The 140,585-nt window shown below is 35.5% G+C and overlaps 9 protein-coding genes, 1 long non-coding RNA gene and 1 pseudogene across 35 annotated transcripts; 6 read left to right on the forward strand and 5 right to left on the reverse strand.

The window, feature by feature from the left end:
* Positions 1-230: 230 nt before the first annotated feature.
* Positions 231-22,572, reverse strand: LOC131801161 (neuropeptide-like 1). Its single transcript, XM_059119320.1, is given in 7 exon segments — positions 231-1,431; positions 5,828-6,159; positions 6,373-6,883; positions 6,885-7,043; positions 7,262-7,375; positions 21,880-22,183; positions 22,437-22,572. Coding segments are annotated over 6 exon segments (1,536 nt in total). The 5' UTR covers positions 21,982-22,183; positions 22,437-22,572; the 3' UTR covers positions 231-1,113.
* A 4,955-nt stretch (positions 22,573-27,527) lies between these two features.
* On the reverse strand, positions 27,528-46,652 carry LOC131801162 (protein unzipped-like). Its single transcript, XM_059119321.1, has 4 exons — positions 45,996-46,652; positions 29,625-30,360; positions 29,203-29,552; positions 27,528-29,139 (listed from the first exon to the last, which is right to left on the reverse strand). Exons 2-4 carry the CDS (start codon positions 30,358-30,360, stop codon positions 28,735-28,737), a joined length of 1,491 nt encoding a protein of 496 aa, XP_058975304.1. The 5' UTR covers positions 45,996-46,652; the 3' UTR covers positions 27,528-28,734.
* A 5,905-nt stretch (positions 46,653-52,557) lies between these two features.
* On the forward strand, positions 52,558-54,634 carry LOC131800368 (fas apoptotic inhibitory molecule 1-like). 2 transcript variants are annotated; one of them, XM_059119335.1, is made up of 4 exons: positions 52,558-53,304; positions 53,366-53,589; positions 53,891-54,163; positions 54,340-54,634. In XM_059119335.1, the coding sequence occupies exons 1-4, from the start codon at positions 53,217-53,219 to the stop codon at positions 54,526-54,528; spliced, it is 774 nt and encodes a 257-aa protein (XP_058975318.1). In that variant the 5' UTR covers positions 52,558-53,216; the 3' UTR covers positions 54,529-54,634. The 2 variants fall into 2 exon arrangements, with proteins under 2 accessions (XP_058975318.1, XP_005182063.1); XM_005182006.4 differs by having other exon boundaries at positions 52,563-52,991.
* On the reverse strand, positions 54,584-60,415 carry LOC131801163 (uncharacterized). Of its 12 annotated transcripts, none has more exons than XM_059119333.1 (4): positions 60,312-60,383; positions 58,343-58,933; positions 55,338-55,829; positions 54,584-55,130 (listed from the first exon to the last, which is right to left on the reverse strand). In XM_059119333.1, the coding sequence occupies exons 3-4, from the start codon at positions 55,818-55,820 to the stop codon at positions 54,708-54,710; spliced, it is 906 nt and encodes a 301-aa protein (XP_058975316.1). In that variant the 5' UTR covers positions 55,821-55,829; positions 58,343-58,933; positions 60,312-60,383; the 3' UTR covers positions 54,584-54,707. The 12 variants fall into 12 exon arrangements, with proteins under 12 accessions (XP_058975316.1, XP_058975313.1, XP_058975308.1 ...); XM_059119330.1 differs by having other exon boundaries at positions 60,158-60,363; XM_059119325.1 differs by lacking the exon at positions 58,343-58,933 and having other exon boundaries at positions 60,312-60,415.
* Positions 60,416-64,106: 3,691 nt separating this feature from the next.
* Positions 64,107-83,501, reverse strand: LOC101887398 (atypical protein kinase C). Of its 5 annotated transcripts, none has more exons than XM_059119340.1 (10): positions 83,343-83,501; positions 81,678-81,845; positions 81,495-81,615; positions 68,448-68,498; positions 68,298-68,383; positions 67,246-68,241; positions 66,859-67,053; positions 66,594-66,715; positions 65,629-65,755; positions 64,107-65,509 (listed from the first exon to the last, which is right to left on the reverse strand). In XM_059119340.1, exons 2-9 carry the CDS (start codon positions 81,840-81,842, stop codon positions 65,668-65,670), a joined length of 1,824 nt encoding a protein of 607 aa, XP_058975323.1. In that variant the 5' UTR covers positions 81,843-81,845; positions 83,343-83,501; the 3' UTR covers positions 64,107-65,509; positions 65,629-65,667. The 5 variants fall into 5 exon arrangements, with proteins under 5 accessions (XP_058975323.1, XP_058975322.1, XP_058975321.1 ...); XM_059119339.1 differs by lacking the exons at positions 66,594-66,715; positions 81,495-81,615; positions 81,678-81,845; positions 83,343-83,501 and adding exons at positions 65,872-65,987; positions 72,306-73,254; positions 73,665-74,222; positions 75,896-76,038; XM_059119338.1 differs by lacking the exons at positions 66,594-66,715; positions 81,495-81,615; positions 81,678-81,845; positions 83,343-83,501 and adding exons at positions 65,872-65,987; positions 72,306-73,254; positions 73,647-74,222; positions 75,896-76,038.
* LOC109612284 (uncharacterized) lies at positions 76,214-78,515 on the forward strand. Of its 2 annotated transcripts, none has more exons than XR_009341723.1 (3): positions 76,214-76,327; positions 76,400-78,232; positions 78,309-78,515. It is a non-coding gene; the product is annotated as an uncharacterized LOC109612284 (long non-coding RNA). The 2 variants fall into 2 exon arrangements; XR_002194441.2 differs by having other exon boundaries at positions 76,233-77,938; positions 77,997-78,232.
* A 1,363-nt stretch (positions 83,502-84,864) lies between the features above and the next one.
* LOC101887572 (uncharacterized) lies at positions 84,865-100,812 on the forward strand. Of its 6 annotated transcripts, XM_011293586.3 has the most exons (10): positions 84,867-85,281; positions 95,215-95,558; positions 95,614-96,275; positions 96,366-96,599; positions 96,726-96,899; positions 97,405-97,653; positions 97,706-97,990; positions 98,065-98,376; positions 98,443-99,097; positions 100,187-100,812. In XM_011293586.3, the coding sequence occupies exons 2-9, from the start codon at positions 95,294-95,296 to the stop codon at positions 99,052-99,054; spliced, it is 2,793 nt and encodes a 930-aa protein (XP_011291888.2). In that variant the 5' UTR covers positions 84,867-85,281; positions 95,215-95,293; the 3' UTR covers positions 99,055-99,097; positions 100,187-100,812. The 6 variants fall into 6 exon arrangements, with proteins under 6 accessions (XP_058975326.1, XP_005182056.2, XP_011291888.2 ...); XM_059119343.1 differs by lacking the exon at positions 98,443-99,097 and having other exon boundaries at positions 84,865-85,281; XM_005181996.4 differs by having other exon boundaries at positions 98,443-100,812.
* A 4,574-nt stretch (positions 100,813-105,386) lies between these two features.
* On the reverse strand, positions 105,387-106,813 carry LOC131801164 (7-methylguanosine phosphate-specific 5'-nucleotidase-like). Its single transcript, XM_059119344.1, has 3 exons — positions 106,219-106,813; positions 105,735-106,158; positions 105,387-105,675 (listed from the first exon to the last, which is right to left on the reverse strand). Exons 1-3 carry the CDS (start codon positions 106,608-106,610, stop codon positions 105,550-105,552), a joined length of 942 nt encoding a protein of 313 aa, XP_058975327.1. The 5' UTR covers positions 106,611-106,813; the 3' UTR covers positions 105,387-105,549.
* Positions 106,814-107,491: 678 nt separating this feature from the next.
* Positions 107,492-117,747, forward strand: LOC131800510 (fatty acid CoA ligase Acsl3-like). Of its 4 annotated transcripts, XM_059119345.1 has the most exons (12): positions 108,157-108,259; positions 110,364-110,651; positions 111,220-111,355; positions 114,025-114,670; positions 114,725-114,884; positions 114,992-115,166; positions 115,221-115,360; positions 115,419-115,591; positions 115,654-115,763; positions 115,819-115,972; positions 116,034-116,309; positions 116,371-117,747. In XM_059119345.1, the coding sequence occupies exons 2-12, from the start codon at positions 110,629-110,631 to the stop codon at positions 116,523-116,525; spliced, it is 2,148 nt and encodes a 715-aa protein (XP_058975328.1). In that variant the 5' UTR covers positions 108,157-108,259; positions 110,364-110,628; the 3' UTR covers positions 116,526-117,747. The 4 variants fall into 4 exon arrangements, with proteins under 4 accessions (XP_058975329.1, XP_058975330.1, XP_058975328.1 ...); XM_059119346.1 differs by lacking the exons at positions 108,157-108,259; positions 110,364-110,651 and adding an exon at positions 107,492-107,529; XM_059119347.1 differs by lacking the exons at positions 108,157-108,259; positions 110,364-110,651 and adding an exon at positions 107,803-107,947.
* A 4,230-nt stretch (positions 117,748-121,977) lies between these two features.
* Positions 121,978-125,233, forward strand: LOC131801145 (long-chain-fatty-acid--CoA ligase 4-like). Its single transcript, XM_059119252.1, is given in 7 exon segments — positions 121,978-121,992; positions 123,412-123,475; positions 123,478-123,588; positions 123,651-123,760; positions 123,816-123,969; positions 124,031-124,306; positions 124,368-125,233. Coding segments are annotated over 7 exon segments (885 nt in total). The 3' UTR covers positions 124,523-125,233.
* A 13,081-nt stretch (positions 125,234-138,314) lies between these two features.
* Positions 138,315-140,482, forward strand: LOC131801146 (long-chain-fatty-acid--CoA ligase 4-like; annotated as a pseudogene).
* The last annotated feature ends 103 nt before the right edge of the window (positions 140,483-140,585 follow it).

A 140,585-nucleotide genomic window follows, 5' to 3' on the forward strand; every position in this document is an offset into this window, starting at 1 on the left:
TGTAGGCATATATATTTTTTTTTTCTATTTGTATATGTGTTTGTAAAATTGTCAATTGTGAAACAACGAGATGAAATATTATATTTGTTATTATTTTGAGGAATTGTCATTATTTTCCTTTTCGCTTAAACGGTTTACAGAAAGTCACCAGGGCCAACATAAGGATAGGTGAGGTGTATGTTTTCTTTCAGTAAGACCCGTATTCATCGGCAATTTATTGTCCTTGCACATTTTTGTTTATTTTCTAACATCCATGGTAATGTTTAAAAATTATTGTCTCTGTTACTAAGCAGTACCTAATATGTTTTATTCGGAATTCCTTCTTTGTTCTTTTCTTTTTTTTTTTGTAATTAATAATTTAAAATATGCAATACACACAATATAGTAAATAAATTTGATTTTTTTTTTTTTAAATTGTAATGATTTGTTAATGTTAATTATATATATGTATATATATTTTTGGTTTTTTATAGGAATTTTCAGCGAAATTGCATTTGCAACATTTTATTGTCATATTAATAAGTTTTATTTAGCTTTGGTTTTCCGTCAGGACCTTGGGAAACCTTCCAACATTGTGGAAAGGATAAAACACTCAGAACATCGGGCAGGAAAACAATCGGCTACAAAATGCATGCATAGCGTGATCCTGATCAATGGTCCTGCCAAGCAGGCAGGTCGCTTGTGTCCGACATTCTGGTATTCCGCTCAAATCCTAATGAATCTATTCTAATGTCCCCCAAAGTCCGTTTGAAGGGAAACATAATTCGTGCCAACGGTTGGCTTCCTTTCCTTTCTACTCTATGTATATATATATGTACTTGTATAGTAGGTGTGTGTATGTGTGTGTTTGTGTATACTTATATTGTATATAAATATATATGTGATATTATTGTCCAGATATGTTATTATTAATCAGTATTTAATTAAGATATGAATAAATGTTGATATAATTCTTCTTAATTGTTCCGTGTCTCAATTTGTTTGCGACTTGTTCTGCAACTCAATAATTTGTTTGTTTAATTAATTTAATTGTATATGTGTACATATTTATATGTATATATGTTTTTTTTTAATATATATATTTTTTTAATATTTTTACTTTTGTTCATGTTTCTAGTATCGTGTTAGGTTGTTGAGATCATTGCGTCGAAAACTGCGGCGATTCATGGCCGTTATACGTGGTGGCGTACCCCAGGAATGGAAGGGCGCAGACACAGCTGCCTGGCGTCGGAGGTTGCGAGGGTAATATGCGGAAGGTAGGTCATTGGTAGAGATGCTTCTATGGTGTTCCATGGACTGCATGTACAGGGGCCAGCGACCACGCATTCCGGCGGCACCCCAGTTCACCATCGGCCGGTAGGGGAAGAAGCAGCGTTTACAAACGGCTGCGATGGGTTGACGCAGTCGCTCTGGTGGGGGGTAGTACTCGACCTTTGACATGGCATACCCGAAGCAGAGATGGCCCAGCGAACAGGCATTGAAAACAATGGGGAGAATGTTAATTAATTGGCATTGCTAAGTTCTTCATCATGCATATAACGAAAAATGTGAGAAGATAAATATACAGCACAGTCCAAATAAACGCTTACACAAATAATGGTCTAATTACATATCGTATCCATACATACATACATACATACACAGTCATTGCACACACATTATAGTCTCAGTATTGGATCGTGTTTCCGCTCGTCTCTACGCCCGTACTTCGTTATTATGAATATAAGCTACCTCGTACATAGCATTGTGTGTTCACAAATACAACTACAACATTGGTACTACACCTCAATCTGCCAGCACTACAAACAGAGGCCTGCTCTCGAGTGAATACAAAAGCTGCTCTCAAAAGCAGAGCTCACCTCCATGAAGCCAACGAACTGAAATGAAATTTCCCCATTGTCAATCGTACGCTTTCCAGCTACGTGAGTTTACATTTCTTTACTTTCCAATCTCACTACGAAGGCATGGCACGACGATCCAATTCTCTTTGCTGGGATGTCGATACTTAGTTGGAAGTGATTAGCTGATCTACACATTCACAATAAAGCGAACTTTTTTACGCTGGCATAGCAGAGACGCACACCCGCCATGTAAATGAGAGAATAAACCAAACAACTGAAGCAATAGATGGCGGTAAGCGTCACGACATGGCATCGTGACAAATCACATTTCGATAATAGTTGGATGCGACAAACCCAATATTTTCTAATATTTTTCGTGGTTGTCGAACACCGGTAAACGGGAGCGAGTAAAGAGACCAATTTCGAAAGTTGAATTACTGAGGGTTTGCAAGATCCTACTGGAAGAATTAATCCAACAAGAATTATCCAGTAGCATCATAGACTAATGAAAATATTGACAAAGGAATGCTCTCACCGCTCATCTTCGATAAAATTCGCATCAGCAGATGTTGTCAATGTTGTTCCAGAGGCATTAGTGAAAATACTGAAGCTAAATGTTAAACATATCATGAATTGTAGGATATTTGAAATTTAAAGCCTAAAGTAAAGTTCTTGAAAAACGATAAAATGTGTTTTCGGTGTCGAGTACATCTACGCAAAGGCATGCTAATACCAGGTAAATAATTAAATTACTTTTCAGATAAAAAAAAAAAACAAAAACACTCAACTTTGTAGTACAACAATTTATTTTGGGTTTCTCAACAGCATAAAAGTGTAACGCAAACATTTTGCGAAATTCGCTCGAGAGAGAGAGAGAGTACAATTTACTGAGTAATTTGTGATGGGAAGTTTATTGTATAGACCTAATAGTCATGTGTACATTCTCACTCTCTTAAAATGCATCTCAAATACATAAGCATGGCTATTATCATGTTTGTCTTTTTTACTCGATAGTTTGTAACCAGTAAAAAAAGAGCGGAAATGCACTGAGTACACCCTTCTCCATAAATACAACAATCGTACCTATTATTATTCAGCTCGATTTCGGAGACACTCGATGGCGATATTTGTAGTTGCAATTTGGATTTGAAATTGCTGTTGCTGTGAACTCCCCTCAATTCGAATGTCCACAATAGTTCATTCAGCTCGTCGACTTTCACATAATTACCTGATGAATCGGCTTATTTCAATTTTACTTCTGCGGCAAACATTCTTGAGCCCCCCAACCAAACAAACTGCTACTACACACCGACGTATACATACACACATACATGCACAAATTACGTGTTCAACTTTGTCTAAACAAATTATTACACATTTTTCAAGTAAAACAAAACAATAATTCCGAGCGGTAAAAAGAAAGCATCTAAGCAACAAAAACTACAACGGAAAATAGGAATAGGAAGACAAGGCAACGAAAACCATTACAGCTCTTATGCCCCAGGCAATGGCAGTGGCAAAAGTTTGCAACAAAAATGAATTGAATTTCTCCAAGTTTGGACAAGTTGAGTCTGAAGCCTAACGCCTACAGGGTACTTTCGTGTTTATTGCAACTTCTATGCTGGAAGCCGTCAAGAAAACGCCCAGTTCACAGTTGGTTGGTATTTATATGGAGTGCAGGCTCGGGTCTTCCGTGCAGCGGGGACACTTGACAAATACTTGACAAATCGATATTCCAGCCAACAGCTGAGACAAAGCACATCAAGCCGACATGGGGTAGGCTAAAACTCAAACATGCTTGGTGGGAAATTTGGAAAGGGCCAAGCGGAAATTCGATTAAAGAACAATCGAACAGCTTAGGCCGATGCCACAGACGAACAGGAGGACCGGCAAATAAGGTCCTCATGATGATGCAATCATGTTCGTCATTCGAAAAGACAACAAAGCAATTCTGTCTTAAACACCATTGTCGAATCGAACCAAGGAAGTTCGTTAGAAGACAGAAGCGAAAGCAAATAATCTACGCAGCGGAAACAACAATTGTTAACATCCCAAAAGAGCAGCGACAAATAGGAGTACACACACGCACGTGCTCACATACAATTTAAATGAGGAAGCAGATTGTCGGACGACTTGGAAGGGCGTAGGGACGGCGAAGAAGGAAGAACTTTTATACCCTCAGCTGAATGACTGACTGGCTAGCCGACTTGCTGGGGCGTACGATAACTCTCGAACTAATATTTGTGGGGAGTGTCCGATGCATCGTAATATATTAATAAAATATTACTTCTCGATGTGATGTGAAATGAATGTCCAATCTTGCCTACATTAGAGCAAGTCCAATCTTTCATGGAAGTAGTTCTTTCGGAACAATTATTCAATTACCTCGCATACAAAAAGTCAACATTTAGGGAAAACATTATACATATTTCTCACATCAACCTTATTTAGGCTAAGGTCACGCGCGAGATTGGACAATATCGGACCGGCTTCGCGCCCCGAAATGGATGTCAAAATGATGCTGAAGAATAACCATTGCTTAATGGATGCAGGGCCTGCTTACGTTCCTGTATTGGATCGCTTTTACTAGTAGCAACAAAAAAGCCAATCTTTGAATACCAACAACAACCATCAAATTTCAAATCCGATTTTCTTCAAACTTCGTGTAGCTTTATTGGACTTTGCATTAAACGTGTCGGTCCACTCCCACTCTCACAAAGGGACAAAAGGAAGGGCTGGCATACGCCGTGACTGGCGACAGCCGCAACAGAAGTGTGTGGGTGTGTGTAAAAAATGAGGGTCTCGAGGTATTTCATACAATTTTCAAATTCATTCTCAGCCGGAGAAACTTTCTTTCGAACTAAATTTTCTCTATCCTGGCCCTTCGTTGTAGCATACTTCATTTGTTTTGTATATTGTTGTTTGTGGCTTGAACAAGCTTATTGTGCAGCACATTTATCACACATATCCTATTCGAAATGTGCCCTCATTTAATCACACACAGACACACACATATACATACACTAAAATAACCTTCTAGGCTAGGCTGAAACAAGTTTGTGACAACTCATAACTTTGAGAATCCTTGCGTTCGTCATACGCACTACCAGTCAATTTACATCCCTGCTGACAGACAGATCTCCGACAGATCCACTCAGGCTTTTTTCTTATGTCGGGGTCGACACACAAGTAATTTTTTGAAATACAACGATGCGGGTTTAGGTGAGGGAGGTGAGGTGTGGTGTGGTGTGGCGGTGTGGAAAGGGCGAGGCATGAGCTACATACGGAGAACGATGCGGAAACCTGAGAGTGTTTGTGTCGAGTGTTTGTTTTGTCATGCTTGTTATCGAGTACATACATCCATGAATTCAACCTAGAAATATGCTACGCTTAAGGCATTTAAGGAACAGCCTAAAAGTAGTCATGGAACAAGTTCATGCGTCTACAGTCGCATCGTGTGATAGAGTCGACGGTCAGGGATGGAATACATCTGCGGGTTGTCCATTGCGATTGCATGCGTTCGTACCGTGCACGGTACAATCGAACACGGCCGTGTGAACAATGCCCGGACCCGGTCCAAATGCAGTGGGGGTTGAGGAATCGACTTGGACTGGTCGTTAGCAGAATCGTCATTAGTGTCATTAGCGATGGAACGTGCTGCTGCAGATTGCCATGTAGTTAACCCGGTCCACAATGAGCTTTGTTCGCTGTAACCATAATCGATTGTACCTCAGTTTTTCAAAACTTTATCCCACGGGCATGCGGTCCGCAGGTGGTGAAAGTGCAGTTTCGCGTTTCGACCCGACTCTATCACGATGCTGGTACTTTACATTTTTTAACTGGCCAACTAGCAAATAAAGCTTTCAAAGGTGTGTGGTGTGTGTCAGTGTGAGTTTTCTATGGAGATAGGAACAATTCGATAGCAAGTAGAAGAAGTAGAGGAAGAAGAAAAGGATAGCACACAAATCACCGCCATTTACTCATACAAATTGCCTGGCACGTCCAGAACGACTAAAACGGCCTCCACCTACAGCGCCGCCGCTTCCGGAACCCATGGGGCTGCGCAATGCTCTATAGGATGGCAGGAATCCGGAGCGATAGACCGCTCCGATATGTCGTTTACTGGGAGTCTCGTAGGCATCGCTGTCCTCAGACTCGGCAGCAGTTAGGGGTATGGGCTCGGCACCAGACTCGGAATCCATGTCGATACTTTCAGCAGTCTCCGTTCCGGTTCGACCGACTGCCGCCTCCTTGGAGTCCAACGTTTGCAGGAAATTGGCATTCTCGATGCCGAACAGTTCCGGGTCCTTGGAAGTGTCTTTGTTGTTTGATTATATAATTACACAATATACAACAATAGTTGGCGCATGATTATTATACAGGAAGAAAACTTACGCGCTTACGCTATGTGTTACATGTTTATGTACATAGAAGAAGTATATATGTACATGTACGCATGTATATAGATGTATGCACATTATGTATATATACACGCTTACCAACGGCAACTCGAGGTGTTAGGGATACTTACCGAGAAACCTTTTTTGGGCCCTTCCGAAATCGCCCCAGTCCATGTCGGCATAGGTGCCATAATTCCAATAGTAAGCCAAGGGGTCGACGTAGTCGAAGCTGGCGGGCAAATAAACAGGGGCCTCGTCTTCGCCTCGTTTCTGCTGGACGCCGTGAACGGGGGAGGCCTTCAAAGCGCCTATATTGCGTTTCTCCGCGGCGTTGTTAGCATTGTTGTACATGCGCTGCGAATTGTATCGGGCCACTGCAGCCATGTTGCGCTTAGGTTCATTGCGGCCCAATAGCCCAAGACGGGCCATTGTTGCCAAATTGCGTTTGCCATTGGGCAATTGAAAGTCTCGAGCCAATGTGCCGATGTTACGCTTACCATAGCCCAACATTTGACCCGAACGGGCCAAAGAGCCGATGTAACGTTTATCCTCCGAACGTTGCTCTTCGTCGGGTACTATTTCCGGGTCGGGTGTGGGCAGTTGTCCATTCTTAGCCAACGTGGCTAAACTTCGTTTCGGGGAGCCAGTTCAAATTTAATAGTCCCTGAGCAGCCAATGCAGCCACAGAACGCTTGTCCTCTTCCAAATAATCCAACTCGTTGTTGTTGATGCTCTGCTCTTCCCCTTCATCGAGTTGTCGTTCCCTTAAAATGTTGCGCAGCTGATTCCGCAGGGAGGACACCTAAATGAGAGACACAACAGAGTTACAATGCAACCACCAATGGGCTTTTCGGCAAATAGCTTGTCGAAACTCGACGATTCGGCAAGACTTCCCTGTCGCCGAGCCACAACTGTCTCGTCGACAACAATGTCTTTTTCCTTCGCTCCGAACGCCTCCGATTTTGTTCGACGCAGGCTCCATTAGTGATTTTGTTTCTGGGCGCTTACGAAATTACTCACCTGCATTTGGTATTGGGGCGAAGGATTCACCAATTGATTTATTATCGATTCCAGTTCACACGGTGAAACATTGGCCACGTCGTCGGTAGCCTTAACAGCACGCGGATAATGGGCCTGAAATGAATCGAAAGTAAAGTGAAATGAGAGGAAGCGAAATTAGTAATTCACAGAGGAGATGGACAGAAAAACACAACACACACCGATCACTGCTCGGTCTGAGGACACTTGAATGTTCCGTGCAATACAGTGACGCACACGACGCACCAACAACCACATGCCGTTCTGAAAGCTGATGTATTCCAGAAGTCAAGGGCAGAGTTCGAATGTAGGCACCGCAGGATTTTGCTGCTCTTGGCTATCGCGCTGAGCAAAACAAATGAAGAATATTTTCTAAAACAGAGCCCCCACGTCATGGGCATGAGGGTAGAACTCATTTGCCCAGGAGCTGCGGTGGATTTCCCCCAGCATGGAAAGACAAATGTGTGTGCTCGACATGTCCGTGAGCGTACATGCTTCAAATTGGGTTCCCATTCGGCTATTTGCTGTAACGTTTTTAATTTATTGGTTGGCATTCGAATGAGTAGCAACCATAGATTCGATTCTATTTCAAAAAGTTACAAATATTTAAATATCGAAACACTGCATTTTCTATAAAAATCGTTCTAAAATAGCCGCACGCAAGAAAGGGAAGGGTGTGTGTGACACTTTTTTCGATTCTGGTCCATGCCGGAAAACGACAATCGATTTGTACGTATATGTGTTCTCTGCAATGTTTCGAGGACACAGTTCGATTTCTAGCAAAGAACCCTGTCCCCTTTGATGCCTCGACAAGCTTTTTGGCTCCGTGACAGCCAAAAGACCTTGCATAGCACTTACCAAGTGAAGGGTAACGCGCTGGGATGGGCTTTTCAAAGTCCTCCACCTTTTAACAACGTCTTTGTTGATGGCCCACGCTAAGCCCAAATAAATAGCCTACTTTTTGGCCAACACTGCCAATACAGAAGTTCAAAGTTCACCTTGGGTCGGATTAAGTGTTTGCTGCCATTGTCCCCGCACGCATTCGGCTGGTTAAAGCGAATCGTAGTTTGGCCTCCTACCCGACCCGGTGCCAATGGTCATAGCAAAGTTTGCGTTGTACTTTGTCAATAAAACATATTTAACAAATTGCATGGGCATGCATAAACGAGAGCTGATTACGGCTCCTCCGGACGCCTAGTGCTGTTACTCGGCCTTTCCGCCTTTCCTGTCCCGGGAAAATGCAAATGAGCCATTGGCATTCCGCGACGCGTCCCCGCAAATTGAGACATTACGCCGGCCCATATTAAAATGATGCGAATTGTCGTTTTGCACTTATTAAGCAAATATGGCTAACAAAAAGACCAACATGAGGGAGCGACCGACAGACCAACCGACGTCAGCAATGTTTTCCTTCTCTTTAATAATTGTGTGCTGTCCTGCCGTCCATCAATGGCTTCAACGATGCTGCTGGCGGCGATGTTAGGGGTGAAATAAATGACTGTATTGTCGCTTAACAATACAACTTAGCTGAGACTTCCAAAACGAGCCGTGGGTGCGGATGTGTAACCAGCCCTTCGTTTAACCACTTGCTCACTCATACGCCTGTCGGCTCTGCTACACTTGAGGGTGATAATGTTTTCAGAAGAAAATTTAATATTCCAGTCAAACACACATTCAATTTGTCCCAAGACTGACTACGTGGGCGATGCTTTCGTAATGGAATAGTTACTGCCACATCGCTACCCGAACAGCCCCCTCCCCCCTGCTGCCACCCACCCTTCTGCCAAGGCCCAAACTACGAAAAATGTGATATTCTTGTCGTCGTTTCTTTGTACACATATTTCTTGCCAGAAATACTTTTACTTTTCGAAGGCAAAAACTCCTTCACGCTCCCAACGCTTCTGGCCCACCAAAGTGGATGGTAAGAAAACTGGGAGAACTCCAATTAGATTAAACGGATAATGGTGCGATATGCAACAGTCCTATGTGATGGGCATTTCGGAAACGTTTAGGAGATAGCGCCTCACCGAGGGACACAGTGTTCGAGAACGATACCGACCATACACATGCCAGTAGGCCACTAATATACAGTAATCCAATTCTGACATCTGCCTAATCTGAATCCAGGCATAATCCCTAGTAATTCGGTCTGACCCGGAAGGTGTGCAATTCAAAATCACCGCGAGTGACAAGTAGAAAAGCAGTAAGTTCGGCCGGTTCAAATTTTGAATACCCTCCAACATTTGGAAAGCATTTGGAATTTAAAAAAAAAAATCTTTAAAAATCTTCTAAAATCTTAAAAATCCCAAATATAGGAGGATGGGTTCTCTACGAAGACGTGGACCAGAATAGGCAACATTTGTCATAGGCCATTACAATATTCAAATACGAAACTTAAAAAAAAATCCGTCGAATAATGTAGCTAAAATCGTCAAAAAAAACCGAATATAGGGAGGTACCGTTATATAGGGAGGTTATATCTGTCACAGGCTGTAGTATCCATTAGAAACTTTAACTATGAAATTTGAATAATGCCGCTTAAATCATCAATGTACGGAACATAGGGAAGTACCGTTATATGGGGGCAATACGATATTGTGGAACTATGTAAACAATACTCTCCCGGGGGGAAAAGTTCTCAGAAGGAACTCTCTGCGTGGATTTTCAAACAATTCCAAAAAAATCATCAAAATATTGAATATCGGGGATACCGTTATCTGGTGCTATATGATATCGTTGACCGATATAGCCCATCTTCGAACTTGACCTGTTTGCAGACAATAGAATGACCTGTGCAAAGTTTCAGCTTGCCATTTTAATTGGTTTTGACTCTATCGCGATTAGCGGACGGACGGACAGGGCTAAGTCGACGTAGAGTTTTACGCTGATCAAGAATATATATACTTGCAGGGTCTAACATTATTATTTCGATGAGTTACATACGGAATGACGAACTTAATATACCCTCCATACTATGAGTGGTGAAGGGTATAAAAATCCTTCTTTGTGAGTGTGCCGATCTGCGACACATATGTAAATTGATAACATGTGCCGTAGAGTAAACAGCATTCCATTGGCGTGGCTACAACAACACTTTCTGCCAATGTCAATCTCCCCAAGAAGAGCGAGGTATAACGGTTTGTGCCTGCGTATGATTCGCGTTGCTTCACGGGTTCACACACAACGCATACATGCGGCGGTGTACGTGGGTGCCTTTGTATTTGGACGTGTCGAGAGTGAATCAACAAAGCCAAAGCACATATTTGAATAAGGAGGGCTCAAGAGCTCAATTAAATGGTTTATATTAAAAAAAAAGAACGAATACGTCTCTTTGACCTCAGATGCTAATCGATGTGGAGAAAGTATGGAGATGCTCCTCCATACTCCCTCCCAGGAGCAGGAGAATCGCAGTTGATTTTGTCGGATAAATAGGACAGGTCATGATTTCTGATGATTGTGACTGGCGACTTATAACGAAACACAATTATGTATGCCGCTCATTATCTCCAAATTGGGTTCCGCTTTGCCATTTAAATGTTACAGTAGTCCTAGGTATAGGAAACAGATGTGCATGCCTAAACGTGACAACCTTCTGCTTTCAATCCAGTGCGGTCGACAATTACGAGGCTGGTCGAACCAGCGTTCGATAATAAACTATATCAAACGTTTGCAATCGTTTCGTTATGTATCTGATACAAGTATGAAACAATACCGAAATGAGATAACGGGACTTGTTTTTTCATTTGTTCTGAAACTCGTTCGCAAACAATACATGTTGTGTATTTACCTGTTGCGAACAGGTAAATCACATCCAACGACAGCCGTCAGGTCAATCGTTTAGCTATTGACTCAATTCGAAGTCAGTGGGTGAAACTACTTAAATATGGTGTCATTACCCTACACCTTAACCGCAACGACACCTTTGGCAACGACATCAAAACCAAAGTTTTTTGTTTAAATTTGGAAAGTTTTTATTTTATTTTTCCCACACCACCAACATTTGTTCTTTGGCTGCAGCGTGGGATTGAAAAGCCGCAGGGATCTTCAGTTCGAAAGGGAAACACCTTGTCATTGGATGTATGTATGTATTTGCCGTCTGTACTCCTAGTTGGGCACATTCCTCTACACAAAGAACCCAGAATAAAGTTTCCATACCAATACGCACCAACAGTTATTTTGTTTGCTTTGTGCCATGCTAAGCTATAAATACTTCACAATTTGATTCCGAGGGCATTATTTGGCTTAGGGAACGACAACAGCATCTTTCAGTGCAAACGGAGTAGAGGCATGGGTTGCGGTCGCAAAGAGAACGGTCGTCTTGAGCACAAGAGAACGCCAGGCAGTTCGATTTTGCTTTATTGAGTTCGAAGAGCAGATTCGTTAATGTACCCCGGATATTGAAAGAAACCAGGGCAAAATAGTTTCATTTAAATGTTTCAAACTCAATCACCATCCCCAGCAAAAATGAATATGACAGGATTTCCGAGCACCGACATTTCTGTGTCTTAAATAGGAACGAACGCCGGGATGGTATTCTATCAATCTTCGCTTAAAAGCGCAGCACTGCAGAGTTAAAAAAGAAGAGATATTCCGAGCTTAGATCACAAATTGTTGTCAGCGACAATCGGCATTGATTCGCATTTTGAATGTTAATCAGTTACTCGTCAATCGCTAATCGCCGCAATCGCTTTACAATTCAGTCATCATTTGCAATGGCACCAATGACGGCTGTGCTCGCCAAACTAGCTCGAATACCCTCGCACGCCAAAGTTGAGGAAAACGACACCCCACTCCCCAGAGCAGTTAATTGGTTGCGGGGGGCAATAAAAATTCACATAAAAATGCATGTCTCCTCCTACCTGGAGCGAATGCTGCTGAGTCCACGCAAGCACCTGTATTTCACGGATGATTTGCTTAAAGTAATGTAATGCCATAGAAGTGGGTCAATGTAGGGATGACCTTTAGGTCACCCACTCAGAACACATTGGTTTCGGTTTGGATGGCAAAATCGTTGTGATCGCAGGACTAACTACTGACGCAATGCCCTCTTTCGTTGGGAGCGAAACTGAGTGTTTGTGACAGACTCCACACACCAATACATACATATGCAGCAATTTGACAGCCAGTTACTAGCAGATGTGTGCGTTCGTGCGTCACGAGATGCCAAGCCAAATGAATGTCCTTTATTGAGGCCTTTATCAACAACAACCAAGGAATACGACGCATTCCAATGAAGAGCTTAAAACTATTGCGTATTATTGTAACAATAACAACAAAATGATTGTCAACTCATGTTTTCCCTCGACGATAGTTGATTTCTTCTATTTCACAATTTAATTTGCTTGTGCTGTGAGGTGTTGGTTCTGCAATGCAATGGAATCTCTACAAATTGGAACAGCAGACGTAACAGATATCCATCCCTAGTACCAAAAAAGTAAGTGATGTGTTTGACTCTGCCAGCGAGTGTCGCAAATGGGGGGTACGTATGTATGTATTCGGGAAATCATTTCCTCCTCTACCACGATGACCTGTCACTAGTCCCACTCTCAGCTATTCCTCTTTCCACGAAGCCATACACAAGCACATATTTCTTGCGTGGGCACACACATCGCCGCCAAAGCCTATGAATCCAACAAAGACCAATACAAGATGACATCCCATTCGAACAACTGTCTGCTGACTAAAGAACTTTGAAATAACCGAACGGGCATGGTTGGCCGCCTCTATTTGGTCTAAGTCGTTTCGCTTAGCCACGAAACAATAGCTCGATGCCAAGCAAAGCTATGTTCGAATCAATCTTCACACACGAACGCATGCATTGTGTATGTATTCAGTCATTCAGTCGCACACACAAAAGCGAGCGAACACATTCGCATACTTAGGTATGAACAGGAGTGGACGGGTACATACATTCAAACATGTACATGTACAGGCACAGATACACAGCATATTTGGGTATGTATTGGTGTATGTCCTATACAAACAAATATCAACAATAATGATAATAATAACAATAATAAAAGCCACTGTTGCCTTTTTTGAGTAAACATTTGCAAACCAACATACGCTCGTCATTGGATGGACACACACACAAACACACACACACACACTCCGAGAGCGCGTTTCGATCGATACCCACTACCAGCCTACGGAAAGCGCTTGCCAGCAACACCGGCATCTAGCTAAGATAAATTATTATGTATTCCAAAAATGTTGTGCTCCCATGCCAACTAACCTAACAGGCAACAGCCAGTATTTGCGGACCTTGATTTCTCGGTACGCAAAAAACAACCACAGCGGCAACCTGTGTTATCGTTGCGGGAATGCTTTTCATTAAGACCAGGAAGAGCAAGAAGTAGACTTCCTTCCCAAAAATAAAAAAAGTAATTGATGGCTCACAGAGTCGTGTGGTTAGGCATTCGACAATTGTTAGCCTGAGTTGGGGTGGCTGGGTTATCAGCAGCTCGGCAGTCTCAGCACTAATAAAGAATGCCGTAAAAACAACAACCGAATTCCTTTTTTCCTTCAGAATTTGTTGCTCACGCTGTTGCTTCTGCTGCCTGTGCCTTTGCCTCATTTGAACAATAGATTCGGTTTATGTATGTATGCGTAGCTTCATATTATCATATTTGTTCTCAGTGACTTGGTCCAAACACGATTGCCATGGGAACCGATTGATGCGTCATGAAAATTTAATAGAATTATTAATTGATTAAAGGCGCATGGCGATGACATAAGTGATTCCAAATGGCTCCCATTTGTCCATAAAAGTGTTTAAAGTATTATCACACCAATGCATCCCCCCACCACTGCTGCGGCGGCCGTTCACTTTGCCAGACAACATACGCCGATTATGTGTTGCAGTGTGCAAATCAGATTTGGAAAATATACCTTCATCTCATTTTAGTATCCTACTTAAGAGAGGAGGCATACATATGTCATCATCTTCCGATTGGGATCCTTTCATATCTTGTTTTATAGACGTGATCACACTGCGAAGTAGACTGTATCCGAATCGTACCACGCCCCGTAAAGTATGAGCACGACCCGCTCTACAAAAGGTATTTTGTGTGGGTATTGCCATAATGACAGATCCATGTGCACTTCGAGCACCCCTGTACTAATTTGCATATGCGTACATATACACGAAGGCATGTGTATATATACCAAATTGCCATAATATGTTATTATGATTATCAGAATTTTCTCAAAGCCACATGCCTGGCATCGTCTTCGAAAGTCTCATATTTAAAAATGAAATATTTATCATCAGCATAGCACAGGAATTTTAAAAGATTAACAACCACGTTTGCACATGTGTCGTCAGCGCCGCCTCTGGTCTGGGCAGCATCAGGGCAAATATATTCACGGGAATTTTTAATTTACCGAGTTTTGGAAAATGCCTTACATCGGTTAGTTATTACTAACTGTAATTATATGATGTAATCGTACAGCCATTTTTGAATCCTTGCTGGCACTCACGCTCGCGCTGTCAAATATAGTGAATGGTTTTTTGGATAATCCTACAGGAAGACTTAAGATTGCACGTATAAAACCTGAAAAGCAGTTTGCCTCGCGCCTCTTTAAAAATAATTCAGGAATACGAAAAAACGTACTGTATAACAAGCGCAGACGAATAGGCACTTATACGATTTACTGAAATATATTCTTGCTTCTTTCGACCTTCACTTATTTCTGATTGGAAAGTGTTCAATTGGCAGTGAAAATACGTGTGTTTAAGCAAAAGCGAGTCGCTTCGCATAGTGACTTATCTTTTTGAGTTTACTTTTTCAAGAGAAATATACAAAATATTTTTTCATTCATCGATATTTCGCAAAAAAAACACACGATCTGGTTTTTATACCCTCCACCATACTATGGAGGGTATATTAACTTTGCCATTCCGTTTGTAACTCCTCGAAATACTCATGTCAGACCCAACAACGAACGGATTGAGAAAGAAGGCTAAAATTTTGGGCACGTGTTTATTTTTCCAGTAGGCAGGTAAAGTTCGTAAATGGGCCATGTAGGTCCACGTTTTCATATAGCCCCATATAACGGTACCTCCCGATATTCGGTATTTTAATGCTTTTAGCGACATCATTCACCGGAATTGTTTCAAATTACGTATTTAGAGTTCGTAATGGGAACTACAGTCTGTGACAGAAAATTGTCTATGCCAGGTCTTCGCACAGCTCTGATATAACGGTACCTCCCTACATACGATATTTTGATGATTTTAGCTACATTATTCACCGTTTATTTCAAGTTTCGAATTTGAATATGGTAATGGCTTATGCCAAACAATGCCTATGTAGGTCCACGTCGTATAGACCCCAATACAACGGCTATATTCGGTATTTTTAAAATTTTAACAGAATTTTTTTAAGGATTTTATTTTTTGAAAATTTCCAAATTCGTTCTCAATGGTGGAGGCTTTTTAACTTGTTAAAAATGTATTCAGTTTGGGATTAGTCAGTTCTATAATGTGGACGTGTGCATGTTTATAGACGACATTTGATTTTTATACTCCATTCTATAACTTACCCTATAATGCATGAATGGAAAATCAACGATTTGCAAGGATGCTAAACTGGAACTCAGATTCTGACATTATTGAATTATAGTCTTCTTCGTGTCTTGCTCAAATTCAATATATATTTTAAATTCTTTAGGTAATTAGGCAATCTTCCCCAAGTCTATGGCTTCTCAGAGCAACCTAAGGCTTCGTCTACCACCCTAATTTAAATATAATATCAATGATTAATTATATCGTTCGGTCGGGTGGAGTGTACCTTTGTGGGCCTTCTACTGCCAGTGGAATAAACCATTTATTTCGCACCATACGAAAAGATACAAAAGCTATATTTAATTGGGCCTGTCCGTAATTAACGAAATTTATCGTTGAGTTAGCGATAAAATTAAAGTAGTCGCTAAGACCTACCGATAGATAATAATGTTGTCAACCTTAATTTATTTGTGTATCAATATTTTGGGTTTCAAGGCTACCGTAACTCAAAAAATTAATTAGAGAATCACACTTCTGGTGTGGCATTGTAGAAAATATAAGCAGACCACTCCTAAACATGGGATAGGAATCGTTGTGTCTTCATAATGTTATTGGAATATAACAGTTTTCCAGACTTCCGCTATGCCATTGGTCCCATGAAATGTTTCTTCTTTTCATTTTCCTGTCTGTGAGAACGGAAACTAAGTCAACTATTCACGCTGCGTATAAGTCGATGATGGTAACGACGATAATGTCATGTACAATGCGAACAAAACAATCCAAACGGAATAGCGATTCATGCCAAATCATGTAGGTGCCAATGAGATTGTGTCCTCATCGGCTCCGAACGATTTACTCATTAAAGATGTAAACGTTTCACAAGAGTTATCTGGTTTCCGCCTTTATTTCGAAGGAGTCTAGCTAAGATATGAATTACGTACGGCGCATTGTGAAAGTATCTCCGAATATAACACATATATTTCGAATCGAGTCCATAGCAGTGACACTGCTGCTAACATTTGTCCTTGGCGGTTAGCAACATATTGAAATGGGAACGCACGACGCACCTTAGAAAATTGTTTAATTTTCGTCGATTTTAAAGTTGACTACCCTGTCTATCCTAATTCGTCGGAGTGTAGTTTGTTGTTGACACATTTACACCTTAAGTGCGTATTCAATTAAAATGTTCAGGAAAAAGATGGGAGGCTTTGTTTTCAATAATTTCCACTTGGGTATTAATGCAATCGAAGGTATGTGAATGGAAAATCATCGGAAAATGATGTTTTCTTTTTTACTTTACAATAGTGTGTAGTTGACATTATTTTGCGTGTGCGCGAGTTTTGATGAGAGTTAATCTGTTCTCAGTTCGTGTTAACCTGTTTTTGTGTTCAGAATGTTGCCATTGCGTAGATATTTCGTGCGTTTGGAATCCAACGATGATTTTTAGCATTTGATAAATTTACTTTATGTCGTCAAAATCGTCTGCTCGGTAAGTGTCGTTAGAATACCGTCGTGGCCAAATGTGTGTGCACGAATTTATTTACCATAACTGCAGAATCGAGTTCTGACTACGTCGTCAGTTTCAACTAGGTGGCTGTATATATATATATATATATATATATATATATATATATATATATATATATATATATATATATATATATATATATATATATTGCGTAGATATTTCGTGCGTTTGGAATCCAACGATGATTTTTAGCATTTGATAAATTTACTTTATGTCGTCAAAATCGTCTGCTCGGTAAGTGTCGTTAGAATACCGTCGTGGCCAAATGTGTGTGCACGAATTTATTTACCATAACTGCAGAATCGAGTTCTGACTACGTCGTCAGTTTCAACTAGGTGGCTGTATATATATATATATATATATATATACCTACATATATATATATATGTGTATATATATATATATATATATATATATATATATATATATATATATATATATATATATATATATATACATATATATATATATATATATATATATATATATATATATATATATATATATACAGCCACCTAGTTGAAACTGACGACGTAGTCAGAACTCGATTCTGCAGTTATGGTAAATAAATTCGTGCACACACATTTGGCCACGACGGTATTCTAACGACACTTACCGAGCAGACGAATTTGGTTTACGAAATATCGAAACGACATATCTAACGACACTTACCGAGCAGACGATTTTGGTTTACGAAATATCGAAATATATATATATATATATATATATATATATATATATTTCGATATTTTGTTAACCACGGAGGGCATATTTTGGCGATTATTTTCATCGATTGTAAAGTTGGCTACACTGGTCCTCCCAATTCGTCCTCTTCAGTTGTCATTCTGTTTTTTTTGGCGCTCGGTTGCGTGTGGTGTTCATTTTTGGAAAATTTTCAATTTAAGTGTGTATACGATTGAAATGTTTGGAAAAAAGATGAGGAACATTGATTTTCAATAATTCCCACTTGAATATAAATGCAATCCAAGTTATGTGAATGAAAAATCGACAAAAAATGTGTTTTCTTTTTTACTTTGCAATGTGATTGTACTATTGTTGTTTCCTTTCTTCCTTGTTTGTGCTGTTGACATTTTGTGCGTGCGTGTGTTTTGATGAGAGTTGCTCTCTCATTTGGGGTTAATCTCTGTGGTCGTGCGTTCGTATTTCAATGTTGATCTTAGCTCGGAAATTAACTTTGTCGTTAAAGTCGTCGGTTCGGTAAGTGTGGTTTGAATTGTTCTATGGGCAAATGCCAAGGAGAAAGAGTTAGAAAAGTGTTGACAAGTGTGTAATTTTATTTTGTATAGCTGAATATCGATATTCGTTTAACTGGGCAGCAGAAGAGAGAGTAGGTAAGTGTTACTTCACACCAAAATTATGTATTTCATTAAAAACAAACAAGAAAATGAGCCAGGAAATTAATTTCCTATTCGGAGACTTTGTGGTTCAACGATTTTACAACTTTAAGTGTTTTCAAATACCTTGCACTGAAATACATCACCCGAAATGCAAAATCGTCAGACATCAGGAAAAACAAAAAAAAAATAAAGTTATAATTTCAGTAAAATAACTGTCAACATTATTCTGTCGAATCTCTCTCTCTCTCTCTTTTGTAGTTTTTTTTTCGGTATTAACATACGATTTCCAGCAATTTGCGGAAATCGTTACAGAGAAAGCAATTAATAACGGATGTGTTAGTTTTTAATATGGTGACCTACGAGTTGTAAAATAACAGTTGACAAATATCCGTAAAATCTAATGAGCTCTTCACAAATTGTAAAATTGATTTAAAAACATGAGTGTAGAATCTTTTAAAATTTCATTTCCTACTTGACCGTTTCAGTGTTTTTTTTTTTAATATACCTATATTTTTATTTTACCTTATTTAAATAACAAGTGGTAGGAATTACTCTGTTTTAGCATAGAATCTCTGATTTATTGAGTATTGATGTTGGTATTATTGTCCTGTTAATACAATTCTTTCTACGAAAACGGATCCGAGTTGCAGAATATTTAACTGAAAGGACGAGCACTAAAATGTTCTGGAATTAAAAGTATACTTAATTTTCTGGATCCCAAAAGGTTGAAGATACGCAATTTTTTCCCAAATGATGCATCTAGGACGTGTCCAAGAACGGCTACGCGACCTTAAGTTTTTCTAAATGGGATGCTTTCGCAGTAACTATATTATTACTTCCCTTACATTTCTGGGTGTCATGGCAAATAATTAAATGGTGTATTATCATTTGGACATTTAAGGACTTTTTCATATTAGTTAGTATTGTGTAGTAGATAAAACAGTTACTGTATATCATCTCTTAATATATTCAGCTTCACTATTGTTCGGTCGAAACCATTTGGTTGTGCATATCTTCATTTAAGAATTCATGCTGGTTTCCTGTTCCCTATGAAAAAAGAGATAGTTGCTACCTTTAGATCGGGTGCCGTTTGCAATTTTTATAATATTTTTTATTGCCAACAAAAAAAGTTTTTACGAAGCTATTGTTGGTATTGGAACTTCAGTTAATTGTCTTCCTCGAATCTAATTTTCTTATCAGATTCTATTTTATCTCAATCGAAATCAGATCTAAGTCATCGAGCAGGGGTCAAATACACGCCAGTGGTTAACAAAATAGCAGAATGTTACAGCACTATTCTCATTATGGAAATGTTTAATTTTGGCGATTATTTTCATCGATTGTAAAGTTGGCTACACTGGTCCTCCCAATTCGTCCTCTTCAGTTGTCATTCTGTTTTTTCGGCGCTCGGTTGCGTGTGGTGTTCATTTTTGGAAAATTTTCAATTTAAGTGTGTATACGATTGAAATGTTTGGAAAAAAGATGAGGAACATTGATTTTCAATAATTCCCACTTGAATATAAATGCAATCCAAGTTATGTGAATGAAAAATCGACAAAAAATGTGTTTTCTTTTTTACTTTGCAATGTGATTGCACTCTTGTTGTTCCCTTTCTTCCTTGTTTGTGCTGTTGACATTTTGTGCGTGCGTGTGTTTTGATGAGAGTTGCTCTCTCATTTGGGGTTAATCTCTGTGGTCGTGCGTTCGTATTTCAATGTTGATCTTAGCTCGGAAATTAACTTTGTCGTTAAAGTCGTCGGTTCGGTAAGTGTCGTTTGAATTGTTTTATGGGCAAATGCCAAGGAGAAAGAGTTAGAAAAGTGTTGACAAGTGTGTAATTTTATTTTGCATAGCTGAATATCGATATTCGTTTAACTGGGCAGCAGAAAAGAGAGTAGGTAAGTGTTACTTCACACCAAAATTATGTATTTCATTAAAAACAAACAAGAAAATGAGCCAGGAAATTAATTTCCTATTCGGAGACTTTGTGGTTCAACGATTTTACAACTTTAAGTGTTTTCAAATAGCTTGCACTGAAATACATCACCCGAAATGCAAAATCGTCAGACATCAGGAAAAACAAAAAAAAAATAAAGTTATAATTTCAGTAAAATAACTGTCAACATTATTCTGTCGAATCTCTCTCTCTTTTGTAGTTTTTTTTCGGTATTAACATACGATTTCCAGCAATTTGCGGAAATTGTTACAGAGAAAGTAACTAATAACGGATGTGTTAGTTTTTAATATGGTGACCAACGAGTTGTAAAATAACAGTTGACAAATATCCGTAATATCTAATGAGCTCTTCACAAATTGTAAAATTTATTTAAAAACATGAGTGTAGAATCTTTTAAAATTTCATTTCCTACTTGACCGTTTCAGTGTTTTTTTTAAATATATTTTTTTATTTTACTTTATTTAAATAACAAGTGGTAGGAATTACTCTGTTTTAGCATAGAATCTCTGATTTATTGAGTATTGATGTTGGTATTATTGTCCTGTTAATACAATTCTTTCTACGAAAACGGATCCGAGTTGCAGAATATTTAACTGAAAGGACGAGCACTAAAATGTTCTGGAATTAAAAGTATACTTAATTTTCTGGATCCCAAAAGGTTGAAGATACGCAATTTACTCCCAAATGATGCATCTAGGACGTGTCCAAGCACGGCTACGCGACCTTAAGTTTTTCTAAATGGGATGCTTTCGCAGTAACTATATTATTACTTCCCTTAAATTTCTGGTAGATAAAACAGTTACTGTATATCATCTCTTAATATCTTCAGCTTGACTATTGTTTGGTCGAAACCATTTGGTTGTGCATATCTTCATTTAAGAATTCAAGCTCGTTTCCTGTTCCTTATGAAAAAAGAGATAGTTGCTACCTTTAGATCGGGTGCCGTTTGCAATTTTTATAATATTTTTTATTGCCAACAAAAAAAGTTTTTAGGAAGCTATTGTTGGTATTGCAACTTCAGTTAATTGTCTTCTTCGAACCTAATTTTCTTATCAGAATCTATTTTATCTCAATCGAAATCAGATCTAAGTCATCGAGCAGGGGTCAAATACACGCCAATACCGATTGCGCAATCATCTAATCGTCGCTGGGCACCGACTTTTAAACGAGCAAGTAAATTTATCGCTTATATCTATTCTTTGTGGAGAAACTGTTTACAAAAGTTTAATTGGCCCCGGCGGTACTTACCACGTTCAAAAGCAAACCAAACAAAAGCCATAATTTGATGTCGGCCAAGGGATGTTGTTGGAGTAGCTTCCTTTGTTCCATTAGCTGCTGCATTGCAGACATTAATTGATGTTTGGTTGATGGTGGCACTGGTGCAGTTGGTGTTGTTGCCAATTCCTCTTCAAATCCGATTGCAAGAACCCCTCGGTTTGGCCTCGGTCTCTTTATGGGGTTGCAAAGTGATGTTGTGGAAGATGGGCGATGATGGATTGTCCCGTTGGTTCGGAAACTAAACTGTCGCTTTGCACAATGAGCAGCTTTATCACTAAATTAAATGGAAATATTTACTTTTAGCACCATTTAATTCAGATCTATTCTTATCAAGAAAAAGAAAGAAGATGTGGTTACGAGGCACAGGAGCGGGTCATCAATTGACTCCATCCAGCATGAATACCAACAGGCAAAGATGCTGGCCGAGCAACAACTACAACCACTTTTTGCTGCTTTTGCTTCACGAACGGACTAACTGACACCAATATGTATACACACACACAGATACACTCAAAGTTTTAACTCACAATTTAGTTTGCTTTTGAGGTGCAAATGTTATCACCAGAGCGAAATAGGAAATTTCAACAAGTCGTCTCTTCCTCGTTCTCCACTGCTATGGCAGCAAAGTCGTTATTAATACTAAATGCTCGCTTCAGGACAACGGTCCTTTTATAGTCGTGACTCTCTTTTACATGCTGCGAAAAGCAAAAGGACTTGAAGAGGAAGGAGTTGGTGATGCCAGCTGCTGTGCTGCGTCGATATTTGAGGAGCTTTGCCTCTCTTGGGAAAGTACATCGGAGCTTTTTCGGTTTCACTTGCTCGATTCCGGATTTTGTTTACAAACGGATAACAGCGCAATGGCCTGCAAAAAATACACGGTGAACTGTTGCTGGAACACAGTGACACCGCCTTCGCTTCAAACTAGCAGTGTGTGTGCAAGGATGTGATTCTGTGTGTGCCAAAATGACGTCACACGCGCCACAGTTCACATGACACAGTGTAATGGATATCCTTAACGATGTGCCGATGAACCAAAAAAAAACCCACAGTGGATGGCCGCCACATGCAAGGGAATATATATCGAGTCCAATTGTTCGAAAAGTGATTTGTTTAAGCCGGAATCACCAGGTCGTTTTAGTATTTTTCACATTCAAGAGAGTTTTCTACGCTCCGCGCCAAAACGGAATAAACAACTTCACCATAGTACCGGGGACAAAATCGATCGAATTTCACCAACCAAAAGTTATATTTACATTCCTTTCTGATGTAAATTTACCAACATATCATCATGTGGTGCATAAATTATTAAATTTAAGAAATCCATAGAACCATGGACCAAACCGGTCGAAATTCACCAACCCAAAGGTACATTTACTTTCCTATTTGATGTAAATTTACCTACAAATCTACACAGGATTTTTAAGACAAGCCTCTTACATTTACAACTGATTGTACTGCGCTAGTTATGTTTGGAACAATGAAATATATATAAAGGCAGAAAGCGACAACAAAGCGAATCCAATAAGCGTGTTGTGTCGATTTTGACTTAATTTCCTTCCATTCAACCATGTGCAACGGACTTCAAAATATTGGTAACGCCTAACGGCTCGCTTTCCTTTTCCAATAGCGGTAGGGACTTGTCATATTCGCGTACATGGACAGTATCCTGTTGAACGCCCAGGAGGCTGCAATGAGTTCGTTAAATATAATCATAAAGAGAATCACATTCCCAGAATTCGACGCTTCTCAAAACGCCAGACGGAAATCCTATACGTTTCTCTTTACAATCCCCCTAAGAGCGATTTGATTTGTGCGGCATATGTTTGGCATGACATGCGCTATAGGCACAACCACATCTCTACAAAAGCACTTTACATTTGATGCTTTACTACCGCTCCGCTACTACGTACCCTCAATCGACAAGTCTCAATGGAGGAGCATTCTTGTTCTCGCCAGCATCCGCGACATTTGCGAAGTACCCAGGATGTCAGTCATTCATCCTTGCTGAGCAGGCCGCATCACCGTTTGCATTGATGAAATACCGATACAATTTTATGTTCGAACACCTGCACAAACTCATTCATTTAGCTTCAACGTGTCTGGGTAGCTGGAACGCGCATACACAAATATATAAACACATGAATACATAATTTATGTATCGGTAGTTGTATTTGGGCGCTTAGAAGGTCCCTCTAGGATAAATGAATGAGTGTTGCAAACATACTCTGACGACGATACTACACACACACACACACACGCATAGACATACACTCTAAAGGCTCTTTAAATCAATGAAACGGAAAATATAAAAATGTTGGAAAACTCCAAACAAAGACGTATGTTTCTATACAATACCAACATCAGCGGGCCCGGCCCCCTTTGCGCCCCATCGCATGGATGTTATGAAATCCTTATGGCATGGGATCTAACTGCAAATTTTCTGGTAATTTGTTGAAAATCCATAAAGAATTCGGAATACCTAATCACAAACATCGGGAGGTTCAATTATATAGTGCTATACCAAAACGTTCTCCTGCAATGACGTTTTTTCAACACTCTCGCCTATCTAAATCACTCCGAGTTTTCGGATATATCTGAACTGATATCTTCGGTTGTATTCCCAAGCCGGAGTTCTACATGGGTTTTAAAAGATCAACTTTATCAAGTACATTTAGACACAAAGGCATCCTATGTCCGTACTTTAACATTGACATGTCATAGCAAGCAAATACAGACTAGAGCTGAAAATGTGTAATATTCTATCTCAACTGAGTTATTTTGAAATTCTGCCTACGGCCTGAAATACGTCTTACCTAAAGATGGAGTTGTTGTCTCGAAATCGATTCAATATCAAAATAGCAAGTAACGTTTAGATTTTTCCCTTTTCTGAACTTTTTTCCGAATGTGTCAAAAAATCATATTTGCTGTTTGGGATCGAAGTCACAACTTACATCGTATTGTGTAGTTACTTGCTCCTCTCCACTCCTTATGGTGGGTTGCCTGAAATGTAAAACGCAAACATATTTGCAGTAGCTGATCGTTTAATATCTGGGATGTGGACTTAGTATTTTTGCGTAATATTTGTCACTTTCCGCATTAATACCATTTAGTACGAATTTACAGAAAAAAGAATTTGTTTTATTTTAGAATCAACGTTCCCTCAACCAAACATCAACAAAATATCGTATATTCTTTTCTTTTTCTACGTCTCGAGTCTCGAATTCGATTAGTGACAAATTTAAGTTTCTTCGCTTTGTATCTTTTATGTTTTTGTTAGCCGTTATTTTCAACCTTCTGGCGAGGCAGAAACCAGTTTTTAACAAGACATTTTAATGGGTTATTCGGTTCATAGGGCTTCCAAGTTTTTGCTGGGTTCCATTATGTAGTTCCACAGAAAAAGTCCGCACTTGCAGCTGCCTTGTATAAATGATACCATGTGTCCAGCTAAATCTCGGTAGTTTGTACAATTTCAAAATCTCAACCGACTGTAACAGCCAAATGAATACAACGCTGTACCACACCGTACTTCAACAACAAAGTTGCTACCATAATATTCAGCTGCTGCCCTATGTCAATCGTCAATTTCGAAACGCAACGGATGATTTTTCCGAGTCTATTACAATCATACTTTTATTATACGTACGTAAGTATGTACAGTTTGCTGTTGTCCGGAGAACCTGCAATAACTCATATATTTTTTAACCGATGTATGAATGTATACAGATACTACAGATACTTTGCTGATTATGTCATACCCTTACAGAAATGAATGCATCAACGCCTGATGTTTGTTCATCATTTATGAATATTCTGTTTGTATTTGAAAAAACCGGTTTGATTTCCCAATGACAGTGTAAAGCGAACGACGTCCGCCGTTTCTATTGTCTGAAATCGTTCAACAGAACTCGGCTTTGTCGTTTTTCAAAACCAAATTAACATGTTCTGCGTTACAATTAACACGAGCTAGCTGCTTGATATTCAGCGAGTGCGACGACATCGCTGTTCTGTATTTCCACTCGAGCATTATACTCTGTCACCCACAATTTCATAGCACTACGTCTGATGAGAAGAATAGATGCACATAAGCCAGGGTGCTCCTATGCCACTTAAAGCTGCAGTTGAATTCTTTCAGTAATTTATCTAATTAAAACAAGTGCCCATTACGAACTTCAAATACGAAATTTTTTTACAATTACGTGAATAATGTCGCAAAAATCATGAAAATACGGAGTATCGGGAGGTACCGAAGACGTGCAAAGACAATTTTGTGTCTTAGGTTGTAGTACCCATTAGGATCTTTCAGTAGGAAATTTGAAACAATTCTGGTGAATAATATTGCTGAAATCATCAAAATACCGAATATCGGAAGGTATCGTTATATGGGGGCTATACGAAGACTTGGACCTGCATACAAAAATTGTTGTCATAGGCTGTAGTACGCATTAGGAACTTCCAGTACGAAATTTGAATCGATTCCGGTGAATGATGTTGCTGAAATCCTCAAAATATCGACTATCGAGAGGTACCGTTATATGGGTGCTGTACGAAGACGTGGACGTGCATATACAATATTTTTCATAGGCTGTAGTACTCATAGTGACAAACACCAAATTTGAAACAATTCCGCTATAATAGTCAAAATACCGAATATCGGAAGGATGGTGGAGGGTATAAAAAAAAAAAAAATATATATATATATATATATATATATATATATATATATATATATAAAGAGCAGAATCACATAGATAAAAAATATTCGGACCTTTTCATTTTTTATACCCTCCACCATACTATGGAGTGCATATATACTTTAGCATTCCGTTTGTAACTCTTCGAAATACTAATGTCAGACCCAACAAATGTTTTATATTCTTCATCAGCGTAAACTTCTAAGTCGATTTGGAGATGCCCGTCTGTCTCTTGGAATCACGCTATCTTTCGAACGAATTGAGATAGGAGGCTACAATTTTGTATACATGTGTATTTGGGTCTTGGCGTTCCACGTTTTCGCATAGCTTCCATATAACGGTACATCTCAATATTCGGTATTTTGATCATTTAAGCAACATCATAGATCGGAATTATTTCAAAACTCGTATTGGAAGATATTAATGGGAACTACAACCTATAAAAAATATAGTAATGGGTTCCAGATCCGGTGACAGAAGATTGATCTAGGTCCACGTTTTCCAATAGCGCACATATAACGGCCCCTCCGGATATGCGGTATTTTGACGATTTAAGTCACATTTTCTAATAGACTTGTGTGAATTTGGTATTTGTACTTCATAATGGGCTCTACAATATATAATATACAATATTATATAACGGCACCAGCCACTATATTGTTTTTTGAAAACGCTAACTGCATATTGGGATGTGTAAAATTTTAAGACAATCGGATTCTTACATCACATTTTATAAGTGAAGATGGCATATTTAGGTATACCGCTCCGAATCTCTAAAGTTAGTTACTTTTATTCGCTGGGATAATTTGTAATATCCGGCCGTATTCAAAGGTGCTGTTTTATTGTTGCATTATTTCGCTATTTCTAATGCCGATATCTATGGGAATATCCTATAACAGGTTTGCAGACGAAATAAAGAAAATACCATTGTAAAAAACGTATGAATGTGTTTATTTTTACAAGTAAAGCATCAAATTGAAATCTCTTTTAAGAAATTAAAACTCAAGCTCTAGTAGTTACGTACAATATTAAATAAGTTATGTAAATTTATTGTATTATAATTTATATTAATATGTATATTTATGTATGTATATATACCATTCATTAGTGTTTTATTATTTTACAATTATAATTTTGATTTTTGTCTTTTGCAAAAATGTCGTAAATCGCTTAAAAGCTATAAAAGAATCGTTTTTATTTTGTAAAAATATTATTTGGGAATGTTTCGAGTACGAGTAAAACTAACAAATTGTGGCTATTTCGTATCGTTATTTTGGTCTGTGTTTTTACGGTTCCATACGGTACATCTGATTCTACGCCCAGCCAGACTCTGCATATAACACGCCAAGGCATCTTCCGGTTTGGACAAAGTGTAGCATTCGAATATACATTTGTATGCATGTTTGTATGCTTGGAACGGCTTGCTTTTAACATTCTAATTTAACTCTAGCTTATTTTTACGCGCCTGCCTAACAGTATTATCGTTATGTTTGGACCACATGAAAATAAATTTGAAATATCAAAATGTGGGGCGATTGATTGTTCGTCACTTTGTATCAGAATTGCAGGGAGTGATTCCACTTTGACAGTTGGTATTTTGTCGGATTTTTTTTTTTTTGTTCGTTAAATAGAAACACAGGATCGAAAACGGGCATAAATCAGATAGAATCTCTGGATAAGGATGTGAGTTTAACTGCTATCGATGCGATTATTCATCGTTGAGACTGGAGAGAAATACAATAATATCGGCGTCTACGGTTCCTTTGCTTCGCATTTCATTCAATTATTTGCTTCCTCATTACCCATCGTACGCGATTTGTTAACCAATCTCGGTTGGCTACAGCTACGCAGATACAATGGGTCTACAACAGGTACAACAACAAGAAAAATAATATGTTAATGCTATCCTAAATTAAATTAATAGTGTGTGTGAGTGTGATTGGACCTGGGAATGTGTTGAGAGCAGGGATGAAGATTAATGACTGAAAATGATCCCTCCCCGCTGCTTTTCCTCATTATTTGACATCACGTCTTTACAGTTTTAAATCAAGACAAACCTAGCATTGATCGGACTGGGAAGTCGTCCAATTCATATTCTAATGTTAGAGAGTGAAAGCGCGACAACAGACTTAATCTAAATACCCAGATTTACGGAGATTATAAAGCATACGATATACGCCAACGCTTGTGCTAGCGACGTTGAAGCAGCTGAATTGTGTGGCAAATCAATGCCAGTCATGGCGGGCTTTGGATGATGTTCAGCGAGATTATCTGGTTTGTCATGGGGTATCTCATTGCTGGCCGGGGAATCTAACATGGAAGATTCCAAAGAGCCAGCCGCCGAATTCGTATCACTTAGATCCTTCATCAGCACTACTGGCGGTTCGTGGATGGGTGTTGGATTACCAGCTGTTGTGGTGGCATGCGTTGTGGTGGAAGTGGTCGATGTTGTGGTGGTTGTTGGCACAAATGTTCCATTTTCTATCCAATACACCGGACTAAACTCTAGCTTGACATCCTTCAAGTACGATTTACGAACCTGCAAAACCGATAGAGACCAATGTCTTATAGCATAAATAGACATTCTAACAAACCGACTTACCTCTGATAGTATTTTTCTCGATATGCTGTCCTCACTGCCGGCATAGAATGCATACAATTTGGCTGAGTAGGGTGCTTCCAAGGTCACATAATTCCCTTTCAGGGTTACGTTGATAGCTGTGCCTGGCCACAACTTTGTTTGCACGGATTTGGTTTCCACGCGTTTTTCGCTGTATTTTAAGCCCCAATAGATTTCTGTAGAGCTGGACGAGTCCTTCTCATACACCTTGGTGGGTAATCCACGTGCCACACCCTCATGAGAACCCCAATACTGTACATAATCATAGTCATATGACAACACCGTCTCCACAAGAATATACTTGTCAATTTTGTTGGCCAGTATACCGGAGGCTGAAACCGTTAAAAAAAGAAAGAATTAATTAAGGCCCTAATATTTTGTGACGACATAAAAATTGTTCTTACCCAGTTCGGTCACATTATCCCTAGTGTCCATTCGAATTTGGTCCAGGCGAATGTCGCGAAGTTCATAGCGGAACGGTTCGGTCTCGACCAAAACTTCGCCTTCGTCGTAGTCCTTTTCACGATCCGATTCCATAGCTTTAATTTTGCCCAAACCGGCGGGATCTAAGCGCCCCAAATTGTAGTCGGCCCCCTGGAACACCTCGCCCTCTTGCACGTTCTGCTGTTGAGTTGACTTGTGTCTGGCAATATAGGAATCTTCGCCGATACGTATGGCGCCCACAGGCACGCCCAGATTAAACTTCCGCCATTGCTTCCACGATACTTTCCCCAAATGGCCCTTGTTTATCAGGACATCAAAGTGCTCGTACTTCTTATTTTTATAGTGGGCCGCTACACACACATGTGACTGTTGTATCTTCTCCGTATGACCGCTGGTCGTCACTCCCTCGATTGTCACCCGACACACATAGATGGGGTAGTGTTCCTCCTCGCTAATGTATTTTCCACCCTCGACCGCGTACTGCAGCTGATTGCTGTTCTTCGCATCATAGGTTTCCCATACCAGTGTGCTGGACGTTACAAGTTGTCCCAATGCTGTGGATGTGTTTTTATACGTCAGAACAGGATGAACGGCCGCCTCAATCCATGGGATGCCCATCAGCCCAGTTAGCATTAGCCGCAAAAGTATTGACATAGCGGTCGTTCGGCGACCAGGTGGCTGTCGATTGACATTCATCTAAAAAAAGCCAAATTCATTATTTCAAGTCATAGATTCATACAGTCTAGACGTAGATACAATTTCGAAGTACATACATACACTTGCGAGAAAAAGATACCCTAAAGTTACAAAATTTTGCATGATGTTGTGGCCATGCAAAAAACATTGACGGTCATAGAGAGTGCCACACAAAGAAACACTAGCGCCGATTTTGGCCACTGCTACTTGTCACGAATGTGTGGTGTCAACGTACAACGTACGTAAATTAAAAACAAAAACAACACGTCGAAACATTCAATTGACGTTTTCGACATTTCGGCAATTTGCCATTCTGCCCAATTCTTTAAATCTTGTCAAAGACATAATATGCACCCTATAGCAATGATATTTGATACGACATACCAAATGCAGCATACAAATACCTCCGCCAATGCGATGGTATTTGGTCCTGAGGCATATTGAGTTATTTTTCTTCGGTTGGAAATTTAAAAAACAGCAGAAAAGTATCGTTTAAGTGGAACCTGCTACGAAAATATGAAAATATATTCCGGTGAAAAATGTCGCTAATATAATCAAAATGCCGAATGAAAGGAGGTACCGTTATATGTCGGCAATACGAAGATGTGGACCTACATACGCATTTTTTGTAATAGGCTTTACTACCCATTACGAACTTTCAATACCAAATTTTCTAGGCTAGAGGTCGGCTACCATGAATAGACATCTCATCCCCCTTCTGACCTGTAACACCAGTCCCCATTGGTTCGCACATGGACCTTGTAGCACGAACTTCATGGAACCATTCTGCCCACTTCTTTAAATCTTGTCAAAGACATAATATGCACCCTATAGCAATGATATTTGATACGACATACCAAATGCAGCATACAAATACCTCCGCCAATGCGATGGTATTTGGTCCTGAGGCATATTGAGTTATTTTTCTTTATCGTTTAAGTGGAACCTGCTACGAAAATATGAAATTTAAAACGATTCCGGTGAAAAATGTCGCTAATATAATCAAAATGCCGAATGAAAGGAGGTACCGTTATATGTCGGCAATACGAAGATGTGGACCTACATATGCATTTTTTGTAATAGGCTTTACTACCCATTACGAACTTTCAATACCAAATTTTCTAGGCTAGAGGTCGGCTACCATGAATAGACATCTCATCCCCCTTCTGACCTGTAACACCAGTCCCCATTGGTTCGCACATGGACCTTGTAGCACGAACTTCATGGAACCATTCTGCCCACTTCTTTAAATCTTGTCAAAGACATAATATGCACCCTATAGCAATGATATTTGATACGACATACCAAATGCAGCATACAAATACCTCCGCCAATGCGATGGTATTTGGTCCTGAGGCATATTGAGTTATTTTTCTTTATCGTTTAAGTGGAACCTGCTACGAAAATATGAAATTTAAAACGATTCCGGTGAAAAATGTCGCTAATATAATCAAAATGCCGAATGAAAGGAGGTACCGTTATATGTCGGCAATACGAAGATGTGGACCTACATACGCATTTTTTGTAATAGGCTTTACTACCCATTACGAACTTTCAATACCAAATTTTCTAGGCTAGAGGTCGGCTACCATGAATAGACATCTCATCCCCCTTCTGACCTGTAACACCAGTCCCCATTGGTTCGCACATGGACCTTGTAGCACGAACTTCATGGAGTGCCTACAAAAGCTGAAATAACAAGTTTTCTATGCGGCCTAAGTATTTGACGACCTCGAATCTTTATCATATGACTTGTTTTCATACACATGTAGCGTGTACATTTACACAAATTGTATCAACCGCTACAGACAATTACACTAACACTGAGGCAAATGGACGACCATTGGAATTAACATGAAACCTATGATGACGACCACATCTCCAAATTTCACGGCGCACTTAAATTCAATCGATGCTTAACTACTGCCGGGTGTCACGATCAATGTGTGCCATAAATTTTCAGCCAGCGCGTCGTGTCTTTTTGTTTACAAACATCGACCGGTCTCGAAGAGTAAACAGACACAGACGTAGAGTTCTCAGCCATGTTATACTCAAAAGGTGGTATTGCAAAGCTACCATCTGAATACGATAATTGAGAGAGCAAATTCTTATTGGGAATCGACTAACCTGAAGTTATAACAAATTGCAATTTCATCTTTAGTTGTTTTGCCCAAATGCCGTCCGACCATTTTGTCACATTTCCCCTAAAAAGAGAGCGAGCACTTGTGTTTTAGCAGAAGGTTAAGATTCACGGATTAATTCTACCCTCTTATTGTGCCATGCTTTTATCATCCGAAGTACTGCTTCGTTGGTAACTCTGGAACATCGGAACACGTGCTACACTTTGATGCTCTTTCCAAACCGGTTTTAGACACATAACGTTGGTGGAATAGTTGGTCAAAACAAAAACTTGATCGTGGCTCGTTGAGGGGAAGGGGAGTTTTACCTTTCCAAAAAGCTCAACTTTGTTTTTTTTTTTGTTAATTCATACTTGGTAGTACGACGTGCTGTTGAATACTTTCCTCAGATGTGGTCAAAATAGCTGGAAGAACTTACAGTGCAAGTTAGGCGAACACCACACTCTTTGCGGAATGAAAAAACAGCCCTCAGCGGTGGAATGCGTCCTCCCAATTGTTTTGTTAAATATTCGTAATTTATAAATAATATGCATTATTACCATATCCACATGTACGTACAGAGTACACATACACACATAGAAGAATGCCAACAATGGTCGATCGGTCGAACGCAAACGGGTTTTTAAAATAATAAAATTAAATATCAGATGGACAGAAGCGCTGTATTTTGTGGATGTTAGATTCGTCGAACACAAAACAAAACAAAAACAACAAACAATAAATGTAAACATAGTACATATATATGTTTCTAGTTCTCTGTGAAATTTTCGGGCTTTCTGGCCAGTACATAGGAGGAACGAGAAGAAGAATAAGCAAACATAAATTGCGCTAATAAAATCCAACTAGTTGCTCTTGGCCACCACGAGATTCGCCTGAACTACTTTCGTTAACGAGACTTTAAAAATGTACTGTGGCCATTAGAAGCCGCATACCTAAATACTGTCGAGTGGAGTTGAATGACTTCATAAGGCTAGACAAACAAACAACCGACTTTGTAGGTTCCACTCGCCAGTTAGAAATTGGATCGGTCTCTTTTATAACACGATTCAAGGTAAATTACGTCATGTCGGCAACTGTATCTAGGCATATCTGTAAGCATCTATACACAAGCGTTTTACATCTTTAGGGTGTAAATTAGTAATCTCCGTCCCTTTACAATTATTTTTTGTATTCAAGTTTACAGCTGCTTCCATCGCTCCACTGGCAAAATTGCGGAAACACTTTCCTGTATTCGCTGAGCACCGATTTTAGAGTCGCGGGCGGGCAGAGAAGAGCTGAACATTTTTAAGGTATTTTGCGGTTTTGCCTCTGCCTGCGTATTTCCGACCACAAGTATGCCCGAAACCAGTGTGTTTTGTGGCTGGTAAATCAATCGGCTGCTGAAATCAGTGAACTTTTAATTTGTACACGAGGTAATTGAAAGACCCCAGCAACTAAATTACCAGACCGCAACGAAAAATCGAAGTGACTGGGAATAGCCGGTTTAAGTGCAGGCAATCCAAAAAATCCATAATCATCATCGGACCAAAAGGCTTTCATTTCCACTTTAGTTTCCATTATTTGATGTTTGTCGCCACAGCCTCAGTCAGGTGTTCACATTAAAATGTACACCATTCAGAAGTTACAAATCGAGACAGTCTCTCACAGATTCGAGTACCCTTTGATCTGCTACTTTCGTTGCGTCGGATGGGGTAGCCTGCTTCACATAGCCTGTGAAGTCTTGCGCTATGCACCAGCATAGCCCCAAGCCGAAGATTTTCAGCAATTTTAACATTCACCCCTTGAATTTTATCATCCAGAGCCCAATTCAGAAATTTGATAATTTCGTGCTTTTGGCTGCGTGTAGAAAACATGCGATTGTATGTATGTATGTATAATCTGTTCTAAAATTTGTACACACATCTGTTCTCAGTCGTGTAATTCGGTACTCAAGTTATTTCGGCGTATAATGTAAATGTCATATTTAATTTCAATTAACTTTTATGTACCAGAAATTATGTTTAATTGATGGTGGCATTCGTTTGTTGCTCTTTCCCGCTCTTCTTCCTCAAGTGACTCGTAGTGACTCGCACAGTCCACTAAGCCGTGCTTGTTAATGGTGGTTATTCTTACATCACTTGTGTCAAAGTTTAAGAAAATTCCAATTGAATGAGCATCCAGGCCGGGCATAGTTGTAGATACGTCAGAGACGAACTACATTATATTCAACAAGCCGACATAACACTCTACCATTAAATTTCATGTGAAAGAGAGGAAATGTGGATGATCGAATCTTAAATTCACTCGACAGTCGACACTTAATATCAGAGAACAAGAAAGTTCATGCGTTGATCTCGAAGGAACGCTCACCCTCTTTATCTTCTTCGGCATTTGGAATAACCTCCATTATTCTTCCTCTGGGTTTTCCTAATTATGATTGTTGTGTCATTTACGAAGAAAAGTTTCAATTCGGGGGACCACAACGCTGATCTTCTGCGACCTTACCCAATTACGTATTCCCCGTCGATGTAGATTGGGACGTTTTTATTTTTGTTGTGACCTAAACTTGATTTATGACAAAATGCGGGCAAATCAGATGCTGGTGCAGTGTATATCTGCAGCCAGAATTTGAAGCAGTACCAGCTTCTGCTGCTCCTATAGAGGAGAGATGTTAGTAAACGCCAGATTTTGGAAGAAACAATGGAAAAGGAGGTTTATTTGGAGGTTTTCTAGAATGAGTTATATTTTCTTAAAGTTATTAAAAACGAGTAGAAAAGGCGTAAACTTTGGTCGTACCAAAAACGGCTTCGGCTGCCAATAAACTTTGACGAAAAATCACTTTTTCATAATCCACACTTGCATTTTAAAAATCGGCAAGGTATATAACTATAAAAAACATATAGCATTTTCAGATTAAATGAAACCTTTTGCAGTGGAAATGAAACCTATTGCAGTGGAAATGAAACCTATTGCAGCCGAAATGAAACCTATTGCAGTGGAAATTAAACTTTTTGCAAATCAAATGAAACTTTTAGATTTATAGAAGGAAAAATAACAAAACATTTTTATTTTTAGTTGGTTTAAAATTAAATATAACTAATACATAGTTAAAGAGGAATTTTTATTGATTATTTATATCTATATTTTTATATTATTACTTAAACTTTCAATTATTGTAAAACAAATGGTACTTTTTTGATTTGATATACAATATTACCGTATTATTAAATTCCAAATGCTTAACGCTAAAAAGAGAGATTTAAACAAATGTTGGTCTTTATAGGTATGGGCAGACTGCTTTATTGATTATGGAGATAGAGCAGTCTTGCTATCTGAATGGTTCGCTCTATCGCGTACATAATATAATGTCTTACTGAAACATCCCGTTATCATTTTCAATACCAAACACCCTAGACACAATACAATGTTGTGCCAATTTTTAAAGCTCTTCATCAAATCTCATCTCAATATCGTGATTTCAATACTACGAGGAATATTTAGAAGTGTTTCAAACGGAATGACAAATTTAATATACCCTCCTTTCCATGAAAGAGGTTATAAAAAGATATCAGGTCTTTTGGAGGAAAGACTTTGAAAACTTTTTTTAATCTTTCTGCATCTACACTTACGATTTATGGAAGCTGAAAATTTAAGAAACAATATTATAAAAATATAGCAATAAAAATTCCTCTTTAACTATATATTAGTTATAATTAGTTGATTTAATTTTAAACCTACTAAAAATAAAAATGTTTTGTTATTTTTCCTTTTATAAATCCGCTGCAAAAAGTTTCATTTCCACTGCAAAAGGTTTCATTTCCGCTGCAAAAAGTTTCATTTCAATTGCAAAAGGTTTCATTTAATCTGAAAATGCTATATTTAAAAAAAGAAAAGTATTCATTTTATATAAAAAATATTTATTTGATATAAAAATACTTGTGTGCATTTATGTCGTTTTTGAGAAAAATGGGTTTTCATATTCATACTCGTTTTAAGGATGGGATATGGCCGTATGACTTATTCATTCCGCCTATTTAACCCTGATCTTAATATTGGACCTTCAAAGTGCAAATGATCGAAGTCGTCCGTTATATGGATACTATTTTAGTTTAATATTGAACCTGAAACAATAGGAATGCCGAGAATACGAATACATATATCATTCTAAAGGATCTATATCAAATAATTGATTAAAATTGGAAGTATAAACCTGATACTTAAATTCGAAAGAATTTTTATGACAATATTGGCAATTGTTCGTGAGAACATAACCTACCACTACCAAAATGTCATTTTTTTATATGCATCTCAACTGTCTCAAAAAATATTCTTACAAAATCTTAAAATATTCGCTGAAAAATCCACTATTTTTGGATAGGAGGTCCTCCAAAATAACTTCTTCTAAAAAGATACGAATCTGCAATTCTGGATACAATTCTACTGTGAATTTGTACCCAAATATATCCTTTATCATGCCTTCTTCGAACTCTGAAGTCAACTCCGATTTACTTTAAATAGCGATCTCATCCAAAAGCCTTCGCAGCCTCGTCTGGCGTCACCGGCTTGGTTTGCAAATCGTATTTAACAGATATGTTTTGTGGTTTGACTTTTTATTTTCTTTTAACATCAACGTTGGCCGCTCTTTGAAACGAATTGCAGAGACGGAAAGAACACTTCGTGTGAGAGGTGCCGGGGCAATTGTTTGTGGCAATTGCTGAAGTTGAAAAACATCCCATGTCGCGGACCACAATCTTTGCATCATTTACACACTTTCTCCAGTTGAAGGGTTATATTTACTCAGACACACACACAAGCACAGAAAACGTCTACCATGGATCGTATGATCTCCCATAAGTTTTTGGATTGATAGAAATACTTGTTTTGGAATGTATGGTTAGAAGAGCAGAGTTCGGGTGATGACTGTCACATTTTCAGTTACTGGCTGGGTCGAAGGTCTGTGAATATTTGAGTTCGAAAGGAGAAATTAAAGTCCATTGGGTTTTTAATTTTTCTGCTTTGCAGTGTTGGTTGCAACTTCATTTTCCTTCTAGATATCAGTCGGATTGATCTTCGAGTCAGAGAATAACATTCGTTGGGTCTATGTTACTTGCTAATACGCAATTAACCATTTAAATGCAAAACATAAAACATATCAGAAAATTCAAAGAAAAAAATTCAGTATCCCGCAATTTAGCTATGGACTGTTAAACCTCTCCCAATTCCCACTCCTTAGAATAAAACCAGCAAGGAAGAGTCATAAGTCGGGCGGGGCCGACAATATGATACTCTAAACCTCTATGCATATTTAGTAGAGCTCCCGTAAAAACAATTTATTTGAAGTAGGTCATATCACCTATAAACTTTTGGCTTTAGAGTTTTAATTTGGTTTCAGAGGGAGCTAATATATGGGAGGCATATCCAATTCTGAATCGATGTTCACTAAATTTGAAGGATACATTTTAATCGTTTATACCAAATAGCATCGCTACAGAGTGCATAATATCACATAGAGAAGGATTATATTGAACAAATATATATCTGTGCCGAGTTCCACAAAATGGAAACGTACGTACTCCATTTGGGCTGATATTAGCCATTATTTGCACAATAAACCTGAAATCGGATTAAGTATATATATTGGAGCTATATCCATATCCTAGCCGATCTCGATAAAATTTTGCAAAGTATTTTCCGAACTCTATAAAATATCTGGTACCAAATATCATTGTCGTCGAATGCATACTATGAATATGAGGGACTTAAACACCAAATCGAATGAAACATATATATGGGAGCTATAGCTATATCTTAACCGATTTCCACCGAATTCGAATTTTAGACTGAATTCGGTCAGATATACCAAACTTAAGTACTTTTGGACTGATGTTGGCCACTTAGTGCACAATTAACCCGAAATCGGTTGAAGATATATATGGGAGCTATATCCAAATCAGACCCGATCTTGACAAACTTTAGGGCAATCATTTCTGAGCTGTATTAAATATCATTTTTGTCGAATGCATATTACGAATGTGAGGGACTTAAACACCAAATCGAATGAAGCATATATATAGGAGCTATATCTATTTTTGAACCGATTTTCAAATTTCATGTACCTGCTACAAAACTGAATTCAGTTGAATGTGCAAGTATTCAATTCACCCGAAATCGGTTGAAGATACATGGCAGCTATATCTAAATCTGATCCGATTATCACCAATTTCGTCCTTAAGCCAAACAAATATTGTTTGAAAATTTTCATCTCAATCGGACAATAAATGGACTTACCTCTAGATGGTGTAGGGTATAAAGGGTGCATCCACCTACAATTGCTACCCTGTATCGATATAAAATAATGTTAATGCGATGCAGGGTTAATACAATGTAATCTTCTTAAAAAAATCATGAAAATACAGATCGGTACTCACAAATTTTATATTCGAGTAATATTGGAGACACAAAAACCTTGAAAATATTCAAAATAGGGATGTATGATGAAAATTCGATCCATATTCGTAATTTTTTGTGGAAAGAGATTACGACCATCATGAACCCAGAATGAAAACTCGTAGCTAAATTGACGCAGGGTAACACACGGGACAACACTCCTAACCTCCATGCAATGGCGTGGAAATCTTAAATAGACTGCGACCAACATGACGCTTCTATTCGATCTCTTTTGCTGTTCTAGAAATATACCGGACAAAAGGCTGTTCGTCTCATTTAATCAAGATTGATATATAAACACAGCAGAAGCTTGTCCGATAATTTACGGATGAAACTTTAATGAATATTGCGACTTCTCCCCGTCTTTGAGAAAACAAAGCATTTCAAATGCCAATAACAACAACTGTAACAACAGAACTTTAAATATTTTGTAATCTGATTCTCTTTAAATGATATCTCGTCTAAATGTTAGCTGTTAATTTGCAATTTTACATAGCCCCGCTTCGCGAGAAATCGGATACAATTTCAAACGCATACTTAGCTAAGCTTAGTCTGCATGCAGTGGCACAGAAAAAACGTTTCCATGCAAGCCAAGTGCACGGTACTAACAGACTTGTGATTTCGATTGCGAGGGAAGATGTAATGTGATATACAAATACCTAGCACTAACTCAACGCCTGGAGTTTCCTTGATTAACCGTTTTTGGACGGCCGACTTAGAATTGCTCGCGAAGGCCACTAAAGGGAGTTGTGACACAGTCACAGTTAGCCGAGGTAAGCAAACAATGTTCAAGTGTCCCACCTTCACCGATGGGTTCATTAGGCGATGCCCTTGGCCAAGTGCAACGTAAAACTGTGGTTGCGGCCATAGCCGTGGTGCGAATAGACAACTGCGGCGACAAAGGTGGCTGCATTTATCACTGCAGTGCTCAGCGACATTCGATAAAAGATAATTCCCAACAGAAGCCGTCAGCACGTTCTTTCCAATGCGCAAGCGTAATTCCAAACAGCAGAAATTACTGTTTGTCAAATGAAAATATTTAAAAACGACTTCTCCTCCGTCCGTTGCTCTGCAATGCTCAAACTTTTTTCGACTGTTGCTATCACTGACGTGAAGTGTCACTAGGCCTTCTTCCAGTTTGTTAACCTGTAGCAGTACTTGCAAAGGTCACGCCTCGGAGCATCGCAGATAAATGCATCACAATCTCTGGTTCGGTTGATGTTGTTGCTGCTGTTGCTGTAGTTTGCCAACCAACAATTATCCAATTGCGAGTGACAGCTGTCATAGTTATGCACGGACAGCGATGATGGGGCGACGACAACGACAACCAAGTGCCACTTCACTTGGCTCATTGCAAAACGTTACTTGCCCAGAGAACATCGCTCACATCGCCCGTGCATCAGTAGGAATGAAGGCATGCGGGGTGGCTGGCAGAGCTAGCGGATGAATATAAATTGCAACACGCTACCGAATCCGAATGGCAATTTTCATATAAATATTTAGGTTTTTACATCACCTAAGAAAATTAAATTAAATGAAATTGTGATCACCAAAACTAAAGCACGGCGGAAAACGGACAGTCGCAGAAAATGAGAAGATGCGGCGAAACCCCAATTGTCCCCCCAATTGATGTTTATTGCAGCCGCATATGACGACCAGAAGAATCATTGGTTTTATCATCACGATGATGACATCGTTTGATAGCGAAGAGCGTCGTCAAGATATCCGTATGGAAGGCCATAGCATCGATGTTCGAATGTATGTTTTGAAGTACCTACATACACTTGTGTATGCACACGAGAAATAATTAGAATGTCAGTCTGGAGGTGTCGTCATCACATTCCAGAGTAGATTTTTTATAAACATGTCATATTGTGAGTATAGCGACCGTATCCTACATAACAGAAAAACTGACATCACAAATGCGCATAAAATGTGGATATGTAAATAAATATCTCCAGTCAGGGACAAACATCAAGTAAAGTAAACATATCCCTCGAAATGCAAGTACGGAGCTCTGTTTTATTTGTATGCCCCCACGACAGTATGGAGGGTATACATTCCGTTTGTAACACCTCGAAATACACATTTGCGTCCCCACAAAGTGTATATATTCTTGGTCAGCATACAATTCTATGTCGATCTAGCTATGTCCGCCCATCTATCTGTCCGTCTTTGGAAATCACTCTAGCTTCTGACCGAAATGAAGTAGGTTGATAAATTATTACTCAGACGTGTTTTCGTAATGGAAATGAGCTATACAGATCACGATTTGGTATAACCCCCATTTAACTGTTCAGACAGAAATTTTTTTTTTAATTTTTTGAATTGTCTGAAACATAGTATTTAGGGTTTGCAGTAGGCACAACCTTTACATCAGAATTATTTCAAATTCAGAATTTGGAGTTCGCAGTGGGTACTGCTTTCTATGACAGAAAATTGCCCCTACAACAGAATTATCTTAAACTTGGTGTTTGGAGTTCATTATGGCCACCTCCTTCTCTGGCAGATAATTGGTTTTAAAGGTATAACCCGATATAACTGTGACACCTTCTCTAGCAGATAATGAAATACGTTTAATCAATAAAAACTGCTGTGCAGGGTCTGGGATAGTCACAGCCTTAAAAAATAACAGCGAAAATATTGCTGTGCTGTGCGGTGCTGCAAAGATTCCACAGTCACGTGGTTGTCAAAGTTAGCTGATGTGAAAGTGATCACAGCATAGTGACAGTTTTAGGTTTGGGTTCTGATCGCTGTGGCTGTGACGTATGTACAGCGACATCGCACTCAATGTTATATGATGTTGGCTGCCAGGTGCTGTGAAATATTCACACTGACATGACCGTAAGTTCAACGCAGCAGTAAGATGCGACTGTAATAGATCCATTTTCATCCCGTCTCTAAGCCGAACCACGTAAAGCCAATTGGTTCCATTGTTTCAAGGACAACAATTGACATTGCATTTTTGTTGAATCATTACTTATCGTTAATACTGTTTTGTTGTAAAATCGCCTCTCTGAATGACATGAGCAAATTGAAAATAGTGCAACAGCGGAATTAAAAAAGAAAAGCAAACTGCACTTGAAATCGCTTATGCAAATGCCACTTTTCCATTTGTCTATTCACTGAAGTGGACGACTTAGCTTCCACGAATATGTTTGTGGTTTGTGTCACGAACATACCTCGAACCTTGAACTACAAATCAGAGAGGCTTAGCCATGCTTGGACTAGTTGCAACTGAACGTTCTGTTTGGTGGGTGGACAACAGAAGCAGGGTTTGTTCTGTACAGTATACAGTGCAGGTCGTGTTGTATCTACATGTGCTGCATTGGATGACTGATGTCGCCACTACTTCCGAAATGACAAATGGTGTCAACATATCAGCCGACACATCACTCCTGCTTCCGTTCATTCGCTGGCTATCCTTCCGCCGAGCATTGCAAAATGAACCAAATTTGCATGACACTTCGAAAAGTTGTTTGTGGCTGGTCTAGTCGAGATAAGCAAATGCATGCAAAAGGTTTTGTTATTTAATTCTACGATTTTGCTTCTCGCTTACCCTCTCGCCCGCGACTGAAATGAAATAAATTTAAATTCATCGCTCCGTGGCTTCTGAAATGATTACCGGCCACTGCGCACAAAGTGCCCAATCCCGCGCACTCATGAAAAATTCATTGACTAACAAATTATAATAAAAACAAAACCGTGGACCGTCGAGGCCTTCTTCCAAAATGAGTCAATTATTCAATTCTACATTTAAGTATAATAGATTCATCTACATTCAGAGTCGCCAATGGAAAACGACAAGTCCACGTATCTAAATGTGAACTGATATATTGGGGTGTGAGACGAACTTTCGAACGGGGCTGTGGTTCAATGTGTTGCAAACCTATAAAATGCCTATAATCGGCCGGCACCGGTGTTTAAGGGCTGTGCCAATACGTGAGCCGATTTCAATTTTTTGTACCAAGTTGACGTGCTCAATGAAACTCCAATATTAAATTATAGGAAATTCCGCTTAATAACTAGGTCAAAGCCTCAAAATGTATAACATCGTACGGGACCGTTTAATAGAGGATTTTTAATTCCCTCTATCTATATATATCTAAGTCATTACTTTCTGCGATTACAAAACAAGGAAACTCAATTCAATATTGAATGCCTTGAATGATCTGCCCTATTTCACATTAATTATCGATAAAGTCGGTCAGATATGCACTTGAGGAATATAGCGTTTGTTTGGAGAGTTAAATAGGTCTTTGTAGGGTTTTGCCTCGATTTAGGTGGTCTTTCAGATACCTTTGAACCACTGACTGACCAACATTACAAGTGTTGTGCGACAGAAAATTTTGACACTCAAAATGAAATCTTTTGCACTTAGCGATTCCACCTAGACAACGAAATGTGTCGTCTGTTCATTATGTAGTCACATATTGATGATGTAATTCGGCCGCGCAGGACAGTGTGGCATAGTGAAATAACCGGTTGGTTATGGTATGTGATAGGTGTCATTGGCTGGACAAGGCCTTAGCAAAGGTCGTACGGCAGGAGAATGTGTAGAGCTTCAAAGCGCACACATCGTGGTTAGAGGCAAACGCATTTATTGATTATTTCGAGAATGTTATGGGATATTCCCTCTGTACTCGGGGAAATTGACAGCACGTGCGATCCCATTAAGGACCCCAATTGCATACCGGACCTTCGATTTTGTTTTGGTTTGTGATTAATCATCGGTGACGATGTTGCTACTCTTAATTGGCTGCGAATGTTTAGATACTTTGGCTGTTTCTTTGTCCTGGTGTTTAAATTGTTTCGCTCGGGTACATACACACATCGGCATTGACAGGATTGGTCTGTGATGCCTGTAGGTTTCAGGAGCAGCTGCGACGGCTGCAGCATTACTGAATTCACACACTGCTTTGTTGGTGTCCTTCCTATTGGTGTTGTTAGTGCTACAAGTATTTTGTTGTTGCGTTTTGTCAATTCCTCTTAGGGGTGGTTTGTGATTTTGTGGTGTGGTGGTGTCCTCCAATTCCCTGTTTTGTTTCTTTTGCAACTCACAGCATCCACAATATTCACGATTGCGGCACGTTTTAACACAACAACCAACAAGAGTAACAAGGGTGGCTCAATGGCATTTTCCATCCGCTACAACGGCAGAATGCAGTCATTCTTAGTTATTGGTATTGAAGTCTCAAACAAAAACGGGGAAAAGCTGATGCGACATCTCCTTTGAAAATAATGCCCATGATGGCTTCGATTCCATCAAAGTCAATATTCGGAAAAAGAGAATCGTTCTGAGATAATTTTGTGGACCTATGTTGACATACCAACCAACAGGCCGAGCAGACACGTATTTTGGCCGTATCAGACAATATATATCCCAACAAACCTATGATAGACGAAACTATCTACAAATCACCCTGCTGAGCAATTATTTTTACATGGACACGTCCACCGAAACAAGTAGTTGTTATTTGACCACAAAAAAAAAAACTATTTGCCGACACTTTGTAACGGGTGAAGTAAAATATCTCCTGCTGGTATTGAACTCACAATCTTCCGATTTATTATTAACTTCCCTACAAAATAGATGTTGCTTCAGTCGCCATTTTTACCTTTTGCTTCGTTTGCGCTCACACCGCGTCGAGGAAGATATGTAATGAGGAAAATATTATTTTTTTGCTGTGTAATTTTCCAAGAAATAGCACATCATTTTCAGCCTACTGGTAATGTAGAAGCTAGTTACTTCGGTTGAAGTAGCTCCCAATTCTTTGATGTTGAAACATCGACAAAAGTTCATAATACTCCAATTGTTATTGTTGGGTTCGACTAACTTGTCCGTTTCGACGGTGCTAACAAGTCCTATTACAATATATCGGGAGCTATGGCAATCAAGCTAATCGGCTGTAAGAGTAGCATTGCAATTCTGGAGTTTAAGCGGTATACGCATCTTCAGATGGAATTTTGGTATTAGTAACTACGAATAACATCTAGTGCTTGCTGCTTTGCTGAATATGTGTGATAGTGCCCTTTTATTGCGAATGAACGACATTGATGGGAACAATCAATGTCTTCGCAGAGGCGCCAAATGTATGAGCGACTCCGTGCTGGATACACAATAGTTTGAATGTGTGTGTGTATGTATGATCAAACACTCACATACACATTCAATAGTTCTGCCAGAACATTAAATCAACATTGTCATAAAAATTTCGCCAACAAAGCCCTAAACCATGCGAAGGTTAGCTTGTCCTTTCCTTCACTGTCACCCTCTTTCACATACACAAACTTAGCCAATGCGCCACTTATTTTGGTGCGGTAGTTATGTGTCTTATTTACTTTCTTTGGCGCCGTAGCTACATCCCGCGTACGCATGGCAGTGGCGTCGGCTGAACTACTTTTCCCTCTTGACTGTGAAATCGTTCGCAAACATTAACAGCAAGGTTCTTTAGATTCCGACTAATAGGAATAAAATTTTGTAAACATTTTTTTAACCCCAAACGTACCCATACTTCCCCAGATTAGATCTACTGACGTCCCTGACGTGATGAGTCATGTCCTACGTACATGTACGTCACCAGACTGCTTTGGGGTCCTCAATGTCGCATTGCTTAAGGAATCTATAATACATTTCGGTCGTTTCTATTTTATTTTGTTCCTTTTTTGCCGTAGACTTACTCACTCAAGAGCTTTTAGTGCCGTCTTCAAGGAGCCTCTAATGTCGTAAACACAACTACAACGATTGGGAATCCCGTATTCACACACACAAAACACACATACACACATAAATATGTATGGCCAACAATGCCTTTATAATGTCATCATAGACTTATATAAATATACTTGAGGAGGATTGGACGTGTCCTAGGTTTTCCATAGTAACTCGGCAATTGTTCTACATTCCAATGGATAGCATGATGTGCGAGTGTGTATGTGTAAATAGGGTTAATGTCGCGGATGGTGTGTATAGCCTCAAATGCAATCGTGTGAACATACATACCAATCCTTTAAATGCACATCTACACATTCCCCGGATACATATTTAGAAATAAAAAAAACACTACTTACATTGTGCGAGGTCCTTTATCTGGCTGGTCCCAGCTGATTTGCTACTATCCTTTCCGAATTATCACGACCACAGCGAGCGCCTGTAATACTATGTACTTCTTAAAGAGGAGTCTGCAATTTTAGCCCGTATTTCAGCAATTTGTCGATTGAAAATATATTAGTCGACGACAACCAATGACTATTGCAATTTACGCTCCGTGAATTCCCAAACAACTTGACGTAGAAGCGCGACGACTGATGGATGCCGTATTCGTTTGCCACTTTTCTCCTGTTGTTGATCCCTTTCAGCGTGCAGACCAACGTGAAACAAATCAAAAACAACAAAAGGCGTGTGGGGGGAGGTGGGAGAATTTTACAAGAATCCGTTTCAAGAGTAGATGTGCTTCAAGCACTTCAGTTCACAGGGACTCACGGACACAATCCCTAGTCCTTCACAAAAAATTTAAAACGCGCACACGGATATGATTTGAAAAGCCAACTATCTGTGACACATCCGATACTTCATATTGGAATCGAATTAGCTTTGCTCTAAACGTATCTTTCACAACTTGTCTTATTTTTTTAATAGTCGGTTATCTATTTTTATTCTTATGGTGGTAGCAAAAAGCAAATCACGCGACGCGCGTCCGTCTTGTTCTGCGGTTGACTTACTATTACTTTTTTCTTGTATGACACTTTTTTACCGATTTAATTTCCTTTGATAAATCGATTATTATAATATCGATTTGTAGAGCCCTGCATAGAACAAAACAAATAATGGAGACAGAAGCATATTCTCATTTCAGTTAGGGTCGCCATCGATTATTTGCCACTTGTTGACCATTAGAAGAAAAGAGATAGCCATATTTTGGTCGAAATCGAACACTCAAGATGGAATTTGTAGGGCATTTTCATTTTGAAACAATTATCGATTTTCCTCACAGAATTTGCAAAATGTTGTAATGCAAAGTGCTGCTTTGTACCCTTTTAAATATTTTACAATGCCAATCTAGCACATATATGTTTTCATAAAGAAGGTAATGTTCAGAAACACTCTTCGTACCTTGGAGAATTTTTAGGATGTCTTTTGTTGTTGTTGGGATTTATGTGAGAAAGTGAGAGTTTTAAGTTTTGTTGTTGGGATTTAACTGAGAGTGCAATGCAGTGTTGCCAACAAGGAAACTGTGTACTACCCACGGAATATGGAAATATTACATTTGGGGAAAACCTGAACATGTACGAATAATTTTTTAATTTTTAAATAAAATATCATTTTATACCAAATTAATATAATAATTTAGACTTAGGACTATAGTTCCAATAAATTCACGTTTTTATACCCTCCACCATAGTATGGAGGGTATATTAAGTTTGTCAAACCGTTTGTAACACCTCGAAATATACATTTTAGATCCCACAAAGAATATATATTCTTGATCAGCATTAAATCGATTTAGCCATGGTACAATAAGGAGGTAGAACAGCTTCGTAAAACTGCAGAAATACAGGCTATGCCCGCTTCCTGTCAGAATCATTCAAAATTTTGAGCAACAAACTGTTTCCATTTATTCACGTTTTTATACCCTCCACCATAGTATGGAGGGTATATTAAGTTTGTGAATCCGTTTGTAACACCTCGAAATATACATTTTAGATCCCACAAAGAATATATATTCTTGATCAGCATTAAATCGATTTAGCCATGGTACAATAAGGAGGTAGAACAGCTTCGTAAAACTGTAGAAATACAGGCTATGCCCGCTTCCTGTCAGAATTATTCAAAATTTTGAGCAACAAACTGTTTCCATTTATTTGATATTTTTGTTCATTTCCAAAATAAGTCAAATAGAGCGAAAGATGAATGAAATGCCTGGGCGTTCTCTCAAAAATATGATACTAAGTGTTCAATCTTTCAATTCCATGGTAAATCTCGTTAATATTATTAATTCGCGCCCCTCCAATGATTGATTTTGAAAATATTTTGTTTTTATTTTTCAAAACAACAAATACATACACAAAATTGGCAAAAGTCGGGCACACTTGAAAAAAAATTGTAATCAGCTGTGAGCTCTACCTTACCTTTTTATTGTACCATGGATTTAGCCGTCCGTCTGTGGAAATCACTCTAGCTTCCGAACGAAATGAAGTAGCTTAATAAAATTTTACTCAAATCATAGACAAATTAGGTATTGACTAAAGATTTGTCTCATCCGTTATCTCTGAAAAAAGTGCTTCAATAGATGTCGTTCATGCTGTGAGAGAGGTTCAGTAGACTCACTCAATTCTCTCAAAATGCAAAATATTAAATATTTTATTATTCTTTATTATTTATCAATTAAAAACGAAACATCGACTTTGTTAACTTTTGCATTATCCAAATATGTCGTGAAATATAAAAATATAGAACTTAAATAGCAGAAAAATGAATGAATTGTTTTCGAAGTCGAGTGACTTCACTAGCCCTGAGTGACTTGACTGTCCTAAGATCAACAATAGTGACATCTGCCGGAAGGGAAAATTTTAAAACTTTTATGTCTATTCCCTTATTTGTCTAAGCTCAAATGTATATTATGTCTGCAGGACTTTTGGTATTGAAAATGGGTCATGTAGATCCACGTTTTGGTATAGCCCATATATAACAGTACCTCCCGATAATCGGTGCTTTGATTTTAGCGACATTATTCAGCGGAATTGTTTAAAATTTGGTATTTGAAGTTCGTAATGGATACTGATTCTGCAAAAAAAGCTGAGAGCCACCTGGATAAAAAAGACAAAACTAACTTTTCGTTGCCAATATTTTCTATGGCTTCTGGCATAAAAAGAGAATATAAAAGAAGGTGAAATTGTGCAGCCACGTTGCCAATTTATTTTATTTGAGACAGAGAGCATAGACAAATGAAGGTATAGACCATAGACAAATGCAGATATATGCAACGAACAATTTAGTTTTGTCTTTTTATCCAGATGGCTAATATAATATATAATATAATACATGGTACAATGATATCAAGGTAGGGCTATGATGCCATATGATTTCAATTTTTTTATTTTCTTGGCTTAATATGTCATCTTTTTTTGTTTATGTGTGTGTTTTCTTTTCAATAACAAAAAGAAATTAAAAAAAACATTCAAATTCGGATGTTTTCAAAATGTTTATTTCATTGTATGCATCAACAAAATCTAGAGTTTTTGTAGCGAAATAATCCTTTAGAGATATATAGAACCTGGTTTTGAAAAGAAGTGTGGACCTTTCATTAAGTTTTCGCGGTTTTCAATTATTTATTCAAAATAAATGCAACAAGTTGTTTGATTTTGTTATTGTTTTGATACTATTTCTGACATTACAAGCCAAACAGGTAGACATCTATACTTGCAATTTTTTCAAAGTTGACCTACCTTCTCTTCATTGTACCATGATATAATATAATATAATATAATATAATTAATATAATATAATATAATATAATATAATATAATATAATATAATATAATATAATATAATATAATATAATATAATATAATATAATATAATATAATATAATATAATATAATATAATATAATATAATATAATATAATATAATATAATATAATATAATATAATATAATATAATATAATATAATATAATATAATATAATATAATATAATATAATATAATATAATATAATATAATATAATATAATATAATATAATATAATATAATATAATATAATATAATATAATATAATATAATATAATGTAATGTAATGTAATGTAATGTAATGTAATGTAATGTAATGTAATGTAATGTAATGTAATGTAATGTAATATAATATAATATGTGATTTTTTCAAGATATAACAATTTTGAAAAAGAAATGTAAAATAAACAAAATCAATTGTTGTATATTTAAAAGTCTATTTGACATTGTAAGACTCCTGTACAGAGTTGCATTTTTCCTAGTTTCTTTAAGTTGAACAACCTTTCTGGTTGAGCCATCGTCCTAATTAAAGTTTTGAAAAAAAAAATGGGAGCATTGATTGCACAGTACTGCAACGCGGGATTGTCGCACACAATAACTAATTATTTTGTGCGACGTGTTGGAGTCAGTTATGAGTATTTTTGCCATTTGTTATTGGTTCAATAACTTTGACCATGAAATTTGAACAATTTGGTGACGAAGTATGACGATGATAAGACAGCTGACGGTTCGCCTTGTAGTTTCATAGCTCATTGCCATTGATGTGTTGTTTGTGCATGGCGAGAAAGAGGTAGGTTTGGAATCAGTCGTGCTACACATACATACAAACATATGTACATAGACTTTAATGCCTTTGAAGTAAGAATGTTTGTGTTGTCCAATGAATTGCAGTCGTTTTTTTGTAATCGGGACCGAATACCGTTGCAAGACTAACCTGGCATTTACACAATAATCAATTGTCTTGCATCAGCATTTTTGTACCACTGGGTCGATTGTTTTTCTTACTGCCTAACGTGATATGCTCGGATACAAGGCAAATATTCCGAATTTTGATTATTTTAGCCACATTCTCCAAAGGAATCGTTTGAAGATTGGTATTTAGAAAAGGGCAGAAATATTTCTACATAGGTTCACGTTTTCCTATAGCCCCATACATAGTTGGTTGTTCACGAATCAATACTTCACCTCCTAAGTCGGTCGCCTCCATTTATTCCTCACACACACGCCCAGTTCAATCGAAAGTATAAAGGTGCCCACGGTGCAACGATAGGAGGTAGAATAAACCTTAAAAGCATTTGTTTTCTTCTGGTGACCCTATTCCATCACAGGTTGTATGTGAGTTTTTTCTCAAAACAAATGGGGAAATTTTTATGGAAAGGAAACGTTTAGTTTGTGGGAATGAAGTGTTTTTCTCAGGAAACTTTACATGTCAATTTGAAATAACATCAAGGAGGGTATATTAACTTTGTCCCCATAAATTATATATATTCATGATCGGCATAAAATTCTAAGTTGATTTAACGATGTCCGCCTGTCTGTCAGTCTGTATGTTGAAATCACGATATAGCTCACATTATTTCTACCTCCCGATATTCAGTATTTTCGCCACATTTTTTTCACGGACTTGTCTAAAAATTGGTGTTTGTAAGCCATAATGGGTTCTAGCATTGGTGAAACATTGTATTTATAAGTCCCCGTTTTAGTATAGCCCCCATACAACGTTACCTCGCTATATTGGATGTTTTAATGATTTTTGTCACTTTTTTAACGGATTTATCTAAAAATTGGTATTTCTAGTTTGTAATGGGTTCTAGCTCCTGTGGAGGAACATAGTATGTATAGGTCCACGTTTTCGTATAGCGCACATATAACGATACCCACCGATATTCGGTATTTTGATAATCCTAGTCATATGTACCCACGAAATGGTTTCAAAATTGGTATTTAAGAATATAACAATCCTTGAAGTTGAAAATTGTCTATAGAGGTTTCCGTTTTAGTATGGCCCCCATATAACGGCCCCACCCACTTCATGGTTTTTTGAAAAGTTTAACAGCATTATCCAAAGGGTCTTACTGTTATTTGTAGTTAAAAATGTTTTGCTTTACCCAATGGTGGAGGGTATTAAAAGTTCGGACCGGGCGAACTTAATGTTTTTTACTTGTTAAGAGTTCCTCCCATCTTGATTTTAATCTTGAGAAAAACGTCTGGCATAGGCACGACACTGCTGGGTTATTGTAGCTAATTCCAACGCTATAACAAACTTATGCTAGGAACACAATTGGAGCGAACGACGAATTTCACCCTACGCGGCGACAAAATGAGCCGCGAAAATTCGTCGTATGGAACACAATACCGACGAAATTATAAAACAGCTGATGAAGTTGTTTACTTTTTGCTCATTTGTTGACTACAATGAATTATACAAGAACACATAATTCTTTACGTTCTCTATTATAATTTCACTTATGTCCATCTTCTCTATTATAAATTCACTGATATCCATCTTCACTCAGGCGCAAGTACACAAATAAATAAGAGCGAACGACGAATTTCGCCCTACGCGGCGACAAAATGAGCCGCGAAAATTCGTCGTATGGAACACAATACCGACGAAATTATAAAACAGCTGATGAAGTTGTTTACTTTTTGCTCATTTGTTGACTACAATGAAAATTATACAAGAACTCATAATTCTTTATAATTTCAGTTATGTCCATCTTTTCTATTATAAATTCACTGATATCCATCTTCACTCAGGCGCAAGTGCACAAATAAATAAACAAATTATTTATGTTTTTTTATACGAATAACAGATAGTAGAGTGACCATAACAAATTTTAAAGTAAAAAGTAACTTTATTTACTAAAACACATAAAATTCGTACAAGTATGGCCACCTTGTACTGTTTTGTTCGCCGGTCGCCGGCGTATGAAATAGAAATAAAGCTAATTGAGTTCGCGGCGACCGACGAAATTTTCGCCGGTGCCGTGATTGTGTGCACTTCCATATACACATATGTGTTTTATTTTTGACGACGAACATACGCCGCGAAAAAATTCGTCGTTCGCTCCAATTGTGTTCCTAGCATTATAGTTTGTCAGACTTCAAAGCGAAAACAGACAAGCGGAGAGTTGTACATCAACTTTCTCATCAGTCGTGGGCACAGTCCTTGAATTCTCCACCCAACGACAATGAATTGAAATACACACATATATGTATATGTAGATATACACATACATACATGCATACATACATATATGGTTGTACTCACACGTTGTTAAGATCCCCTTAACAACAACACGAAGAGTGGTGGGTGGCCGAATGTCGCCAGCCATACTGCCATGGCATTTGGCGCCCCGGCTCGGGGACTACTCCACCATGTCTGTCGACATTTGGCTGGCAGACTGGCTATCGTAAATCCATAGCAGTGAAGCTTACAAGCGATTCCTACGAATTTTGTGTTGTCCTTTATTTTAGTATTTTATTAGCACCGTAACGGCAAACACTTATTTTGTCTCGCTTTGTGTCTTTTTTCGTAGCGACCTCAAGCTTTGTGTGAGTTGGGTGAATGGAGAACAGTGAAAGGTCTTGTCTAGGCCTTAAGAAGTGCACCGACGACAACTCCTAAAAGTGTTTGTGAGAGTGTAGTAGCGTCGTAGCGAGTATTGCAATGGTGGATGAGTTCTTTGAACATGGGGTTGGGTAAAGCCGTCCTGTCCGTCCACTCCTTGGGCAACCGAATATTGCTCACTATTCAATTAATTAATGGACATATGAAATATGCAGCGACTAAGACAATGCGGAATTAACACAGTCGCTGAATTACACCAATGGGTTGTTTGGGAGGGGCATTTGAAGTTCAGACAATGTTCTCTAGCACTGCCTTGTCCCCGAAATTACTCTCATCACATCTACCTCTGTTCTTTCAGATCTAGAAGGCGCATGGGACATGTCATTTCTTTCTCCGTCGCTGAGATTAGAAAATTTGTCTACAAAGCCAATAATGAGCTTGGATCACTTGCCTGAGGAAAAACGGTACAACAAAAACAACATTGTGGCCAAGTGGTGTGCGCCTATCAATGGCAAAATGTATCGCATCGAACTGGAGCATGGTACGACCAGTGGTCGACGCATGATCTGGGTCAATGGAAAGGTGACAGCCGTCCTTATTACGGTGGCCGATGCCGTTGTCGAAACTCGACGCATGTGGGAGAAAACATTTGTTATTCCCGAATGCATAGCCGTCGACCCATTGTTTAGGACTTCAAAATTTGTTTGTAATTTATAAATCAGTTTCGAATATGAGCATTGGAACTTATTTCAGTGCAGTTTTCCAAAAAAAGATCCGACAACAACTTCGACATCAGTCGAATGCCACATTCGACTATCGTAATAAGGAGCCAAACCCATATTAAATGCACCCAATACCGCTGACATTAACCTTTTCCAAATAGGAAGTCTTAAGGCGTGACTGGATGTTTAAACTTGTCGGTGAGGACACCTTTTACATAGATCAGGCCCGTTGCATTATACGAGTAGATCCGGCACCGGGCTTCAGATACGAATATTTGCTATATATTGATGGCAAATCTCTCGACCAATACACCGATGAGCAGTCAAAACAATATCGTCTGTGGGTGACAACGATTAACGGTATCCAATATAGGATAATGCTAGAACTGGACACATTGAATCTGTATATCAACGATGAACTATGCCAAGACACGGTAACTATTTATTTTCCTCCCTCTTGTCCGTATTAGTACCAGAGGGCCTCTATCGACGTGGTCCCCAAGATTTTCTCTTTTCTTTGTACAACTTTTGGTGTCGACGGCGATTAAGGGCCAGCAATAATTTCAAACGCTGCAAGCTTTCGGCTAACTTTTCCCAAATTTTGTTTTAGGCCGAATTCGTGGAGGGTGGAACCAATACTACCGTTCTCCACAACGATGTTGAATTCATATTACAAACCCGATCAAGTGGCAATAAACACAGTGGAATCCGCCACACACTGCTGGCGAATCACGTCGAAATACCCGAGGCAAAAATCCAGGAAATAATGCAGGAACCTTGTTCTATACTCTCAACCTAATCGGAGCTGCACAGAAGAGCTTTGCATGTGCTGCTGGTGCCTTCAGACAAAAAACTTACGAAAAAATTAACATTTATTTATGAAATTAAAATAGTAATAATTAAAACTTGTACAAAATTGTATGAAAAAAGGAGGGTGGAACCAATACTACCGTTCTCCATAACGATGTTGAATTCATATTAATTGAGTAGATGAGAATATTCTTTACTTTGCTCATACAAAAACTTGAATCGCTTCCGCGCTTTACACGTTTTGCAGCAATGTAGTTGGATATGAACTAAAACTGAATCGTCGCCGTCTCTCCAATAGCCGTTGTAAGGTGGTATTTTAAACGATATGCGACTCCCATCAACTCTGACTTCCGTGGCAAAAGCACGCCAGCCACAATCACCTTGAAACTCAATGTCAAATCGGTTATCATGGATACACCTCTCTCGTATCACCAATATGTGTTCCGATCCGCCTTCAACATAACCATTATATGGCTCCAAGACGTTGATGTTATCTGAGTCGTAAATTGAAGCGGAAAAGTAGGTATCGGTATATCTTTCCATCCGGTTGCTGTTATTGTTGTAAGTGTAAGCGGTAAATCCAATGTAGACCTATGATTAAAACAGAGAAAGTCTCATGTAGGTGTGTTGAAAAAGAAAAAGGGGGCTCCTCATGCTTATTTCCAATAAGTAGAGGAGAAAATTCGCTCTCGGAGTCGAAATGCTTTAAAAAATATGCCACTGAATTTAGGTTTAGGCCAAAATAAGCCCTATTCAGCAGATACAGTGGAAACTTTATTTGGGTTTCAATATACATACCTTTCCGAATGATTGATTGGAGCCACTAGGGTCAAAAGGAACTGAGCCACGCAGTTTCTCTTTCTCGTCGTCGGTCAATATCTCCCGGCGTGTTTTCCACAAACGTTTGAATTGGAGTTTTGCTGTTAAGCTCAGTTCCAACTTCTTGCGCGGTCTACGAAAAATGTGCACGTTCTCCAAAAGAACGCCTGTTAATGAATTTGCATCGCTCGATGGGATTTGAAGTATATGAATTGGTGGGAAATTATCAGGATCAAAGCTTCGGGGGACAAGGAAATGTGATGACAATTTGTTGTCTTCCGTATACGCATCGCACAATATGTAAACTTCCCGCAGTGGTTGAGTACTTAACATGAATTTGCATCGCAGTGAGGTGCTATCGTTAGACTGGCTCCTATAAATGAACTTCTGAAATTTGTCAGGCTGTTCGATAATAACTAAGCAGGGCCGATCTAGTAGTGGCAAAGTTGGCACGATGTCCATTTTGGCATCCTGAAATCAAACAAAGGGATACATTATATGGACAGAACAAACATCGGCTCAAAGGCGCAAATTTGACATGCACATATGCATTTTTAATCCTAGACTGGTTAAGTTCGAAGATAGGCCTGTACCTGTACGATACTGTACAAATTACGAGGATTATCTGGTTTTAAATACATTTGCACCATTACTCTCATTGTACTCGGCACTACTGTTTCTTCGAGGACAGGAAAATTCTGAACAAAGATGTGGAGTTAAGCTGTTTTTGCAGTTTAGTGCCGATTTGATTTAGACTTATATATGACCATAGAAATATATAGATCGATAGAAATTCCATTCATTGCATGTTTTTCAAATTTTCGATTTTTAAGAAATTCAACAGCGTTACCTCTAATTCGACCTTTTTATCCCCTAAACACTAATGAATGTTACCAAATTACGTAGAGCATTCCAAATTACAAAATTAAGCAATTTAAACATTGACAATTTAATAATTTCCTTTATATATACCAAAAAATATATTTGGTCCGTTCTTATATATTTTCTTTATAGTACAGTTTTATTATCCCTTACTTTAGGAAAAGTTAAGATTAAGTTCGTATTAACGGGTTCTCATTATTACACCTTTCCACTAAAATAAATGCATATTCTCCTTTTGTTCGAGAACTATACATCCATAGACAAATTAAGATATAGACAACGAAAAGTTAGTTTGGTCTTTTTTTCCAGGTGGCTCTCATCATGTTTTGCATAGTCAACATGCTCATTTACGCGTTCAAGCCACTCGACTTCGAAAACACTTTTTATCGTTTTTCAAGAATTTCACTGGAATATTCCCATTTTTTTCGATGTCATCGCGTACTTTTCACATTTCTTTTATTATGGAACAATTTACAACTGACAAATATCCTGCAGAATTGAGTGACTTCAATATTCTCACTCAAACCCTGGAAACGATATAGACGACATCTGCTGATCCGATTTTTTTTTTCGAAGATAAACGGTGAGAGCATTTCGTTGTCTATATTTTCATTTGTCTATGCGTCTGCTGATTCGATTTTTTTCGAAGATAAACGGTGAGAGCATTTCGTTGTCTATATTTTCATTTGTCTATGATACAGCTCTATTATACCATAGACAAATAAATATATAGACTAAAAAGCTGTCTCATCTGTTATCTTCGAAAAAGTGCTTCAATAGATGTCGTTCATGCTGTGAGAGGGCATAAGCATAGACCATAGACAAATTAAGATATAGACAACGAAAAGTTAGTTTGGTCTTTTTTTCCAGGTGGCTCTCATCATGTTTTGCATAGTCAACATGCTCATTTACGCGTTCAAGCCACTCGACTTCGAAAACACATTTCATCGTTTTTCAAGAATTTCACTTGATTATTCCGGAATTTTTTGATGTCTTCTCGTAATTTTCACATTTATTTTATTATGGAACAATTTCCAACTGACAAATATCCTACAGTTTTTGTTATTTTTAACGTTTTAGAATTGAGTGACTTCAATATTCCCACTCAAACCCCTGAAACGATATAGACGACATCTGCTGATTCGATTTTTTTCGAAGATAAACGGTGAGAGCATTTCGTTGTCTATATTTTCATTTGTCTATGGCATAGACAACGAAAAGTTAGTTTTGTCTTTTTATCCAGGTGGCTCTCACCATCTTTTGCATAGTCAACATGCTGATTTACACGTTCAACCCACTCGACTTCGAAAACACATTTTATAGTTTTTCAAGAATTTCACTTAATTATTTGGGAATTTTTTGATGTCATCACGTAATTTTCACATTTATTTTATTATGGAACAATTTCCAACTGACAAATATCATACAGTTTTTGTTATTTTTAACGTTTTAGAATTGAGTGACTTCAATATACCCACTTTTTTCGAAGATAAACGGTGAGAGCATTTCGTTGTCTATGTTATACCATAGACAAATTAAGATATAGACAACGAAATGCTCTCACCGTTTATCTTCGAAAAAAATCGAATCAGCAGATGTCGTCTATATCGTTTCAGGGGTTTGAGTGGGAATATTGAAGTCACTCAATTCTAAAACGTTAAAAATAACAAAAACTGTAAGATATTTGTCAGTTGAAAATTGTTCCATAATAAAAGAAATGTGAAAAGTACGTGATAATATCAAAAAATTCCGGAATAATAAAGTGAAATTCTTGAAAAATGATAAAATGTGTTTTCGAAGTCGAGTGGGTTGAACGCGTAAATCAGCATGTTGACTACGCAAAACATGATGAGAGCCACCTGGATAAAAAGACAAAACTAACTTTTCGTTGTCTATATCTTAATTTGTCTATGGTTATACATAGACAAATGAAAATATCTTCATTTGTCTATGGCTTGCCCATCTTTCAAAGAAAATAAAGAGAGTAAAGCCTACTCAGTAAACAATTAAATCAGATCGAACAAACACCACCACATCAGTGTTGCCGTTTTGACATTTCTTTACACTTTTTCAAATGATGGTGTTTTTAAACTTTTTTTTACCTTTTGAGCCTTTTTCAAATTATGACAAATGTATAAATGGTTTTTATTTTACTTATTTCAACTTTTTTTATTAGTTTTTATGGTGGTAGTGCAATTTAGATTTTAGGATAACTAGATTTAAGATTTGTATAATATATTCTAGATTGTAGTTCATTAGATTTTTATTTTTGTAGACTTTATGTTTTAATTCATTAGATTTTAAGTTTTTAAATACAAGCTTTAGCATTTTTTATTTATTTATATTTTATTGTGTATGTGTTTTTTTTGTACAATTTTGTTCTACACATTCTTGTTGAATGTTGTAGAAAGTCTTTGTAATGTATTTTAACAATTGTGCAATGTTCTTTTTTTTTTTGTAATGTTGATACTTCTTTTTGTATGTTAAATGTTCACTGTTTTATGTTAATATTAATGATATTAGTTTTTCTTCCATTCACGAAAAATGGGCAAACACATTGGGGAAATACCCAAAATCTGGCTAACTTCTTATACATTTTTTATTTATTTTTTTGTCCATTTCGGCAACACTGCTCACGTCGCCATTGAAATTAGATGGGCAAGTATGAACGCTAGCGTTGTCTCTCTTATTCTCTGTCATAAGTAAAACATCAACAAACAAATATATATATTAAAATTTTTCTACAATTGTTTTTGTAAAATTATTTTTGAACTTATTTTAATTATATTTCCACTTAAAAATTAATCAATGAATTAAAATTCAATGCAAGAAAAATTCTCTTTAGAATATCTCTTTCATTATTTTATAATTAGCTTAGTGGATGCTCATGTACACAATTTGTGACTCAAACTCGACGCATACTGATATCGATTTAAAACGATTTTACCGATCACCCTTTGTGTTGAATTTTGAGGATTTGCTAAAGATAATCAAGTGTGTCCATAATTTAACAAGCAAGTCCACGTATGCAGTTTTATTCACCTCTTTTTTCTTTTTAATTACGAAATAAAAGTAAATATAAATTGTTCTTCAAATTGTTTTCACTTATAACTTACTACCGAACAACCATACCGTATTCTATATTTTTGGTTAATATTATAAACTAAACACTTGAAACAATCAACGCCACTGATTTTTTTAACATTGCTTTCTAGCAACATTAGTTATTCTACCGGGCATTTCCCGTTATTTCTCCGGGGATTTCCCGTTTTTTCAGAATCGGTAATTGATTTCTTCGTCAGAAATAAGTTGGTACGATACCCGAAGTATTCAGCTTAAGTTATCGGTTATCAATTGCTAGTTCCTTTTCATGGTGTTTTCTTCTATTGGCAGTGCGTATTTCAGCTGTATATTGTTTTTCCAAATGAATTTGCACAATCCATTAAATGACAAATGAAAATATAGACAACGAAATGCTCTCACCGTTTATCTTCGAAAATATCGGATCTGCAGATGTCGTCTATGTCGTTTCAGGGGTTTGAGTGAGAATATTGAAGTCACTCAATTCTAAAACGTTAAAAATAACAAAAACAGTTGAAAATTGTTCCATAATTAAAGACATGTGAAAAGTACGTGATGACATCGAAACATTTGGAAATTTCACTTGATAATTCTTGATAAACGATAAAATGCGTTTTCGAAGTCGAGTGGGTTGAACGCGTAAATCAGCATGTTGAGTATCCAAAACATGATAAGTGCCACCTGGATAAAAAGACAAAACAAACTTTTCGTTGTCTATATCTTCATTTATCTATGCTGGTACTGATATAAACTTCAACATTTTAACTTTATCTCTGAAGTTATTGACTCATACTCGACGCACATTGATATCGATTTAAAACGATTTTGCCGATTACCCTTCGTGTTGATTGGCAAAAGAAAATCAAGTGTGTCCATAATTTAACAAGCAAGTCCATGTATGCAGTTTTATTTATCTCTTTTTTCTTTTTAACTACGAAATAATAGTAAACTTAATTTGTTCTTAAATTGTTTTCACTTATAACTTATTACCGAACGCCGGTAAACTAAACACTTAAAACAATCACATCGATCAAAACAACTCCACTAACTTTTTTAATATTATTTTCTAGCAAGATTAACGACTACCTTTTGTCATACATGACGCATATGGAAACCTGAATGCTAACTTATATTCAACAGATGTCGTTGGCGTCGGTTTAAGCATTTAAGCGAATATACCATGACAAAATTATACAGGTAGACGCATCAACACAGCTGCTGGTACCATGAGCTGTCAAATCATGTTTGGAACTCCATATTTTGATACTAATATTGTCCTGGCAGAAATATCCTAGCTGGGATACAGGGGGTCAAAGTTTTCCTGTCACATTGAATTCCTACAATCGAATCTTAATGATTTCGATATTTGAGTAGGAAGTAATCTTCATAAGCTTTCAAACGGTTATCCCCTTGGTCCGGCAGAATTATTCTGGCATACACAATGACCCTTCAGCATGTTTTCCAAGTATACAAGTACCAATCATTTCTGTGCACCAAAGTATAATATTTAGTCCCGGTTGGCACTCGCCCAATTTTATACCCGTACAGAAACAATCAACGATAATGGTAAAGTAACATTGTTGGACGAATTATTGACCAAATTAATTAAAAATGTGATCTGTGTAGAGCATTTTTGAGCTGTCAAATCATGTTTTGAACTCCATATTTTGATACTAATATTGTCCTGGCAGAAATATCCTAGCTGGGATACAGGGGGTGAAAGTTTTCCTGTCACATTGAATTCCTACAATCGAATCTTAATGATTTCGATATTTGAGTAGGAAGTAATCTTCATAAGCTTTCAAACGGTTATCCCCTTGGTCCGGCAGAATTATTCTGGCATACACAATGACCCTTCAGCATGTTTTCCAAGTATACAAGTACCAATCATTTCTGTGCACCAAAGTATAATATTTAGTCCCGGTTGGCACTCGCCCAATTTTATACCCGTACAGAAACAATCAACGATAATGGTAAAGTAACATTGTTGGACGAATTATTGACCAAATTAATTAAAAATGTGATCTGTGTAGAGCATTTTTGTGTAATTTAAATTTGAATTTTTTTTCTGCATAATATTATCGCTAATAATGGCCAGAATAACAGTCCTACCTAATACCCGGCGTACCGTACAAGAATACTTGTCGACTATTATGTTAAATGTTCACATTTTGTATGTATATGAAATCGATTCGGATTTGGATATGGATCTAGGTGGCTCTCATCATGTTTTGCATAGTCAACATGTTGATTTACGCGTCCAACCCACTCGACTTCGAAAACACATTTTATCGTTTTTCAAGATGTTCAAAGGATTATTCCCATATTTTTCGATGTCATCACGTACTTTTCACATTTCTTTTATAATGAAATAATTTTCAACTGACAATTATGCTACAATTTTTGTTATTTTTAACGTTTTAGAATTGAGTGACTTCAAAATTCCCACTCCGATCCGATTTTTTCGAAGATGAACGGTGAGAGCATTTCGTTGTCCATATTTTCATATGTCTATGCTATAAACCACTCTCAAAATACTTTTAAGTAATACAAATGTTGTATTAATGACAAATACACAATTAAATGTATATTTTTAATCTTTTTATTCAAAATAATTTTTATGGTTTCTTAATTGACGAAGGCAATTGTTAACAAAGTGTTGCCAAATCACTTTTTTCGTTAAACAAAAATTATTCATCTGTGAAAACTAAACAATGTGGTATTACGAATAATAAACTGAAGCGAAGAGAAAAACCTAAACAAATAGAACACACAAAAAAGAATTTTGTACAATGCATTGCACCTCAATTACAGAAACAATCGAAATTGAAATTAACTTTCTTTTTGCACAAAAAACTCTCATTAACATAATATTTTTAAAATTTACACATCTACAATGTTTTCTTTTCTTATCATGTGTTTTGTTTTGATTCCTCATTCATTCGTTCCTTCATTCTCCTTATGTCGCCATATTGAATATGTAAAGTTTCCATATTTACACTAAATTTGTAGTTCTCCAAATCGTACGAAATCTGAAGGTAAAAAATCGTACGTTTTTGAATTGTGAAATTCAAACCATTTCGATACGATTTTGTGACATGCCTGATAGCTTTCATAGATACTATTTCCGACTGGAAATATTCCGACAAAAAAAAAAACAAAATATATTGTATGTCCTAAAGCATTACAATAACACGTTTTGTAAATTGTTGAATTTGTTTCATATTTATTTCAAAACATAAAATATTCGTATATTAAATTTTGAGTGCATATAAAACCAAAAGGGGTAGCGAAGCGAATCATTTTTAAAGTTGCTTGCTTTTATTTTCAACATACATGAAAACACAAATCAGTTCTGCCGATGTTTTTTTTATATATAAACCCGTAAAGAAAAGTGAAATGACATTTGTTTATAAAGTCGTCATGTTTTCTAAATTAGCAACAATGTAGTATACCTTATGTGTATGTATATATTGATTTCAATTTGAAAGGAATGTTGTTTCTTTCAACGATTTCCTAGCGATTTTTTGAAGTGTTGGAAGATTTGTACCTGCAGCTGAAAACTTAACATTGAGAGGAAGGATATAAAAACATTAAAATGAAACATTTTATTGCGTACATACAATAACAATTGTCTATGTAGTTTTGCCTTAATCTTGAAAAAATATTGAGAAATTATTGTGTAACAAACATTCGACCTGGTAGAATTAGCTTACGAAATAAATATTATATTGAGCTTATTTATATTATAGTATAAAAAGTTTATGTTTGCAATTTTGATTACTTTTATCCATTTAATGGCCTTCCCCAGCTGTCACTCCCTTACCTTAGCTTATGGATCTGGTTCACTAATATTACATTGAATTCCTGGAACTTTGTTGATAGCTCCTGCCTGAAATGAGATTGGATAATAATATATACCATAGATTCTCTAATAAATTCAAGTTTTTTAAAGTCAGACTGGGAAATGTTCATTTATTCTTCTTATTGTAACATGTTAGTGTCTTGACCTTCGCCGTCTTTTTTCAAGCAAAAAATAAAACTCATTCAATATTTTTTATATAGTTATTTATCAGAGTTCTTTTTTTATTTTAGAAACAAAAGTTGATTTTATAATGAACAATTGTAATTGTTAATTAAAACTGTACTTCGATCGTTCCAAAGGGGCTTCTCCACAAATAGTTTAAAATTAATATTTTTATTATTACTTCTATGTTTCATTTATTCACTGTTCCGTGTCCAATCGCTTGTAAACGAGCTAGACAAACGGGTTAAGGGTTCTGACATTTCCTGTTTCTTATAATTTTCTAGACATAAGTGGCTTTGAAAAGGAAGCAACTTGCTGGTTTTTCGCTTTGGGGGAAACAGATCAATTAACTTTATCGTTTGGTAATCATCTCTAATTTAAACATATTAAAATATTTAGAATTTTGTCACTTTTACTATATTAATTTTTAGCTATAATATGTATTATTTTTCATTGTTTTACTTTTTATTATATTGTAGTAACGAACAACTCATCTTTAAATTTGTTATATGAATGTATATGTATGTTAAAAAACTTCTAATACTCAACCTGTGGGGCGTGAAGTTGTTCAATTAATTACGGAATGACTTTTTAAAACAAATACTCAGTAGATGGTAATAAAAAAGAAGATCCAATTAGAAAATAAATAAGTGCCAAGACAGTTATATGTGCATGTTTGACATTCGCCTATACTTCTGTACTTGGGAACAGGGAATGCTTCAAGTGCATGCTTTAACCTAAACTTAACTAGTAAAATATTCAATATCAGTGTCCTTTATTGAAATTCTTAATGAAGTGTATGCATCTCTATACGAAAACCTCGCACTAATGCAGACACAAAATATAAATATATATTAATGATCGTGTTAATAATAACAATTTGAATTTTATATTTAAAAGTTGGATATTATTTGTGTTTTCAATAAGCTTTGCAATAATAAAGTTATATTGGTTTTCTTTATACGGAGAGAGAATTTAAAAATGTAAATGTTTATAGTTCATAAAAAACAACAACTTTTTACGGGGAAAATTAATGTCGAAACGGATGGTTTCATATTTTGACAAGTGTGTCGTCATACAGCTCTCTTCTGTCGCTCACAACGGCTTCATGCACATATTTCTGATATATTTAGTCTGAATATTTAGCCAGAAAGTGTAAGTTTGTAGAAAATTTTATTTACATAATTTTTTTCGAAATACTTTCCATCTCTTCCTACATACGCACAAAAAATAACGACTCAAAATGTTTGTTCAATACTCGATAGATGCGGTTTCGTAGTCGACTATGTTTTATTTGATAGTAACTTTTAAATCTGTTAAAAGTTGTAGATCTAAAAGTTGCACCACTTTTGGCTAGGTGCTCTCTCCACAAATATGCATGCAGAGGTAGCCTTGAAAACGAACAATGCGCTGGGACAGAGCACAGTATGAATAGAAAAAACCCACTTAAGATGTGAAATATTTGTATTGCCGATTAGTTGCATTTTCATGATAATGATCATATTATTGAGATGTTGTGAGGTGCCATTTTCAGAAAATACTTCAATAGAATATTGCGATTTCTAAATTTATTTTCAGTTACATTTATCTCCTCCTCTAGATACTTTAATATTTTTTATACGTTATGTTTTATAGTATGACGTGGTTGTGGTTTTGAATAGAAAAATCAGTGTGAGTTCTTATTATATTTAATGTCTCTCATAGACTCTGAGCCGTTAATGTGATTATGATTCATACATTCAAAGTACTTTAATTTATTTTGCATAAGATATCTGTTTTCAGTTGCAGACATTATTTTCGTTTATTTGTTGTACTTGTCTGTCTGTTTATAAGATTAGTTTAATGGAAGGCAAAACATGTGCTGCAATAAACTACTTTTATTATTGTTTGCGTTATGTGTATTATTATTGTTACCATTATGTGAATGTTGCTGTTCTTGGTGTTGTTGTTGTGAGTGGTCATAATGATATTCATGGTATGTTTGCTGTTGCTGCTGCTGCTGCTGCGATTCATGATGAAGTTGATGTTGTGGTTGTTGGTGGTGTTGATCATTGATGTAATTATTCAATTGTGTTGCTAAATTGTTATTAGGAGCGTTTATGCGCATTAAACTTAAATCATCAGCAACTGAATCATAGTCACTGGAATCTTCGCCATACAGCTAAAACAAAAAGAAAACGAAATGTTGCTTGAACATAGGAGACTGGCACAGTCTATCTAATACACAGCTTCGAATAAGAACCAAAAAATTTGCAGACCCACATAATCATATTTACTTACACGCATATTGTAGGGATGCAAATCACAGAACTCGTGATGTCAAACTTCATCTTCCAAGGACATTAGCAATGGATTGACATACTCGAAACCTTCGAACTCCGACTGATCGATGTTATCAATGACACGGCTAAATTCAATTTATAAAGAATTGAACAAAATTATTAAGGGAATTAACAAGATTTATATACATATGTCTGCTTTTTGGCAATATAAATGTACTTTGACTACTCAAGAGCGACTTACTCGTCATCTGGTGTTAATTGTACTGCTTCGCCTGTAAATTCAGGTGGGAAATTGGCCAAATCACGATCTGAGTCTAAACGTGGTTTAAATGGTGGTGTGACTTGCTTGTATGCCAACTATGGAATGAATGTGTGTTGGAGATTTTGATGGGTCGAAGACATGAAAAAGAAGCGGGAGCAAGATTTTTATGGATGAATAAAATCAAAATAACAAACAAAAGTTTATAGATTTCAAATTTTGTGAACATTTGATGAGTAACATGATACTATTAAATTCCATATTCATGAAGCTACTTATAGAGAAGGTAGATTTCCCGTAATAGAAGCGCAAACAGACATGTTTTGTTTCAAGGTCTTATAAATGAGATATGAAATGTGACCAACGATTGAGCGAAATTGTCAATTTTCAACACAACACCAAGACTAGCAATCTTTACACTCTCATGTTGGGTTTTTATAGGTATGCAAGAAAATTGGGCAAACAAAAAATGGGTAGAAGGTTAACTTTCAAATATTATCGTGATGAGTCAAATATTATCATTTGATTTCATCAAATGAGGAATTGTTTTAGACTTTCGCTTATGTATTCCAGATCAATTTAAGGGAGCAGTACAAATATTTTCTTGATATATATGATCAAGATTTGGTTATCGCGGTTACAAAATTCAACAACATCGATATAACACACTTCATTTGGGAATTTAATCATAATCTAGGACTTACGGGTCATCAGGAGAGAATTCAGTTGGCTCCCTAGTAAACTGAATGTCAAAGTTTGTTGTCAAATAAGGATCACCAGGATCAAATGTTGGTATAAATGGTGGCGCTACTTCCTTTCGAGCAACCTTGCGTATATTAAATGACAATAATTCAAATCGTATTATTCAGAGACCAAAAGAATGAGGTTATAGTTATCATCAAATATGCACAAATGGTTGTTAACTGTTTTTATGAAACCCACATTCAACCCAACCTAGAGCTCACTTACCATTTCCCAATCGATAACCTTAAAAAATGGGTGATTTTTAATATCCATAAAAGCGGTTTCTCTGTGGCAGCCTAAGCGATCAGCTGGATTTTTATTGAGAAAGCCCTTAAGAACAGAAGCCGCCTTGACACTTAACGATCTTGGTATGCGAATAGTTTTCTCCAAAATAACTTGGAACAGGTAATCCTCCGTGTTCTGCGAATATAGAAAATGTAAATTTAAAAATTATAGTTGTTAATGAATTTTACTTTATGGAGAACGCTGATTTTTAGATTGATATTATGCAGTTCAGTTTCGGGTGCTAAAACTTTTGTTGTAACCCGTGTTCGTTTTCGTCTAATCTAACTTGGCATCAATTTAAATAGAACTTTCGTATAAAAATCTTACCTGATCAGGATTTTCTGATGCTCCGGCTATATCGAAGGGACTGCGCCCAGCCAACATTTCATAAAGCAAGACTCCAAGGGCCCACCAATCCACCGAAAACCCATAATCCTCTCCCCGCAATATTTCTGGGGCAATATAGTTGGGTGTACCACAGAATGTAGATGTAGTATCTCCAGGGCGTATGCCTTCCTTGCACATTCCGTAGTCCGTTAACTTGATGTGGCCCTCATGGTCCAATAAAACATTATCTAATTTCAAGTCACGGTATATAATTCCTTTCTCATGCAAAAAGTTTAAAGCCAAACTGATTTCCGCCGCATAGAAACGTGCATGTTCCTCCGGCAAACGCCTCTGCCGTTGCATGTGGTACATAAGATCTCCTCCTCGAACGAACTCAATAACAAAGAATAAACGCGAAGGCGTCTGGAAGCACGAATGTAAGCCCACAAGGAATGGATGATTTGAAGCCGTTTCAAAGACATGTTTCTCCGTCTGGACCCAATCGATGTCTTCGTCATCAGTTACCAAAGCCTTTTTAATTACTTTCATGGCATAGATACGCCGAGTCTTTTTCAATTCAACCATTAATACTTTAGCATAACTACCACGACCAATAACGCGGATTAACTCGAAGTCATCCAAAGAAAATTGACGCTGCGATCCCATGTCAACTGGATCTTTTCCCGATGACAGGTGGACTCCGCCACCACCACCACCGGAGGACGAGGGCAAATGCTCTGGATCCGAGATGCGTGATTCTTCCCCTCCGGCGTGCATGGGTGGATAGTCTGGAATGGGTGGTGCCATTTTTGGTAATTGCTCGGCAAAGTCTTCTTCCGAGCCTTTTGGAACCAATGGTTCAACGTGTTCATTAGAGCAAGGCTTCTTCACCAATTTGTGACACTTTTTATGTACCAATAATTTGCACTGAATGCACTTGAAGCCTTGACGCCCGAGACCCCAGATTCTATCTTGACAATAGGCGCAAAATGCACGCTGTAGGACAACAAAAAAAATGCATAAATAGAGCGTTTTTTACGGAGGTAACTTACTCTGTTGAAACGTTTGGCCTGGAATATGTGCCCATTGACACGATATAATTTACGCCATCTACGTGCACCACGACGGTATATGCTTCCTGAAATATTCAATTAAAATTAGTCTTACCACACATAGTTTCCTAATTGATATTTATAACTTACGATCTTCTCCATCGCACAACAAACCAGGGGCCGCAGGAACATTCGGAAACACTGAAGAAAATCAAAAGTGTTATTTTTTTAAACTATACGGGTCACTTCTTATATGCATCTTATATTGTGAAATACACCAGAAGTTGAGATCGTCGATCGGCCTTTTAGTAGGCTTTAAGTACCGTCAAAAATGATGTATTTGTAAAGATGGACAATAAGGTGATATCCCACATTCCACAAAAATTAAAATAAATATCTAATCCATGAGCTCATCCTCCACATTCGGCTACAAATATAAAATATTTGTTTTTAACTCATACCCTCCACATTCTATCCACATGCCACCGAAGCGATTCTATTTCCCTCATAATTTGAATCGAGTCCGTTCTAATACTCCAAGTGCTAGCAATTTTTTCCAGCTCATCGTTTAAAACGAACCCCATTTAAATGTAATCTTTAAACTTCGTATTCAAGACATTCTGTTTATTCCTACCCACATCCATGTCGTATACATGAAATGATATGGATTTTGACCCCTATCCTCTGCCATGGAACACAAAACAAAGTTTTGTAATTTTTATTATTTGACTGAAGCTAAACTCTACCCAAGTCCCTACGAAAAGTCTTGATTTTGAATACGGCGCTCCTTTTTTGTCAATCGATGTTCATTGTCACACATTTACTCAATAAGTATTTACTACGACAGCATCAAGAAGCAAACCCAAACGGCGAAAATTTAGTTAAATTACTTGTCTTCAATTTCGTCACAGTAAGTTGAAATGTGTGTGTATGCTTTTATATATACATAACATTGTTTAATTTGCATGCAGCAACAACATAATAATTTAACTCTAACTCAAGGTTAAGTAAAAATGCTTGTATATTGCTGAGCAAGGAACGATACACTTGACGATTTCAATAGTGTTTTTTGAGCAACTAATACTTGAACCATATCCAAATAAGTATATCCGCTCTGAATTCGTAGTATACATTTGTATGCATTACGAGGCCAAATTTTGAAATTTTTACTAGTTTTCCGTTCCCGTACTTGCTAGACAAGGCAGTTCTCTCAGAGCGAATGTAACTTATCTCTCTTTTACTAATTGTACCATTAAAAACGTAAAGGGGACACAACAATGATTGCACGAAGCTTAAAAATATTTCATTTTTGGATTTTAGAAACAGACAAATAAATTAATTAACTATGATATTGTTTCAATTCCGATTTCGGAATAGTTTTAGGTTATTGATCAACTGAAAATATAAGCTGCCCCTCAAATTAAGGGGATATTATACTTTATAGATTTGTAATTGGACTCTACTAACATCCGGCACCTCCGCTCATGAAAAATGATGATGTTTGAACCCCGTAAATTGTGGCAGCCTCAAAAATACCATTCCAAATGATCATACCGATGTTTTATCTCGCTCTCGCTCTTTATCTCTCTCAAATAATACTCCTGTGGAACGAACGATGTTGTCAAAACATTCCGTACAGCAATCGATTAATTTGGTGTGCTTGCCGATAATACGTGTTGTCTTCTTTATTTACTCGTTTCTGTCGATCAGTCGCATTCAACAGCACACTGTGTTCTTCTTTTGACGAACCGATGATTTAGACTGTTAGTTCTTTATGACCACTAATTCTCCCAAGAAGAGAAATGTGTGTCATATAAGAGTGACCCATTTGCGAACGCCATAGCAATGTAAAAAAGTACACACGATTGATGGAGAACAATTCAATCGATATTATACGTTTGTGTGTGTGTAGCCCCGCACAATACAGTTACCGCATGGTGCTACCAGATTTCGGTATTTCTGCACAAAGAACGTGCAACATTGTCTTTTTATGCCCCCCAACTTGGAAAGGAGGATATATTATATTTGTCATTCCGTTTGTAACATCCCTAAAAATTCTTCGTAGACCCCATAAAGTATACACATATATTCATAATCAGCATAAAATTCTAAGTCGATTTAACAATGTCCGTCTGTCAGTTGAAATCACGATACAGCCCACAATATTTGACGTTGAGTTTCAAAATTTGGCATAACAATTTGTATTGCGTATGGTTGGTATTGAAAATGATGTATATCGGTCCACGTTTTTATATAGCCCACATAAAACCGTACCTCCCGATATTCGGTATAAAAGTTTGGCGCGGCCTAACTTAACGTTTTTTACTTGTTATTCCTAGTTTAAACTGGATTCACTGAAATTGTAAGCTTAGGCATTAACGTCGTTCTTTATAGATGATTCAACCAATATGCAAACGTATAATGTATAGTCCTTGACGTATGTTTTATTTTATATTCAATAAATTAGTATTTATGTGTTCTTATGTACGTTTTACAACTTGTTCTCTAACAAAAGTAGCCATTCGTGGAATCGTGGTTGTCAAAATTGTTTTCAATTTAAGCACTGCATGCTGAGAGAATGATATGCGAGTTTTGAACAATAAAATTAATATGTTAACGAAAATTTTATGTTGAATTTATATGACGACATAATGTATGCCAGCGCAGACAATGAATTTATATGGGCTACTCCATACTCAACTAAACCAGAATATACTGTGCACTCACACGGTACAAAAATTACACAAACTTTAGTTCCAAACGTTCGAACACAAAACAAGTTGTACGTTGTTGAGAATACGTAAAAAAAACGACATAAATCACATCGACTGTACAAAAGGGTAATTTGGACTTGTGGTCTTTTAAATGTTAACCGTGGAAAGACCTACATAGATAAATAAATGCTAGAAAAATTGGAGAGAGATAAGATTAGATGTGAACATATGCTTATCAAGTTATCAGCGAAGGTCTTACGAAAAGACAGATACTCTTATCCCCTGATTCACACCTACAAAACAAAACAAAACCCGTAATTTTTTTTAATTGTTGAGCTTTGCCATGTTGTGGCGAAGAATATATGTTTATATGGAGTTGCGGACAAACCAAACGTCCCAGAGGCAGACTTAGCATGCAACAAGATAATACAATTTAAATAAATGTTTTTTTTTTTTTCATATTAGAATTTGTGACAAGAACCCTCTTGTATATCATACCTACGGGATATTAGTTTATACCTGAAAAATTGACTGATACAACGGTAATCAGTTTATAGGTAACACCAACACTAAACGCTTCATTAAGTTACGCAAACGATTTCAAAATATTGATGAAAGCATTAGGAGCATTGTAGACTAAATCATTTGTAAACATTGATATTTCAAGTAAATTAAGCAGTTTTAATAAATTTTGCACAATTTTTTTTTTTTGCACAACGCTAGAATTCTTAATGTTTCAATTCATGTATCTGTATCATAATAACGTGGTAATAAGGAAGCACATTACAAGGTCTTACTACCCCAACATTTAAGATTTTATCATATAATTTGCCTGAACCAGGTTGGAGTAACTAACGAAATTTTACAAAATGTTGTTTTCCGATCCTAAAGTCCAGTAAATTAGGGCGAGAGAAGAGAATTTTAATAATTGAGTTACTGAGATTTCTCAATTTCTCACTTCAAAATGTTTCTCACTGAAACTTATTCAATGCCATTAGCTGATTAAAAATCTGCTGTTTTGTAATGACAACCCAAAATGAAAATATTTAAAAAATCCCAACAACTACATAATTATTTGAATCATTAGTTCGTATTATTTATGGCTTAAAGAGGAAATAGGAAGATAATATGTTGTGTTTCAAATTAGAAGTTCTGGAAGGCTCCTATAGGTTTTACACAGCGTCAAAGGAAATCGCTGGTATATGTTCCTTGACAAAGGGACAAGCAAAAAAATCAGTCTTCTTAAAAGCAAAACAAAAAGTTTCATCCGATATAGCGCATGTTGTTTTCATACCTGTCGCATATGCTGGTTCAATTTCTTCTTCTGATTGCAAGTGTTGTTGCTGGTGATGTGTAGTTGGCACAGTGGGTATGGGGACTGGTATTGGTAGCCGTTCGTAGTGAATACATTCGTGATGGTACTGTTGATGGTGTCCATGGCCGTTGTGGATAGTACTGAGGGAACTATTGCGACCACCGCTACCACCACTGCCGCAGCCGTTGAGGCCACTACCAGCACTGCCATGTCGAACAATGTGATGGTGTTGATGTTGTTGTTGGTGCTCTAGGCCCATGCAAGGGCCGCTACCGAAAACACTGCCGCCACTGCCCCCGCCAGAATCATCCGTAGTCGTAGTTGTATTGTGGCAGCGACTAGAACAACGCCCAAGAGAACCACTGCCACCTACATGAGAGTGATGGACACCGGCACCTCCAATAGTGCTCATATGTATATGCCCAATAAGACTACCAGAAGCCATCATTGAGCCACATCCTTGACTAGAATCCGATCCAGACTCGTGTCCAGTGCACGGCCCCGCAGATCCCGGCCTGGATCCCATCAAATTCATCGTAGAATGGGGCGGCGTTATAGACGACGACGTTTGCATATAGTGATGAGTATACGGATGTGGATGGGGAACATCATAGTCGCCAGTATCCACAGTTCCACCGGTAAGCATTCCCACGCTCCCGCTGTTGGAATGGCCCACACTTACCAAATGTCCTGTACTGCCTTGTAAACAGCCCATTGAGCCATGAACGCTGCCAGGAGGACCAACTGTTCCGTGACTTCCATGATGACTGCCGCCACCATGAATACTGCCGTGGGCACTTCCGCTACGACTGTGCAGGGAAACACCGCGAGTCAATGTGTTATTGGCGGACTGTATGGACGAAACAACTGCACCGCGGCACATTATATCCGAAAGTTGATTCGCCTGTATAGTATCAAAATATTTCGACTGTTATAATCAACATGGAGAGGTGATATCAGACAATCGGTGATCGTTACAACAAATGATTGACCAATGAGTTTTTGGGGTGTAGAAATCGCACGCGATTATTCACAAGAGATTATGCGGATGTCAAAGTGTGCAATTTTCAGGAACAATATTCAAAGAAAAACGAAAATAAATCAAATTACCATGAGAACTAAACTGAGTTGACGATGAACGAAAAATTCTAGAAAAACGCAATCGCATATTTTTTGATGGAAAATTCCCATTATTTCATGTGAACGTTCTTCCAGACAAATACATTCAGGGTGAATTTCCTCATCATCAAATAGCGGTAGATTTTCCACATTTTTCTCTAGATACGTGTAAAATCTAGACCTTGGAACAAACGGCAATACCTTACTAAATGTCCATACCTGTGGACTGTCCAACCGGTCCAGTGATTGACGCCTGGAAGGATAATCCTGGGCAGTAAAGACTTGTTGTGCTGCAGGACAATTCTTATTGGAATGTTGGTGCAAATATTGCTGTGACGAGGTCAAAGGATGTGGGGGCGGCGGTGGTGGTGTAATAGACCCACAAGGGCTTCCAGGACAGGGGCTGCCGGGACACGGGCTGCTGCACCGACTTCGACAAGTGGGACTGTAGCACAAACCAGCTTGTGTGCCAGATGGTGTATTGGGGCATGTATTTGAGTTTGTCGTTGTCGAGGACTGAACTGCGGTCGTAGTTGTCGTCACACAAGGTTCTTCTTCTTGCTGTACTAAATTTACCGGTAACGGCGTTGTCTGCGTATTGCGCCTCGGTGACCGTCCACGGTCCACAGTTGTGGCGCTCCAGTATCCCCAAGCCATGCTATAACAAAATTGTATATAGAGTTTGTTCACAGTTGCCAATGGACCCTTAGGAATTCTTTACAGCTTTTCGACTTATCCTTCAGTCAGTTCTTGCTCAAGCATTATGCATGTCGTATGCTAAAATAAGCAAATGTGTGTGAATTGTTAACGCTAGAGCCAAGCACATATACGTTTTTTAGGATAAACTTCAGCCACTTATTTCGTTTTCCTTTCTTCATACAAATAAACGAAGAACCACTAAGCTGATAAACTCCGAATGAAATGCTCTCCGAAAGGTGGATAAGACTGCTAGATATAATTTTTTAACAGACACAAATATTGTTTACAAATCGTGCTTTAGAAATGGTATGTTATACTTGACAAAGCAAAAAAGGTGACATCAAACTGATATCAACATTTCAATTCAAAACCCCTTAAGAAATCATGAATATTAGTTAAATCTTAAGTAGCCAAACATTGGTTAGTTAAAAAGTCGTATTCTTCTTACATATTTGTTCATATTATTCGTATTGTTTGCATTTTATGTTTTTAACATTTCGCCATATTATCAAAATATTTACAAGGACTTATTGTGCAAATTGGTTGTATAATTCTACTTGCCAATACAGCATAGTTATCAAAAGAAGCAGGTAGTTTTGCTTTGTATTTTTAATCGAAATGCTTGCGGAGTTAGAAATAAAAAAAGCGTTGTAGACCGAACAATATTACAAGTTTTTTTACAACTAAAATGCCTTGTACGCACATTGTCTAGTAAACGTAGACTCATATAACTGTACTGTGGAACTCCGAATACAAGAAATTAATTACATCGAAAAAATAATTGATATAACGCAACGCAAACACTATGTCATGTGCATACATTTATTAAACGAAAAAAAAAATATGTTAGCAAAGCGATGGAAGTGTATCAAAAACTCATTTAGCAAAATGTTATACTTGAGGTTCTTTATGTGTGTCTGTGTAATTGGTTTAGTTTATAAAGGGTCGAGGGCGATTGTACCCATTAACTGAAGCCTAATGTTCAATATACTATGCGGTACACTACATATATTCTTTGTGGAAGACCTTGGAATATTACGTCAAATTCCATCCTTCAATGCAGAAACTTCAAAGATTGTGGCATTTTTGTGTGCAAAACTCCATATCAGTTTTTATTTTATTTTTTACTTTTAATAATAGGTGTTGTAGTCATGTTTATTAGAACACTTCGCAGACTGGCAACCGCCCTTCTGTCATAGTTCAAATTCAGGTTAATATTGCAATTGACGTCAAAACCTCTGAAGCTGCTGACAATAAACAGAAAAAGAATTCACAAACAAAGGTTTGTAGGGATCATGTCCAATAACGCTGTGCAGCAGCGGTCACAGATAAAAAAGTCAAAGGACAACGTTGTAAAATTGCAACGTACTTCAGTGTTTAGGGGAACTCGCATAATAATGAGTCGATTTTATAGGCACAGACAATATGCCGAGACCATTTTAACATGCAAAATATCTATAGCCACAAGTTCTCACAAAATAATACATTGTCTTAAGTACTTTGAGCGAAGTCCTACCTGGAGCAGAGAAATTATTTAACATAACACCATTTAATAAAACAAAAATCGCACTGGCTCACAAATTCTGCGTTCATTCGGAGTACAGCAAGGACCATCCAAAGAAAATAAAAATGAAAGTGGCTCAAGTTTTTGGGTGGAGTTTTTGTCGATATTTTTTATTGATTTTGATTATATGTACACATATACGACAATGCGTCCATCCGTATGACACCCGTTAGTAACTTTCAATTACCTTTTCCTGAGTAATTTATTACGACGGCAGAGTATGTATTCAAAAATTTTTATCAATTTCAAAGCAAGTCAGGAGCAATTTATTCAAGCACTTTATAATTGTAATAAATCAACTTTTTCACTGGAAAACTGGCTCTTGTATTTTGTAATTATATTCTCCAAAAGGTAATCGAATACTAAATTGAACCTGGCAAATACGTCCATTTGCGACAAAAAGTTGTGCGCGAGTGCTATAATTTTTGTAGAAGGCAGCGAAAGAGAACATCCAGAGCCTGAGACAAGGCAAAAACAAACACATACTATATCCTAGTGTATACTATACAGAAGTATACGAGTGTCTGGCATCGAGAAACTATGAACTTCTACATTGTTGGTTTGATTTAGAGAAATGTGTAAGTAAGACCAGCTGCCGAAAGGAAAAGGACATGCGATGGTAAAGATTACTATACTCCTAGCCTACCAAACATCATTGAATTGGAGATTCAATGTCAGTATATTTCACCAGTCTCTTTCCAGAAATTTTGTTCTCAGAACGACCTTTATCTCCTATAACAGAACACAAAACTTAGAGCATCGCGACTGGCATTTTCGTAGCGAAGAGAGGCAACATTCTTGCACAGAAGCGGATAAAACTCAAAACAAAACAAATGATGAGCGTGCAATGCACAGTAGCAAAATTACCCGAATGACATATTGTGATGCGATGAAATTTCCTGTCACTGCCGGGACAACTATCACAAGTGTAGCGCAAGTTCAGAACAAAAAACAACAACATTCACCCAAAGCAATTAGACATTGACCAAAGTGGTTGTTTTCGTGGTAACAAGGGTGTGAGAGCGAAGAGAAAACATGGAACAAACGTTGAATAAGGCAATGTAATCTGTTTATCACCTTAGCCCTTTCACCCGAACACCTCATACAATATTACACACCATTCCTACGATAATATTAGGACACACCGCCTAAAACCTATGTTTGGAATACGCGGACAATTACAATTAGATTAAAAGAAAAGAAACATTTTTACTGTATGCAGCGAGAAAGACAATAACCGTACGTTTTTTTGGGTCATCAAATTAATCAAAATACATCATGTCACCATAGCAAAGGACTCAATTGTACAATTACCTATTTATACTTATAAATCAAACAACAAGTTGAGAAGTTTATTTGTATTTTTTTTCAATATTATTAAAGCTTTAAAGTAAACAATACTATAAGAACTGAAGTTATTTTGGGCTAATCTCTTAATAATAAACTTATATTCCAGGCAACACGCTCCCAAAAAAGACCAACATTTTCATAAGGCGACCAATTTCGTACAAAACAAAGAAACAATATCTATTGTTCCAAGTTATACTTAAGAGAATACTATAGCATAACAAAACTTTCATCTTACGCAGGCCCGCTCTTATCATGCCTCCTCTCTCTTTTGTATCCCATTTTTATATTCTTTACGCACAGCCTCTCAGTATATAATTTTTTTAGCAACATCTACAGACGTAGAGACTTTAAACACCTTTGAAATAACTAAATATTTAATGCCACACTATGCTACGGGTAGAACTGGAAGTATAAAAACTGTGTTCTCGCCTAGTATCAGTGTTTAGTGTGTATAAAAGGGACGAAAACAATAAGAGAATGCGGTGGTTGCAATGAGTGTGGCTTTGTCGAGAAATATTAATATCCACGTCGGCTCAACTAAAAAAAAAAAACAATTTCGTTTTTTGAAACCAACATAATTTTAGATTTAATGATATATTTTGTAAGAAATAAATGTTTTTTGCGTTCTTTAATAAAATTAGGTCATAGATTTTTTTTAAAATGAAGCACAATGTTTTGCCGTTGTTAAGTTTCAGCTTTCTTGATTTAAAAACGTATTAGAATCTCATATACACATTTAATAGATGAAACTAACCTCTGTTTCACGTTATTGTAATGAGATACCAATGTTAAGAGCTGTGCCATTATTCAATAAATCCAAAGCATCTAGGGATGCAATTTTGTGTTCGGGACCCAGTGACAATTTACTTACAACATACAGGTACTAAATTAATGTTTCAGAACTAAACAATTTATATTTACGTGTGATTTCGTTACAGCGTTACCAAAATTCGAAATTATTGTTTAAGTTACACACACGTATCATATGAATGTTTCGAAAAAATCGATCAAATAAATCTTGACAGAACTTATTTTTCTTTTTTTGTATGTTGCAAGGCCTACATAAAATCGTGCAGTAATACCATCTGCCTACCCAATTTGCTGCCTAAAAATTCTGATTTGAAATTCAAAGAAAGTCAAATCTCAATAGAATAAATCATGGTACAATAAAAAGGTAAGTTAAACCTACCATGGCACAAACATTAATAAGTTTGTTGTCAAATGTATCCTTCTTGTCCGACCTTATGTAGGCCTTGGCATAGACAACGAAAGCTTTCAATATCGATTGCTAAAAAATGTCGCAACAATGGGGTTACACACACGTATCATATCTGGAAAATGGTCCGGGTGGTCCCGCTACTGAAACCAGGCAAGGATGTCAGTAAGGGCGAATCGTACTGGCCGATTTCGCTTTTGTCGCCAGTAGCTAAGATTCTTGAGGCTTTATTCCTCCCCAGCATTAGAGGAAGCTATACAGTTGCCAACCACCAGCATCGATTCCGTCCACAACAGCATTACACGCCATTTCCACACATATTAGTAGAGGACTGAACCAGAACAGGCCGTGTGATAGAACAGTGTTGGTAGCCCTTGACCTATCAAAGGCATTTGATGCAGTCAATCATGCCACACTGTTTGAGGACGAGCAGAGAACTACCCTCCGGCCAAGTTTGAAACGTTGGATAATCAACTATATGTGTGGACGCCAGTCGTACGTGGAATTCCGGAACAAGAAGTCCAAAGCCCGTAGAGTGAAACATGGAGTTCCCCAAGGTGGGGTGATATCTCCGCAACTGTTTAACCTCCGGAATTCCTCGCCCTCCAGACGGCATTAAGATCGTAACGTATGCGGATGATTGTACGATCATGGCGTCGGGCCCAGTGGTCGATGACATATGCGAAAGGCTGAACCCCTATCTCGCGGAACTTGCCGCATACTTCCACGAGAGGAATATGAAAATATCCGCCACGAAATCGACGGCCACTCTCTTTACCACATGGTCTGCGGAGATAAGAAAACAGATGAGTGTGCAGGTCGAGGGGAATCTAATACCGACCACGAACTACCCCAAGACTCTTGGGGTCACGTTCGACAGCATGTTCAAGTCGTCCGCGCAAGCCACAGCTATCTGCGACAAGATGAAAAGTAGGAACAAGGTCCCCAAAGCGCTAGCCGGAAGCACTTGGGGTGCGGACAAAGAAACCTGGTTGACCTATTATAACGCGATAGGTCGGCCTGTGGTCAGCAATGCGGCTCCAGTGTGGTCTGCGAATACTAGTGCTACACAGTGGCAGCATATCCAGACCTGCCAGAACGCTGCCCTGAGAACTGCGACAGGGTGCCTTCTCATGACACCAGTGGACCATCTACATGAAGAGGCGAAAGTCCTTCACTTACGTCAGCATAATCATATGCTTTCGTTGAAGTAACTGCTTGGGTGTTACCGTGAGAGTCATCCCAACCACCATATGGTGGATAAATCTCCCCCACCCAGGCGTTTCAGGAAGGACATACATGGTCTAGAGAGGAATTTCCAGCGCCACAAGAAAGAACCTCTAGATCAAGAAGCCTATCAGGCAGGTCTGAGTGGCATTCATACCGATGCAGTCGCGGATGCTATTAGCAATTATAAAGTGAATGCCGTCCTCGGAGTCCACCCCCATCCATTGCTGCTGAAGAACGTCAGTTGCCTAGACAAACCAGGGTATTTTTGGCGCAATTACGTTCAGGGTGGTGTAGTCGTCTCAATTCGCATTGGGCACAAATTGATGAAGAGGTGCGTGACGCCTGCTCGGCGTGCGATACAGGCCCGCACAATACGCTGCACCTCTTTAATTGCACAGCCAAACCTACCCAACTCACTCCGAGGATCTCTGGCTACAGCCCATTAAAGTAGCCGAATTTCTAAACCTGGAGCTGGAACTAGATTAGCAGAACGCAAACACATGCATGTCCTACTGCTACAACAACAACAACACGTATCATATGAATGTTTCGAAAAAAAAAAAATTTTCTTTTTTGTATGTTGCAAGGCCTATATAAAATCGGCCAGTAATACCATCTGCCTACCCAGTTTGCTGCCTAAAAATTCTGATTTGAAATGCATAGAAAGTCAAATCTCAATAGAACAAACCATGGTACAATAAAAAGGTAAGTTAGAGCTAAAATGGCACAAACATGAATAAGTTTTTTGTCAAATGTCCGACCTAATGTAGGTCTTGGCATAGGCAACGAAAGCTTTCAATATCAGTTGCTAAAAAATGTCGCAACAATGGGGTTTGCGCGGTCAGGTGTGTGTTTTGCATGGTTGAGTCACTCGACTTCCAAAACAAATTGATTGAGTTTTCAATAACCACAATTGTTTAATTGAAAATTTTTCGATGTGATCATGATTGGGACAGTTTTTCTATTCCAATGTACCATTTACAGTTCATAAATCTCTTACAGTGGTTAATAATTTTAGCATTTTAGATTTGTGTGACTTCAATATTTTCATATTGATCTGTTGATAATAAGTGGTGAGTGCCTTCCGTTGTTTATATTTTTATTTGTCTATGGGCCTTGGTATGTTGTACACAAAATCGAATAATAAAATAAATGTTAATATTTGGAATTGAGTGCGGAGTGAAAGTGGATGGATTGTTCTGTGGAATAGCTCCTAAATAATTGTTTCTCTGCGAATTGTTTATCCTACTTATTTTATTTGTTTGGTATTGCCCAAGGCCTGTTGGAATAAGTTTCAGCCAAGCTATGATCAACAGAAAAAGAAAGGTATCTAGTTTATGTAACTAGATGGTTTGCTTCAGATTATAAATGTATCATCCATTCAAATGTCTCAATAGATCCGTTTCGTTAAGCAAGTGCGGACTTTGCAATAAATATTATTGGTGTTGTTAAAACCCAATTCAATTGTTACGTATATTTCATTGTAATTTTGTTGCATTAGGGGAAAAAGTCATCTACTTCCAAATACTAGATGGGATTTGTTGCAGAAATAGCAGATTAAAAAAAATTGGATTATATTATCTTTATCACGCCCAGATTACAGCGATGTAAATTCGTGTTCCGAAAGTGAACACTTTCCGAGATGTTGACCTTTAAAATTCGCGGACTAAACCCGTATTTGGCCCAATACTTCTGAACGATACGAAATCTTATGAAAACATATTTCCAACAAGTGGTAAAGTAATGTTAAGTTGAAACTTCGGTAGTTATAAACAATATTTTTTTTATTTCGTCATGTATAGTAAAATATAAATTGTCGGAACATAAATTCGACATCGTTGTAATCAGGATGACAAGGGCACCTTTTCTAAAGTTGGGGCGGCTAAAGGAAATATGATCCAAAAATAAAGGACTGCTAAGCATGAAACTCAACAATCATGTGTTGCACATCTTGGGTATATAGTACATGTAAAGGGCGAACTGAACTTACCGTGTATGAGTAATTCCGGATTATGATTCATTTCATATAACCGTATGGCTTCGTCTAACTCCATCTGTGTTGATATAGTGCAAGGGTCATGTTCTTCGTCAACCCATTTAATAGTGAAAGGCTGCAAATAAAACTAATTTTCATTAAAGTAGTTCATAAATATTAATTTGTTATCCTTTTTACCTGCTCCAATGTAAAATTGCAATTCTTACGTATTTCAAAGCATAGTTCATCGTAGGTAATATTCTCTTTAATGTAACTGATCATCACTTTTCCGCTATACGCGGTTTTAACTTTAATTTCATTGTTAGCCACATCACTTCCATCTGGCATTATTTGTGAAGGCATTTTCTGCAAAACAACAAAACAGTCCTGGTCATATTCCTGCGTTCGACATCGAGCAAATTGCGATCGAAATACATTCGCAATTGTCTATTTAGGCTTGAGAATAAAGACAATTAAGATAGAAATTCACACATTTATAGCTTGTACCGAAAATTTAATTTGGTTTCAAAACTGTTCAATGGATTTTTATAAAACAAGCGGACCGTTTCCCTAAGTAAGAACTTGCAATCTCGCAATAACACAACTTTACCATAGTAAAGGGTAATGGGCTAAACGAACAACAATAATTTGTACAATACGTTTCAAAGTTTTGGGTAAACAAACTGTTTGCGTTAAAAAGCAAAACCCAGTTTAAATTTGTGCAAGACATATTTCTTGAAGCATAAAACCAATGAACAAGAAATTCTGTTTTCGGATATTTCAACAACAATCTATTCGATTACAAGTCATTGAGTTGATAATAAGTAGAATGCTGGTTTAGGGTTTTTCCATAAATATGGCTCTAAGTCTAAATGTAGATTAGGCAACTAAACTTTCCTTTTTCCATTAAATAAGATAATTTTTTCAGATTTTTTTCGCTTTTAGCTTTTTTGATATTATTGTTTGAATTTTTGTATAAAACAAGAACTCAAAAGGAATTGCCAGAAAATGGTCAATATCAGCATTTGTTTGGATTTCCTATAAACAGACGTATCCCAAGTTAGCTAGTCTAGTTTAAATTCGGACTAAAACGTAACATTTACAACGAAAACGATTTTCTATAGTTATCATTTCGGTCGGAAAAATTAAATTTAAAGGAACCTCTTTCTATAAAAATAAAAACTTAATGATCACTTTTTTATCCACCTCTTATGAGTCTTACATAAGACATGATCAAGGTGCCAAATAGTCTGACTCCTAGCCGTACCACGCCCTTGTAAAAATCTTGATTCTCTCAAACTAATGACTGATTCTTGACACTAAACATTTTGCTGGTTAAGGTCGTTCAGTAAGCGAATTCAAAGTCAAAAATTTCTTACGAAGAATCCACCCAAAAGTATAAAGCCCTAGAAATGTTTAAATTCTTATGCCTCTGCTGTAGAACCCATTAAAACCCTGAAATATTAAATTTTAATTACAAACGGAATGACAAAGTCAATATATCAGACCCTCCATAGTATTTTGAAGGGTATATAACAATTGCTGTACGGCTCTGCATTCAGCAATTCAATAAGATATGGCAACTTCATTGCAGCATCCTCCCTTTTCCGATAGACAAGGAATCAACAAGTGTTTACATATTTCTGTAATTGTAATTGTGTAAATGGATCAATTATTTTTACACATAATTCGATTTCCACTACAAAATCGAACACAGTACCATTAATTAGTCATTTCGGATATGCTGCGTCCTAGCCGATTATATTTTGCCAATAACATTAACCTATATGATATTTTGCATATTGGAGCCACCAGCTAAATGTTAAATGCCACCATAAACTAATGAGAACATATTTAGCTTACCACGAAAAACGAGAAATGCGTACAAAGCAAATAGAAGTTTGTTACAAATAATTAAACTTTCACGAACTGGTAAATAAAATCCATTACTTTCCAACGCGAAGTAAGAGACAAAAACAGAGGACAGAGCCGTTGATTAGTGCCGTCGGCACACACTACAGTTGGCAATGCAATTCGGATATTTTTATTGTGGTTTTACACTGGGGATTTATCTCAATCGATTTCTTGTCTCTATTAAAGTGCAGACACACAGAAGAATTAACCCCCATTCGGTTTATTTTAGAACTGCAAGAATGTAAAAAATTTTAACTACGATTTTCCCTTTATGATATCGAAAAAAATTGCAAAATAAGTGGATTCTTTCAGCTTCTGGAACAGATCAATTATAAGAATTTATTGCTTAAATGGGATTTATGCAACCACATTTATCATAAAAATAGACCTTCCCACAGCGAGAATTATTTTTAATTCCATGTTGAATCTACATACCAACGGAAAGCATTGCTGGTTACATCATTGTATTGAGGCACACTCCAAAGTCTCAAATGTTTCCCTAAGGCGTTCTTTAAATTTTTCATTGGAACACTGAAAAAAAAACTAAAATCTTATTTGCTCATGATAATTCATTGGAAATTGTATTATTTTCTTGCATAAACTAGTCAATGCGAATAAGCACTTGCTTTCCAAAGTCAATTGTGTGTATATTGTTTTTTTTTTTTTTTTTTTTTTTTGAAACATCATTTTTGGATATTTTTCCATTCTCTCCTGGATATTATTATACCCTGTACCATGGCTCAATAAGAAAGGTTGCTCAATTTCAAAGAAATTAGAAAAATGCAAATCTGTGCTGGAGTCTTATGGTGTCGAATAGATTTTAAATTTAAAAAATCAAAATAGAAAAACTTTATGACATTTTTAATTTTTTTCAATGAAATGAAATATATAATGTTGAATGGCGTATGTGCATTCAAACGAAAGTAAATTTTGTTTCTTCTCTCATCCGAGGTACCCTTTGGTAACTGGAAACAAAAGAGGCAATATTTGCAATATTTTGTATCGACAACAATTTTTTGACAAGTGACTCTCCAACCGCATTTAAAACAGAAAAATATATGTAAAATGTCAACATTTTTACAAAATGTTCAAAACATGAATGACCTAAATGAAAGACATAAAAGCCCAATAAGACAAAGTCTTACATCGTTCATGAATGAAAATTGTTAAATGAATGATAAAATATATCATTGGAGAAACAACTATAAGTTCTTCTATTATTATTAATGCTAATTTCATGTACTTTCGTACAAATTCCTATAAAAATCAACAAACCTAACATTTGAAAAAAAAAGGAATTATGTTACTATGAATTACGAATCATGTCGTATGAACCGGCACTGAGAACATAGCATAAGTCGAACAATCAACTATGAATAGTCGAGTACTCGGTTTTCACCCAAGTCCATAGTCGAGTTTGAGTTTCAGAACTTTGAGTACTCAAAGTCGATTATTCAATTAATCGGAGTCGACTTACCTATCCCTAATATCGTCTTAGAGATGTAACAAAGAACAAAGTGAAAAGGAGATTAGTGCTCTAATCGTGTAAATATTAGATGAAGTCTATGTTACTGGCTTAAAAGTTAGTTTTATGGAAAAAAAGAAAATTGTAATTTATTGTGTACGAAGAACAAGTGAAAGTGCTGCGTTTTTCTCTATTTCAAGTGCGAGTGTGTGATTCGACAATGCAAGAGCAGCTTGTTTTGCTTGTGTATGATACCAAAGCACAAACATACTCCCTCTTTCAATTTGTTATTTGTATGTGTTGGTAAATAAATGGAAGTGGACGCGGAGTGAACATTTTATGAATAAAATTTATCAACGTGCCGAACCTCTGAATACGTAACTTTGGAGTACAATGAATGGAGTACAACACTAAGTAAATGAGGTAAATGATAATATTGTTGATACTAAACAAATATATGGATCCTTATCATTATAATTCTATGCTAAGTATGTACTAACCTGTTATGTGGGGTTTGTACCCAATGTTTCGATAGAAAATAACATTTAAATACTCATATACTCAGCAACAAAACTGCCAGAGTTTGGTTCAGAAGTTTGCAGAAACTTCCAATCTCTGACGATACTTCGGTGCGGAAGTCAAATAAATATTACCGTGATGTTTTACTTTATCTTTTCTTCTTCCATTTTCACATATTATTGCTCGACCCGATATCGACAATTTAGGTATCAAATAAAAGCTTATGTTGGACATACCCCAGAGCAGTAATATTTAATGCTTGACTGACAACTCAAAATAAGAATCAGAGTTAGAAAAACTCCGACTCCTCTGAAACCGGGAACGATGTAAACACATATATGCTCTGTTCCAGAACCTGCAAGAATCTACTAGTTTTGCAATTTTTTTCGATATAAAATAAAAATCAGTTATCATTGTAAAAAGTTTTACATTTTTCCAGTTCTGGAACAGATTAATTATATATCTCTGGATCCAGCAAAGATACCACGCATTGTAACATTTTGGAAACGTCAATTTCGGCTAAAATTTGGTACCTATAGATTTTATGGACTCTCCAAATAGGCACTTTCCGACTTTTTGTGGGGTTTATAAAAAAATCCAAAAAAAACAATAATTTGATATAAAACTTCCAACCCGATTTGACATGTGATCATTTGTTGCAAAGGTATTTTTATATGATTTCAAAGGATATCAGCTTAATCGGTCCGGTTCTAAACCGAAATTTGGAGCCAAAAATCCGGATATCCAGGTCCCTTACTCAAAAAATCGAAGAGGTTTTCCTGAACTAGTGTTGTTCTATGTTCATTTTATCCGAAAATTTTGACATTTTCAATATATTTGAATATGTTTTTAATTTCAAAATCTACAGAATTTTATTTTTTTTTTATATTTTTAAAAGAAAACAATATTTACTTTTATTCGAATGTAACATTGTATATTTCAGTCCCTATTTTAATTTTTCATAAAAAATTTAAATTCATTAAATTTTCCTTTTCAGCTCTTATTTTGAATTTTCGTAAAAAAATTATTTCATTAAATTTTTCTATGTTGAATGTCATATTTATTTTTTCGGTTACTGCCCTCACTCAACACGATTAATTAATCTCTTTCAATTATTCAACTTTCCCGCTATGGTAAAATGTTTTGTTCGTCCGCATTACCCAAATACGCCGGGTCCATATATTAAATTCTAACTTTGTTAAAATTAATATTTTGTCACTCCACCTAGGTTATATTTTTCTATTGCAAACACTCACTTTTTTGTATTTTTCATTTCTTTTTTTCTCACACCAAAAAAGTAAATTGTTCAATTTTCAATGTTGAAATTGTTCAACTTTGAAATTTCGTGTACTCCACGTATTTCGTTTAAATCACATGTGTTTAAATTGCGTGGTGAAAAACGTCGACCGAGTACGTCGAATTTTAGATAACATTGTTTAGGTCTTAGGCCAATCTTTCGCAAAGTTATGTTCTGGTTCTACTGATGATGTCCTGCTGCCAATGCCGTTTTGCTATAGGGGTTCTGGTGTACGTGGTTTTGCCCTACAAATCTCTTTCTGCCACTATATTTACTCTTTCAAAACCAAAGATATATTATCTTCATCATACAAATAATGAAAGGTTTATTAAGCCACTTATTATTGTTTACGGCAAATTGGGTTTCTCCTGCCATTTTGCTCGAATTGTCTCACATACCAAACTAACTTTATGAGGCCTTTATAGCTGTGATTTAATCTTGGGTCTTCATAAAAAAGTATTACTGTTAGATTATAGATTCCAATAACCAAATTTGTTACTATAATTGCAATTTTCCTATGTAATTTGATCGTTTATCCTTTATTAAGCCTTTTACACTCTACTTGCTGTTGACTTACTGCTCGATCTACACTATGTTTATACAACGTTCAATGTTATACTTTTTGTTCATGATTTTCATATTTCCTGAAAATGTTTAAAATTCCATTAGATTTCTATTTTGCATTTTCAAATGTCATAATATATTTTTTCAATAAATGCTCCCTTATGTTAGGGATGTGACATTTGTTCTGTTCCAGTACCTGCAAGAATCTACTAGTTTTGTTATTTTCCTTGATATAATAAGGGGAAAATTTAATAGAAATAGCTGTATTTTTAACCAATCCGCTTCCTGGCCGAACTTATATAGGTCTATCTGAAAATTTCATTTTGTTGAATGGAATTGAATTGAATGGCGGGTCCTGAAGATTAAGAGTCGAAAATAGTTAAACTTTCGGATTTATCCTCAACATCTTTAGACGAGCCTACTAAAACGTTCCATGTTCTTAAATGAATTTGTTATGCGGGCTTATCGCAACCACCAACTATCTACGGCTTAATTTATTCCATTCCAAAATATAATAGATGTCGGTAGGAAGTCTCCATTATCTTAAGATGATTCTGCCATATTTATCCATGAGACGTCGCTCCAAACTTTTATGCATTTTAGGAAAGGTAAGATTTTCATGTAATGTCCATTTTCGACAATCCTCTTATCCACGTATATTTAACCGGTTTCAATTTTTTGTCCTATTTATAGTGAGAATTATGGCGCAATAACAAGGTGCTCCTGCAAATGTTAACAAGTAAGGAAAGGTCAAAAGTGGGGCGGGCGGGGCGACTATATGATACTCTACTCCACTATGCGTATTTTGTAGAGCTCCCGCAACAAAAAAGTTTATGTTGGGAATTTATGTGAAGTAGATCATACCAACTATGAACCTTATTTGAGTGCGTATCATGGCTTTAGAGTAGTCACAATTTGGGAACTATATCCAACCCTGAATCCATTTTCAACAAATTTGACGGAGACTTTTGTACACCAGCACCAAATAACATAGCTGTATAGTGCATGATATGACTTCGATAATAATTATATAAAAAAATGTTTATTGAATATACCAGACCTAGTTTCACCAATGGAAAAATTCGGTTGAATATGAAAAAATCTATCCAAATCACAAGATGTCATCTATATCGTTCCAGGCCACTCAATTCTAAAATGTTAAAAATAACAACAACTGTAGGATATTTGACAGTTAAAACCATATTGAAATTGAATAATCGCCCAAAATGTAGGTATAGTTACCATAAATATCTTCAACCGATTTCGGGTTAGTTGTGCACCAAATGGCCAATATCAGTCCAAATTACCTGAATTTTGGCAAATCCGAACGAATTCAGTCTAGAAGCAAAAACTTTAAATTTTGGTAAAAATCAGTTCAGATTTAGCTATAGCTTAACACTATGTCGTGTAGGGTATAAAAACCAGATGAAATGTCAAAATTTCTTTACGATTTTTGGCAATTTGTTTATCTTCTGTTCTGTGATTTCAATCACAATAATGCATTTTCACATTGAATTTGGTAGTCAGCTGCCTTGGCAGGGGCAACTTATACCATAGACTAATGAAAATAAAGACGAAGAAATGCTCTCACCGTTCATCTTCGACAAAATCGAATCACCAGAATTCATCTATATCGTTTCAGGTGTATGAGTGGAAATATTGAGGTCACTCAATTCTGAAAGGATAAACATAACAACAACTGCATGGTATAATTATTACAGGTAACAGCAATAGGTATACCCTTTTTTGATATAAAATTTCACTGCAGTTGTACTTAACAGAACGCCAAAGGCGATGGTTGCAAACTTTTTTTGCGGTTAAGGAATAGACACCACGTTAGATAATATATTCGTATATTTCATGTTTCCTAAAATTGCAAAATCTAGAATACGTTATGTATGTATGTTGTTTGGTTTCAACTTGAAAGTGATGTTGCCTTTTCCGCGATTTTCTAGCGATTGCTTGAAGTGTTGAGAGATTAGGACCAACATCTAACAACTATACATTAAGGGAAATGATGTGAAACCATTAAAATTAAATATTTTGAGAACTATTCTTACATTTACATTTTCGGACACATAACTCTGACACTTGTATTACGTACAAAAACGAATTTGTATGTGGTTGTTGTTACGATTGTTGTACAACAGCACTTGCTGTTACCTGTATTATTCTACCATGCAACAATTGTAGGATATTTGACAGATAAAATCTATTCCATAATAAGATATAGGTGTACATTACATGATGACTTCGAAAAATACGCCATTAATCCAGTGGAATTCTTGAAAAATATTGAAATGTGTTTTCGAAGCCGAATATGCCGGCTGCGTTAAACAGCATATTGACTATGCAAAAACGTGCTGAGACAAAGACAAATGAAGATCATAGACAAATGAAAATATAGACAACGAAAGACAAAACTAACTTTTCGTTACGATTATCATCGTAAAGATCGAATCAGCAAATGTCGTCAATGCATAGACAAATGAAGATATAGCCAAGGAAAAGTTAGTTTCGTCTTTTTTATCCAGGTGGCTCTCATCATGTTTTGCATAGTCAACATGCTGATTTACGCGTTCAACTCACTCGACTTCGAAAACACATTTTATCGTTTTTCAAGAATTATAAAGTGAAATTTCCAAATTTTTCGATGTCACCTCGTGTACTTTTCATATTTCTTTTATTATGGAACAATTTACAACTGACAAATATCCTGCAGAATTGAGTGACTTCAATATTCTCACTCAAACCCTGGAAACGATATAGACGACATCTGCTGATCCGATTTTTTTTTCGAAGATAAACGGAGAGAGCATTTCGTTGTCTATATTTTCATTTGTCTTTGGTCAATGTCGTTTAGGGGTATGAGCGAAAATATTGAAGTCACTCAAACCTAACATGTAAAGATATTAATCACTGTAAGATATTTATGAACTGTAAATTGTACATTGGAGTAGGAAAACTGTCTCATGCTTGCTGACATCGAAAAATATTAAATTAAACAATTGTAATTATTGAAAATTCGATTAAATTGATTTCGAATTTGAGTGAGTCGACCATGCAGACACACCTCACCGGGCAAAAACTGTTGTTGCGACATCTGTTAGCAATCGAAATTGAAAGCTTTCGTCGAATATATTATCATATTTCTATGCCCATTCAGCCAAGTCAACAGGGTTGCCATGTTAAAAAGTTATTGTTTTAAGAGGCTGGAATGCAAAGGCCAACTGAAATAACATCAAGAAAAGGTTTTTGGAGGCAAGCTTTATTTATTGGGGTTTTATTCACGACAATTCACATCACAGCAGCGCTCCCCTGCTGAAATGAGAACAATAAAAGTGGTTACAAGAAAATACGTCACAAGAAATGTCTAAATCTGAACTTACGACCTTATTTTGCAAATATTTTTTCTCGTTAATTTAGTTTTTTTTAAATATGCAAAAAAATTTAATTGGATCATTGATACACCAAAGCTTTTTGGAAATGGAAGATTAATTTCCAATTTAAATCAAAATAAGTATGGACATTTTGGCTTTGAGAATATTAAGGTTAATGATAAAATAACTCATATATTTTCCTCCCTAGTGGAAACCACACACAGGCTAAATAAAAATATTCAAGTTTATAAAGCAAAAAAACACAGTTTGAACATTCGACATTGCTGTGGCACATATAATGCAATTGAATACTACTATTATTCAATGTTTACAATCAGGGAAATTAAGATAAATAACTAATGCCGTCCGTTATGCCAAGAATGTTACAATTTCAAGAGATCTGGAAGTGTTTCATTTAAGGAAATTTAAAAATGTTACCTGCAGACTACTTTTAAACCTTCGTTTACAAATTTCTATAAAATTAAGATTGTAAAAACTATAAAATTTTATCTATGTAAAAATTTCAAAACAGTCTCAAAAATATAGGAATTTTTAAAATTTGCGTAATAGGGTTTTCAATATTAATTTAAAATATCAAAGCACACTTGATTATTAAATGATGCTAAGGCATTTACAATAATAAAAAATTAGTATTAAAAAATTGATAGTTATGGTATATTCATTTAGTTATAAACAATTAAAATAAAGATTTAAAATAGTCCGGTCGTGAATCTATTTTTACCGATTTGTAGGCTGCTTCCGTTTTCTTTCTTCGCCATGATAAAAAAAATCTGTAAACAGAGTTGTACGGATAATTGTCAATAATTATTTTCTTTATTATTGTTAAATTTAAACATGATTATACCCTCCACCTTGGAGAGGAGGGTATATTAACTTTGTCATTCCGTTTGTAACACTCCGAAATATTCATCGTAGACCCCATAAAGTATATATATTCATAATCAGCATAAAATTTTAAGTCAATTTAACGATGTCCGTCTGTCTGTTGAAATCACGATACAGCCCACATTATTTGACGTAGAGCGTCAAAATTTAGCAGAATATTTTGAATTGTATCTAGGATGGTTGGGATATATCGGTCCACGTTTTGGTATAGTTCCCATTTAACGGTACCTCCCGATATTGGGTATTTTGATGATTTTTGTCTAAAAATTGGTATTTGTGGGTCATAGTGGGTTCTAATGTTTCCTTTGCCCTAAGGTGAAGGGCATAAAAAGTTCGGCCCGGCCGAACTCAATGTTTTTTTTTACTTATTTTTAATTATTATATAATTAGAATTTCTATGCGAAGGTCATTTTTAAATTCTCTTAAGAATTTCTCTTTCATTATTGTACCCGGTGTTTAATCCCGTTTTCCTTTTACAATAAAATAATGGCAACAATGGGGAATCAAAAACATACTAACACATACGTGTGAGAACAATTCTTTTCTCTTGGTGCTCTCGAATATAGAGCGTAGCGTAAAGCTTTTTTGCCGACTGAAGTTATTGTGTGACTTTGATTTCAATGTGTACTGCGCTCAATAACCGTTGCTCCTTCGCGGTCATCCGACATCGTTGCTGGTTGTCGGGAGTTGCTTCTTATTTATTTAAAAGCTGTGTGTGTGTGTGTGTTAGAAGTTGAAAAACAGCTCATACAAGTTTTTGCTGAATGAAAAATATGTGAATTTAACATTAAAAATCAACTTGAACCAAATAAAGATAATAGAAAAACATTTAGCCGAGACAAGTAAATGAAATAAAAAAAAAAAAAAAAAACACCGCGACCATCTACTACTATGGCCAAGAAAATGCGTGCATTAATTGTGTATACGAAAAACATGGTAATTTCTAATAGGATATATATACGCCGTACTATGGTTTTTATTAGCCTAGCCCTACTACGGTGAACTGGGCGCATACTAAGAAAGTAGTTTTTGTTTCGAACAATATATTTGTATGTATTTAAAAAGTTTTTCATTAATCGCAATTCTATACATTTCCGTACTTTCTTTCGGTATCTAAGAGAGATTTATTACTTGAAGAGAACGGAGGCATACCTCATAGAAATTCATGTTGGAGCTGTTGTTGGCTGATGCGGCAGGGCGACATACACCAGTTGTGATGGCATGTAACTGATTTGTGTGCGTGGTACACATTCGTGTTAAATGAACTCTTAAAAGATTTGAATGTGGAACGATTTTAGTTGTTTATGTAGGTAGGCCCTCCTAGTTTTCATTAAATGTCAGTCAACTTTAAATGCGTTAAAGTTGGAAATGCATTCTTCTGTTTGGATGGAACAGATTAAAAAGAATATTAATATATATATATATATATATATATATATATATATATATATATATATATATATATATATATATATATATATATATATATATATATATATATATATACATATATATATATATACATATATGTCATTCCCGAATTTGAGTTTTATTGCATTAAATAAATATATTATTAAAAATTTCCTATTGCCGAAGTTGAGGTTTATTGCATTGTAAGAGCACTATTCATTGGGCAGGGTAGAACAAATGACCGGATTCCAATGTATTCGTTATTTCTGGAGGAATACTTCTCCAAGTGTAGTATGTGTATAAATGGATAGCCAATGGAGTTATCCCTTTGAAAGCATTTACCCAGGAATAGCCATATACCTCGAAATCTGGTCAAACTTCTTATCCTTTTTAAAATGTGTACTGGGTAAGTGCGCCAGTAGTCGGCACTTTTAGGATTTTCAATCTTTCAACATTCTGAGTGAAACCTTTCAATTGCAGAAATGTAAAGTTGTTCAGATTCCAAATTTAGTTTAGTTTTCGAAATAATAAACAAAAATTGGATTTGTTTTTATTAAATTGGCAAAATTTGCAATTTTACTAAAATAGTGGTTTTTTGCCAGTAGTCGGCACCATTTTCCAATGCTCGGCATGTCTATTTGCCAGTAGTCGGCATATTGTATTTCAGTAAAGAAGATATTATTTTGTATATTCTTTTTATTTTAAATAGTATAAAACAATTCTATATCACTAATTCACAGTTTGATCCAGAATTTAAAAAAAAAATTTTGCATTTAAATAGTGTTTTATTTAATTAGGCTTTTAAGCTAGGTACTGTTTTTAATTCATTTTGTTTTAACTTGAACTAAAGCATAATGAATAAAATCAGGTAATTCATAAGTGCATAGTTGTCAGTCTTCACTAAGGAGTTTTTTTAATTGATGTTTAACTTATTAATTTTAACATGCTTCGCATATAAACAATAGTTCAACGATTTCATCATATCGACGAGGTATCACATCCTAAGTTTCTTTCCTCTTTTTGCCGTATATTTATGAATTGATCTTTTTCCTTTAGACTGCCAACATTTTTTTAAAAAATGCACCCGCTTATCCAAAACGTCAAATAGCTGGTTTAAAAAACCTAGAAAAAGTTTAGAAAAGTTTGTCAAAAAGCACAAATAACGGCAAGTGCCGACTCAAAACTATTTTTTTATTTGAGTAGTTTTTGGATTATTTTTTTATACTTTTCTAAAATTTTGGTGAAATTGGTCAAAAATGATATTTTTCTATTTTTTTAAGTTATAAAATGATCTTTGGACTGTTATTTACCATTATAAAATACATCTGATTCCAAATGCATTAAATATAGTGTACTTACATCGATTACTAAATTGACCACAACACTATCGAATGTGTTGGAAGACACTCACTGACAAAAACCGTTATTCTCTCGTAATAAATGATCGAAGCTCCTTGTTTTTTTTTACAGAAAGAGAGCAAAGAACATAGTTGACGTTTTTTTGCAATTATGTCATAATTTGGTCAATTCTATTCTTAGATATATAAGTTTAAATTTCAAAACTGCCGACTACTGGGACATGCTGAACTTAGGCCACTTACCCTATATGGTAATCTTCATAAGCTTTTCATGCGGGTACCCATGTTGAAATGGAAGAATTTAAAGGGGAAGCATAGTAGCAAATAGGATTAACTTTTCCTTCAGAGAGATCAAATTCCACGGAATCTGAATAGTACTTTTCAAAAGGTTTCCATTGTTTCCCGTATTGGAGCGGAGGAATTGTAATGAAAAGCACAGTGGGTTATTAGGTGTGTATAGACTGATAGTTCATATTAAATATTCTTTTAGTTTATATAAAAAAACATTTTGTGTAGCTTTATTAATGCTAACAGCAGGGCTATGTTAACTGTTGTCAAATGTTACAATTTAAAATTTATTGAATGTTAAAAAATCATCCTTATTAATTTAGGTTTAAGTTTTAATATAATATAATTCTTTAGACTTTCTTAGAACTTTCCAACAATAAAGAATATTTAATCAAAAACTTCTTTCAAACATTTAAATTTTTTTCTTCGTGTACATCAATGTCTAAGTTTTGATAGTACACTCCACAACAGCTCTCCGCTATTTGTTATAGTTCAATAAGAAATGAAATTTGAAAAACGATTTCTTTAATTTATTTTAAAGTCCTGATGCACATTGTCCAAATGCACATCCAAATTGATAAAATCAAATAAAAATAAAATTAAAAAATACTAATCCAAATTTTTTTCAATAAAGCGTCATTTACGGGATAGCAGCAATTTTTTAATTTACAATTTACAAAAGAATCCTGTATACATTGGTGGTAGCTGCGATCATGCATCGTTCACTGAAGCCACATACACAAGCTAAAAAGATTACGAAAGTCGCTCCACCAGCTCTTCCAGGAGATCCTATTCATACAAATTCAGCATTCCAACAACAAGTCGGACTATATCGTTTAGCAGGAAGTGCACCTAATGCTGCTTGTAAAGTGCAATTGGAGGATGGCATTATAATGAGTAGTATGGTGTCCTCGCCATCGCTCGAGGAAGGCGGCTTCAATTTGCCTCGGGAACCGACAGTAGCATTACGAATAAAAGGTGAGCTAATTTTGTTCCACTAGCATTCCAATAATTTGTTTTTTTTTTCTTACAGACGAAATTGGAGAATATTCAACCGCTATGTCATCTTCGGGGTCTTCACAAACAGCCACACCCAATACTACGGGTGCTAAAGGTGTACAGCCTTTGGTTAACACAAATCCCTTAATATCCGGTGTCCCACCAGTATTCTGTGCTACTTTGCGAGAACCGTTAACACACAAAGCGGCCGTTTATTACCACCAGCAGCTGGCTCTGCAAGAGGACCAGGGAATAGATCTAACACAATCGCCGGGTCGAGATTCTCCTGGCTCTTCATCGGGTTCAGCAGGTTCTGGATCGCGCCATTCAACAGCTAGCCTAGATTCAGGTCGAGCATCGTCATATTTGACAGGAGCTTCTGTAGCAGGTTCGACACGTAGTAGTAGTGGAGGGGGAGCACTCTCGTCCCCACGATGTAGCTCATTAAGTTCTTGTTCGATTGGTTCTATGGACCGACAACGTAACGAAGAGTTGATTGTAGATTGGCTAATGGAAATGAAATACGAAGAGTATGCACAACTGTTCATTACGGCTGGTTATGATTTGCCGACAATTGCTCGTATGACTCCGGAGGATTTGACTGCCATTGGTATTAAGAACCCGCATCATCGTGAGCGTATCAAACAGCGAATCGATAAACTGCAAGTTTTGGATAACTTACCACATTTCGTCCCGGTGAGTTAATTCGGTGAATTTGTAAAAAAATGCCGCTTTATAAACGGTGTTTGTCGTAAAATAAACTGATTCAACTATTAATATTCTTAGGGTTCTATCGAAGAATGGCTACAACTACTCCGCTTGGAGGAGTACTTACAGCCTTTATTGGATCAAAATTATAAAACTGTCCGGGAAGTTACTCAAGTTACATGGGAAGATTTAGAAGATATTGGCATTGTTAAGCTCGGACATCAAAAGAAAATTTTGCTTGCAATAAAACGTGTAAAGGATATAATAAGCGGAAAATGGAATCCCGGTGGATCAAACATCTATAACCAACAAGTAATTACATTTTTTTGTTTTTTTTTAAATTTTTTTCTGTTTATATATTTGTGTTCATTTCATTAAATAATTTTAGTTCAATTTTATTTTTTTTTTAATATATTTTGTTTTTGTTCATTTATTTAGATTTGTGCCAAACCTTGGCAGCATTTACCACCCACCCCTACTTATTTACCCACCGTCCGTGTTTCATGGGACGATTCTAAAGTTTACGCCAATGCTTCTGCATTGCCATACACACATTCCTGCTTTAGCAATAGTGAAGAGTGTTGCAATGACAATGATATTGTATTAATAAAGGTAATTAAATGTATCTTAGTGTGTTTATTTCGATACACATCAAACATTCGTGTAAAGGAATTAATGCAATATGTCATTGAAGAATATCGTAAATAAGGCAGGGTAAATCTGGAAGTTTTTAACAACTGTTACTTTTTATATCCTCATTATTCAATGAAAATTATAGACCAAAAAGAATTTGTATAAAACGCATATAGTTTCATTAATTTGTACTTTGCTCGAGCCAGTTTCGTTTATTTGCCCTTTGCTCGAACCACTTCTCACAAAACAAGAACTTTCGTTCAACGCCGAGAAACGGAAGAATGCTTTCAGTATTTTGATATGTATATAGTATTTTGTTTTCCATTTTTATTGCTTACGATAAATGTGAATCTGTTTTTTTATTTATTTAATTTTTTTTTTTTTTTGGTTTTGATATGTGTATGGTATATTGTATTTTATCTTTAAATTTTTTAACGTCTTCATTAAAAAAGTTTGAATAATAGAAATCCATATGTTTGGTCAGGTTCGTCAACCGCGTGGTAAAAGTCTAGAATCTCTTGAAGACATACATGATAACAGCACTCGAAGCCATTTGACATTCAGTCATTACACAACCACGGATTATGGTCATTTTGCACACCCATCCCAAATTCAGCAACAGCAAGCACTGCAGCAGCATCCACAACATCATTTGCAGCAAGTTTCTTTGGTAGGAGGCGCGGGATCAACGGTAGGTGGCCTTCATCGAATCTTAAGCAATCCAAACACAATGGTAATTAAAATTGCCATATCAATTATTGTGTTAATGTGTATTTTGTATTTAGAATTGGCGCCGTTCTTATGATGACGGTGACATAACACCTACAAATGATGCTGCTACCCGTGAACTCATGTATGAAGACGGCGGTGGTACGTTGCCCCGACAACAGCGTGGTATCCTTCAGCGTGCTGTTTTAAATACCATGCCTCCCCTGGAACATCACCACTATATGAATGCTGCTGCGGCAGAATATGTGTGCAATGCTGCTGGGCTAGTTGGCCCAAGTGCAAATGTTCCAACTGGAAATGTATCATCTGCTAAAGTAATAGAGAGCTCAAATTTAAACAATGTAAGTTGAATGTTGATGAACATGATTTTTAAATCATTTTTTTAAGCTATCGTCTTTCGTTCGTTTATATTTAGCATTATATATCGGGCAGCCCAATGACCGGCAAAAAAATAGCTCCCGAACCTCCAAGACGTCACTGTAGTATGCGCAACTCATGTACAATAAGTCAAGATGCATCGCATTTAAATGCAGTTTCGAACACTGCTGGTCATGGTCTTACGACAAACATGTATTATGGATCTATGGGAGCACCGAACTCAGCATCAAATATTCATTCTCATTCTGCATATTTGCAACAACAAGCATCTCAACCAATTTATGCAAATTATGCAACAATACAGCAAACTACAGCAGAAATTCATTGCGAAAAAACACATGATAATAAGGTAGGTTAATATTTTTTTTATAGTCGGGAACCAACTGTTTTATATAACCGATGTCGCCTTTTCTAGTCCAACTCTAGTATAGACTCAATTGACACAATACCATTTGCGAATGAAAATACTGGCACTATAAAGCAGCGTTTACTAAATAGACAAGAACTTACTGCAAATGCATCCAATACTGTATCACAGCCAACTCCTAGTAGCCACTTGCACTCTTCTTCATCATCATCGTCATCGTCCTCCACAAACACTATAGGTAATATAACCCATTCATTCCACTCTTTGAAATCGTCGTCCTCTCTACATGAGGCATCATTGATAAGAAGTGATAGCATCGGTAGTACAGCCAGTGGAGGCAGTGTTGGCCTTACCCTTCTCCGATCGCCAACTTTGCAGTATGCCCCGAGTCAAGCCGATAGTGTACCGTCGCTTGCAGTAGTGGAAAATTTCAATGCCAACGAAATCAGTGCGGGTAGTCCTGTAGAAGCAAGTGCCATAACAAACTCTAGTGCCTGTGGCAGTGATGCTAAAAATATTTCGTCCTCAACATCAAAAGGTTCGAAAGTTTCTGTGAATGTACTTAACGATATCGGCAATATGTTGGCAAATCTTACTGATGAGTTAGATGCCATGCTGGAGGAAGAGAAACGAGTTGGTCTAAATACCGATAGTGAATAGATGTAATCAAATGGCAATCAAATCCTCTAATATTCAATGAAAGGCAGGTGATTTTCCCATATAATAACCATTTCGCTTGAATATCGGGGTATAAGACATCGTCCGCCACATAAATAATACATTTGTATGTAGCGCTAGATTAGCATTAGGAAAATCGGGAGTCTGGTTTTAACAATTCAATAATCTATTATGGGTGCTATCTCCAATTTGCTAAGGCTCGGCCGAATCAAAAAAAAAAAAAATATATATACGATAAATTTATAAAATTTAGGTAATAAAACTAAATGGATAAGAGTTGGTATGGATCGTATTAATCCATCCAAGCAATAAAAAAGAAACGTAAATCGGATGTTCCCCTTAATTTAATCTGTTTTCCATGCAATACTTAAAAATTTTCGGAGAAGAAGAAGCGTAGAAATCACAATCTTTACAAATGTTCATCAATTTTTTAATTGACTTGCAACCTGTGTCATTACTCATTTTTAAGATATACATTTAGGCATATACTTAAAAGGATATATAAAGTAATAAATAAGCAAATTCCAAAGTCCTCCAAAAAATTAGAATGCCCGGAATCATAAATCGCGACAATATTTTTTTTTAATTTGTAATTTTTAATTTACTAGCCCGTAGGACCATGGATGGTTCCAAAAACTTCTATAAACGACTACTCTATGTTTAATAATAATTTAATATTGCAACATTTTTACTTTCAGTTTATAACTTTTTAAGAAGGACAATGAATAACTTCTTTTTGATATTCAATAGCTAAGACATTTTCAACCCCTTTTTTATTCCCAATATGGCATCATTGTAACAAACTTAATAACAGTCCGCTTATATCCTATTTTATCAATTGAACGTTTGAGATCAAACGATCTATGTATAACAAATGACTATAATTTGATATCCCTTGCTCAGATTATATATATTTTTTTGAAACAGAGCCAGCATTTTCCCAATTGTAACAAGAACTTGTAGTAGCAGTATTCTTATCAAAATTCTTGGGTAAGCTAATATTCGCATTTATATTATCGCCACCACCGTATATACTAACATATTTGTACTTAATATGTCCGATGATGTGTTGAAAATGTTTATTTAAACTCTTATGCATTTGTTCTTATTGCAGAAATTTTGTAAAATGCATATATACTGGGGAAGGCCTTTTCCATTTCGATCTTATTAAATATGAATGTTAACATTAAGAATGAATAAATGAAAACTATTTCCACTTAGTAACAAAAATTAAGCTTTTTAAAAGTATACTTTTTTGTACGATAAAAAATGCAAAAGCAAAATAAAAATATGTTAACAAAAGCATATTTTGAAAAATAATATGTTTAATAAAACACATGTTATGTGACATAAACGTGTGTTCAGTAACGTAAAAACTAGCATATATATACATATATAACATTTATACTTGCATTATAAAAATTATAAAGGTCGAAGAGAAATATGACATAATTAAAAATTATTTATATTAGTCCACTAATAGAAGGACATAACTCAAATTTTACATTATTATTTGAAATCCTTATAGCACATTTTCAACACTGTTGAATTTAACTGAACCTACATTAAAAAAATAGTTAAAATGTAGGATAAGGTAGTGTGCCGTGGTATCTTAGAATATTTTGTTTATGTTAAGGACCTACTCAAATTTATAAATTGTGTTGTCTATCCATTCCAAATTTGTTTATTAATGTATATTTTCCGAAATATATTAATAAAAATCACTATAATGAAAACATATGTTTCATTTTGTATGTATTTATTTGTCGTTTTGAAAACGTCTGGCAGAATTTTATGGTACCTCAAAAGAAAAGCAGAGAGATGTGAAAAGATATTTTCTTAGTTGTTATTGTTACCGGGTCTTAAGTTGATTAATATGATGGAGGAGGATTTTGCATATTATTATAGTGTTCAACCTATCGCTTCTCAAAGCTTCGTGACAAATTGTTGTCATGTGTGATAATAATTTAGAGATTGCAGATAATGCCTTCCTTAATTTGATATTTTCCTATAAAATTGTAAACTGCTCCAGAAAATATTGGTAGAGGTATTTATCATGTATATTTTAGATGTGTAGCTAGTAGACGTAGTTTGCTTTCTCGCTTGCGGACGACGTTGATTTGTGCTGCTATATTTATTACAGAACGCTATAAAATCTAGTATGTTTTTAGACTGAACATCCTGTCCGATAATGGTTTAAGTCTTAATTCGAATAAAATTAAGGCAATGTATTTTGGAAGTATACCCGATGGTTTGATATCTGTAAAAGCTTTACAGATGTTTTCTTAGTTGTTATTGTTACCGGGTCTTAAGTTGATTAATATGATGGAGGAGGATTTTGCATATTATTATAGTGTTCAACCTATCGCTTCTCAAAGCTTCGTGACAAATTGTTGTCATGTGTGATAATAATTTAGAGATTGCAGATAATGCCTTCCTTAATTTGATATTTTCCTATAAAATTGTAAACTGCTCCAGAAAATATTGGTAGAGGTATTTATCATGTATATTTTAGATGTGTAGCTAGTAGACGTTGTTTGCTTTCTCGCTTGCGGACGACGTTGATTTGTGCTGCTATATTTATTACAGAACGCTATAAAATCTAGTATGTTTTTAGACTGAACATCCTGTCCGATAATGGTTTAAGTCTTAATTCGAATAAAATTAAGGCAATGTATTTTGGAAGTATACCCGATGGTTTGATATCTGTAAAAGCTTTACAGATGTTGTAAGTAAGATGAACTATGTGAGTGTACTAACTGATATAAATTGGTCGTTCAAGTTGCATTTTAATTTATTATATTCAAGGTTAACATCACTTAAAAAATTTTACATTTGGGAATTGTTCTCTCCGTGTTAACCGTATGCTGATAGCGCCTAATTTATTGCATTTCCCTGAAGTTGTAGTTGTTGGTGTGGTAAATCGTTAAGTTGAAGTCAGCATGTATCATTGTATATTGTAGTTTTTGTACTTTTGTTATTATTTTTTCTTTAATTTTTCACGTTTCTGTATGATATATAAGTTGCAGTTTCCGCCCCGTTGCCATTAAATTATTTATTTTACCCAGTATTTCCCTTTTATGACAAAATTAACACAATTGCAATTTTTTACTAGTGTTATCAACTATTGTTTTGTCGTCCTTATAAGAAGAACACAAAGATTGTAGTTGTTAATGTATCGACAAAAATGTTCAATATTGGATTTGCCTTGCATTTTGTATGCAGTTTTAGTTTTAAAATATTTGAAACTTGAACGCTTTTGAAAGTTTATCGACAGTTTGTCCAAATTTCTGCAGAATAGCAGCATCGTAACTGCAAACAACAAAAGCTAGTTATTAAATAAACAACAACAAGGGTAGTTAAATGTTACAGAATATGCATAATGGTTTTAAAGTTCGCAAATCAATTTTAGATATTTTTCTATAACGTTACCCAAAATTCGACGTAGCGTACATAAATATTCAACTCCAACTTCTCGTCTGTAGTTGGTGAGAAGGCGTTTGATGTGAGAGTTGCGAGATTGTGGAATCAGCTTCCTCTGACCCTGCGTAATTTTACCTGTTCTTTTGATATGTACAAGAAGAGGTGTTTTGAATATTTGTCTGTTCATTGAGTTTCTGGTTGCGGGTTATTTTTTGTTATTTCTTTTTAGTTATTTGCTGGGGGGGCCATTTTTATGGTTGTTTATTTTCCATGTAGTACATAATTTTATTGTTTTTTTTCTCTTTTTAAGGATTTTTTTTGCTATACTTGCGGTAGCTACATTCGCTCGGTTGGAAACGAGTGATGATTAGCGCTTAAGTGTATTGATGTGTCATGTCTTTTTCCTCTCTACCTTGCTAAACTGTTGTTCAGCTTGGTAGAGGAGTTGTATCTAATTACTAAATTGCTACTAAATTTAAATTATTGTTCTTTTTTTTTGTATATATATTACTATTCGTTGATAATTTTTGTTATTTATTTAGTTTTTTTTAGATTGATTTGGTTATGGGCTGTTTTTATACTGTTATATGATAATATAAGATTTTGGCCATGTTGGCTTATTTATATTGAATTGTATGAAATAAAGGAAATGAAATGAAAACTCCCAACTATAGTAAAATGTTACTACAGGTTCATATCTTAAGATCTACTGACTTATAACATTGTAAAAATTGATAGTTTTAAAAATTATACAATTGTTATATTTTTTTCAATTCCAAACATTTACATTTTTTGTATCATTCATCTCATCATATCATTCACACAAGAAAATAACCGATTCAATTGTCAAAGTTCTAAATGTTCAACTTTAAAATTTTGTACGCCCGACGTATTTGGATAACGACACTGCTCTTTAGAACAATTTCGAATGGCTTAATTTCAACAGTAATACAACGCAGGCAACACAGACAGTCAATTGTTTTTGAAAGTTGAAATCAACCGTTTCCATGAGATTGAATGCACGTTTAAAATAATATTAAATTTTTTTTAAGCGTTGAAAGGAAATTGGATAAATGTGCTTGTAGTCAGCACAGGCAGTCAATTATTTTTGAAAACTTAAATCAGCACGTTTTCCTGGGACTAAATGTATGTTTAAAAAAGTATTACATGTTTTAATCGCTAAAAGTAAATTGGGTAAATGTGTTAGTAGTCAGAACTTTTATTATTCGCTTGTCTTTGTAATTCCAACAATTTAATTACAATTTTGCTTGGCCATTAGATGCTTATAGGAAACTTATGGATGATGATGGAATGTACGTCTTTATAGATAAATTTTATGCCTATACCTTGTTTTTCCATTTGGAAATAATGATAGGATATGTGTATTAGTAGTCAGCACAGACAGTCGATTATTTTTGAAGACTAAAATCAGCACGTTTTCATGAGACGAAATGTGTGTTTAAAAGAGTATTACATGTTTTAATCGCTGAAAGTACATTGGGTAATTGTATTAGTATTTAGTACTTTAATTTTTCGCACATTTTTGAAAATCCAACGTTATAATTACAAATTTGTTTAGCCATTAGAGGTTTTTAGGAAACTTATAGATAATGATGGGATGTACGTCTTTAAAGATAAATTTGATGCCTATATCTTGTTTTTCTCCTTTTTTTATTTGTTATGAAAACGTAGTTAGCTTAATACCATTTTGGTTTTATTAGTAGAGAAAAATAGCAATGATTACCAAGGGTAAGATAGGGAATACCATAGTTTTGGAAAAAGTCTCCGCCCTTTGTCAGTTCCCTTGTTTTTTGTCAGGGGATGTTCTCCCAGAAGTTTTTTAAAAGCAACTCCTATGACAAAAACAGATTAATTTTTATGAACCGCATGATTTGTGGATTTTGAAAAACAATAACTGACTTCCAAATAAGTGCTTAGTACTAAGAGATTTTAATGCCCACCACCGCTAACGGTCAAGTATGGAACTGCCAAAGTAGACTTGCTAAGACGTATATCCGGCAGATTAATTTTTATGAACCGCATGATTTGTGGATTTTGAAAAACAATAACTGACTTCCAAATAAGTGCTTAGTACTAAGCGATTTCAATGCCCACCACCGCTAGTGGCATTCCGTGCTAAATAATTACCAAGAAGAAAGAAGATTTATTGCACCACAAACTGCACAGCAAATGGGAATGCCCCTACCCGAATAAGTGGAGAGTGTCACAGTTCCTCTGAATTAACCCTAAGGTTAAAGGATGTCTTTACCACAGGTTAGTTGGTGTGATAAATGACTAAAGGTGGCCACCCGTCATTTTTCTTTGGTCAAACCTTTTCCTCATAATTGTCTCTTAATGCAGATCTTCCGGCTTCATAATTTCTGAATGCTACACCTTCCTTTGCCACAGAAAACCTCACTGAACTGAATTCAGAGATTTCACCAAATGACGCTTCTGATATCCCCCTGTTCTTTGTCTAGCAGAAAAGAGTTTCCAAGCCGTCGTCACAGGCGCAGCCGCTTGCTATTGCTGATATTGGAGGTCAACCGGTTTGGTACAGAAGCACAAAAAAAATAGTACTACAATATCTGAAGTGTGTGGAACGGTAAAATCACACTCGAACCCTGGGAGAATAAACGATAAAAGCTTAGTCTCGTATAATATATCAACCGTAACTAATCGGAAGAAATTCTGAATTTATTTTAACGACAAATTTTCGTATCACATAGAGTGTGATGTGGCGAATTGAAGAGCACCTATACGTTCACCTCACATTGCATTAAAGAACTTCGGCTACTCAGGTTGAGTCTCAACTCGCATTAGGCTATTCTTTCTTTGGAATTATGAATAAGAATTGTATTGCTCTCTCGAAAGAACTTGCAGAGTAAAAATTATGGGGAAAATATGCAGACTAACTTTTTATTTTCATTATTTATATAAAAATAAATAATGAATAAAATTGCAATAATTTGAATCAGATACCTAGAGGGATCTCTCGTTACTATATATTTTAAATATCAACCTTTATGTTTTATGCTTGCATGCAAACGTCGTCTAAATGTTGCGAACGGCTTCCTTTTTTTCCACAGCCTCCAACAATGCTAATGGTACATTCATTGTTTGGTCATCAATCAACACAATATCAAAAGTATTCATGTATTTCTCCAAACTTTCTTCAGCCTGTAAAAATTAAATTTGTCATCTTTGCCTTTCGAATTAAGAAAACTAATAAATCATACGTGGTCGTAAAGAAATCCAATTTTTATAATATGTGAGGAAGCCGGTACACCATTTGCCATGTCAGCGTCTCCAAGAGAATCCCCCATAACAATAATGTGGTCACGGTTATGAACCAAATCGTAGTACTTATGACGGTCAAGAGCAGTTTCGTTCTTGTTGAAACTGTGTATCATAGGTTTTTGAAAACCATCGAGCAAACCGTTTTTGTATTGCAAAAAATTGGAAATTACACTCACGTTGGGATACATTACATTGGCTTGTTTCAAAACTGAAATGACAGAGTTTCCCAAGCCAGCAGAAAATACTAGGACTGGTATGTTTAATCTGTTCAAAGTGTCAAAAAGTTTATGTGAATTATCTCGCAGTGAATCCTTGTATTTGCTGGCTACTGCATCAATTTCACTTTGTTCCAATTTGAAGCCTCTGTAATTTAGAATTACACTTAAATTCTTATAGGATTAAACATTACATTTACACACTTACACCAACAATTCTCCTGTTTTCGTCCACCACTCAATCATGCATTGAACTTTTTCATCCATAGGTAAGTGCGGATCAATTTCAATGGGTCGATACTTATTATGTAGGTTGTTGGACTCCTCAATAAATTTTGTTGGCAAGGATTCACATGCATTCAATATTCCAAAGCTGCTTAGAACTGGAGATCCATCACTTTTACGCTGTTTGGTAATAGTATAGTCAAAATCTGAAACCACCTGCAGTCTATCAGGACCACCCATTACAAATTCATTAAATATTTGTTTCACCCGCTCTGGGTTCTTCATCTTGCAATTATCATTCCAAAGCAGTGCTATGTCTTCTAAACGAATAACATTTTCGACTATATTCCTTTCTTGTTCTTTTGACAATCCCATTATCTTAATGAAAAGACGAGTGGCAAGGATGTTTCGTACTAATTTTGATGTTATTTTGAATTTTTAATAAAGAAATCTATGAATGATGAGATTTCCAGATTACTCAGATACAGGGCCAAAAGAAGCAATAGATTAAGGCAGAAATGAAAACAAAAACTATCGAAAACGAATATTAGGGGATTAGAAACGCAATTTCGTCGAAAGCACAGCTGACATTTTCATGCGACAGCTGTATTTCGTGTGTATTGAATATATTCCATTTTGTTATAATTAAAACGTTTGTTTGCAACGTTCGTTAGGAATAAAATGTTGAGTTTTTAAAATAATAAAAATAATAAAAGTAAACTTTAGAAATTGTTAAAACATATGTTCTAAGGACAAAGTAGAATGAAATTGTTTCGAAGAGAGTTATGGATAAAATAAAACAAAGGCGAGTCGTAAATATTTTGTAACGCGAATTTAATGCAATTTTAGCGTTCTTTAGGACGACGTGTGATTTGATTAAAGCGCCTTGGCTTTAATTGATTTTTAATAAAAGCATTTTCTCAGAAAATTATGTGACTACCTAATAGTTGTATTTGTGTTTTCCTGAATGGTGATTAACATCAAATGTTGCCATTTTTGAAACGCTCAAGTTACATTATAAACTACTAGCTACCGGGTAATCGAATAATTTACTGTCTGGTAACGCTCGAATCACACCATATCATTTTGACAGTTCAAGTTTTTTCTCCACGTGAGAGATAAACAAGTGAGATACGGGAGCTAAATTGAGTGTATGTGTTAAAATATTAATAATTTGAACTAAATATTTATACTGAAAAATAACAAAATAAAATAGGGTACATTTCTGCAAGGAAATTACATTGGTTTTTGACGAAATAAAACTAATCACAATGGGTAGACGCAGTAAGAGAATGTACGCCGATAACATCCTCTCTCAATTGCTTCTTAAAATTTAGATAGTGAATTGTAACTGTAACGTTGCTGCATAGGTGCATTTTTATCTTAAAAACAAATATTGCTCAATGGATTGCACCTTCGCTATAGTACATACAAACTGATTATTAAAATATTGTATAGTAATGGCCGCATTTACTTGTTAAATCGTATTCAACTACTGTTTTTACAAAATTTAGTTTTAGTAGCTTTAAAATAATTTGTTTCAATTTTATAATTTAAGCTACAATTACTTTGCGTTTACGATAGCCTAACGGGTCAATAATGAGAGAGAAGTGAGACACAGCCGACATACTCAGGTTTACTTCAGTGAATTCACGTAATTGGAAAGAAAAAATATTTGTAATCGGAAAAAGTATTTTAAAGGTCTTCTATATGTACGCAAAAACAAGTGCATTGTATAATTTATTGTGAAAGTTTTCTGTGTTATTTTCAACCTAAAAATACTAAATTGTCTGCGTGCGTATAAAGATTTAATTCTCTGTTTCTAGAATGCCTTATTTATTTTGTTGCGTCTTGAAAAGCAAAGAAGGTTAAAGTGCAATCCTTCCGCTTAATTCGTGTATATTTACAGTTAAACATAGAGTCACAATCAAATAAATATTTCTTTACTTTTTTATTACATGCTCCTGTCTTTACTGAACCTGCACAAATTTGAAAACGACAAAAAAACACTTCCTCCCAATCAGGTAAGTTATTGGAATTTCTTTAATATGCTTGTTTAGAAAGATGCAGACATAGAAACTTTGGACCCCCGATCATGTTACCCAACCATTCTTCTTAAATTTTGTTTTCGATTGAGGCAATTTTTTAATTTAGTATTAATGGCACATAGAGGCTTCAAGCGGATTTATTATATATTTACACATGAATACTTATGTCGTTCTCTTTAAGTGATGTGCAAGGCGTTATTGTACAATCATTACATACATAAATATATCTGTAGTGTTACACAAATTGTTCATAAAAATACCGAATATTGAAAAGTATCGTTAAATCCAGATATAGAAAAACGTGGATCTGCAACAGAAGGTAGATCCCATTAGGTGCTATAAACATCAAATTTAAAACAATTCTGTTGAGAAATATTGCTGAAACCAGCATAATACTGAATACCGTTATATGGTAGTGTTGAATGCGTGGGCCTATATAGAAAATGTATTTCCACAGGACTTAGAAAGTGTTGCAAACTCGAAATATGGAACATTAAAAAATTCTCTTGGAAAAAGTGAATATAATCATCAAAATATCGAATGTTAGGGAATACCATTATATGGGGGCTATAGAAAAACTTTTACTGATATAGCCCATATTAGAACTGAATCTTTCTGCGGGCAAAATACAGCTGTATGGAAAATACGCAAGTCTTGTGGATCCCAGCCCGATTTAAACAGAATGATGGGTGAACTTTTTGTATTAACTTAGAATTTTACGATGGTCAAAATAATTTTTTTTCTAAAATGGTTATTTCGTTGAGCTACAGCCGGAATGCAAACTTAATATACCCCTAAAAATATGGTGCGAGCATAAATCCGCACGCTCAGTAATCTATATTAAATAAAAGCATTTCCACAACATCTTGCATCAAATCAAAATTCATAAAATACGCTAGTTTATGGAAATTTCATTTAACATTTTCAAAGAACGAACTATTGTACATTGTGTAAAGCTTAGAAATGTAACACTGCAGTTCCGTAGTCAATAGATCATATTAAAAATTAAACTAACAATAAAACTTAAAACAAAATATAATGTTTGTTGTATACGGCAAAATTAATTTATCGGTAAAATTGTGTGTTCTCATGCCAATTATACCTATTTAGATATACGTATGTATGTACCCGTTTCTCTCTTGAACTTATGTCACTAAGCAAGGCATTTTATTTAAATTCGAATGTCTTGCAGCATACATATTTATAGCATGAAAATTAACCTTCACGACATCTCGATGTTTGTAAAACTATTGTACCATGTTGAACTGACAGACTGCTTTCTTGAAAAATAATTTTAAATGCATAAAAACAATTGGCAAAAAATGAAACTTCATCGCCGAATGCAATACAATTATGTTTTCAATTTCTATATAATCGCAGATGCAATGCAAATAATAATCAGTATTAGCTTAATATACAGGATGTTCAGATGTATATTATTTGTGAAACTCTTAAAGGTGATATCTTCATGGATAATTAGATGACCTCAGCATTATTATTCGAAGCGGTTAAATAAAGGCAAATTAATATATTCTAATGTTTTCAATGGTAATCTAAAAAATACACCATCCTATTAGGTGTTCGTTTGTGCATTAGTAATTTATGCCACTTAAACAAATCAAGTATGTTGGCATGATAGTATAGTTCCCCCATGTATATCAGTACGCGTATACGTTCTATATTTGACGTTTTCAATATGAAAGAAGTATAATAATAATTCGCGGAGCAATAACCAAATATTTTTGTCACAATTTACGCTGTAAATAGCCTCAATTTTGATTTTTTTACTCGTCCATATCACGCGACAATACTTGTATTTTTTCCGGTCATGTCTTTCGAGTACAAATAAAATTCCACATCTATCAATTTGCTTTATTATTACATATTTCAGATCACTGTCATTGTCATCTGTAAAAATTAGTTTATATTAATCTTTTTGGTCCACGATTGGTTATTTATTTGATTAATTTCTACATTTAAATTGATTTCCGTCATCATTAAATGGATATTATCGCTATAATTCATTTCATATGTCAGTGTGACTGTGTGTCTGATAAGTTTGTCTTCTTGTACATTATAGATATAATTGATGTTGGAACTCAACCTGCATATGGAAAGAGAGTGCATACATATATTCAATCATTAACTAAATCTAAATCATAATCCATTCAAAATCTATATACACCAGATTATACTGCAGCTAACTCAAGACAAGGATAAAGCGGTTAAGGAGATACCTGAATACTATTTGCATTAATAAATTTTAGAAAATATAGCTATTAGCTCCGTAAAGTAGAAACAATCGTAATAGTCCTGCATTAAGGAATATTTGAGAGCAAATAAAGATGTTCATCGAAGATGATGCACAGTAAGTATCCATATCATTCTCTACATCATAATAAAGTAATTTCGAAAGACAAAAAAGCAACATAAACGTTGTATTCTCCAATAAAATTCCACCTAATCAGTTTCTTTATACATACCAATCTACCTATATGACGTGTCAACTTCGTACAACATTTCCGTGGGTTTTACTCCTTGGCTGATAAATTTAGTGCATTATAAATGGATTAGTAATCTTTTAATAAATATAAATAGATATAAATCTTAGTCGATTTTTAAAGTAAATTTGCACATAAATAATAACATTTTATTAGAACTACAGAAGAAGAATGCCACCGGTACGCTTTATTAATCTATAATCCATTTTATGTTTGTTGCTGTCTGCTTTTACCACTTCAATATGTGTTTGTCTTTATTGTTTTTTTTATAGAACTTCACATTCATTACTCTCTGTGCATTCAATTATTCATTAATTTGAAGAAACGTGGTCCATTCGATAATGTCAGAATTAATAAGACTAAAATTAAAATGACACACAAATATATACATTTTAAGTTTTTCCTGTACTAACTATACATCTTTTTTACTTTTAGCATGGAAAGTTTCTGGATACAGAGTGCTATTGGGGCCATTAAGGCCTTTGCATTTGTTTGTGATATAATCACATTACCAGTTTATTTGGTCTTACAAAGGCCATGGAAACGTAGACAAGAAGCGAAACGAGTTAAGGTTAGTAAAATATAAAAATAAAACACTAAAAATAAAAACTCCTCACGACAGTTAAATATAAAAATTCAACCGACCAAAAAATTGCTTTCAAATTTATCTGTTAGAATTTTTGTAAATTTTATCGCATTATGAGATTTGATGACGTCGCACAAATGAAAGGACCACACTGTCTTATCCATTTTTAGTCGATTTAATAAATGAAAGTAAGAGCACATCAGTACATAGCACACAAAGAACAAGTTAAATAGCAGTAAGTTCGGCCGGGCCGAACTTTGAATACCCTCCACCATTTGGAACGAATTTGGAAATTTTTAAAAAATAAAACCTTTAAACAATTCTGTTAAAATATTAAAAATACCGAATATAGCCGTTATATTGGGGTCTATACATCGTGGACCTACATAGGCATTGTTTGTCATAAGCCATTACCATATTAAAAATCGAAACTTGAAATAAACGGTGAAGAATGTAGCTAAAATCATCAAAATATCGTATATAGGGAGGTACCGTTATATCGGAGCTGTGCGAAGACCTGGACCAGCATGGACAATTTTCTGTCATAGGCTGTAGCATCCATTACGAACTTCTAATACGGCATCTCAAACAATTTCGGTGGGTATTGTATCTAAATTCGTCAAAATACCGAATATAGGGAGGTACTGATATATGGGGCCTATACGACCTGGACCTGCATAGAAAATTTTCTATCACAGACTGTTGTTCCCATTACGAACACTAAATACGTAATTTGAAACAATTCCGGTGAATAATGGCCCTAAAATCATCAAAATATCGGAGCTGTGCGAAGACCTGGACCAGCATGGACAATTTTCTGTCATAGGCTGTAGCATCCATTACGAACTTCTAATACGGCATCTCAAACAATTTCGGTGGGTATTGTATCTAAATTCGTCAAAATACCGAATATAGGGAGGTACTGATATATGGGGCCTATACGACCTGGACCTGCATAGAAAATTTTCTATCACAGACTGTTGTTCCCATTACGAACACTAAATACGTAATTTGAAACAATTCCGGTGAATAATGGCCCTAAAATCATCAAAATACCGAATATTGGGAGGAACCGTTATATGGGGGCTATACGAAGACGTAGACCTGCACAGACAATTTTCTGTCTTGGGGGCTGTAGTATCCATTACGAACTTATACCAAACCGTTATATGGGGGCTATACGAAGACGTAGACCTGCACAGACAATTTTCTGTCTTGGGGGCTGTAGTACCCATTACGAACTTATACCAAATTTGAAACAATTCCGGTGAATAATGTCGCTACAATCGTCAAAATACCGAATATAGAGAGGTACCGTTATATGGGGGCTATACGAAGACGTGGACCTACATGTGGCCCATTTGCGAACTTAACCTGCCTACTGGAAAAATAAACACGTGTGGAAAATTTTAGCCTTCATCTTAATTCGTTCGAAAGATAGCGTGATTACAAAAGACAGACGGGCAGGCAGAGAGACGGATATAGCTAAGTCGAATTAGAATTTTACGCTGATCAAGAATTTTTTCAACCAAAAATAAAGTCAAATACAATACCACACGAAGAGTAAAGCTTTAAAAAACTTATGATTTGAGAAATTCTCATTTGTTGGGATTCAAAATTTAAAATTGTTATGTAAATTGCAGTGATGATACGAGAAAGGGCCAATTGAAATAAAATCTGTCACAAACTTTTGGAGCAATTAAAAAAAAACTTAATACACTAGTCCTGACTTAAACTAGACGAGTTTACTCGCAATTTTTATCGTTCTCTTTTGAACTTGTCTTCTGCATTTATATAAGATAATTATTTACAGCAATGAAAATGCAATTTCTGTAATTTTTCTTTATTTTTGTTTAAAAAAAAAACAAAAGAGGAATTGCCTGTACGATATCGGGTAACAATTCTTACCATATATTATACTAGCTGTATTTTTTCATTTGTTCAAAAGTCTAGTATATAAGAGGATATTAGAGAAAAATTTCGACATGTTTTTAAATGAGAGTTGCTGGATTTTGAATAAATGTTATTTTCAAATTTGAAATTATCTGCAATATTAGTTACTGCTTTATATCAATAAAAATTAATCATTTACAAAATTTTGAAACTTTTCGTCAAGAAATTATTTTGCAGACCCTAAACTTGAAATGTCTCATTTCAGTAAGAAACCGGAATATTTTTTAGAAATAATTTCTAAGAAGAACTCTACCTTTACGTACAGTCTTTAAATGGGAAGCGTCAGTAAAAGCAAGTGGATCTGTTACTACTTGCAGCATGTACTGTGACTTATTCGCTATAGTCCATATTCGAAACTTTCAGCAGGCGAAATAAACATGTGTACGTTTTGGCTGTTAAATATGTTCATACTAACTGTGTCTTACCAGAAATACAAAAAGGCTAAATGGGCAGAATTATAATATGCATTTTATATGTAAAAAGTATTCAATGATAGAAGGAATTAAAATAATAACAAAATAAATTGAAATATCGAATTGGGGTTGCAAAGCACCCCGGGCTCAGCTTGTAAAATTTAAAATAACTTCACTTTGCCACAGATCAAGTCGAATTTGTTTCTTTCAAATGCTGAAGTTTTCGCCTTATTTTAAAATTTCTATCTGTCAATTGAATTCATCGTGATTTTGTACTTATAATTTTAGGCAAAAATTGTGTCTAATGACGAAACCGCATTAAGTTATCGGACAATTGAACCTCCACGTGATGTTCACATTAAAATGTTGCAGGACAACATAGACACGCTTGAAAAGGTTTTCAATTACGTTGCTAAAACACATTCATCGAAGCGGTGTCTGGGAACTCGTCAAATTTTAAGTGAAGAAGATGAAGTCCAACCCAACGGCAGAGTTTTTAAAAAATACAAAATGGGTGAATACAAATGGAAAAACTTTATCGAATCTGAACGGTTAGCTGCCGCATTCGGACGTGGTTTACGCGAATGTGGCCAAGAACCCCGAAGGAATATCGTAATATTTGCCGAAACTCGTGCTGAATGGATGATTGCTGCTCACGGCTGCTTCAAGCAATCCATGTCAATTGTTACTGTTTATGCAACACTGGGCGACGAAGGCGTGGCTCACTGCATAAGCGAAACTGAAGTAACAACCGTTATTACATCCCATGATTTACTGCCTAAATTCAAGTTGCTTTTGGATAAATGTCCAAACGTTAATACAATTATATACATGGAAGATCAGTTGCACAAAACTGACACATCAGGATTCAAAGAAGGCGTTAAAATTATTCCATTTTCACAAGTAACACGTCTTGGCCAAGATAGCAAATTCGGTAAGTCAACAATAGTACCTCAATCAACGAATATACTAAACAATACTATTCTAGAAAGCGTTCCTCCTAAGGGCGATGACATTGCCATCATCATGTATACTTCTGGCTCAACAGGCACACCAAAGGGAGTCTTATTGTCCCATAAAAACTGCATTGCAACAATGAAAGGTTTTTGTGACGTTGTTCCAATCTATCCCGACGATGTTTTAATAGGGTAAGCTTTATTTAAATGCTTCTATATATTTAAAAATTGTTGATGCACAGTATTTCGACCGATAGACTGTATTATAAAATTTAATATGAAAATAATGATTTTTGTAGATTTCTTCCTCTTGCCCATGTTTTTGAATTGGTAGCCGAAAGTGTTTGTTTAATGACAGGCGTGCCAATTGGATATTCCACGCCATTGACTTTGATAGATACTAGCAGTAAAATTATGAGAGGCTCCAAAGGAGATGCCACCGTCTTAAAACCAACTTGTATGACCACTGTCCCAGTAAGTAAATACACATTATTATTAGCTTTTTCTTAACAGCATTCTACCTTTTAGCTTATATTAGATCGTATTTCAAAAGGCATAAACGATAAGGTGAACTCCGGTTCTGCCTTTAAAAAAGCTTTGTTCCAGTTTCTTTACCAATACAAAGTGAAATGGACTCAGAAAGGTTACCAGACTCCTTTGATTGATAGGTAGCTAAACTTTAATTTTATTAAAAAAGTGATTCGTATTTATTATAAAATATTCTAGGTTGGTTTTTAAAAAAGTTGCCAAACTTATGGGCGGACGCGTTCGAATTATGATGTCAGGCGGTGCACCACTTTCACCCGATACACACGAGCAGATAAAAACTTGTTTGTGCGTTGATTTAATTCAAGGTTACGGCTTAACTGAAACCACATCGGGAGCAACGGTTATGGATTGTAATACAAGTTTTGAAACTTGCTTTCATTTAATAAAATCGCTCACCTTTTGTTTTTTATAGATCGCGATATGCAGTATGGTCGTGTTGGCGCCCCATTAACAGTTTGTGATATACGCTTAGTCAATTGGGAAGAAGGAGGGTACCGAGTCACAAATAAACCCAATCCCCAAGTATGTGTATCCAATGAAATTTATTACAAGAAAAATCAACTCTTCCTCTTTTTAGGGAGAAGTTCTTGTTGGGGGTGAATGTGTTTCCATGGGTTATTATAAGCTACCAAACAAAACAGCCGAAGAGTTCTTTGAAGAAGATGGAAAACGCTGGTTCAAAACCGGAGATATTGGTGAAATGCATCCAGATGGCGTACTTAAAATTATTGGTAAAGCCAGTTAAAATTTATGATTTTGCTTGAGAAATTAAGTATTTTTTTTCCGTTTCAGATCGCAAAAAGGACTTGGTCAAGCTGCAAGCTGGTGAATACGTTTCCCTTGGAAAAGTAGAATCGGAGCTTAAGACATGTCCACTGGTTGAAAATATTTGCGTATATGGTGATCCTACCAAGCAGTTTACTGTTGCTCTAGTTGTACCCAATCAGAAGCACTTGGAAGAGTTATCTCTTCGTCATGGTCTTGAAGGCAAAACATTTGAAGAGCTTTGCTCGAGTTCAGAAATTGAAAAGGCAGTTATTAAAGAAATCGCTGAACATGCTCGCAAATGTATGTACGAAATACAAATAATAATGGATCCTGCGTTAACTATCGCCTTTTCAATTTTTAGGTAAACTTCAAAAGTTCGAAGTCCCCGCTGCCATTACACTCTGCAAGGAAGTCTGGTCACCAGACATGGGGCTTGTAACTGCTGCTTTTAAACTGAAGCGCAAAGACATTCAAGACAAATATCAGCACGACATCAATCGCATGTATGCCTCATGAAATTGACTAAACAACTAGGTGCAGTTTTAGCCGGTAACAAGTATGCACTACACGAAAAGTTTATTCGTGTACTGTCTTTAATTTTTCATACATCACGATCTAATATGGATCAAAACAATTTCTCATTGAATGAAAATTTTAGTACAGCAATATTAGGAACACAAAATTATTTATTAATCTATACAAATACCAATAATACTACCATTTCAAATTGTACACGCATGTTCTAAATTTCATACCGAAACTACACTTCCTTATTACGCTTTGAACTTAAATATAAAAAGTTAATGGTAAAAATAGAACAATGAAAAAAAATTATTATTTTATGTAAAGTTTCAAACACACAGAAGGTCTTATGAATTCATTTTAGTTCTTCTTTCATAGCTATAATCACTCTTAAACAATTGTTTTCTGCTTAACATGAAAACATAGTGCGAATTAACACAGCGCAACTTGGATAACGTGAAAGACATATTTTTGAAATTGTTTAAATTACTTCAAGTTTGATTAAGTGAATGCTGAATTACTAAATTAATTAGTATTGGGCACATTTTCTTTATTAATTTATATTTGTAAATTTATTATCAAATGCATTAACCACCTATTTCATAACAAAAATTTAGTCTGTCTGTGTACAGTGCGTATTGTTGAAATAATAAGCAACTTTTTTGGATTAAACGCTTGTAATAATTATGCGGTTCACATTTTTAATATTGTCTTAAGAAACATATTTTAATACAGAAATTTGATATTTGAACCTTATAAGCTTTGTGTTTTTAAAGTAAGTGTAGTTTTCAAAAACCAGGAAATGGAGTTTTAACGGAACTCGCAATCGTCTGCATTCTAACATATAAATTGTATTTTTTTTTGTACGCATATTTGTTACAATTCTAATACCATTCGGGAATATATACTTTTTAACACATCTTCTCAAACATAATTTATTAGAAGGCATTAAAATTACACAATCCACCAAACAGTATAGACGTCGAGTAAGTTTTTGTTAAGAATAAGGGGTAAAAAGATTATACTTTGGATATTAGTTTACAGTTCCAATTTGTTATTAAAATAATTGTATTTAATATAGTGAACTTAATTTTAAGGTTAGTGCTAAAACTATTTGATGGTATTTTGTTTTGAAAGAGACTTAAGAGAAAGCCAGTAATAGCAAAAACATATGCAGATTAATATAAATGGTATAAATAAAAACATAAATAAACAATTTGTCTTCACATTTCCCCTTAATTATAATTAAAAAAAAGACAAATACAATATATATTTGCGTTGTTGTGGAACAATGTATAGCAAAGTTACAATTTTTAGGTCACATGTAGAATTTTAATCCTACACAATATTAATGTATACTATTGAAATACATTATATGTGTTTTGTAAAGGGAGTCGTCACAAAATTTGACAATGATTTTCAGTATCCATACAACGCAGCATCAAGAAACGGGGCAAAATATTTCACGGAGCTTACAAAAAGTGACTAACGTACGGCAAACTATTCGTTTTTTAAATGAGTATATATTGAAAAATATTGAATAAAACTCGAAGAATTTTAAAAAATAAAAAAATTAATTTAATGTATATTTAAACGTAAAAAGGCATTCCAAATATAACTTTCCATGTATTTTGAAAGTGATCAAACTGCGTGTGTTTTTGAGGCAAGGCATGCGGATAAGGAGGATAGAATTAAATTCCTTGATTGGGTTTCCTTACCATCGATGAATCCATTTTCTTGTTTTCCTTAAGAACTCGTGTTTCAATCGTTGGCATTTGTATTGCCCTAGAATTTGCATGCGTTTTTGATGCAGGAAATGCAGAAAGAATTTCAATAAGGCTACGATCTTAGAACGGCTTCTTTCTTGCATACCAATCAGTACTTTTATTTTATGTATACTCACGCCATCTCGAAGCATAAAATATTTTATTGGAATTACGTCTTCAACATAGATTCTTGCATTAAGATAGTGCTAATCGATGCTCAAAATGATTGAAAACAGAAATCATATGCAGAAGGCAATATTTGTTAAATGCGTTTGGATATGAAAAATATTATTAAATTCCACGCTTGTTTTTAGTCACGATCGAAACCATACTGTGTTTTTCCAGGAGATATTTGTTGGTCTCTACAAACTGCGTGTGTTTTTGAGGCAAGGCATGCGGAAAAAATCTACCAATTCATACAAATTTAGTTTGGGAATGTATGTAATATTTTATTGGAATTACGTTTTCAACATAGATTCTTGAATTAAGTAAGTGTTAATCGGTGCTGAAAATGTTTAAAAATAGAAGCTGAAGTTATTTTCAGAAGCCAACATTTGTGAAATACCTTTGGATATGAAAAATATTATTTAATTCCTCGCTTGTTTTTTTCTCACGAACGAAAAATAAATTTTGTGATTTCCTTGCACAGCAGACAATATTTCTTAATCGCTTTTGGATATGAAAGATAGAATTTAATTTTTTGATAGGGTTTCCTCAACATCGACGAATCCATTTTGTTGTTTCCCCGAAGACTCGTATTACACTTGTTGACAGTTGTATTTCCCTTGAAATTGACAAAAATTTTAAATATACTTCGAAATGGTGTGAGTATACATAAAATAACAATATTGATAGGTATGCAAGAAAGAAGCCGTTCTAAGATCGTAGTCTAATAGGAAATTTTCCAGCTTTTCTTGAAATTAAGGAATTAAATTCTATCTTCCATACACATAAGCGTTTAAGAAATATTGCCTGCTAAATATGACTTCTGCTCCTATTCCCAATCAAAATTTGTATGTAAGGATAGATTTGTCCCCATACTTTGCTTCAAAAAACACACGCAGTCTCAAGAGACGTACACATGTTTCCAGGATAAGGCAAGAATCTATGTTAAGTCCGATGTCCGATAAGATATTTTATAATTTGAAATCCAATCAAAGACTAAATTCTATCTTTCATATCCAAAACGTTTAAAAAATACTGCCTGCTGAAGATGACTTCTTCTCCTATTCCCAAACTAAATTTGTATGAATTGGTAGATTTTTCCCCATGACTTTCCTCAAAAACACACGCAGTTTCAAGAGACCTACAAAAATATCTCCAGGATAACCTCAGGATGTGTTTTCGATCGTGACTAAAAACAAGCGAGGTATTATATAATATTTTTCATATTCAAACACATTTTACAAACATTGCCTTCTGTTTTCAAACATTTTGAGCACCGATTAGCACAAACTTAATGCAAGAATCTATGTTGAAGTCGTAATTCCAATAAATTATTATATACTCCGAAATGGCGTGATTATACATAAAATAAAAGTACTGATAGGTATGCAAGATAGATGCCGTTCTAAGATCGTCGTCTAATTGAAATTCTATCCGTATTTCCTGCATCAAAAACATTAAGATTAAGATAGTGCTAATCGATGCTCAAAATGTTTGAAAATAGAAATCATATGTAGAAGGCAATATTTGTTAAATGCGTTTGGATATGAAAAATATTTTTAAATTCCACGCTTGTTTTTAGTCACGACCGAAACCATACTGTGTTTATCCAGGAGATATTTGTTGGTCTCTTCAAACTGCGTGTGTTTTTGAGGCAAGGCATGCGGAAAAAATCTACCAATTCATACAAATTTAGTTTGGGAATGTATGTAATATTTTATTGGAATTACGTTTTCAACATAGATTCTTGCATTAAGTAAGTGTTAATCGGTGCTGAAAATGTTTAAAAATAGAAGCTGAAGTTATTTTCAGAAGCCAACATTTGTTAAATACTTTTGGATATGAAAAATATTATTTAATTCCTCGCTTGTTTTTTCTCACGAACGAAAAATAAATTTTGTGATTTCCTTGCACAGCAGACAATATTTCTTAATCGCTTTTGGATATGAAAGATAGAATTTAATTTTTTGATAGGGTTTCCTCAACATCGACGAATCCATTTTGTTGTTTCCCCGAAGACTCGTATTACACTTGTTGACAGTTGTATTTCCCTTGAAATTGACAAAAATTTTAAATATACTTCGAAATGGTGTGAGTATACATAAAATAACAATATTAATAGGTATGCAAGAAAGAAGCCGTTCTAAGATCGTAGTCTAATAGGAAATTTTCCAGCTTTTCTTGAAATTAAGGAATTAAATTCTATCTTCCATACACATAAGCGTTTAAGAAATATTGCCTGCTAAATATGACTTCTGCTCCTATTCCCAATCAAAATTTGTATGTAAGGATAGATTTGTCCCCATACTTTGCTTAAAAAAAAAACACGCAGTCTCAAGAGACGTACACATGTTTCCAGGATAAGGCAAGAATCTATGTTAAGTCCGATGTCCGATAAGATATTTTATAATTTGAAATCCAATCAAAGATTAAATTCTATCTTTCATATCCAAAACGTTTAAAAAATACTGCCTGCTGAAGATGACTTCTTCTCCTATTCCCAAACTAAATTTGTATGAATTGGTAGATTTTTCCCCATGACTTTCCTCAAAAACACACGCAGTTTCAAGAGACCTACAAAAATATCTCCAGGATAACCTCAGGATGGGTTTTCGATCGTGACTAAAAACAAGCGAGGTATTATATAATATTTTTCATATTCAAACACATTTAACAAATATTGCCTTCTGATTTCAAACATTTTGAGCACCGATTAGCACAAACTTAATGCAAGAATCTATGTTGAAGTCGTAATTCCAATAAAATATTTTATACTTCGAAATGGTGTAAGTATACATAAAAAAGTACTGAAAGGTATGCAAGAAAGACGCCGTTCTAAGATCGTGGTCTGATTGAAATTCTATCCGTATTTCCTGCATCAAAAACGCATGCAATTTCAAGGGTACTACAACTGCCAACATATGAAACACGAGTTCTTAAGGAAAGCAAGAGAATGTATTCATCGATGGTGAGGAAACCCAATCGGGAAATTAAAATCTATCTTTCATATCCAAAACGTTTGAAAAATATTGCCTGCTAAATACGACTTTTTCTCCTATTCCCAAACTAAATTTGTATGAATTAGCAGATTTTTCCCCATGACTTTCCTTAAAAACACACGCAGTTTCAAGAGACCCACAAATATCTCCAGGATAACCTCAGGATGGGTTTTCGATCGTGACTAAAAACAAGCGAGGTATTAAATAATATTTTTAATATTCAAACGCATTTAACAAACATTGCCTTCTGTTTTCAAACATTTTGAGCACCGATTAGCACAAACTTAATGCAAGAATCTATGTTGAAGTCGTAATTCCAATAAAATATTTTATACTTCGAAATGGTGTGATTGTACATAAAATAAAAGTACTGATAGGTATGCAAGATAGACGGCGTTCTAAGATCGTCATCTAATTGAAATTCTATCCTTATTTCCTGCATCAAAAACATATGCAGTTTTAAGGGTAATACAACTGCCAACATGTGCAACACGAGGTGTTAGGGAAAACAGCAAAATGGATTCATCGATGGTGAGGAAACGCAATCAGGGACTTAAATTCTATCTTTCATATCCAAAACGTTTAAAAAATACTGCCTGCTAAAGATGACTTCTGCTCCTATTCCCAATCTAAATTTGTATGTAAGGATAGATTTACCCCCATACCTTGCATCAAAAGCACACGCAGTTTCAAGAGGCCTACAAATATCTCCCGGATAACCTCAGGATGGGTTTTCGATGGTGAATAAAAACAAGCGAGGTATTAAATACTATTTTTTATATTCAAACACATTTAACAAATATTGCCTTCTGTTTTCAAACATTTTGAGCTTCGATTAGCATTAAATTAATCCAAGAATCTATGTTGAAGACGTAATTTCAATAAAATATTTTATATTTCGAAATGGTGTGAGTATAAATAAAAGAACTGATAAGTGTGCAAGAAAGAAGCCGTTCTAAGATCGTGGTCTGATTGAAATTCTATCCGTATTTCCTGCATTAAAAACGCATGCAATTTCAAGGGTAATACAACTGCAAACATATGAAGTACGAGCTCTTAAGGAAAAGGAAACAATGGATTCATCGATGGTGAGGAAACCCAATCAAGGAATTTAATTCTATCTTTCATATCCGAAAGCGTTTAAGAAACATTGCCTGCAAAAGATGACTTCTGCTCCTGTTCCCAATCCAAATTTGTATGTAATGATAGGTTTGTCCTCAGACGTACACATATTTCCAGAATAATGCAAGAAATTATGTTGAAGACATAATTCCAATAAGATATTTTATACTTTGAAACCCAATCAAAGAATTAAATTCTATCTTTCATATCCAAAACGTTTAAAAAAATATTGCCTGCTAAAGATGACTTCTTCTCTTATTCCCAAGCTAAATTTGTATGAATTGGTAGATTTTTCCCCATGACTTTCCTCAAAAACACACGCAGTTTCAAGAGACCTATAAATATCTTCATGATAACCACAAGATGGATTTTTCGATCGTGAGGAAAAATAGCTAGGAATTAAATAATATTTTTCATATCCAAATGCATTTAACAAATATTGCCTTCTGGATATGACTTCTGCTTCTCTATTCAAACATTTTGAGCACCGATTAGCACAAAGTTAATGCAAGAACAGACATTGAAGACGTAATATTATGCTTCCAAATGGTGTGAGTATACATAAAATAAAAGTATTGATATGTATGCAAGAAAAAAGCCGATCTAAGATCGTGGTCTAATTGAAAATGTTCCCGCTTTTCCTGCAATCAAGAAATTTAATTCTATTCTTCTAATCCAAAAGCGTTTAAGAAATATTTACTGCTAAAGATGACTTCTACTCCTATTCCCAATCTAAATTTGTATGTAAGGATAGATTTATCCCCATACCTTGCATCAAAAACACACGCAGTCTCAAGAGAAGTACAAATATCTCCAGGATAACCGCAGGATGGCTTCTATTTGGTTTTTAAAAAAGTTGCCAAACTTATGGACGGCCGCGTTCGAATTATGATGCCAGACCACTTTCACCCGATTCACACGAGCAGATAAAAACTTGTTTGTGCGTTGATTTAATTCAAGGTTACGGCTTAACTGAAACCACATCGGGAGCAACGGTTATGGATTGTAATACAAGTTTTGAAACTTGCTTTCATTTAATAAAATCGCTCAACTTTTGTTTTTTATAGATCGCGATATGCAGTATGGTCGTGTTGGCGCCCCATTAACAGTTTGTGATATACGCTTAGTCAATTGGGAAGAAGGAGGGTACCGAGTCACAAATAAACCCAATCCCCAAGTATGTGTATCCAATGAAATTTATTACAAGAAAAATCAACTCTTCCTCTTTTTAGGGAGAAGTTCTTGTTGGGGGTGAATGTGTTTCCATGGGTTATTATAAGCTACCAAACAAAACAGCCGAAGAGTTCTTTGAAGAAGATGGAAAACGCTGGTTCAAAACCGGAGATATTGGTGAAATGCATCCAGATGGCGTACTTAAAATTATTGGTAAAGCCAGTTAAAATTTATGATTTTGCTTGAGAAATTAAGTATTTTTTTTCCGTTTCAGATCGCAAAAAGGACTTGGTCAAGCTGCAAGCTGGTGAATACGTTTCCCTTGGAAAAGTAGAATCGGAGCTTAAGACATGTCCACTGGTTGAAAATATTTGCGTATATGGTGATCCTACCAAGCAGTTTACTGTTGCTCTAGTTGTACCCAATCAGAAGCACTTGGAAGAGTTATCTCTTCGTCATGGTCTTGAAGGCAAAACATTTGAAGAGCTTTGCTCGAGTTCAGAAATTGAAAAGGCAGTTATTAAAGAAATCGCTGAACATGCTCGCAAATGTATGTACGAAATACAAATAATAATGGATCCTGCGTTAACTATCGCCTTTTCAATTTTTAGGTAAACTTCAAAAGTTCGAAGTCCCCGCTGCCATTACACTCTGCAAGGAAGTCTGGTCACCAGACATGGGGCTTGTAACTGCTGCTTTTAAACTGAAGCGCAAAGACATTCAAGACAAATATCAGCACGACATCAATCGCATGTATGCCTCATGAAATTGACTAAACAACTAGGTGCAGTTTTAGCCGGTAACAAGTATGCACTACACGAAAAGTTTATTCGTGTACTGTCTTTAATTTTTCATACATCACGATCTAATATGGATCAAAACAATTTCTCATTGAATGAAAATTTTAGTACAGCAATATTAGGAACACAAAATTATTTATTAATCTATACAAATACCAATAATACTACCATTTCAAATTGTACACGCATGTTCTAAATTTCATACCGAAACTACACTTCCTTATTACGCTTTGAACTTAAATATAAAAAGTTAATGGTAAAAATAGAACAATGAAAAAAAATTATTATTTTATGTAAAGTTTCAAACACACAGAAGGTCTTATGAATTCATTTTAGTTCTTCTTTCATAGCTATAATCACTCTTAAACAATTGTTTTCTGCTTAACATGAAAACATAGTGCGAATTAACACAGCGCAACTTGGATAACGTGAAAGACATATTTTTGAAATTGTTTAAATTACTTCAAGTTTGATTAAGTGAATGCTGAATTACTAAATTAATTAGTATTGGGCACATTTTCTTTATTAATTTATATTTGTAAATTTATTATCAAATGCATTAACCACCTATTTCATAACAAAAATTTAGTCTGTCTGTGTACAGTGCGTATTGTTAAAATCATAAGCAACTTTTTTGGATTAAACGCTTGCAATAATTATGCGGTTCACATTTTTAATATTGTCTTAAGAAACATGTTTTAATACAGTAATTTGATATTTGAACCTTATAAGCTTTGTGTTTATAAAGTTAGTGCAGTTTCCAAAAACCAGGACATGGCGTTTTAACGGAACTCGCAATCGTCTGCATTCTAACATATAAATTGTATTTTTTGTACGCATATTTGTTACAATTCTAATACCATTAGAGAATATATATTTTTAACACATCTTCTCAAACATAATTTATTAGACGTCGAGGAAGTTTTTGTTAAGAATAAGGGATAAAAAGATTATACTTTGGATATTAGTTTACAGTTCCAATTTGTTATTAAAATAATTGTATTTAATATAGTGAACTTAATTTTAAGGTCAGTGCTAAAACTATTTGATGGTAGGGTAAGCACTTTTTATTTTTAAGCCCAAATAAATGAAACTTTTACAACTAAATGTATTTTGTTTACTTCAAATATATTGTCAGCTATCTTTGTGTACAATTTCGCTAAGAAAAGATGATTTATTCTAATAAAAATTAAATTTTTGTCTGTGAAGGTCCTCAACAATCCATATTCTTAAAAAAAGTACAATAAAGACGTCGAATCAGTTTAACTAAACAAAAATATTATATTTTAATGAATTAATTTACAAAAAAAATTTGTATGCCGACTGTTGGAACATGCCATACCGACAATTGGCAAGTGGTGCCGACTACTGGCAAAAAGCATTGTTTTAATAAAACTACAAATTTATGAAATTTAAAAAAAAGTTATTAAAATTTTATTTATTATTGCAAAAACTATACAAAATTTCGAATCTGAATAAATTAACTTTGTAATAATTGAAAAGTTCCACTCAGAATGGTGAGCGATTAAAAACGCGAAAATCCTAAAAGTGTCGACTACTGGTACACTTAAAAACCATCAATGTTAAAAACGCATTTTTGTGATCGAAAATAAACTCCGGTCAAATTTTCGGAAATCATTTGATTTTTGGAGGAGAATGGTAAAGTTGTTATTCACTATGCGGCCATATAGAGGCTCATCGGAAAAAGCAGCTTGGCAGTACATTGCATGGCGCCCTAGAAGGGATGTCATAATGATGCAAAAGCATAATATTCAATTTCTAAATGTCTTATGAATATATATTTTTTAGAGATGCTAAGCTAATAATTTTTTGCGTTGGTTACCGAAGGCAAGTATATGATTTGAAAGGTCATGGCCAGTATTTTATTGAAATAACGTTTTAATGTTATTGGGGACCGCTAAAAGTGAATGTTGGGAAATTCGAATTTTCTTTGATGTCAATCTTAAACACACCTTCTAAATTAATATTTGGTGCTTTGAACTCGTTCAGCGAATCCTATAAAGGTATGCTCTATAATAATTCCTTTGTTCCCCTTCTTAGTAGTGAGTAAATAAAACTTTCAAATATTGCAGTCATGTACAGGTTTAACCAGGGTGATCAAGTTTGAAAAACACAATTTAGAATTCGTGATACTTCTAAGTTATTAACTAGAAATGCAACTAGGTTTTCTGTTTAAATTACTCCTTACTCAAGCTTTTTAAAAAGAAGAAGATACTGTTAAAAATGAATAGAAGTTTTTACCTTACGATTTGACAATTTGCTTTTCGTAAACGTTGTTGATATAAATTTTAAAGTGAACGAAATTGGCAAATGTTTCAAATTATTTATTACATTATCATTTAGAATATTCGCGCACATTTCCTATTTATTCTTAAGGTCGATTTGGCTAAAAGTAAACAGTCTTTGATTTTTCGAACTACATGAGTTAAGGTAGCGTTGAATTGTGTTTCACTGTCTTGTATTACAATCTTTGCTTTTGATATATCGACGTAGTACGTTGAATGTTGTTTGTCATTTTGTCTTTTTTTTCGAGAAAGTTTAATATAAAACGTATCATTCCATGTTTTGTTATTTGTATTTTTTGCCTGTTAAAGGTTTCAAATATATATTACTTCCTTATTTAACAATTTTTTTATCAATTAACAATAAATTACTCGATTTTATTTAGTAAAATATTGTGTTTCATATCTTTTATTCCTTTGGCCATGATGTCTTGTTGTTGCTATCACATGTTAATATCATACCAAAAGATAGTTATCGTAAGGAATAATTTTGTCAGAAAATATAGTAGTCATAATTAATTTTACGGAAACACGTTTGTATTTTCCGAACTAGACAATCGTTCTTATTTGCCTCCGAAAATATGTACACCAAATTTTGAGCTGTGTTGCACATATTTAAACAATGAGCGATATCATATTGATCCATGTCTTGTGGTAGGGCATGGGTAAACTGCTTCACGGAGCTCATCATCAACATCCTCAATGTTTTTTATGAATCACTAAGAGCTCTTGTTTCACTTGTTAACAGTAGTATTACCCTTAAAATTGCATGCATTTACGATGCAGGAAAAGCGGCAAAAATTTCAATTGGACCACGATCTAAGATCGGTTTTTTCTTGCACACTTATCAGTTTTTTTATTTATACTCACACCATTTCGAAATATAAAATATTTATCGCAATTATGTCTTCAACATAGATTCTTGCATTAATTTAATGCTAATCAATGCTCAAAATGTTTGAAAACGGAAGCAGAAGTCATATCTAGAAGGGAACATTTGTTAAATGCGTTTGAATTTGAAAGATATTATTTTTTTCCTCGCTTGTTTTTCCTCACGATCGAAAAATCAATTTTGTTGTTTCTTTAAAAGTACCTGTAATCCTCTTGAATTTGTACGTGCTATTTGATGCAGAACATGCAAATTAAATATTAATTAATCTACCATCTTAGAACTGCTTCTAATTGTCATATTTACTATAACATTTATTAATGCATACTCAAACCATTTCAAAGTGTATATAATGTTTTATTAGAAAGCCATTTTCAGCATCGATTCTTGCAAAAATTGTTGTTAATCTGTGCTCAAAACATTGGAAATATAAGCAGGATACATTTTCAGTAGGCACTTTTTCTTAAATGCTTGGACATGAGTGATAGAATTTAGTGCCTGGTTGGCTTATCTCACAATCGAAGAATCCATCTTGTTGTTATCCTAGAGATATTTGTACTTCTCTTGAGACTGCGTGTTTTTGAGGCAAAGTATGAGGACAAATCTATCCTTACATACATATTTAAATTGGGAATAGGAGCAGAATTCATATTTAGCAGCCAATACTTCGTATCAGTTCTTTTATTTATACCCACACCATTTCGATATATAAAATATTTTATAGGAATTACGTCTTCAACATAGATTCTTGCATTAATTTAATGCTAATCCATGCTTAAAATGTATGAAAACAGAAAAAGAGGTCATATCTATAAGGGAATATTTGTCAAATGCGTTTGAATATGAAAAATACTATTTAATTCCTCTTCTGTTTTTTCTCACAATTGAAAAATCCATTTTGTTGTTTCTTTAAAAGTAACTGTAATCCTCTTGAATTTGTACGTGCTATTTGACACAGGACATGCAAATTAAATTTTAATTAGTCTACGATTTTAGAACGGCTTCTAATTGTCATATTTCCTATTACATTTATTAATGCATACTCAAACCATTTCAAAGTGTATATAAAGTTTTATTAGAATGCCATTTTCAACATCGATTCTTGCAAAATTGTTGTAAATCTGTGCTCAAAAACATTGGAAATATAAGCAGGATACATTTTCAGTAGGCCCTATTTCTTAAATGCTTGGACATGAGTGATAGAATTTAGTGCCTGGTTGGCTTATCTAACAATCGAAGAATCCATCCTGTGGTTATCCTGGAGATATTTGTACTTCACTTGAGACTGCGTGTGTTCTTGATGCAAAGTATGGGGATAAATCTATCCTTACATACAAATTTAGATTGGGAATAGGAGCACAAGTCATATTTAACAGTCAATATTTCTTAAACGCTTTTGGATATGAAAGATAGAATAAAATTTCTTGATTGGGTTTCCTCACCAACAATGAATACATTTTCTTGTTTTCCTTAAGAGCTCGTGCTTCATATGTTTGCAATTGTATTACCCTTGAAATTGCATGCGTTTTTAATGCAGGAAATACGGATAGAATTTCAATCAGACCACGATCCATTTTTATTAGAATGCCATTTTCAACAACGATTCTTGCAAAATCGTTGTTAATCTGTGCTCAAAAACATTGGAAATATAAGCAGGATATATTTTCAGTAGGCACTATTTCTTAAAGGCATGGACATGAGTGATAGAATTTAGTGCCTGGTTGGCTTATCTCACAATCGAAGAATCCATCCTGAGGTTATCCTGGAGATATTTGTACTTCACTTGAGACTGCGTATATTTTTGATGCAAGGTATGGGGACAAATCTATTCTTACGTACAAATTTAGATTGGGAATAGGAGCAGAATTCATATTTAGCAGTCAATATTTCTTAAACGCTTTGGATATGAAAGATAGAATTAAATTTCTTGATTGGATTTCCTCTCCATCGATGAATACATTTTCTTGTTTTCCTTAAGAGCTCGTGCTTCATATGTTTGCAATTGTATTACCCTTGAAATTTCATGCGTTCTTAATGCAGGAAATACGGATAGAATTTCAATCAGACCACGATCCACTTTTTTTGTTCCTTTAAAAGTACTGTAATCCTCTTGAACTTGTACCATTTTGTTGTTTCCCCGAAGACTCGTATTACAGTAGGCACTATTTCTTAAAGGCTTGAACATGAGTGATAGAATTTAGTGCCTGGTAGGCTTATCTCACAATCGAAGAATCCATCCTGAGGTTATCCTGGAGATATTTGTAGTTCACTTGAAACTGCGTATGTTTTTGATGCAAGGTATGGGGACAAATCTATTCTTACGTACAAATTTAGATTGGGAATAGGAGTAGAATTCATATTTAGCAGTCAATATTTCTTAAACGCTTTGGATATGAAAGATAGAATTAAATTTCTTGATTGGGTATGGGGACAAATCTCTTCTTACGTACAAATTTAGATTGGGAATAGGAGCAGAATTCATATTTAGCAGTCAATATTTCTTAAACGCTTTGGATATGAAAGATAGAATTAAATTTCTTGATTGGATTTCCTCACCATCGATGAATACATTTTCTTGTTTTCCTTAAGAGCTCGTGCTTCATATGTTTGCAATTGTATTACCCTTGAAATTGCATGCGTTCTTAATGCAGGAAATACGGATAGAATTTCAATCAGACCACGATACATTTTTATTACAATGCCATTTTCAACAACGATTCTTGCAAAATTGTTTTTAATCTGTGCTCAAAAACATTGGAAATATAAGCAGGATATATTTTCAGTAGGCACTATTTCTTAAAGGCTTGGACATGAGTGATAGAATTTAGTGCCTGGTTGGCTTATCTCACAATCGAAGAATCCATCCTGTTGTTATCCTAGAGATATTCGGACTTCTCTTGAGACTGCGTGTTTTTGAGGCAAAGTATGAGGACAAATCTATCCTTACATACAAATTTAAATTGGGAATAGGAGCAGAATTCATATTTAGCAGTCAATACTTCGTATCAGTTCTTTTATTTATACCCACACCATTTCGATATATAAAATATTTTATAGGAATTACGTCTTCAACATAGATTCTTGCATTAATTTAATGCTAATCCATGCTTAAAATGTTCGAAAACAGAAAAAGAGGTCATATCTAGAAGGGAATATTTGTCAAATGCGTTTGAATATGAAAAATACTATTTAATTCCTCTTCTGTTTTTCCTCACAATTGAAAAATCCATTTTGTTGTTTCTTTAAAAGTACCTGTAATCCTCTTGAATTTGTACGTGCTATTTGACACAGGACATGCAAATTAAATTTTAATTAGTCTACGATTTTAGAACGGCTTCTATTTGTCATATTTACTATTACATTTATTAATGCATACTCAAACCATTTCAAAGTGTATATAAAGTTTTATTAGAATGCCATTTCAACATCGATTCTTGCAAAATTGTTTTAATCTGTGCTCAAAAACTAGGCACTATTTCTTAAATGCTTGGACATGAGTGATAGAATTTAGTGCCTGGTTGGCTTATCTCACAATCGAAGAATCCATCCTGTTGTTATCCTAGAGATATTTGGACTTCTCTTGAGACTGCGTGTGTTCTTGATGCAAAGTATGGGGATAAATCTATCCTTACATACAAATTTAGATTGGGAATAGGAGCACAAGTCATATTTAACAGTCAATATTTCTTAAACGCTTTTGGATATGAAAGATAGAATAAAATTTCTTGATTGGGTTTCCTCACCATCGATGAATACATTTTCTTGTTTTCTTTAAGAGCTCGTGCTTCATTTGTTTACAATTGTATTACCCTTGAAATTGCATGCGTTTTTAATGCAGGAAATACGGATAGAATTTCAATCAGACCACGATCCATTTTTATTAGAATGCCATTTTCAACCTCGATTCTTGCAAAAATTGTTGTAAATCTGTGCTCAAAAACATTGGAAATATAAGCAGGAAACATTTTCAGCAGGCACTATTTCTTAAATGCTTGGACATGGGTGATAGAATTTAGTGCCTGGTAGGCTTATCTTACAAACGAAGAATCCATCCTGTGGTCTTCCTGGAGATATTTTTACTTCTCTTGGGACTGCGTATGTTTTTGATGCAAGGTATGGGGACAAATCTATTCTTACGTACAAATTTAGATTGGGAATAGGAGCAGAATTCATATTTAGCAGTCAATATTTCTTAAACGCTTTTGGATATGAAAGAGAGAATTTAATTCCCTGATTGCGTTTCCTCACCATCGATGAATCCATTTTGCTCTTTTAATTAAGAGCTCGTGTTGCACATGTTGGCCGTTGTATTACCCTTGAAACTGCATGTGTTTTTGATGCAGGAAATGCGAATTTAGATTGGGAATAGGAGCAGAAGTCATATTTAGCAGTCAATATTTTTTAAATGCTTTTGGATATGAAAGATAGAATTAAATTTCTTGAGTGGGTTTCCTCACTATCGATGAATACATTTTCTTGTTTTCCTTAAGAGCTCGTGCTTCATATGTTTGCAATTGTATTACCCTTGAAATTGCATGCGTTTTTAATGCAGGAAATAAGGATAGAATTTCAATCAGACCACGATCTTAAAACGGCTTCTTTCTTGCACACTTATCAGTTGTTTTATTTATACTCACACCATTTCGAAATATAAAATATTTTATTGGAATTACGTCTTCAACATAGATTCTTGGATTAATTTAATGCTAATCGAAGTTCAAAATGTTTGAAAACAGAAGCAGAAGTCATATCCAGAAGGCAATATTTGTTAAATGCGTTTGGATATGAAAAATATTAGAACGGCTTCTTATTGTCACATTTAGTATTACATTTATTAATGTATGCTCAAACAATTTCAAAGTGTATATAAATTTTAATAGAATGCTATTTTCAACATCGATTCTTGCAAAAATTAGTGTTAATCTCTGCACATAAACATAGAAAATAGAAGCAGGAAACATTTTCAGTAGGCACTATTTCTTAAATGCTTGGACATGGGTGATAGAATTTAGAGCCTGGTTGGCTTATCTCACAATCGAAGAATCCATCCTGTGGTTCTCCTGGAGATATTTTTACTTCTCTTGGGACTGCGTATGTTTTTGATGCTAGGTATGGGGACAAATCTATTCTTACGTACAAATTTAAATTGGAAATAGGAGCAGAATTCATATTTAGCAGTCAATATTTCTTAAACGCTTTTGGATATGAAAGGGAGAATTTTATTCCCTGTTTGCGTTTCCTCACCATCGATGAATCCATTTTGCTGTTTTCCTTAAGAGCTCGTGTTGCACATTTTGGCAGTTGTATTACCCTTGAAACTGCATGTGTTTTTGATGCAGGAAATACGGATAGAATTTCAATTAGACCACGATCTTAGAACGGCGTCTTTCTTGCATACCTATCAGTACTTTTATTTTATGTATAATCACACCATTTCGGAGTATATAATTTATTGGAATTACGACTTCAACGTAGATTCTTGCATTCAGTTTGTGCTAATCGGTGCTCAAAATGTTTGAAAACAGAAGGCAATATTTGTTAAAAGTGTTTGAATATAAAAAATAGTATTTAATATCTCGCTTGTTTTTATGCACCATCGAAAACCCATCCTGAGGTTATCCTGGAGATATTTGTAGGTCTCTTGAAACTGCGTGTGTTTTTGAGGAAAGTCATGGGGAAAAATCTACCAATTCATACAAATTTAGTTTGGGAATAGGAGAAGAAGTCATCTTTAGCAGGCAATATGTCTTTAAACGTTTTGGATATGAAAGATAGAATTTAATTCTTTGATTGGGTTTCAAAGTATAAAATATCTTATTGGAATTACGTCTTCAACATAGATTCTTGCATTATACTGGATATATTTGTACGTCCCTTGAGACTGCGTGTGTTTGTGATGCAAAGTGTGTTTGTGATGCAAATTTTGATTGGGAATAGGAGCAGAAGTCATATTTAGCAGGCAATATTTCTTAAACGCTTATGTATATGGAAGATAGAATTTAATTCCTTATTTTCAAGAAAAGCTGGAAAATTTCCTATTAGACTACGATCTTAGAACGGCTTCTTTCTTGCATACCTATCAATATTGTTATTTTATGTATACTCACACCATTTCGAAGTATATTTAAAATTTTTGTCAATTTCAAGGGAAATACAACTGTCAACAAGTGTAATACGAGTCTTCGGCGAAACAACAAAATGGTACAAGTTCAAGAGGATTACAGTACTTTTAAAGGAACAAAAAAAGTGGATCGTGGTCTGATTGAAATTCTATCCGTATTTCCTGCATTAAGAACGCATGCAATTTCAAGGGTAATACAATTGCAAACATATGAAGCACGAGCTCTTAAGGAAACAAGAAAATGTATTCATCGATGGTGAGGAAATCCAATCAAGAAATTTAATTCTATCTTTCATATCCAAAGCGTTTAAGAAATATTGGCTGCTAAATATGAATTCTGCTCCTATTCCCAATCTAAATTTGTACGTAAGAATAGATTTGTCCCCATACCCAATCAAGAAATTTAATTCTATCTTTCATATCCAAAGCGTTTAAGAAATATTGACTGCTAAATATGAATTCTGCTCCTATTCCCAATCTAAATTTGTACGTAAGAATAGATTTGTCCCCATACCTTGCATCAAAAACATACGCAGTCTCAAGTGAAGTACAAATATCTCCAGGATAACCTCAGGATGGATTCTTCGATTGTGAGATAAGCCTACCAGGCACTAAATTCTATCACTCATGTTCAAGCCTTTAAGAAATAGTGCCTACTGTAATACGAGTCTTCGGGGAAACAACAAAATGGTACAAGTTCAAGAGGATTACAGTACTTTTAAAGGAACAAAAAAAGTGGATCGTGGTCTGATTGAAATTCTATCCGTATTTCCTGCATTAAGAACGCATGAAATTTCAAGGGTAATACAATTGCAAAGATATGAAGCACGAGCTCTTAAGGAAAACAAGAAAATGTATTCATCGATGGAGAGGAAATCCAATCAAGAAATTTAATTCTATCTTTCATATCCAAAGCGTTTAAGAAATATTGGCTGCTAAATATGAATTCTGCTCCTATTCCCAATCTAAATTTGTACGTAAGAATAGATTTGTCCCCATACCTTGCATCAAAAACATACGCAGTCTCAAGTGAAGTACAAATATCTCCAGGATAACCTCAGGATGGATTCTTCGATTGTGAGATAAGCCAACCAGGCACTAAATTCTATCACTCATGTCCATGCCTTTAAGAAATAGTGCCTACTGAAAATATATCCTGCTTATATTTCCAATGTTTTTGAGCACAGATTAACAACGATTTTGCAAGAATCGTTGTTGAAAATGGCATTCTAATAAAAATGGATCGTGGTCTGATTGAAATTCTATCCGTATTTCCTGCATTAAAAACGCATGCAATTTCAAGGGTAATACAATTGCAAACATATGAAGCACGAGCTCTTAAGGAAAACAAGAAAATGTATTCATCGATGGTGAGGAAACCCAATCAAGAAATTTTATTCTATCTTTCATATCCAAAAGCGTTTAAGAAATATTGACTGTTAAATATGACTTGTGCTCCTATTCCCAATCTAAATTTGTATGTAAGGATAGATTTATCCCCATACTTTGCATCAAGAACACACGCAGTCTCAAGTGAAGTACAAATATCTCCAGGATAACCACAGGATGGATTCTTCGATTGTGAGATAAGCCAACCAGGCACTAAATTCTATCACTCATGTCCAAGCATTTAAGAAATAGGGCCTACTGAAAATGTACCCTGCTTATATTTCCAATGTTTTTGAGCACAGATTAACAACAACTTTGCAAGAATCGATGTTGAAAATGGCATTCTAATAAAACTTTATATACACTTTGAAATGGTTTGAGTATGCATTAATAAATGTAATAGGAAATATGACAATTAGAAGCCGTTCTAAAATCGTAGACTAATTAAAATTTAATTTGCATGTCCTGTGTCAAATAGCACGTACAAATTCAAGAGGATTACAGTTACTTTTAAAGAAACAACAAAATGGATTTTTCAATTGTGAGGAAAAACAGAAGAGGAATTAAATAGTATTTTTCATATTCAAACGCATTTGACAAATATTCCCTTCTAGATATGGCCTCTTTTTCTGTTTTCATACATTTTAAGCATGGATTAGCATTAAATTAATGCAAGAATCTATGTTGAAGACGTAATTCCTATAAAATATTTTATATATCGAAATGGTGTGGGTATAAATAAAAGAACTGATACGAAGTATTGGCTGCTAAATATGAATTCTGCTCCTATTCCCAATTTAAATTTGTATGTAAGGATAGATTTGTCCTCATACTTTGCCTCAAAAACACGCAGTCTCAAGGGAAGTCCAAATATCTCTAGGATAACAACAGGATGGATTCTTCGATTGTGAGATAAGCCAACCAGGCACTAAATTCTATCACTCATGTCCAAGCATTTAAGAAAAAGTGCCTACTGAAAATGTATCCTGCTTATATTTCCAATGTTTTGAGCACAGATTAACAACAATTTTTGCAAGAATCGATGCTGAAAATGGCTTTCTAATAAAACATTATATACACTTTGAAATGGTTTGAGTATGCATTAATAAATGTTATAGTAAATATGACAATTAGAAGCAGTTCTAAGATGGTAGATTAATTAATATTTAATTTGCATGTTCTGCATCAAATAGCACGTACAAATTCAAGAGGATTACAGGTACTTTTAAAGAAACAACAAAATTGATTTTTCGATCGTGAGGAAAAACAAGCGAGGAAAAAAATAATATCTTTCAAATTCAAACGCATTTAACAAATGTTCCCTTCTAGATATGACTTCTGCTTCCGTTTTCAAACATTTTGAGCATTGATTAGCATTAAATTAATGCAAGAATCTATGTTGAAGACATAATTGCGATAAAATATTTTATATTTCGAAATGGTGTGAGTATAAATAAAAAAACTGATAAGTGTGCAAGAAAAAACCGATCTTAGATCGTGGTCCAATTGAAATTTTTGCCGCTTTTCCTGCATCGTAAATGCATGCATTTTAAGGGTAATACTACTGTTAACAAGTGAAACAAGAGCTCTTAGTGATTCATAAAAAACATTGAGGATGTTGATGATGAGCTCCGTGAAGCAGTTTACCCATGCCCTACCACAAGACATGGATCAATATGATATCGCTCATTGTTTAAATATGTGCAACACAGCTCAAAATTTGGTGTACATATTTTCGGAGGCAAATAAGAACGATTGTCTAGTTCGGAAAATACAAACGTGTTTCCGTAAAATTAATTATGACTACTATATTTTCTGACAAATTATTCCTTACGATAACTATCTTTTGGTATGGTATTAACATGCGATAGCAACAACAAGACATCATGGCCAAAGGAATAAAAGATATGAAACACAATATTTTACTAAATAAAATCGAGTAATTTATTGTTAATTGATAAAAAAAATTTTAAATAAGGAAGTAATATATATTTGAAACCTTTAACAGGCGAAAAATACAATAACAAAGCATGGAAAGATCTGTTTTATATTAAACTTTCTCGAAAAAAAAAAAACAAAATGACAAACAACATTCAACGTACTACTTCGATATATCAAAAGCAAAGATTGTAATACAAGACAGTGAAACACAATTCAACGCTACCTTAACTCATGTAGTTCGAAAAATCAAAGACTGTTCCTTACTTCTGATAGTTCTTTGCATCTAAGGGATCTACTTTTAGCCAAATCGACCTTAAGAATAAATAGGAAATGTGCGCGAATATTCTAAATGATAATGTAATAAATAATTGAAACATTTGCCAATTTCGTTCACCTTAAAATTTATATCTACAACGTTTACGAAAGCAAACTGCCAATCGTAAGGTAAAAACTTCTATTCATTTTGACAGTATCTTCTTCCTTTTAAAAAGCTTGAGTAAGGAGTAATTTAAACAGAAAACCTAGTTGCATTTCTAGTTAATAAGTTAGAAGTATCACGAATTCTAAATTGTGTTTTTCAAACGTGATCACCCTGGTTAACCTGTACATGACTGCAATATTGAAAGTTTTATTTACTCACTACTAAGAAGGGGAACAAAGGAATTATTATAGAGCATACCTTTATAGGATTCGCTGAACGAGTTCAAAGCACCAAATATAAATTTAGAAGGTGTGTTTAAGATTGACATCAAAGAAAATTCGAATTACCCAGCATTCACTTTTAGCGGTCCCCAATAACATTAAAACGTTATTTCAATAAAATACTGGCCATGACCTTTCAAATCATATACTTGCCTTCGGTAACCAACGCAAAAAATTATTAGCTTAGCATCTCTAAAAAATATATATTCATAAGACATTTAGAGATTGAATATTATGTTTTTGCATCATTATGACATCCCTTCTAGGGCGCCATGCAATGTACTGCCAAGCTGCTTTTTCCAATGAGCCTCTATATAATTGTATGGCCGCATAGTGAATAACAACTTTACCATTCTCCTCCAAAAATCAATGATTTCCGAAAATTTGACCGGAGTTTATTTTCGATCACAAAAATGCGTTTTAACATTGATGGTTTTTCAAGTAATATCTGATCTAGTCCCAGCAAACACGTGAATCGGAATTTTCCCAATATTACTTATTTATTTACCTGATTGTTGAGTAAAAAGAGATGAAATCAAGGTATTTTTCTAGCAATTGTTACCAAATCTCGCGTAAAAATAAGCAACTATTAGGTGTCGTAGTAGAATACCCATATTTATGAACGTTGTATTGCCAAAAGTATAAAAAGGATGCTACTAATGTTTATAACTTGTTATGAGTAATTTTCCATTCAATATTCTTAGTCCAAAAATGTTTAGACTCCTCTTTGTACCACCATCGCTAATGAAGAGGCTATCAGTATGATTGACCACGTACATTCAGTAGGTCCTTTTTCTTTTCTAGTATAGAGTAGAAAAGCTTTTTCTCCTTGACTGCAGGTATCCCTATATTTTTGTTAAAAGGTTCACAACCACTAATTTACAGCTTGTCTTAATGAGGGAGTAAAATAGTACAGTCAACAAGCCAAACAATACCAAGGATGGTGTCACGACTACCACCGCTTACTCACATCGTCTTTCTAGTGTGCGTCTATGCGAACGAATGAGTCAGCAAAGACAACAAACAACATTATGTCAACACTGAACGCGCTTCGTCCAGTGGTGTATGTTACAAAATGTAGATGGCGCGCACTGAGTTTATGAAACTACACTGAACATACCCCTTGACACAGTTGTATGTTACAAAATATAGATGGCGCCTACTGCGGTTCTAGCAATGTACTGAACACACTCCATTATTGGTTGTTTGTTACTACATGTAGATGGCGCGCACTAAGAACCTAAAAATGCAATTAATGGGCCTTGGTTATTGATTGTTCATAACTGAATATGAATGGAGCACACTCAGGCTGTGCAAATGCATTGTATTTCTGACAGGGGCCACTATTTCTGTGCCAGCCTAGACAAACCAAAGGGAATGTACTGTAAATTAAAAACTCAAATGTTGCATTTAAGATGAAGTCCAACCTAACGGCAGAGTTTTTAAAAAATACAAAATGGGTGAATACAAATGGAAAAACTTTATCGAATCTGAACGGTAGCTGCCGCATTCGGACGTGGTTTACGCGAATGTGGCCAAGAACCCCGAAGGAATATCGTAATATTTGCCGAAACTCGTGCTGAATGGATGATTGCTGCTGCACGGCTGCTTCAAGCAATCCATGTCAATTGTTACTGTTTATGCAACACTGGGCGACGAAGGCGTGGCTCACTGCATAAGCGAAACTGAAGTAACAACCGTTATTACATCCCATGATTTACTGCCTAAATTCAAGTTGCTTTGGATAAATGTCCAAACGTTAATACAATTATATACATGGAAGATCAGTTGCACAAAACTGACACATCAGGATTCAAAGAAGGCGTTAAAATTATTCCATTTTCACAAGTAACACGTCTTGGCCAAGATAGCAAATTCGGTAAGTCAACAATAGTACCTCAATCAACGAATATACTAAACAATACTATTCTAGAAAGCGTTCCTCCTAGGGCGATGACATTGCCATCATCATGTATACTTCTGGCTCAACAGGCACACCAAAGGGAGTCTTATTGTCCCATAAAAACTGCATTGCAACAATGAAAGGTTTTTGTGACGTTGTTCCATCTATCCCGACGATGTTTTAATAGGGTAAGCTTTATTTAAATGCTTCTATATATTTAAAAATTGTTGATGCACAGTATTTCGACCGATAGACTGTATTATAAAATTAATATGAAAATAATGATTTTTGTAGATTTCTTCCTCTTGCCCATGTTTTTGAATTGGTAGCCGAAAGTGTTTGTTTAATGACAGGCGTGCCAATTGGATATTCCACGCCATTGACTTTGATAGATACTAGCAGTAAAATTATGAGAGGCTCCAAAGGAGATGCCACCGTCTTAAAACCAACTTGTATGACCACTGTCCCAGTAAGTAAATACACATTATTATTAGCTTTTCTTAACAGCATTCTACCTTTTAGCTTATATTAGATCGTATTTCAAAAGGCATAAACGATAAGGTGAACTCCGGTTCTGCTTTAAAAAGCTTTGTTCCAGTTTCTTTACAATACAAAGTGAAATGGACTCAGAAAGGGTACCAGACTCCTTTGATTGATAGGTAGCTAAACTTTAATTTTATTAAAAAAGTGATTCGTATTTATTATAAAATATTCTAGGTTGGTTTTTAAAAAAGTTGCCAAACTTATGGGCGGACGCGTTCGAATTATGATGTCAGGCGGT

This window comes from Musca domestica, unplaced genomic scaffold (assembly GCF_030504385.1).
Source record: "Musca domestica strain aabys unplaced genomic scaffold, Musca_domestica.polishedcontigs.V.1.1 141, whole genome shotgun sequence".
NCBI lineage: Eukaryota > Metazoa > Arthropoda > Insecta > Diptera > Muscidae > Musca > Musca domestica.

Coding starts and splice junctions, on each gene's coding strand:
- LOC131801162 (XM_059119321.1), bottom strand. CDS start 30,360: ATGAATGTCAATCGACAGCCACCTGGTCGCCGAACGACCGCTATGTCA. Junction 29,553..29,624: donor GGATAATGTGACCGAACTGG/GTAAGAACAATT, acceptor TAACGGTTTCAG/CCTCCGGTATACTGGCCAAC. Junction 29,140..29,202: donor CGAGAAAAATACTATCAGAG/GTAAGTCGGTTT, acceptor TCGGTTTTGCAG/GTTCGTAAATCGTACTTGAA.
- LOC131800368 (XM_059119335.1), top strand. CDS start 53,217: ATGCAGCGACTAAGACAATGCGGAATTAACACAGTCGCTGAATTACAC. Junction 53,305..53,365: donor GCATTTGAAGTTCAGACAAT/GTTCTCTAGCAC, acceptor CTGTTCTTTCAG/ATCTAGAAGGCGCATGGGAC. Junction 53,590..53,890: donor TGATCTGGGTCAATGGAAAG/GTGACAGCCGTC, acceptor TTTTCCAAATAG/GAAGTCTTAAGGCGTGACTG.
- LOC131801163 (XM_059119322.1), bottom strand. CDS start 59,461: ATGTTGCTAGAAAGCAATGTTAAAAAAATCAGTGGCGTTGATTGTTTC. Junction 55,830..59,356: donor TACGGTATGGTTGTTCGGTA/GTAAGTTATAAG, acceptor GTTTGATTTCAG/GATGCCAAAATGGACATCGT. Junction 55,131..55,337: donor CCAATCAATCATTCGGAAAG/GTATGTATATTG, acceptor TTTTAATCATAG/GTCTACATTGGATTTACCGC.
- LOC101887398 (XM_059119337.1), bottom strand. CDS start 74,102: ATGGCTTGGGGATACTGGAGCGCCACAACTGTGGACCGTGGACGGTCA. Junction 68,499..72,305: donor TGAACCAGCATATGCGACAG/GTATGAAAACAA, acceptor GATTTTCTTCAG/TGTTTCCGAATGTTCCTGCG. Junction 68,384..68,447: donor GTTGTGCGATGGAGAAGATC/GTAAGTTATAAA, acceptor TGAATATTTCAG/GAAGCATATACCGTCGTGGT.
- LOC101887572 (XM_005181996.4), top strand. CDS start 95,294: ATGCATCGTTCACTGAAGCCACATACACAAGCTAAAAAGATTACGAAA. Junction 97,654..97,705: donor TAAGCAATCCAAACACAATG/GTAATTAAAATT, acceptor TTTTGTATTTAG/AATTGGCGCCGTTCTTATGA. Junction 97,991..98,064: donor AGAGCTCAAATTTAAACAAT/GTAAGTTGAATG, acceptor GTTTATATTTAG/CATTATATATCGGGCAGCCC.
- LOC131801164 (XM_059119344.1), bottom strand. CDS start 106,610: ATGGGATTGTCAAAAGAACAAGAAAGGAATATAGTCGAAAATGTTATT. Junction 106,159..106,218: donor AAAACAGGAGAATTGTTGGT/GTAAGTGTGTAA, acceptor TCTAAATTACAG/AGGCTTCAAATTGGAACAAA. Junction 105,676..105,734: donor TTGGATTTCTTTACGACCAC/GTATGATTTATT, acceptor TAATTTTTACAG/GCTGAAGAAAGTTTGGAGAA.
- LOC131800510 (XM_059119346.1), top strand. CDS start 107,507: ATGGGTAGACGCAGTAAGAGAAT. Junction 114,885..114,991: donor CCCGACGATGTTTTAATAGG/GTAAGCTTTATT, acceptor TGATTTTTGTAG/ATTTCTTCCTCTTGCCCATG. Junction 116,310..116,370: donor CGCTGAACATGCTCGCAAAT/GTATGTACGAAA, acceptor TTCAATTTTTAG/GTAAACTTCAAAAGTTCGAA.